This window comes from Zingiber officinale, chromosome 11B (genome assembly GCF_018446385.1).
Source record: "Zingiber officinale cultivar Zhangliang chromosome 11B, Zo_v1.1, whole genome shotgun sequence".
Taxonomy (NCBI): Eukaryota; Viridiplantae; Streptophyta; class Magnoliopsida; order Zingiberales; family Zingiberaceae; genus Zingiber; species Zingiber officinale.
In genome coordinates this window covers 25,668,186-25,812,364 of record NC_056007.1, presented here as the reverse complement: position 1 = coordinate 25,812,364, position 144,179 = coordinate 25,668,186, and the positions used below count along the sequence as shown (strand labels likewise).

The following is a 144,179-nucleotide window of genomic DNA, read 5'->3' as shown; positions in this document are numbered from 1 at the left end:
GATATTTAATTTCAACATTTAATTTTTCTAAATTTGCTCAAATATTTCAAAAAAGTTGAATGAGAAAGGATTGGCAATAGCTTAATGGAAGTCACATTGGACCAACAAGATAAAGCTCTAAAGCTTTTTTTTTTGAAATAAAAGCTTTTAAAAAGTGCTAAAAAGCTACTAAAATGATCTTATTTGTATTCTTTCCATGCCTTTAAAATAATTACTAAATATACCTCCCATTAGGGTGACAATTCATGTCATATTGTATTAATTGTATCAATTTGGAATATAGATTAAAATCTCGTGTCGTACCATCCAATACAGGCGAAATATTTCGTTCCACCTGGTGTCAATGTGCCTGAGGCCCCGTGGAGGCTTCGCGCGGGCCCCATGGTTGAAACGAAGGCATCGCACGAATCCGCGATCAATGAAGGGTTTAACTTTTGGTTTAATTAAATAACTTAGTTAATAATTTCAATCAACTCTAGCTATAATAAGGATAATTTAAATAGATTTAATTAAATCCTAATAAAATTATCTTATTAATTATATATATATTAAAAAATTATTTTTTATTTTTTAAATATTTAGATTAAATTTTTATTTTTAGTTAATATATTTCATATTTAAAAGATATAGTTTATATCGGTACTACTTAATACAATACTAAAGTTGTATTGTTTCAGTTTGAAACCGAAACCTTAGCACAAGTCGAGATTTTAAATCATGATTTCTAACTCACGAACCCTGCTCCCCTACATCCTCCCTATCGGCTCACAAGATCACGGGCCCTGCTCCCCTATATCCTCCCACTTGGTTCCCGATCGGATCTTCGACTCACGGGATCTTGCTCCCCTACATCCTCCCAATCAGATCTTCAACTCACGGGGCCTTGCTCTCCTACATCCTCCTGATCGACTCCTAGGATCACAGGACATGCTCCCTACATCGTCCTGATCGGATTTCCGACTCCTAAGGCTCAGCACCCTTCAACTCCCTATAAGATGGGCAGGCATATAAGCAAACAGCCCATAATCAGAGATTGAGCCCCCCTTTAACCCATTATCCCACTATTTGAGCCAAACCCAGAAGGCTGAATGGGCTTTTCAAGTCATAAGCTCATTCCATAATTAATGTTGCGCATGAACTTGTCATAGGCACGTGGGATACAAGTAACATATGAGTGATGGGACTGCACAATACAATAAAGATACACGAATTTGACATATCTCTTATTCTGATGTGATATTTAATTAATATGGGAATTACAAAGGTGTTATAAAAGGGTCCTGCACCCGCATGCGCAAGTACGTCTTTTGTTTCGCACGCATCTCATACTCTTCTCCATCTTCCACATTTTTCTCCGCTTCATTGACTTAAGTATTGGAGTGGCTGCACCAGGGACTCCTTGGTCTGCTTAGAAACGCTCCTTCCTCCTCCACCTTGTCATGTTGCAGGTGACCGACCCACTTCGAGGTTTTTCTCGTTCAAGGTATTCTTGCGGTCAACATTAAAGTCATCTCATCGGTGGTCCAACTTTCACCGATTTCAAACGGGATCACCTATATATAAGTGCACTAACTGCGACTATTCAGAAAATTATTGTTTTGAACGTACTGGATATCTAGATTGGTGGAGCCAAGCAAACTAGGTGGTCACTTACTATAGCAATTGCTTAAACGAAGAGAGACGATGTCACTCCTACATTATAAACATTGGTAGCCACTACAAATATTAAAAGAAAGGTCTTGAACACTTCTACACTCACTTGATTCGAATAGTACCTTGAAAATTAATTCAGGTGCTTCTTATCATATGGCATTTGATGTTAGACAAGTCACAACCCTTAACTCATCCTCCCAAAATTGTGTTTCCACATCTACAATAACACTGCCCAGGTTATTAGGGACAGGTCATCACATTTTACTAATAATTTACATTTTGATTCTATGTTAGTTTCCTTCTTAAACTATAACCTTTTGTTAGTCTCTCAAATCAATACTACCTTATCTTGTGTTATTATTTTTTGGCTTGATTATTGTGTGTTTTAAGACATTCAGACGCGACAAACAATTGGTTATGGTGTTAGGAGAGGAAGTTGTATTACTTGGACTTGAAGTCAAAAACTTCTGATAGACTACAACAGGCTTTAGCATGATAGACCACTACTTTACAAAAAAAAATATATAATTGAAATTTGGTTATGGCATTGACGTTTAGGCAAACCTCATTTAGTTATTTAAAAAGATTATTTCCTAATTTATTTACAAATTTGGATATGTTTATTTTCAAAATGTGATGCGTGTGAACTTGCAAAAAGTCATTGTGCTTCATTTCCTTTGATTTTAAATAAAAGTGTAGTTCCTTTTATGATTATTTAGTCTAATGTTTGGGCACAATCCAAATTTCCAACAATGGGAGGGTCATATTGATTTGTTACCTTCATAGAAGATTGAGCTCGAATGACTTAGGTTGTGTCTATTGTTTCAGAAGTTTTATAACACCATTCGTGTAGGATTCATTGGAGAGGCTTGAAGGGGCGAATAGACTTATTCACAATTATTCTCTACAAAGCAAGTTATGCAGTGGAAAAACAAACGGGCAAGAAAGCAAACCAAATGGTGCATGGTATTTTAACATGGTCCGATTATCCTCCCTTGGACCTCCATTGTTGCACTTGTAAAACATTTCAAGTATTCCTGCACTGGCACACTTAACACATATATATGGCATTATCAATATTGCCTAACTTAAACACTGCCCAAACGTAAAAACCATATGCGAACACATGTTTAGGGCATGATTGCATCAACAATCTCCCCTTTTGTGTGTCAAGTATGTAAGTGCTAGAAACTTGACAAGTATTGCAAGTGAAATTGGTGGAAATCCAAATAAGCCAACAAGGATCGGATACTTAGGTTGTAAATAAACCAAATGTTCAGCTTGGTAAGAGCTTATTTATGTTCGTTTAATATACACAAGATCAATTAAACAAACAAGCTTGAATAGCTCATTAAACTAAACAAACAAGCTTGAGCACACATGTGTTCAGCTCGTTAACGTTCGTGAACAACGTTCGTGAACACCATGTTCATTAATAAAACTCTTATCAATATGCTAAATAAACAAAATAAAATAAAATAAAATAAACAAATAAGTTTGAATTATCAAGCCCAGTAATCAATCAAACAATCCAACAAGCTTGAATACCCCAAAAATCGGCTTGACTCAGACTTGGTGAGATAAAGTCTCAACAAGTTAGGTAAATCGGATCAGGCAAAGAAATTGACGAAGGTCGGAGATTAGATCCTTAGCAGTTTGAAGTCCTCACAAGTCAGGGAGACCGAAGGCTAAGCAACAAAGTCCACAAAGGTTAGGAATCAAATTCTTAGCGGCTTAAAGTTCCAACAAATCAGAAGACTAGATGTTAGGCAATAAAGACATGAAGGTGGTGAATCTCTAGGCATGGAAGTTGCGACAGCTCGTAGGCTCTTTGGCAAATGGTAAGCTCCAGTGAGCTATGAGAGTTGAGTAAATTGTACTCATGGCGCGTGGGTAGAACTCAACACTTGGCAAAACTCAATCATTAGAATGATCAAGTCTAAGCAATGGTCAGCAAGAACGAGATATAGTCAACTGGAATAAGTTCTAGTTGACTAGTACATAAATTGAATGATGGATTCAATTAGTCGATTGGAAAACCTCAAATCTTCACGTAGTTCTAGATTTGTGGTTTGGACCAATTGATTGATGGACACGCCATACCATAAAGTTTGAATTAAGGTTTGTGTCTTTGACTCTAGCAAATGCTTGAATGCCAATAGATTAGTATGGTCAGTTCAGTTATCAGTCTAATGGCACTTAACTAGAGGTGAATGCATAATACATCTCTTTTGAACAGTTGACTAATACTCAAACAAAACTGAGCGTAGGATATGTTTCTGATTGACCAATAGATAGATGATATGAAGAGTCAACTATGAACAGTGACTCGACTATGGATCAAGCAGCAAGCAACTAGAAACATCTTTGTTGAACAATCGATTGCAATGAACAGAACAGTTGACTAAAAGGAGTCATTGTGAAGATTAATAAGAGCTGTAACGTTCGAATACTTGATGGATTTAGCATAACATTTGACTAATGGTTGGATGAGGAATAGGGAAAGGGGCAAATATTGCTGCAACACATATATGTTCAAATTGGGGATCCACCAGATAAGAAGTTGTGCTATTGACTTTAACAAGCTCAATTCTAAAGCTGCAAAAAATCTGTTTTTAGCGTTCTTTCTTGTTCCCTTCTACTTTGTACTTGAATTCTCAAATCATTGTAAGAAGAAAAGCTATAAGAGGTTTCTCTGCCATGGGTGTTGCTAAGAAGGAGAAGACAAAGTGGGGATCTTCGAAGAGTGGTCCACCTAGATGGTAGCCATGGAGTAGAGATATTTGTGAGAATGGTCGAACCACGTTACATCATTGTGTCATTTTTTTTTGAATTTAGTTAAATTTGTGTTTTAGTTGAGAATTACTTTTGTAGGAAACAAGCAAGATGAAGCGACCAAGACTATTCCACACCCCCCCCCTCCCCCGGCTTCACAATCCAACATAATATTCGTACCATCATCAAACATGTTAATCATTCTTCCCGTGCATCCTAGAAAAGAATCCAAGCGATACATTTCACTTGCTAGTGAAACCATTTATCAAGTTGACTGAAAGGAAACAGAGATAACACCTCATGGACTATAAATACTTCATTAGTGCTAAGACTATATTGGGAAATTTAAAAGGAAAAAAGATAGAAATATAGTCTAGAAAAATTTTTTATTTTAAAAAAAATCAAAATTGCACAAATTCAGGATCTTTTGCTTTAAAAAAAAAATCAAGATTGCATAAAATTTTCTATCTTTTGCAATGAATGAACTCCTATTTCTATAATATTCCACTCTTATCATAAGATAACATAATGCAAGACCCACTATATAGACATGCAAGCTACATGATTGTGGACATATAAGATCAACTATGTAAATATGCAAGAGCCACTATGTAGTAATGACATTAGTTCTAAAAGAAAATGAAAAAAGGATGACTTCAATTACAAGAATCATTTTGTGAAGGGTCATAAGTTTATTCAACTACCATGAATACAGTCATAATTTTGAATCATTTTTTGACACACCCACATGTTTCAAAATTACATATTCCTAGTTTTTCTATAGCCAATAATATGATATTATTGAAATGGATAATATATTATGCTTGGATAACTTAATTTTGTCAATTCTTATATTTATTAGTTATGATTTGTACTATCAATAATTTGATATTTGATTTTACATCATGTGCTCTATTCTCTATGGTGGCCTCATTTGGTGGAAATCCTTGTACCATTTTGCACAGCAACTCTTCCTGCTGAACCTAGTAGGAGAATACTTATTGAGCACGGATCGCACGAAGATTAGTTTATATGGCATAAGGAAAAACAGGCAATAGATATGGAATAGGATGAGTATCACATCCCAAAAGAGCCAAACTATGATGATAAAAGTTTCTCACACGGTAATGTTCACCATCTAGTTAGCTCAAAACAGACAACGTTTATTACCCTGCATGCGGCATTTGTTTGCCAAAGTTTTTGGCAACAACATCTTAAGATGCTTGCTTTTAGAAATTTTCAGGGCTTATTTCCCAAACAACTAAAATTAATGCGAAAGAACCCAATGCTATGGACCACAACAGAGTGAAGACGAGCCATAGTGGTTTCCAATAATGCCAAATGGCAGAAGCAATCCCATTCTGAAGGCAGACAAAGAGGCTATTAACACTCAAGTAGCCATGTAGACCATTTAAAAACACGAGTAGATCGATGACCACACAGAACTGAGGAGATTAAGGAATGAGACGGGAAAAGAGAAAAAGGGAAATAAATCCCTCCTTTGTAGAAAATGGATCTCAAACTTCCCTAGAAAGCATCAACATGTGAAGGAAAACAAATCCAACCTTGTCCTTCTCGAGCTGATCCTTAAGAGGAATCAGCGGCGAGCCGCAGCGGCGACGGCTTCCTCTTCCTCGTCTCTGGCGACTTCATCGTTGTTCTCCTCCACTTAGCTCTTTTCCTCGCCCAAATCGCGGCTTCTCTCCGGGGTATCGACTCTCGCAGAAGCAGCGGAAGAGGAGGAGCTCTCCCGCTCACCGCTGCGCTTCCTGATATGCAAGAGAGAAAAAAGGGCACAAATGTCGCCTTCTTACGCTCCACTCGATCAAACCAACGAATAAAAGACATTTCTTAATTCGGTTTTACTATTTATACTTAAAATCAGAAAATAAATAAATATATATAATTAAAGCTGCAAGCGCAATAAATTAAATTTGTTGTGTGAGCATGTAGGATTAAATGAATTAAAGTTTAGTGAATAAGTTTACTGTCCTTCCTAAAACTTGTTTATATTTATTTAATAATATATATATATAAAATAAATAAATTTAAAATTTTACTAATTTATTAAGAATATCAACTTTAATAATTAATTTTGATGAAACTTACAATTAAATTATGTTAATATCTTTTTTTCTTTTCACACTGAAAATAATTTTAAAATTTATTAATAATTTCCTTTAGTTATTTTATATAAAAAATATGTACTGTCATAATTCTCTTTAGTCTTATATCTTAGTATTGGCAACACCATGAGCAGAGAAGCTTCTATAAATATCTTAGGTTAGCGACGTTAGAAAACATATTTTTTCAACTTTTTAATTAAGATCAAGTGTGATATTAAATTAATTTTGTATGAAAGAGAGTATGTTACAGTATCTTATTGCTGGGTTCTCGAGCGCTGCCCTTGTGTTATACTACTGCATGGGCTTAGCTGGGTACTAATTTACATGTATTCATATATTATATTACATATATGATATGCGTAGATTATATATATATATATATATATATATATATATATATATATATATATATATATATATATATATTGACACACATCTATTTGTATTTCATGCATATAATATATATTTATTGCACCATATTTTATTATTATGTCATACTTTCATTCTATTTATTCGAAGATCTATTCTTTACTTATTTTGATTGATAGGGTGTGTGTTCAGAGTAAAAATAGAGTAAAAAAGTCGTAGAATGTGAAGTCGGAGGAAGGAGCACGCTCACACAAAGCATACACGAAGGAAAAAACTTGTAAAAGACTTTCAAATTGAAGATTTAATTAAGGAATACACTCTAGTCATGTTCCTTGACATGTGCATGATCCTACAGAAGAAATTTAATGGAAAATGGAGCTTAAATGGAATCTAGAGCCTCCAAAAGGTCAAGGTCATACCTATGAGGCATGGCCAAGTGACAATCAAGTTTTTCCCATGCCCGTGTTTGAAAAAAGTCATGGCCGTGTTTGAAAAAAGTCATGGTCGTGTAGAATTTTTTGTACTACAGACAGAAAGTAAAATGACCATAACTTTTTGCTCAATTGGAGTTACGGGTTGTACTAGATATCAAAATATAGATAATTTCAAGATCTATAACTTTTATTCAGACTCCAACCATAAAAAACTATATCTAGATGGTCTAAAAGATATTTCCATGAGACACAACCATCCCAGGGCCATGCCAGGGTCAAGTTTTTTCCCAGGGCCATGAGACACGACAGTGTGAAATCGCAGGATCGTGCTTCCTATCCAAATACTATTCAAAGGGAGGTCATGTGAAATCACACGGTCATGCCTCCCACCAGCAAGCATTCAGGGTATCGTCGTGTCAAACCATACAGTTGTGCTTCCCACTAGCAAGCATTCGAGGCGTGGTCATGTGAAACCACACGATCGTGCTCCCAAATTTCCATAGGGAACATGGCCTAGCTGTTCCAAAAGGCACGACTGTGCCTCTCCGTCCGAGGCTATTCACGCCCCGGCCATGCCAAAAGGCACAATCGTGGTGGAGAAAACAAGGGGATTGTGTCCCGTTGTTATAAAAGGGGATTTTTTTTTTCCCCCTTTTCAAAGATCTTTGGCTTGGGGCTCTGCCCCATTCCTTGGGAAAAGGTTCTTCCCCTTAGGGGAAGTTAGACACTTCATCTTCGCTGATCTGTCCACCTCCAGAGTAAGGATTGCAAGCAAGAAGACAGGCGACGCATAGATAAGCATTCCTCTTTTCCCTATCTTATGTTTTGGATTGTAGGATACTTAATTTCTTGTCTCTTAGTTGTAAATCCTTTGCAATGGAGTAGATCTCCAAATCTAGGATGGAGGAAGTAGTTGTGATGTAATATTGATGTATGAACTATGTATTTAGACATTTTCTTATGTTATGAAATGTTTATGTCATGTTCTATGTGTGTTGTGTCTTATATATGCTTGACGAAATATATGTGAGGTCAATTCATGTAGATGTACAGTTTTATTCACCGTATAGAGGAGATACTTTAGTTTGTTTAACTGGGGATCCTATGACAAAGGGTATCCCTTACTTTCTAGGGTATCACCCTTGAAACGGGAGGCAATTCTCTATAAGGGAAGTTAATTAGAGATTAGAGGGGGTTTTTCAAATTAATGTTAGAAATAATTTGTGTAATCTAGCGATTGTATGACCGGGGGGCCTGTGACAGAGGGTATTCTTTTAACCAAACTTTCTAGGTTACCTCTTCTACTAATTACATTAATCTACCGTTAGGAAGTAAATCGGTTAACTCTAGCGGTTGTATAACCAGGGCCCTAGGGTATTTTTTAACCGGACTTTATAGAGTTGCTATTTTACTTAATGGCATTAGAACTTGAGTAAACTCTCTAGTGTGATCTGCACGGGGGTTGTTCTAGACTTTAGTTAGAATTCCTACACGAGTGTAAACATGGAGTTAGGTAGACGAACAATGCATAGGGACATTATCTAGCATCATAACAAAACTAAAATCCTAAAATCTATCACATTTCACTCACTTACGCTCCTTCTCTCTCTCTCTATTCTCTCTTTCCTTCTCTCTCTCTTCTCAACCTCTCTCTTGCATACGTGACCATATACCACCTTCGATTTTCTAGCTAACTCACTATATGAAGTCAATTAGTGTTTAATCAACAGTCCTTGTGGGATGTATATTTTTATTACTTGACAATAATCATGCACTTGCGAATTCGTAACAACATGCAACATGTGTGTGTGCGATAATGGTAAATTATTGAACCACGTACCTGAAGTTCTAGAATATCCAAATCATGTACTCAAGTTTCAAAATTACCAAATCATATACTCAATTCCATTTTTGCCCTTCAAATTGATTGATATAATGTAGCAATCGATTCAGATAGTATTCATTAGCATAGTAATGTCTCGAATCAATCGATTAAAAAAAAAATCTAACTTATGTTCAAAAAAATTACTACTTTCAATATGGTATATAGCAATGATTTTTGAAAGCATGGATATAATCATAAGACCACATAGGACATAATTTTATATCATTTCAAGTTCTCTAGGTCTATCAATCAATTTTGGTCGAGTTTTAGATAAAATCGGCTAATGAACCTAGAGAGTTTAGAATGACATAAAATCAAGTTTTATATGTTCGTCTAATTCTTCTAATTATATTCATACCTCTAAATATCAATTTGACACATTATAGTAAGAGTATTTTTTCAACTCGATTATGTTCGAGTTAAATTCCATTAATCGATTGCTATACAATAGCAATTAGGAATAATAAGAGGGGTAAAATGGATATTGGGTATATGATTTGTCAATTTTGAAACTTAGATATTTGGGTATTCTTGAATTTCAGTTACGTGGTTCATTAATTTATTATAATAAATTTGATTAATAATATTCATAGATAAAATTTCTAAATAATTTATGAATAATTTTATTTATTAATTTAAATAAATTTATTTTAAATATATAAATTTTTTATAATTTTAAATTATTTATAATATACTAAAAATAAAAAATAATTTAAGTTTGATGTATTACATAGCTAAGTTTAATCTAATTAATAAGGATAACAATATTATTAGTTGGGATCGATAAAAATTAGAGTCAAGTTCGACTCGATAAGATAACTAAATAAATAAGTTTAAATACGACTAAGTGCAGCTCAACTTGTTTGTGAACCTTAGCCATTAGTAATCATATATTTTGTTTTTGTTCTTTAATGAGTCAAGCATCTAACAAAGCCACGTTGAAGGTTAACTAATTGATAATCTGGCCAGAGAAGTTCATCCAACTCACTTTCACTCATTATTCACTTGAAGTGTTAATTTTTTTTTTTCAATGATAAATCTAAAAAATCTAAAAACATTAATGGCAATCATTAACATTTTTTAATTTATCCTGATGATTAATATCAGCTCGATAACTTTTAAAATTAATCAGTTCAAACAAAAAATAAATATCTGAATTAAAAAAAAATATTTGAAGCACAGATCATTATTCTTTTATCCCAAGCCACGTATAGAACTCAAATTGTTGCCCAAAGATGCTATTTAAAAAAATCTTTTAGCTGTCATGCAAACCCTGAATTTCTTCTTCGTATCATTATGATTTCTTCCACCCACCAATGAATGTGACTATAGGTGTTGGTAGTTTTGAGAGCATGAAAAATTAAAACGAAATAATTAAAATAATGTGGTAATTATTCATATTGATCTCCTGAAGAACCGCAACCGAAGACGTCGATTGATGAAGAGATTGTCGCTGTCAAAAGCACGATCACAGAGTAACCGGAAAGCGCTTCAAGGTTCACGAGCCAAATCTCAGCCTCTGGATGCTCTCCTTTTGCTCTCTCAGATCACCTTCGCTGCTCCTCTGCTCGCCTCTGATCACTTGCTCGTTGTTCACCCCCTCGATCACGATTGCCCTTGGACGCCATCTAATATAGCTAGCAAAACATCGGTTACCAACCGATGCTTTGATGGCTAGCTTTCAATGGAGGAAGATGAAGGATCGGCACCCCTTCATCTTCCCGACGTTGCAACTGATGCAACGTCTAACATCTCTCACTCGTCCAAGTCAATCTATATAGTCACATAGACCATGTCAGTCACATAGACTTCAAGGTGATCATGTCATGAAGACCAGAGCGAAATTAGTCACAAAGACTAAATAAGTCACGTAGACTTTATGAGGATCAAATCACGAAGACCAGAGCAAAATTTAGTCACAAAGACCAAATAAGTCACGACGACTTTATGAGGATCAAGTCACGAAAACTAGAGCAAAATTTAGTCACAAAGACCAAATAAGTCACGTAGACTTTATGAGGATCCAGTCATAAAGACCAAATAAGAACATTCATTCCATACATTAAAGAAAATGGTTCGTGCGATAACAAGCACAGTGAACATTCAATTGCTAAGAAGATTGTCACACCTTACTTAGCTGCTCCATAAAACAAATCAGAGACATAAATGTCCATAGAACGAATCAAAAACATAAATGACTTGCCTTTACCCCAGATTAAATTATTTACATCATCATGAACATCTCTAATCCCTCATATTGACCATATGTCAAGAGCATGTTCAATATCTCCAATCAAACAAATTATTTACAATTACATTTTATGTACTGAACTAAAAATGTAACCGGTACCAGTGAATAAATGTCACAGATGTAAATCAATCTTAATCTTCCTTTTTAGCTAGAATCTATTCATTCTAATCAGTCGCTTTCTTAGTTATGCTCCATAGACCGAATCATCCATAGCCAATAGGAAATATGTTAAAGTAGCAGACACTGATCAGAACTTCAAGTAGACAGCTAAATAGTCACTTAGGATAAGATTGAGATTAACTTATAATCTCAAGGGTCTCACATAGTAGAGAAGCAGGGATCCATTCTCCTACTACCCTTCTTGTCGCCATAGCACATGTGGTATGAATCACATGCTATAATGTTATTCTCTTTTCCAAAAAGAGCGCATGTTTTTCCCAAAATTTAACATCGTACAAATTTTGATCTAGACATTCCCAATGTTTAACCCTGAATTCAACATATGAATTCTAATCTGGCCTCAAGCAGATTTAGTAAATGGTGGGTGCATTTACTCCAATCATTACACAAATGATCTCATCTTGACACAAATATCAAGGCGACCTTAACTTATGGGTATGTCTCTATTCACAGCTGCATAAGTTGTCTCATAAGCAACGGTCTTACCTCTATTCGTACTTAACAAATAGAGATGATTGTCCATGTGAGTGGACCAATCCCAATCTGCCAACATGCTTATCGAGACTTTTATTCGAATGTAACCAAGACATATACACTGAATAGATCATGACATTTTTCATTTATCAAAATGTATTTACAATTGTTACATTTTTTGAAGTCCCAAAGACTTCATATGCCCATGAAATGACTCTTTAGTCAATGACTTAGTAAAAGGATCAGCAAGCATATTCCGTGTAGGGATGTACTCAAGAATAATCTTTTTTTTGTCAACAATATCCCTTACAAAATTATACTTAATTTCTATATGTTTGCCTTTGCTGTGGTATTTGGGATCCTTGGAAAAAGCTATCGCAGCTTGACTGTCACAGTACATAGTAACAGGACTCCCACTATCCTCAGCAATCCTCAGATGCTTCTGGAACCTTCTTAGCCAGACAGCCTCTTGCGCAGCCGCTGCACAAGCCACATACTCAGCTTCCATTGTCGACAAGGCTACACAAGCCTGCTTCTTGCTGTTCCATGAGATGACACCACCATTCAACAAGAAGACATAGTCAGATGTGGATTTCTTGTCATCAGGGTCCCCTGCCCAATCTGCATCTGAGTAGCCACTTAGGCTCATATCTAATCCTTGGAAACAGAGGCAATAATCAGCTGTTCCTTTAAGATATCTTAATATCCTCTTCACCGCTTTCCAGTGTCTCGATCCTGGGTTTGACTAGAAACGACTAACTAAGCCAACAACATAGCTTATATCGGGATGAGTACACAACATAGTGTACATCAAATTACCAATAGCACTGGCATATGATTTTTTTTTCATTTCGGCTATTTCCTCAGGAGTCTTGGGATACATACTTTTGCTCAAGATAGTACCTTTCGCAATAGGCGTCTGTTCAATATTGCAATCTGACATATTGAAGTGTTGTAGCATCTTAGTGATATAAGCTTCTTGGGACAAACCTAAAAGCCTTTTTGATCGGTCTCTAACGATCTTCACTCCTAAGATGTACTCTGCTTCTCCCATATCTATTATGTCAAATTATGATGAAAGCCAACTTTTGACTTCTATTACACACTTTATGTCGCTTCCAGCTATTAGCATATCATCAACATATAATGATAAAATGACAAGCTTTCCTTTTTCCTTTCTTAGGTAAACACAATGATCCTCATTGATCATTTCGAAACCATAAGATAATATTACTTTATTAAATCTTATGTTCCATTGTTTTGACGCTTGCTTTAGCCCATATATAGACTTCCGAAGTCTACATACTCTTTTCTCTTAGCCTTCAGCAACATAACCTTCTGGTTGTACCATATAGATTTCTTCGTCAAAATTACCATTAAGGAAAGTCGTTTTTACATCCATCTGATGTAATTCCATGTCATATTGTGCTACTATAGCTAGGATGACACGTATTGACACAAACTTCACAACTAGGGAGAATGTTTCTTCAAAATCAATACCCTCCATTTGGTATATCCTTTTGCAACTAATCGAGCTTTGTATCGGTTAATCGATCCATCTACTTTCCTCTTTACTTTGAGAATCCACTTATTCCCAATAGCCCTTCGGCCTGGAGGAAGATCGACTAAATCCCAAACTTGATTCTTTCTCATTGACTCCATTTCTTCATCCATTGCAATTTTTCATTCTTTTCTAACTGAGCTGCTCAAAGTTTCCTCAACTGTTCGAGGTTCCTCATCATCAACTGGGAGAACCATCAATGCCTCATTCTCAATATCAAACCTTCTCCGAGGAATAATCGGACGACTACTTCTTCGAAGGTTAAACTGTTGAGAAACTGACTCATTCAGTGGCAAATTACTCCCACTCGGTTGACTAGGTTCAGGCATCTACTGATTCGTTGATAAAAGAACATTATCCTCCTCCTCTAACTCATATAGAGGAATTGTCTTATCAACTTCACCTCGTGTTGGGAACTCAGTTTCTATAAAAGTAGCATCTCTTGACTCTATTTCAGAGATGGTTCCATCTTGTCGCTCACCAATAAAAACATAACCCTTAGAAGTCTCAGAGTACCTTATAAAGATACACTTCTTACCTCTGGGTCCTAATTTTCCATATTCGTGAGTCTTATAATGAACGTAGGTAGCTGACCCCCAAGGTCTCAGATTACTCAAATCCGGCTTTCTGCCTGCCCAACATTCATGTGGGGTAGATGGAACTGACTTTGAAGGTACTTTGTTAAGTATATAGGTCGCAACTAATAATGCATCTCCCCAATAGGAGATTGGCAAATTAGCCTGCGATATCATAGACCTAACCATTTCAAGAAGAGTCCTATTTCTTCTTTCAGCAACCCCATTTTGCTGTGGAGTTCCAGGGACAGTTAGCTGTCTAATAATCCCTTTCTCATTACACATTGTCTTGAATTGATCAGACAAATATTCTCCTCCACGGTCAGTGCGCAAGGTTTTAACCTTACATTCCAATTGATTCTCAACTTCGTTCAAGTAACGAATAAAGCAATCCAATGCTTCAGATTTATGAGAAATTAAATATATATGACCAAAACGTGTGAAGTCATCGATAAATGTAATGAAATAAGAACTCCCATTTCTAGCCTTCACATTCATTGGACCACAAATATCCGAATGAATTAATTGCAATGGTGATTCAGCCCTAATAGCCTTACCAAATGATTTTCTAGTCGTCTTTCACGCAAGACAATGCTCACATATAGACAAGTTAATCTTAGCATGAGTGTCTAATAGGCTCTCTTTAGCTAATCTATTCATTCGTTCTTATCCTATATGTCCCAATTTAGCATGCCAAATTTCATCATTAACATCAACATTACTAGTAAGAGCAATGTTTGAAAAACAACCATCATTAATATTTGGTTCCACATCAAGAACCATAAAACCACTTGTTACAAAACCATACCCAATTAACACAGAGTTAATTCGAAGTTCCACACAACGGCTATAAAAATTTACATTGTAACCTAAATCAAGAAGACAAATGACGGAAACCAGATTTCGTCGAATCTCAGGAGCGTACAGGACATCATGTAGAAACAAGGTGTCTCCACCACGTAGGTTGAGCTTGCAAGTGCCAATTCCTTTGACTTCAATTCTTGCATTATTTCCTATATATATCCATTTGTTGCCAGCTGGTACCTGACGGTACTCCATATATGTAGCTCGATCACGAGCTACGTGGTTCGTTGCTCCTGAATCTACAATCCACAAAGGATACGAATCAGCTAACAACACTGTACTTGCAACATATTGCTTGTGGAAAGAAGACAAAAATGGATTTACCTTTTTAGGCTCAGTACAATCCCGAGCAAAATGGCTCTTCTTGCCACAGTTGAAGCAAGTCAACCTGCTCTTAGGTTTTTGTCCATATTTATTTCCTTTCTTCTTGATTTGGTTTTTCGCAGCAACAACATTAGCCTCCTTTCCTTTCCCCTTTCCTTTCTTGAGCTACTTGTTCTTATTCTTTGAACCAGAACCTTCAGCTACAAAAGCTTGACCCGAAATCCTTGCAGATTCAATCCTCTCCGCCTCAAGTTCCACATGGCGTGAGACATCAGTGAAAGTCTTGATACTCTCACTATGGGTCAGGTTCTGTTTCATCATTTCCTAAGAATCAGGAAGGGAACGGATAACTGCCTGAACCCGTTGTTCATCGGTCAACGTATAACCAGCAGTCTTAAGCTCTCGAATCATGTTACCCATCTCCCTGAGATGTTGGGCCATGGTAACATTTGAGCACATTTTACAACTATCAAATTTGATAGTTAGCTGACGGAGCTTACTTAGACTGACTCCACTGTACTTCTCTCTAAGGGCTACCCAGACAGCATGAGCCGATGGTAATGGCTCATATTCAAACACCAGGTCATCCACCATTGAACTAATCAATATTCCCTTAGCAATGGAGTCCTTCCTTTTCCATACCTTATAGGCATCAAGGTCACGTCTGTGCTGTGCTGAAGAACCATCAACCGGTTCCTCCATAATTTGGTTTACAGCCTCTAGAACTTCTTGTTCCTCAAGAACATATTGTATCTTGAGGTGCCAGATTTTGTAGTTATCCCCATATAATTTCTCACCCTTATTGAGTTCAGCTATGATGTTTTTAGTTGCCATGATCTACATAAATAAACAAATTATTTATTATTTCAGTGTAATTCATATATGTGCAACTATTTATTGACTCAGTGTAAATTAGAGTTAGTTTACAAAATCAAGTGATAACATTGTTTCCACTCATCATTTGTATGTTCTAATCTAATCAACACTGATCAATTATATTACACATATCCCAACTAATGAACGAATCATTTAATATGAACAAATCATATTTATATGAACTAATCATATCATGAAATGAACTAATCATTTCCAAGTTAGTTAACATATAACATAACTTTTCATTATTTAAACGACAGAAATTATTACATGACTCAAAAACCAGACGAGCTGACACTGTTCGTACATAACGACAGTAAACAGAACACTAATAAACTAGATAGGTCAGCACTGCTCCCACTAGGACAAACACTAGTGTAGCAGCCAACACTGTCCCTATTAACCTGGACTTATTTAGGATAATCTCAGATGGGGCAGCTTTAGGATTCTCTATTAGATTCATTTCTGGATCTTCCTCGAGCATCTCCTGGTCCTCTTCAGACTCTTTAGGCTCTTTTTCACCCATATGATGAAGTAGTTCCTCACACAGTACTGAATATGTGACACGCCTTTCATGATGCCCCCATACATAGTCTGCTATTATCTTGGGATACTCTGGCAATGAATACATCAATGCCCAGATCCTATAACTGTCCAGGACTGGAAAATCTTCTTGCTCAAGTTTCCAAAATAGTCTATCCAGCCGTCTAACATGTCCGTCGAATCCATAAGCAGACTTATACTCTATCTCCTGAATCTCCTCTCGGAGCTGGTTTCGCCGCACTTCGCGACGAGTCAATGTGATAATCGTCCGTGTCATCTGAAAAATTGAATTTAAATAAGTCAGTACAAAACCGACTAACCAGTACAAAACCAGTTTAATTCAATTTATACAGGCATACCATCATTATAAAATAAGAAAAATAAATCTTCTCGATTTTCAGGAGTTTAAGTCGATTGACCCATTAAACCGGTCAATCAGGAGTCCGAATGTTAAACTTAGTCTAATTTCCTTATTAGAATTAATCTAATTGGACCTTTGTTCTGTTATCGTTTAAGCCCATTTGAGTCAACCTCAGACTTATTGATCAAACTTATGTTCGTTTGATTCATCCAATGCCCATTGGATTAAGTCTGACCCATTAGAACAAATCTAATTTTTATGATCAAATCTGATACACCAGAACTAATCCGGTCATATTTGATCAATCCAACTTCTGTAATCAAAATCACCCTAATTAATTCAATAATAAACCGAACTGGTTAAACCAACAAATAATTTAAACCAGCTTTAGGTATCATTGAATCAAATTGGTCTGCCTAAATCAATTAATAATTTAAATCAGACCTGGGTTTGATTGATCAAGTTGGTAGGGTTCTATTTTCGATAAATTGAACCATAAATTAATTAAATATTTATATTTATTAATTAAATACATATAGATATGTATTATTAATTAATAAATAAATATTTAATTAAATTTTAGGCACAGTTCGTGATGAAGAAAAAAAATTAAAATTATGCATGCAATTTTTTTCTTCACGGTTTTTGGTTTTTTATTTTCACATTCTTCATCAAAAGTACTGTTCATGTCTTTTTCACTCTTGAATCGATTCATGCCTGCTCTTGAATTGATTCAAGTGCATGCAAAAAATAAAAAACGCAACTCACTGTGCTTCGTAAAATGGCACTGTTCATGCGTTTTTTTTTCTCTTTAATCGATTCGTGAATCGATTCAAATGCAAGTTTTTTCACTGTGCTTCGTCAAAAGCACTGTTCATCTCGCTTTTTCTTCTCTCTTCAATCGATTGAAGAATCGATTAAAAATTTCAATCGATTAATGAATCGATTCAACACTATGCGCGATTTTGAATCGATTGAATTACATTTCAATCGATTTAATTGATGAATAGTATTCACTGTTCATCGTCTTCTTCGCGACAGAAGAAGAAAAACGCAAGTTTTTTCGCGTCGATTTTCATGCTTTCAAATCTAGCATGCTCTGATACCAATGTTGGTAGTTTTGAAAGCATGAAAGATTAAAACGAAACAATTAAAATAATGCGGTAACCACTCACATTGATCTCCCAAAGAACCGCAACCGAAGACGCCGATCGATGAAGAGATTGCTGCTATCAGAAGCACGATCACAGAGCAACCGGAAAGCGCTTCAAGGTTCACGAGCCAAATCCCAGCCTCTGGATGCTCTCCTTTTATTCTCTCATATCACCTTCGCTGTTCCTCTGCTCGCCTCTGATCACTTGCTCGATTGAAAGAAAGTGATATCCAGTAAGGGATACTTCTTTGTTCCTTTTGTCTAACAATAGGCATCTTCTCTACATTGGGTTCTTGTTGGTCTCTATCTATTTTTATCTATTATTTTCAACTTTTTAAGCCATTAAACATCTTTAATCATAATTGTTTGATGAAAATAGAGTGTTAAAAGTCCAATAGCCACTGATTGATAAGGAAGTCCAATAAATATTGCCCGACAAAAAAAAAAAGACTAGAATATGAGACTTCTCACAAATGAGAAGTTGTCAAAGTCGGTCGAATGCTAGACACATGAGAAATCCGAGAAAATCTTTTGGCATGTGAGTTGTGAGAAAATATCAGTGTCATGTATTTTGGATGTTAGATAGATCTTTTAGGTAAAGACTCGACTAAGAAATAAGTATTTTAGAATCAAAGTTGAGGACTCAATTAATCAATGGTCACATGTGTTATATAAGAAGTACCATAATTAAATTTATATTTTGATGTTGTCAAAGGTTCAAGTTAAGTTATGTTATTATATGATGAATTGATCTAGTATACAGGATGCTCAACTCAGAAAGTCTTAATAGGTCAGTTGGACCCGATACTAGGTAAGGAAAGTCTTAGTAAATCGTGAAATCAGACAAGAAGTCCAAATGAGTCAAGTGGACCTGACATCTGGCAGGTGGACTCGGTAGATGTGGAGGACCCGATATCTAGTCAAGTGGAAGCTCTGACAGTCAATCTGATGCTTAAAAGTACAGTCCAAATAAGTTTGGAGGATCCGATATTTGGCATGTGAGTTGAGGTAAGCTACTAGAGGTAGTATGGTGAGGTCATGTCCAAGAAGAGACAAATCTTAGGCACTAATCCAACTGAAGAAATTGACGGAGATTTCTAAGTTGAAATCAGGATACTATTATTGTATTTGTGCTAACTCTATTTTACATATAAAACTGAGTTCTGGGTTGACCAAGGTTCGGTCGACCAAACCATACGATCGATCGATCGATCAAACAGAAATGACAGAACTCACGAACTTGGTAAATAGGCGGATCAATCCATCGATAATAGAGATCAGTCAACTGAACCCAAAAACGAAGTTATAGATGATCAGATTGAATCTTCGCTAAAAAGTTAATTCATAGTTTCAGTCGATCGAACAATGAAAATCATGGGATTAGCCAATTCGGATCAACATAAAGAAGGAAGGCGTAGAGTGCAGTCGACCGATAGAAGGATCAGTCGACCTAAAGGACCAATCAACCAGACAATTTTTGAGTCGACCAAATGCTGCCTATAAAAGAAGCCCTCGAGCATCAAGCCAGCAATAACTCTCTCATCCGATATGCTCTACTCTTCTTGTGACTGTCCTTGCAAGCTTCGACAACTCTACTCTGAGAAGTTCTCCAACAACTGTGCTACATCTCTACTTAATTATTGTTGGTAATTTTACTATTGTCTTGCACTTATTCTTTAAAGATAGTAGGATGGTTATTATCATTATATCATATTTGTACGATCTTTTTGAAAGAACTAATATTAGTATTGCCCAATGAAAAGAGTTAAGAAACATAGATTTTGGAGTAGGAATCGGCTAAACTCCAAACTAAGTAAATATAACCAAATCTTTGGTTTTACTTTTTTTTTTTTTCACTACAATTCTTACTCTAATTTAATTTTACATTAGCAATATAGAAAAGATGTTTAACAAACGTGATTCACTGCCCCCTTCTCTCATCTATCACGATCCATCAACATGTAGTCAACCAAGGTGGTTAGTCAACTCACGATCGATTACTCACAAATAAAAAGCTTTTATTTTGGTTTGAAGACTCAAACCACTGGACAACAACATATGCATAAGAGTCGGGAGGGAGTAATGAATTAGACTCTCAATGCCGAACGCGTATATCCTGTTGTAAGAGTTCATGGCATAAACTCAAGTCAGGAAACCATGAACTACTTATTGAACCCTTGAGCAGCTGCCGGGAATGAAAATCAGTATTCGGTCGGAAACCTTTCATAAGCTGTGAATTCCTTCACTAAAGCTACTGGCACGGTAAATGAATCCCAAACATAAGCTGGCGGCGGCAAATATATTACATCTCTGTTCGCCGGCCTCAAAGATCAGTCTCTAGAGCAACTCCTCTAAGAGTCTCTATCTTTTCACCTTCTCAATAGTACTATAAAAAAAATGAAAAAAAATGATAATCCCAGTTAGTCTCATTAACTATCTCTGGGGTGATCGATCCGGTCCCACGGAAATTTTCCACCGACCACCAGGGTAAATCGGGAAGCGCATGCGGCGGCCAGCCCAGAAGCCCAGCATCCTTTGATTACGCTCCCCATTTGGAAGAAAAATTCTTGCAAATACGCCGTAGCTGGGGTTCGAACCGCGGGTGCCTGGGAGACAACTTGGATGTCCTACCGCGACACCATGGTCTCGGGAACTTATCAATAGTACTATAAGTGAGTAGAGATGATAATTTTCTCAAAATCCGATGGAGGATCCGATATCCAATTTGAACGGAGGAAGGTATGAAAGGACTACCAATATTTGACATCCAACTTGAATACCCTATATATATATATATATATATATATATAGAATGTTAATTTTAATATGCTTTGTTTAATGATGATAGTTGGATGGAAAAAAGAAAAAAATATTAATATAGAAAATATTTGATCTTTTAGTAGGTATGAATATGAGGATAGATATGTAATCTTACTATTTTATTAAAAATCTCTCCCTTTTACTAACTAAGTTTGGTGAAGCCTAAAATGAATTTACATTAATATCCTTTTTTCTATTCACACTAAAAATAATTCCAAGATTTATTAGTAATTCCACAAACGGAATAATCAGTGATCTAGAGTTCGAGACTCAGCTGAAGCGTATTATTATGAAATTTTCTCATCATTAATTTTCTCTGGTTGTTTTATATAAAAAAAATATAGTTCTCTTTAGTCCCACGTCTTAGAATTGACAAAACTATAATCAAAGAATCTTCTATAAATATTATAGGCCGACAATGTTAAAAAATATACTTTTTTTTACTAAGATAAGTATAATATTAAATTAAATTATTTTTTTCATAGGGAAGTCCGTTACAGTAGTTTGTTGTTGAGATTCTCTAACATCACCCTTGCACTATTGCATGGGTATGACGAATCTTACCCAAATAATTAATTTTTAATTCTGAACGTAAAGGCGACACTCGAAAATCTAAATAATTCGGATTTTCAAAGACCCAAATAATTCATATTTTTAAAAATAGGTACTTTACCCTAATGACTCTACTTTAGTATTTTAATGCTAAAATACTTTAATTAATATAATTTTATTATAAAGGGTCAATATGATTTCAATGTATTATATTACACACATACGCGTATGCACGATCACTAGTATTTAATGAATAAGAGAGGAAGGATATGGAATCAAGTGTACTCATTGTCATCCCTACAAGTAAGAAACCTCTTACAAATCAATAGACACAAATTTGCAAAATAGAAGAAAGATGAATAAAAAGAAGTTCTTTAATGTGGTAGAGCGTAGGCATTGTCTGCACTATATAAATAATGCATTTAATGGACCCCAGTTCTTTTTATAGTCTTTTGTTTTTTTAAATTTTGCTACTACTATGCTGTTGTGGCAAACATCAATCAAGTGATCCACGATAATTTATCTAAATCCTATTGTTGGAACTTCCATCTTCAGCCACTATAGCATTAGTCGACTAATCGACTCTAAGTAGATTGTTCCAAACAATTAGAAAATATTATGTTCTCAGTCAAACAAAGCTTAATCAACTAGGCCAGTAGATTAGCAAACCTTATGTTCATTTACCAAAACTCTAAACTATCAGTAGACTAATCCTTACCTATCAATCGACTGCTCCACTCCATAGTACCCCCAAATAGATCTAACTCAGGGTATTGAATTTGTTAGGATTCTTGGAGGCCAACTAGAGGGGAGGGGATGAATAACCTCTGTACAAATCAAGCAAAACAAACCTTCATCGGACTTATAGCTTAATTAAACTAAACGCTTGCATAAATAAAATAAGAAATAAACTAAAAAGACGAAGTTCATAGATTTACTTGGTTACAACTGGGGAGGTTGTTAATCCAAGGAAGTTAAAGCGCACTACAATTCTCCTTCAGGTGGAGAAGTCTCTTTACAGCAATGGAAGTGTAGAAATAGAAAGCTAAAATAAAACAGTGGATGTGTACAAGTGTTGTTTCACAATTTCTTATTATTCTTTAGCTTTGGAAACAGGGCTGCTTATATAGCCTTGCTCGGGATGTAGGGATTTTCGGACCGCAAAAACCGTCTTTTTGCGTTGCGGGAACCCCGAATCCCATGCCACCAGATCCGTGCAAAGTTTAAAAATTCGTGTACGAGTTTCTCTACTCCTAGTCTACATTAGATCTACAAGATCAGAAGGTATACCTTTGAAGCGATGCCCTTCGCTTAATCCCGCTCGTCCAAATGATGCCGAATCTCGAGAATGTCAAAGTAGACACTCCTCTATGTGTATCCACACGAACAAGGAGATGGAGAAAAGACACTAGAGTGTGCTAACACCCTTTGTGGCTCTTGGCAAAGGAGGAAGAGAGGGAGAGAAGAGAGCTTGAGGAAGAAGATGAGAGTTACCCACAAAATAAAAAACTCCTCTCTTGAATTAATTGTGGCCGACCACATTAAGAGGTTAATAACCTCCATGGAATACCAAGAGTCACAACTCTTGGTAACTCCCATGAGGTGGCATCCCACTTAAGCAACCATGATGATGTGGAGCATCATCATTGGTCCACTCTTTGTCAACTCACCAATGAGGTGGCAAATGGTCAAGTCAAACTTGACTCTTCATCTTCTTCTCAAGTCAAGTCAAACTTGATCACTTCTCTCCCATGGTTGATCAAATCTAACTATTGGTTCAAGTCAATTTTAATTTAATGAATCTCTATTCATTGAATTAAATTGACTCAATGAGTCTAAGTCCAAATTAGACTCGTCTAACACATGAACCAAATTGAGTCCAACTCAATTAGCCTAATTTGGATTACTCTTAATTCAATTTGGTTCATCATATGAACCTAATCCTTTAGGTTCATCAAATGAACCTAATCTCCATCTAATTGCCCTTTGTGTGTGACCCTATAGGTTCTTATAACATTGGCAATGCTCCAAAATCCATTTAGAAGCATAAGTAATGAGCGGTATCTAGCAACACACCATTACTACCCAAGTTATAAGAATGTTGAGATCCAATATCACCTTGTGATTACTAATTGTGACTCTTCACAATATATGACAAGTGTCCTTCTATCCTTGACATCTAGATTGATCAATGTGAGGCATAGACCGTGTTATCCTCTAATCAATCTAAATCTTGAATCCCAAGTAGACTCACTTAATCAAATGAGCTCAACATCTCATATTGACTCATTTGGACATGGCCATGCACTTAGTGGTCTCACTCTATCAAGAATATCGATGTCTCTCCCGTCATATAGGAGGGATAGATCTCATCTACATCACTCACATCCCTCCGCATAATTTGTTACATACCCAGTAATTGCCTTTATAATCCACCCAGTTACGGGTGACGTTTGAAGAAACCAAAGTATGTAACCCCTTATGTAGGGAACCATGGTGACTTCAGGTCCAAGGACTAATAGTCATACTAATAGCCACATGAGAAAGTATATGACACTCATATAACGATCCATGATACTTTCTCATGGCGGGCATTCAGTATACATTCTCCAATGCATACACACATGTGTCAACTTGATATCTCTATATCCATGACTTGTGAGATCAAGTCATCGAGTTGACCTACATGCTAGTCTCGTCACATTAACATTGTCCCTGAATGCTAATACTTGACTAGGAATGATTAAGAGTCGTGTTCCCTATATCATCTCACTATCGATTCAACTAACCGATTGATATAGGTAAGAACCTTCTACTCAAGGACGCTATTATATTTAGTTATTTGGCACCAATACAAGTAAGTATAATAACCAAAACAAATGCCTTTATTTATATATAGAAGAATATGATACAATGAGTCCATACAACAATCATCAAATGATTGGCTCTAGGGCTCTAACTAACAATCTCCCACTAGCATTAGTGCCAATCAGTATAGGCTCTAAAGCCCAAAGACCTAGTGTGACTATCATGCTTTCTCTGTGCCAAAGCCTTGGTCAAGGGATCTGCGATGTTAGCCTCAGTGGGTACTCTACAAATCTTTACATCTCCTCTATCGATGATCTCTCGAATGAGATGGAAGCGCCGTAGTATGTGTTTGGTCCGCTGGTGTGAGCGAGGTTCCTTAGTCTGTGTTATAGCTCCATTGTTGTCACAATAGAGCTATATGGGATCAGCTATGCTAGGAACCACCCCAAGTTCAGTAATGAACTTGCGGATCCAAACTGCCTCCTTTGCTGCTTCTGATGCAGCAATATACTCGGCCTCTATTGTAGAATCAGCGACTGTGTCCTGCTTCGAACTCTTCCTGCTCACAGCACCACCATTTATGCAAAACACGAACCCAGACTGTGATCGATAATCATCCTGGTCAGTTTGGAAGTTAGCATCACTGTAACCCATTACAGCTAGCTCGTCATCGCCTCCATATATCAAGAAATATTCTTTAGTCCTTCTCAAGTACTTAAGAATATTCTTGACCGCTATCCAGTGACTTTCACCTGGATCTGACTGGTATCTGCTCGTCATGCTCAAAGCATACGAGACATCAGGACGAGTACATAGCATGATGTACATGATAGATCCTATCGCTGAAGCATAAGGGATCTGATCCATGCGGTCTCTCTCCTCTCTAGAAGAGGGACCTTGAGTCTTCGAAAGATTCACACCATGTGACATCGGCAGAAATCCCTTCTTGGAGTTCTGCATGGCAAATCGTAGTAGTACCTTGTCAATGTATGTACTCTGACTTAGGCCAAGCAATCTTTTAGATCTATCTCTATAGATCTATATGCCTAGAATACGGGATGCTTCACCTAAATCCTTCATTGAGAAACAAGTCCCTAGCCAAGTCTTGACAGACTGCAGCAAAAGGATGTCTTTCCCAATGAGTAGTATGCCATCCACATACAATATAAGGAAGACAACTGTGCTCCCAACAACCTTCTTGTAGACACAAGGTTCATCTTCATTCTTGATGAAATCAAACTGTTTGATTGCATCATCGAATTGAAGATTCCAGCTTCGAGAAGCTTGCTTTAGTCCATAAATGGACCTATGTAGCTTGCATACTCTGCCAGTATACTGTAGATCTACAAAACCTTCAAGTTGTGTCATGTACACTGTTAGTTAGAGCCCTAGAGCCAATCATTTGACGATTGTTGTATGGACTCATTATATCATATTCTTCTATATATAAATAAAGGCATTTGTTTTGGTTATTATACTTACTTGTATTGGTGCCAAATAACTAAGTATAATAGCGTCCTTGAGTAGAAGGTTCTTACCTATATCAATCGGTTAGTTGAATCGATAGTGAGATGATATAGGGAACATGACTCTTAATCATTCCTAGTCAAGTATTAGCATTCAGGGACAATGTTAATACGACGAGACTAGCATGTAGGTCAACTCGATGACTTGATCTTACAAGTCATGGATATAGAGATATCAAGTTGACACATGTGTGTATGCATTGGAGAATGTATACTGAATGACCCGCCATGAGAAAGTATCATGGATCATTATATGAGTGTCATATACTTTCTCATGTGGCTATTAGTATGACTACTAGTCCTTGGACCTGAAGTCACCATGGTTTCCTACATAAGGAGTTACATACTTTGACTTCGTCAAACGTCACCCGTAACTGGGTGGACTATAAAGGCGATTACTGGGTATGTAAAAAATTATGCGGAGAGATGTGAGTGATGTAGATGGGATCTATCTCTCCTATATGACGGGAGAGACATCGATATTCTTGATAGAGTGAGACCACTAAGTGCATGGCCATGCCCAAGTGAGTCAATATGAGATATTGAGCTCATTTGATTGAGTGAGTCTACTTGGAGTTCAAGATTTAGATTGATTAGAGGATGACATGGTCTATGCCTCACATTGATCAATCTAAATGTTTAGGATAGAAGGGCACTTGTCATATATTGTGAAGAGTCACAATTAGTAGTCACAAGGTGATGTTGGATCTCAACATTCTTGTAACTTGGGTAGTAATGATGTGTTGTTAGATACCGCTCATTACTTATGCTTCTAAATGAGTTTAGGAGCATTGCCAACGTTACAAGAACCTATAGGGTCACACACAAAGGACAATTAAATGGAGATTAGGTTCATTTGATGAACCTAAAGGATTAGGTTCATGTGATGAACCAAATTGGATTAAGAGTAATCCAAATTGTGCTAATTGAGTTGGACTCAATTTGGTTCATGTATTAAGTGAGTCTAATTTGGACTTAGACTCATTTAATTAATTTAATTCAATGAATAGAGATTCGTTAAATTAAAATTGACTTGAACCAATGGTTAGATTAGATCAACCAAGGGAGAGAAGTGGTCAAGTTTGACTTGACATAAGTAGGAAGATGAAGAGTCAAGTTTTGACTTGACCAATGCCACATCATCAAGGCTTCTTCATTTGGTCAAGTTTGACTTGACCAAATGCCACCTCATGGGAGTTACCAAGAGTGGTGACTCTTGATATTCCATGGGGGTTACAAGCCTTGAAGTGGCCGACCACTTAAAGATGTTTTTAGTGCATTTTGTGTGCTAATTGATTTCATCTTCTTCCTCTTCTCAAGCTCTCATCTTCTTCTCCCTCTCCTCCACCTCCTTGGCCGAAACTTCTAAGGGTGCTAGCACACCTTTTAGTTATTTTCTCCATCTTCCGTTCGTGTGGATACACATAGAGAAGTATTTACTTTGATACTTTCGAGATCCGGCGAACCTTGAACGAGCAGGATTACGCGACGGGCTTCGCATCAAGGGTAAACTCTTCTCCTTGTAGATCTAGGTTAGAAAACTCATATTCAAAGTTTTACGAAATTTTATTCTTCGCACGGATCTGGTGGCGGGGGTTTCGGGGTTTCCGCAACGTAAAAAGCGGTTTTTGCGGCCCGAAAAACCCAACATACACATCCTCGAGCAGGTTTCCATTCAGAAACACCGTTTTGACATCCATCTGCCAGATCTCATAATCGTGGTACGTTGCAATAGCAAGCATGATCCGAATGGATTTAAACATCGCTACTGGAAAAAAGGTTTTATTATAGTCAATACCATGAATTTGCTTGAAACCTTTAGCTACCAAGCGACCCTTATAAATAAGTTCATCCATGTCAGTCTTTCTCTTAAAGACCCACTTACACCCAATGGGTTTGACCCCTTCAGGTGGATCAACCAAAGTCCATACTTGGTTAGTGTACATGGATTCCATCTCGGACCTCATGGCCTCTAGCCATTTCTCGGAATCTGGTCTCATCACAGCTTCCTGATAGGAGGTAGGCTCATCCTCAATGAGCACAACGTCATCATGATCAGACAAGAGAAATGAATATCTCTCAAGCTGACGACGTACCCTATCAGACCTGTGAAGAGGTAGGTCTACTTGAACTGGTTGTTGTTCCTCAACTCCTTGTGAAACAACATCATCCACAACACTTTGTGGTTCCAGTTCAACTTCCATCGAGGGTTCAGTGCTACGGTTCACATCTTGAACTTCTTCAAGATCGAACGTACTCCCACTAGTTTTTCTAGAAACAAAATCCCTTTCTAGAAATACCCCAGTCTTAGCCACAACTATCTTGTGTTGACTGGGAATGTAGAAGTAATATCCCTTTGTTTCCTTGGGATATTCAATAAAATAGCACTTATCGGATTTGGGTCCCAATTTGTCCGAGACTTGACATCGAACGTAAGTCTCACAACCCCAAATCCTCATAAAAGACACCTGGACATCTCTCTCAGTCCATATCCTATATGGTGTCTTTATTACAGCCTTAGATAGAACTCGGTTGAGAATGAAGGCTGCTGTGTCTAGAGCATAGCCCCAAAGATACATAGGAAGATCTGTGTGACTCATCATAGACCGTACCATATCTAATAAGGTACAATGCCTCCTTTCGGATACACCATTCCACTGTGGTGTTCCAGGAGGAGTGAGTTGGGATAGGATCCCACACTCAGCTAGATAGTCACGAAACTCATGGCTAAGGTATTCTGCACCTCGATCTGATCGAAGTATCTTAATACTCTTGCCAAGCTGGTTTTGTACTTTATTCTTAAATTCCTTGAACTTTTCAAAGGATTCTGACTTATGTGTCATCATATACACATAACCATATCTACTGAAATCATCAGTAAATGTAATGAAATACTTATAACCACCTCTGGCAGTGACATTGAAAGGGCCACATACATCACTATGTATAAGTCCTAACAAGTCAGTCGCTCTCTCACTGTGTCCACTAAAGGGAGTCTTGGTCATCTTGCCTCGTAGGCATGACTCGCATGTCTCATATGATTCAAAATCAAATGAGTCCAGCAAACCATCCTTATGGAGCTGAGATAAGCGTTTGTCATTTATATGACCTAAGCGACAGTGCTAGATATAGGTTTGGTTCATGTCATTTGACTTAAACCTCTTGGTATTTATATTATAGATAGGGTTTTCAAGGTCTAGAATGTAGAGTCCGTTCATCAGAGGTGCACTACAATAGAACATATCATTTAAATAAACTGAACAACATTTGTTCTTTATTATAAATGAAAAGCCTTTCTTGTCTAAACAAGAAACTGATATAATGTTCTTAGTCAAAGCAGGCACATAACAACAAACATCCAATTATAGTACAAGCCCAGAGGGCAGAGATAGAGAATAAGTTCCTACAGCAACAGTAGCAACCCGTGCTCCATTGCCTACTCGTAGGTCCACCTCGCCCTTCGTCAATGGCCTGCTATTTCTCAGTTCCTGCACATTAGTACAAATGTGAGAAGCACATCCGGTATTTAATACCCATGATGAAGAAATAGATAGATTGACTTCTATAACATATATACCTGAAGTGGAAGTCTCACTTCTCTTCTTCTTAAGATCTTCCAGGTACACTTTGCAGTTCCTCTGACCGCAGTGGAAGCAGGTAGCATCCTTGGCAACCCCTCCTTTGGGTTTCAGTGCTTTTCCTTTGCCCTTGGCTTGGGACTTTCCCTTACCTTTGGGCTTGTCCTTGCCCTTGTGTTTCTGAACCATCAGAATAGAGTTGGGCTTAACCTTCTTAAGGTTGAGCTCAGCAGTTCTTAACATGCTAAGTAGCTCGGGCAGTGGCTTGTCAATTTCGTTCATGTTATAATTTAGAACGAATTGACTATAGCTATCTGGCAAGGATTGCAAGATCAGGTCAATAGCCAGCTCTTGGCCAAGCAGGAATCCCAACCTCTGTAGGTTTTCTATGTATCCAATCATTTTGAGTACATATGGGCCTACGGGAGTCCCATCTTGCATTTTGCACTGAAACAGTGTCTTAGAGATCTCGAATCTCTCGTGCCTCGCTTATCCTTGATATAGTTGACGAAGATGTTCAACCATATCATAAGCACCCATCAACTCGTGTTGCTTCTGAAGGTCAGAGTTCATGGTCGCGAGCATAAGACATGACACATCTAATGCGTCATCTTGATGCTTCTTGTAAGCATCACGATCAGCTCGCGTGGCAGTGACAGGAGGTGCCTCAGGAATGGACTGCTCCAGGACGTACAGTTTTCGTTCCTGTGTGAGAACTATTCTCAGGTTCCTGTACCAGTCCAGGAAGTTATCTCCATTGAGCTTGTCCTTATCGAGGACAGAACGCAGGGAGAAGGAGTTCGTGTTTGATGACATGGTAATCTACAACAGAAAAATACAGAAAAATAAATATCATATTCTAATTAATCATATTAGGCCTTTAATTAAATGATGCTCCCACTGAATTCTATAATTCAAGTAGGACAAGATCCACATCATGCTACACCTTGAGTTAGCTTTGGCTAAATTTCCCAAGACTTAGTATGATCGGTAGGTAACTAATTACCAATTACATCTCTATGCAACTCTTGTTTATAGGATCAAGATCTGCATATGTATTAAAACTTGAGTTAGCTTTGGCTAAATCGCCCAAGAATTAATATAAATGTGATTTTGACCTATCTACCAACCATTGGAAAATGCCTATACTTAAACTTGATCCAATTGAGTTAACTAGTTACTCAATCTAATTGAGTTGTACTCACCCATGCGTTGATAGGTGGGACCAAGATTGTCCCTCTGCACCCTACCAAGATAATATGTGTTACTCTGCTTTGGCAGATTCAACAACAACATGTGATCAAGGTAGTGATGAGTATCACGGCATGGTAGGCATTTCGAGTTGACGCGATTGAGATCTAATCTAATCGTTGATGTGTATCATATACTCGATTTAGATATAATCTAATCGTGGAGGTGCATCATGTGCACGACTTAGATCTAATATAATCGTTAAGGCACTAATTAATTACTAATCTAGCATGCATCACATATACACACACAAGCAATTAATTAAACTTTTTGTGATTAGTCATGACCCTACTACGATCTTCTCAAGCCAATGAGAAGATCGGATGGTCAACCTAAGGTCAACAGCTTTTCAAGCTCCTTCCGGTGACCACCTTGTGTTGCTTGCACCCTCCTCGTAACTCCGTCTCGAGTGGACCTTCCACCACTTCATTTGTACATTACAAAGGTGAAACTCGAGTTACATTCAAGTCTAAACTATTTTACAACAGGAAATAAAATAGGAAAGGCACGACGCGCAGGTCGTGTATCATATACAACACGCACATCATAGAAAATGGCACGCAGGCCATAATATAAATTATAACACAATTTTTTTTTCAATCAAACTGGTGTCTTTGGGCCATGACCATCACAAAATGATACATAATTCTAAATCATGTAATTTCTATAAATTTCTCTAAGTTTTCCCACAATTTTTACAATTTTATGAGTAAAAATTCCCGGTGGTCCCGTTTAACGATTTTCGGGCGCAATCGCGGAACGAAGCTCCTTGCGGGGTTAGGGGCAACACCCCTACCCGCGATATAACCATCGCGAGTGTTCCTAAGCGATCCTACAACGCCTTAGTCTGCTGTCCCAAAATGAATTGGGTGAAACCTTGCCGTTTCGGAAAGGTTTTCTTAGTAGTCGAAGCCTACAAGTGTCGAAACATTTGTTGCTTCGCTTCTATGAGAAAATTACCCATAAAACACATAAAATTAGGAAATTCACAGAAAGTTACAGAACTGAAATTTTTTCATAAAAACACAAAATAAACACGTACGCGCTTCGCACATGGCTTTGATACCACTGTAGTGATTTTCGGGCCGCAAAAACTACCTTTTTGTGTTGCGGAAATCCCGAATCCCATGCCACCGGATCCGTGCGAAGTTTAAAAATTTGTGTACGAGTTTCTCTACTCCTAGATATACATTAGATCTATAAGATCAGAAGGTATACCTTTGAAGCGATGCCCTTCGCTTAATCCCGCTCGTCCAAATGATGGAGGATCTCGAGAAAGTCAAAGTAGACACTCCTCTATGTGTATCCACACGAACAAGGAGATGGAGAAAAGACACTAGAGTGTGCTAGCACCCTTTGTGGCTCTCGACAATGGAGGAAGAGAGGGAGAGAAGAGAGCTTGAGGAAGAAGATGAGAGTTACCCACAAAATGAAAAATTCCTCTCTTAAATCAATTGTGGCCGACCACATTAAGAGGTTAATAACCTCCATGGAATACCAAGAGTCACAACTCTTGGTAACTCCCATGAGGTGGCATCCCACTTAAGCAACCATGATGATGTGGAGCATCATCATTGGTCCACTCTTTGCCAACTCACCAATGAGGTGGCAAATGGTCAAGTCAAACTTGATTCTTCATCTTCCTCTCAAGTCAAGTCAAACTTAACCACTTCTCTCCCATGGTTGATCAAATCTAACCATTGGTTCAAGTCAATTTTAATTTAATGAATCTCTATTCATTGAATTAAATTGACTCAATGAGTCTAAGTCCAAATTAGACTCATCTAACACATGAACCAAATTGAGTCCAACTCAATTAGCCTAATTTGGATTACTCTTAATCCAATTTGGTTCATCACATGGACCTAATCCTTTAGGTTAATCAAATGAACCTAATCTTCATCTAATTTCCCTTTGTATGTAACCCTATAGGTTCTTATAACATTGACAATGCTCCTAAATCCATTTAGAAGCATAAGTAATGAGCGGTATCTAGCAACACATCATTACTACCCAAGTTATAAGAATGTTGAGATCCAACATCACCTTGTGACTACTAATTGTGACTCTTCACAATATATGACAAGTGTCCTTCTATCCTTGACATCTAGATTGATCAATGTGAGGCATAGACCGTGTCATCCTCTAATTAATCTAAATCTTGAATCCCAAGTAGACTCACTTAATCAAATGAGCTCAACATCTCATATTGACTCATTTGGGCATGACCATGCACTTAGTGGTCTCACTCTATCAAGAATATCGATGTCTCTCCCATCATATAGGAGGGATAAATCTCATCTACATCACTCACATCCCTCCGCATAATTTGTTACATACCCAATAATCGCCTTTTCCACCCAGTTACGGGTGACGTTTGAAGAAACCAAAGTATGTAACTCCTTATGTAGGGAACCATGATGACTTCAGGTCCAAGGACTAATAGTCATACTAATAGCCACATGAGAAAGTATACGACACTCATATAACGATCCATAATACTTTCTCATGGCGGGTCATTCAGTATACATTCTCCAATGCATACCCATGTGTCAACTTGATATCTCTATATCCATGACTTGTGAGATCAAGTCATCGAGTTGACCTACATGCTAGTCTCGTCGCATTAACATTGTCCCTGAATGCTAATACTTGACTAGGAATGATTAAGAGTAGTGTTCCCTATATCATCTCACTATCGATTCAACTAACCGATTGATATAGATAAGAACCTTCTACTCAAGGACGCTATTATATTTAGTTATTTGGCACCAATACAAGTAAGCATAATAATCATAAACAAATGTCTTTATATATATAAGAATATGATACAACGAGTTCATACAACAATCATCAAATGATTGGCTCTAGGGCTCTAACTAACACGAGACGCCTAGAGAGAGATAAAACTTTATTCCCTTCGCAACGGATCATGGTTAAACGTGATCCGGATAAAATCCTATTCTGGGCACCCGGACCAGGAAAGTCAACATAATTGACTTTTTCTAGTCCGGGCCTTCCGCTCCGGTTTTGCTCACCTCGGTCCGGGTCTTCCACTCTAGTTCCTCTTGCTTGAGTGATCTCGACCATCCAGAATAAGACTCACCTGAACCCAACTTCCGGCCTTCTCGAGCAAGCTTCTGCTCCTGGTTTCTCATCCCTCGAAAACGCCGCGTGTCTCCTTCTCGGCCGCTCGCGTACTCTTCCGCAACACTTCGTCCCTCAGACGCACCGATCCTGTCAGTTCTCTCCCGTGCGGTCCTTCTCGCTAGCTGCATCTTTTGCTCGACATCCTATGCTCCTAAGTTCCTACACAATTAGACATAGAATTAAACACAACAGGATCTAACCTAACTTGTTTGATCACATCAAAATAATCTTGGAATACCAACAATCTCTCCCTTTTTGATATGAGCAACCCAAGCTAAGTTAGGATAAACTAACATAAAGTAAAAGAAATAAATTTATAATTTAAAGTGCAAAAATTTAAAATAGTTTAAACTACCTTCCCCTAGACTTAATCTTCCCTTCTTCCTTTTGATCACATAAAAAAATGGGGTACCAAAAGAAATCTAAGGGTAATTTAAAAAAAAAACTCTAGTTTTCAACAATTTTTTTTAAAAACTTATCAAGTTTTTTGAAAACTTGAAAATAATTTGATAGCACTTAAAAATATTTACAATAATTTATGAAATTTTAATTTTGTAAAAAAAATTCTAAGTAAAAAAAATATTTGAGTAATTATTTTAAAGCATTAATTATAATTAAATGCTTTGTCAGTTAGTCAATTAAATATTTTATTTCATTAATTGGCTTCTAGATTGTGGTGAGGTATTAGACCTTCTTGTTATTGGAGCAACAACCACTTTTTAGACAAATGCTTTTAAGGAAATTAAACATTTAATCTACTATGTGAAAGCCCTAAGTCCAATTAAACTTTTAATTTATATAAGTTTTTGGAACCCAATATAGGTTCCTTCCTACAGGATTAATCAGAAATTTTTAGGGCACATAACTTTTAGAAATTTTTCTATTTTGACCCTTGTGAAATCTAAGATACTAGCTTAGTCTTTTAAAATTTTGAACAGTTAAACATGTATGGTTTTTCAAGTTTTCTACTTGTGTCTTCAATTTATCATTTTCCGATTTTAATTTTTCAAAATATTCTAATAAGCAGGATTTGGCTAGAATTAACTTTAATTCTTTATTTTCTTTTTCTAATTTGCAACAGTCTTTAGATAATAACTTAATAAATTTAAATAACTTATCGGGAGGGAGAGATCGTCCCTGACTTACCTTGTCTATTTCGTTATCTGTAGCTCCCCTTCAATTGCTACTTTCTTCCGATGTCGCTCTCCCTTCATCGATGCTCTCGATGCTCATTTCGAATGAGCTTGCTTCATTTTCATCGTCTTGATGGCTTGCCATTAACACAAGTCCGGAGAAAGCCTCAATCTCTGATTCAGATGACGTTTCGTCCCACGTTGCCTTCAGGTTTTTTTAATTAACTAACTGTTAAGCAATTAGTTGTTAAAAAATACTTTCAAATGTTTATCATAATTTTTATTAGAAATTATTTAAAGTTAATTTTTCTAAGAACTTTATCACTTAACTGTAAGAAAATTTTCAAATGTCAAAATTTTCTGAATGTTAGAATTTTTTTTTTACGATAATTTCAACTTTATATGAAATTTTTTTCTGTCTTAAATATGTTAAAAAAAATTAAAGCTTAGACTTTAATGTTTTTTTAATTATCCCTTAGACTTTTTATTATTGTTAAGTAGAATTTTTTTAATGTGCCCTAGTTTTAATATAATCAAAAGGGGAGTAGTAAAGATTAAGTTTAGGGGGAGAGTAGTACAATTTTTAATTTTTGTACTTACAAAAATCTTATTTTATAACTGTTATTTTTTTTATAGTTTTGCCCTAACTTAACTTGGAGTTTGCTCACATCAAAAAGGGGGAGATTGTAAGTACCCCGTGGTGGTTTTGATGTGATCAACCAAGTTAAGTTAAGTCCTGTTGGTATTTAACCTCTGTGTCTAAGTATGCGGGAACTTTGGAGCACAGAAAGTCGAGCGAAAGACACAACTAGTGAGAAGGAAGACACGGGAGAGAGTTGACGGGCTCGGTTCATTCGAGGGACGAGGTACTGCAGAAGAGTACGCTGGCGGACATGAAGGAGGCGCGTGACATTTCCAAGGGCCGAGAAGCCAAAGCGAAAGACTGCTCGAAGGCCGGAAGTTGGGTTCGGGTGAGCCTTATTCTGGATGGCTGAGATCACCCAAGCGGAGCCGGAGTCAGAGTGGAAGATCCATACCCAAGTGAGCGGAGCCAGAGCTAGACCCGAACCAAACAAGTTAACATAAGGTTAACTTTGATCCGAGCGCCCGGTCCCTTCCGGTGCCCGGAGCAGGTTTTTATCCGGAGCGCGACGTGGCACATTCCATTGTGATAGGGATAAAAGTTTACCCCCCCTAGGCACCTGGAACCCTTCCAAGCATCCCGACCAGGGCTATAAATATAGCCCTGGTCCCAGAAGCAAAAAAAGAATACTTGTAATCATTTATCTTTCGTTTAGCTTTCTGATCTAGTGCGTTAATTGCTGTAAAGAAGCTTCTCCACCTGAAGGAGAGTTTAGTATACTTTTAACTTCCTTGGATTAACAACCTCCCTGGTTGTAACCAAGTAAACTTCGTTGTGCCTCTTCCATTTTAGTTTCTTATTTCTTTTATGCAAGTGTTAATTATTGTTAAACTATAAAGTCGAGAAAAGTATTTTTGTGTTTTATTGTACAAACTATTCACCCCCTCTAGCCAATAGCCAAAGGGACCAACAGTCGACTGACACCTTGTATTCTTTGGTGACGCTGAACCATTGGTCGAAGTCGGTCTTCAAGTATACTTTCATTCGCCGCTTCCAATAGGGGCCATCGCCTCCTTTGAATAGCGGGGGATGAACTATGTCGGATCCCTTGATTTGGGTGATTAATTTACTGAAAGGAGAGCTTAAGACAGATACTAAGATTGGGTATTGAGCTAAGTAGTGTGGGAAAAAGAAAGAGATTGCAGTTATAATTATGCGACATAAAATTATAAAATTGAAAAATGATGATCCCCCTGCTCGATCGATGGTTGCACCAATTCAGAGCTAACTAAGCTCTAATACTACTTGTTAGATCATGAGCACCTGAGAGGAGGGCTTGAATCACATGTTTTTAAAAATATAATTATTTTATAAATTTAAAATAAAATTACAGCGGAAAGTTTAAACTGAAAAGAACACAAGGAAAAACTTAGTCAGTTTTACTTGGTTCGGAGCCTTCGACAACTCTTACTCTGAAACCTAGGTCACGCATACCTATTGATAGGTAATCTATTAAATGCCTATTCGAATACAAAGATAGGGACGGTGTAATAGCCTACATTTCCCTTTTAAAAGAAGTAATAAAGAAAGCAACACTTAATTTAAATTTTACCAACTTTATAGTTGTACGTGCTCGTGTGCTGCTGTCGGTCTACTAGAGATGGTCGGATGAATCAGAGGAGTAGCTTGGTGGTATAACAACTTCTTTGAAACAACAGTAAAGCTCAGGAAGACACTTGGATCGAATAAATATTAGTTATTGTTCAAAGAGCTACTTCAATTCTCCTTTTGTAAGTTGTTGAGGGTGCCTCCAATAGCCTCCAGGGTGCCTCAACATCAGCTATCATCCCCTTCGCTTCAGAGTCAATAAACTCCACTTTTGGTGGTTTTTATCCTTCTGAGGGTGCCTTCATCGAACTTGGAGGCACCTCCAACCTCCGACCACAACAGACTGGATGGTCTTTGCAAGCTTTGCTCTTATCCTGCACGAGGGCACCTCTAACACCTCTGACGCGCCTCTAACCCTCACTCTAGGGTGCCTGTAATCGCTAGGAGGTGCCTTGGCGCCTATTACATCGGGACGCCTCTAATCGCCTATTACTTTGAGACGCCTCTAATCGCCAAGAGGCGCCTCGAGCACTGTTCATCCGAGGCTTTTTGTACTTTTTCGCCCCTACAAAATGCGTTAGTTCAGAAATAAAGTATACTCTGCAGAATGGGGTTAGCACAAACATAAAATAAGAGTATTAGTTAGTTTCTATCTTTCCAAAACCAGAAACTAATCATGGTCTTAGTTTAGGTGTTCCAAATGGACCTAACTAGATCAACGCCTAAAGTCCAAACTTGGACTCGCCCTCACCAGAACTCTCTCCTCTAGTGACTTACCAACTTGTAGTCTATTGACTAGCCTCTCGACCCACCAGGTCTTCTTGCCAGTTGTCAAGTTCGCAGACCTAACTAAACTTCGACTAGCTGTCAGGCCCCATGGACCTAGTAGGACTTTTCGCCAGATATCTAGTCGACTCTTTGACCTATCTGTGCTTCACACCAACTATCGAGTCCTTAGACCTAGTTGAATTTCATCCTGGAGTGAGGTACTCTAGATCCGTAAATCCCTGCATGCTCAGTAAATGCATTAGATAACAAAAATATCTAACTCAACTCACTTATCATTCATCAAAAGCTGAGTTAGACCGTTAATGTAAATCGCATCAACAGTTAGCTTCTTCTTCTAAAACATCTTCGAATCCATCAAGGTCATCTTTGGCATCAAATTTATCATTCTCCATGGAAAAATTTAATCATCCTTGGAACAAAATTTAAGGGTACTCAAAAAGGAAGAAAGTGATCTTTCATTTTTTTTCTTCATCTTCTCTTAATCCTTGATCTTGATTTTGTCTTATTTGTCTCGTGAGTATCACAAGTGCTCCCACTATACTGATGTTTGACCCTTAAGTCTGATGGCAATTAGCTCCACCTTATTCGATCTGAATCTTGATTATAGTCGAAGATCCACTCTACTTTGTTGATCAAATCAACAAAATTCTTTGTCTGTGACGTATCAAAATATTTGGGTAGATCAACTCGACATCTGAGGTCTCCATGTTGATCCTCTCAACCACGTATCTCATGATCTTTGAGATTTTGCATCGCCACTACTACATGTTAGGTTAAATTAGTGACCTACTTCTCTAAATCCACAATCTTCACATTCTAAATTAAATCCACAACTTACTTCTATAAATCCTCAATCATGACTTGGGTATTATGACCATGGTGTGAGGCTTCCTCAACCGAAACTTGACTGGCACGACCATAACGACCTTTCATTGAATCTAATGCTTGACTTCCTTAATCAGAACTTGTTAGTTCTAATATCAACTGACACCAAGTGTGATAGCGATTATCCTATGGATTGACTAGAAGTGGAAATTGAGGAGAAAACAATAAAAGAAAAGCACAATCCTTTAGATTTTCCAAAAAAAATTATTTAATAATAGAGAATTATTCCTTAAATAGTTAAACAAATGCTTATATAGACTTCAAACTCTAAGACATAAAAGAAAAGAAATCCTAACTTATAGAACCCAATTTCTAACTTATAAACAAAGGAAAGTGATCATAATAAAAAGGAATTTTTTTAACAGACTCATAGTACTAAAAATTCTAAACAGACTCAAAATATAAAAATATAAAATATAAAAATTACCAAAAATACCCTAAAGATAAAAACCCAAAAATTATAAAAAAATAATAATTTCGTAAAAATAATAAAAAAAATTCAACAAATCCTTCTACATCAGTCAACCTTGACTAGAGGTTGAATCCATTAACATTCTTGACTTTGACCACATCTGTGGTCGAGTCCCCCTAAGTTGTCATCTACTCTCGACTCTTACTTATAAGTCACTCCACTCATATCTCTCATGAATTTTCTCCATGGTTTGAGGTTTTCTCACATCAAATTGCTTATAGTTGAATTGTTGATACTCATCATGATGAAATCAAAATTTGAGAATTATCTTAAAATTTGATTTCCCATCAACCTTTTATTTAGTTTTTTAGTTCAAATTAGTTTTCTATTATAGCTATTTTCTTGTATTGAATTCATCTAGATAATTATTACGAAGTCGCAAGTGCACGACCATGTCACCAATGATAAAAAAATATCAAAACATAGGGACTGTTCATTAAGTATTAGTTGATTTCACGTGGTAAATTATCTAGACGATCGAGGGTTGTTTTGGTTATGAATGTAAGAGAAAAGAAAGAAGAGAAGGAGAGTGAGCGCACACACGCGAGAGAGAGAGAGAGAGAGAGAGAGAGAGAGAGAGAGAGAGGAGGAGGAGGAGGAGAAAGTGAGCATAAGTGAGCACATAGGGAAGTGAAGTTGGATTCGTGGATGAAAGATTCTAGGATTTTAGTTTCATTATAATACTAGTTAATGTCCCTATGAATTATTTATCTCCTAAACTCCATGCTCATACTCTTGTAAGGATTCTTACCAAAGTCTGGCACAATCTCACGAAGATCGCACCGGAAAGTTTACTCAAGTTCTAATGTCATTAAATAAATAACTCTAGAAAGTCCTGTTAAAGGGATACCCTTTGTCACAGGGCTCCTAGGTCATATAATCGCTAGAGTTATCTAATGATATGGGTTAGGTTTAGTAGGTCCCCAGTGAAAAGGGGAAATAAAAGAGATAGCAGAATTAAGCAATGTAAATATCGGCCGGGATATCGGGCTTAAGAAAATATAGGACAATATCGTCCGGGACAACATGCTTAAGGAAATATAGGCAAATACCGGACGGGGTAACACACTTAAGAAAATATAGGCCAACACCGGCCGGGATAATACCTTAAAGAAAAGATAAGCTAATACCGGTCGGGGTACATCTTGAGAAGGATAGGCTAATATCGGCCGGGATATACCTTAAGAAAGAAAGGCCAATATCGGTCGGAATTGTCTGAGCTAGTACATGCGAATATAGACTAATATCGAGCGGATGTATATGATCGTCCGAGAATGAGCAACTACAAGATCGTACAGGATTTATAATATATTATCGGACGATGAGGACATGTGTTAAATAAAAATAATAACCCTCCTGTATGAAACCTAGGGTCAATCCTGACCGATACAAAACATAGTATAATATCGGGATGTCCACAACACAGTGGAGACAGGATAACCAAGCAGGGGTGATAAAATATAACTTATAGGACAGGACGAGAATAAACATTTTGAGGATATTTATGAATAGCTTATGAAAATATCTGCTTCATGTAATCATATAATAGATTGACTAATTTGGTGGGAAGAATGTTTCTAGACTCTTCTGCAGGTACTAGACGATAAAGAAGGTACATCTGGGGTAAAAAAAAGATTCCTTAAAAGTTATTTTATGCAAGTACGTGGCTTACGTCATCTCATAACAAACTCTAACAAACCGAGGTCCACTTCATGACTACGGAGGTTATATGAAGTGGTATAAAAAGGGGAATCCTCTCCGTTGGCCAAGTATGCTCACGTTGATGCTCACACTCACAACCCTAGTTTTCAACTACTGTTCATCTTCTTCTTCTTTCTATTTTCCACACAAAAAAAGAGATCACTGACTTGAGCGTCGGAGGGCCTAGCCAGGGATTCCCACCTCGGTCTTAGGTCACTGACAATAGTGTTGGTTGGTCTCTTGTACGCAGGAAGCCTTGGAAGCTCCAGATCTCGGTTTTCTTCATTAAAGCTTTCCTTTCATCTTTGGATCTTCGCACAAGGAGGGCATTCTGTGACTTCATTCTCCCAGATCCGTTTTGGGTTTCTCGGATCGGTATTCTACAGGTATTATTCTTCATCAGCAGTAAGTTTTCTCCCAGCTTTCCGTTTTATCAGGCTTCTCAGATAGGATTAAATTTCCCGTCGTCTGTGGGAACTTCACCTGAATTTGAGACTGCGAGATGGAAGATATTGGAAAATCAAACTTACTCACCATTAGTCATGAAGATCTGGATTTCCTCATAAATACTCATGTGCAGAAAGCTTTACAACAACAACAACAAGCTCATACTGGAGCTACTCTGCCAGTAGCTCATAACCCGACGATTTCGACTACTGAGCATCGGAAGGGAAAGGAGCCGGAAGAAGAAGATCATGTATATTTCCCTCCGGCTGCTACTTCTCTGACTAGGCGCCCTCGAGCTTTCCTTTGTACTCCTTTTGAGCAGGGAGGACGAAGGCCTATATTTCAGGAATCCTCTGGCGAGGCGCCAAACAAAGAAAAGCGCAAAGCTAAGATGATGGTAGCTAGTGATAGCTCGCCGGAAAGAGTCATTTCTCCATTTTCCCAAAGTGTACTGGATGATCCGCTTCCTAAGTGGTATCAAAATCTACAGATCAGCGAGTACACTGGGACTATAGATCCAGAGGATCATTTGTTGAAATTTAAGAATGTAGCATTATTACAATAATTTTCTGATGGAGTGAAGTGTCGGATGTTCCTTACAACACTCGGAGGAGTTGCACAACGTTGGTTCAAGAGATTGCCGGAAAAATCTATCCGAAAGTTTAAGGATTTCAAGAAGGTTTTCCTACACCATTTTTCCAGCAACAAGAGGTATCATAAAACTCCCTGGAGCTTATTTTCAATTAAACAAGTATCTAAGGAGTCCATCAGAGCCTATATTAAAAGATTTAATCAAGTAGCTATTGATGTGCTCAATACTACCACGGAAATATTAGTAAATGCTTTCTCTCAAGGCTTAAATGATAATGATTTCTTTAAAGATCTGGTGAGAAATCCCCCTGCTAATTTTGACTCCTTAATTGAACGTGTCACTGAGTTTATTAATGTTGAAGAAGCTCAGGCTGCGCGCAGAAAAGAAGGTACTACTTCTTCTCCTGCCTCTATTAAGGAGAAGGCCCCCGCTCCTGTTCCTCCACCGAGGGGACCTCGAGTAGTTCATCCGCCCCATCGTCATCCAGAGTATCGTCCACAAGCAGTACAACATGTGGAGATACAGCAAGAGACACCAAGAAGATGGTGCACTTATCACAAGACTAGTAGTCATCACACAGAAGACTGTTTTGTTTTGAAAATTAAAAGAGCAAATAGGGATCGATATCAGAGACAAAATTACTATCAGCAACAATATCCCAGGCAGCAAAGTCCGCTCAAGTTAGAATATCGTCGATCGAGCCTCAACAAGGTGTATTACCAACCCTGGTCGGTACGATTCAGGTGCCTGAAAAGACTCAGCCTGAGGCCACGATCGCCTGGCAAGAAGAGAATAGAAGTAATGCCGCCCGGGGAAACATTAATATGATCGCTGGGGGCACTGATGGATACTCCAATAGGGCCAGAAAAGCACACGCACGAAGACTCGAAATCCATGCTATAGGGTGCAGCATGAAGAGTGTAGCTGGACCAGAGATCAGTTTTGGGCCCAAAGATCTCGAGGGAATAGAAATATCCCATGATGATGCATTAATAATTAAGGCTATGATAGCCAATTATACTATTTCTTGTACCTTTATAGATACTGGTAGTTCTGTAAATATTATCTTCAAAAAAGCTTTTGATCAACTGCAGATTGACCCGAGCGAACTTCAACAGATGGTGACTCCTTTATATGGATTCACTGGGAATGAGGTACAACCACTAGGAAAAATAAAGTTGGTCATATCTTTAGGGGAAGAGCCCCTAATGAGAACAAGAAGATCTCACTTCATGGTGGTGGATGCTCCATCTGCCTATAATGTGATACTGGGTCGGCCGACCCTAAATGAGTTTAGGGCGGTCGTTTCTACTTTATGCCAAAAAATTAAATTTCCTATTGATGACCAGGTCGGGGAAGTTTGGGGTGATCAGAAGACAGCCCGTAAATATTATGTGGAGATCGTCCGGACTAAAGCTAGTGCAGCACGAAAAATTCAAAGAATGGAGGTCAATGTCGTTCAAGAGAAGCCACCTGTTCTGATCTATGAGGAAAAGGAGGAGGTCCAGATACAGACTGATCGACCTGAAGCTACTACTTATGTCACGGCCGATCTTGATCCTATGCTGAAAACTGAGTTGGTTCAGTGCCTAAAGAAAAATAATGATGTCTTTGCCTGAACGCCTAAAGAAGTCATGGGCGTTTCTCCTTCAGTAATGGAGCACTCCTTGCATGTCTTCCCAGATGCTCGACCTGTTATGCAGAGAAAGAGAAATTTCAGTACCGAACAAAATCAAATCATCAAGGAGGAAGTGGCTAAACTCATGGAAGCTGGATACATCCGCGAGGTGCAGTTCCCTAGCTGGTTAGCTAATGTTGTTCTGGTCTCTAAACCAGGAAACAAATGGTGAGTATGTATTGATTTCCGTGATCTTAACAAGGCTTGCCCGAAAGATTATTATCCCTTGCCTCGGATCGATCAATTAGTAGATTCTACAGTCGGGTGTGAATACATTTCTATGCTGGATGCCTATCAAGGTTATCATCAGGTCCCCCTTGCTAAGGAGGATCAAGAGAATGTCAGTTTCATAACATCTGAAGGTACTTATTGTTATAATGTTATGCCGTTTGGACTAAAAAATGCAGGAGCAACTTATCAAAGGCTTATGAATAAGGTTTTCCAGAAACAGATTGGGAGAAATATGGAAGTATATGTTGATAATATTTTAATTAAGTCTCTTCAGACTACTGATCTCTGCAGGGATGTAGAGGAGACTTGCAGAACATTGAGGCAATATAAGCTCAAGTTAAATCCATGCAAATGTTTGTTCGGAGCAAAAGGTGGAAAGTTCCTGGGGTATATGGTGTCCGAGCGGGGAATAGAGGTCAACCCGAGCAAAGTCAAATTACTTCAGAATATGGAGCCACCACGTAATATGAGGGAAGCTCAAAGACTCACCGGTCGAATCACCGCCATGTCTAGATTCATTTCAAGGTCGGTTGATCGTAGCTTCCATTTCTTCAAGATACTCCGGAAGGCTAACAAATTTCAATGGAATGAAGAATGTGACAAAGCTTTCCAGGAATTAAAAGATTACCTGGCTACCCTTTCTGTGTTGGCTAAACCTGTAGTAGGAGAAACTCTCTGGGTATATCTGTCAACCAATGAAAATGTTGTAGGCTCTATGTTAGTTAGACATGAAGGGAAAGAGCAACAACCTGTATATTTTTCTAGTCATTTATTAAAAGGAGCCGAGTGTAGATATACTACACTCAAAAAGTTGGCCTATGCATTAGTGTTGACCGCCCGGAGGTTACGCCCATATTTCTTAGCACATGCAATTATTGTATTAACCAATACTACTCTCGGGCGGGTGTTGCTTAACCCAGAAGCATCTGGTCGGTTGATCAAATGGACGACCGAACTTAGTGAGTATGATATACAGTACCAACCTCGCTCAGCCATCAAGGCACAAGCTCTAGCAAATTTCATCATAGAAGTTCAAAGTCCTGAAGAAGAAAATACTTAGAAAGTTTATGTGGATGGATCTTCAACCAGACAAGGTAGTGGAATTGGTGTTCTCCTTATATCTCCGAGGGAGGATAAGCTTCAACTTTCTGTCAGGTTGAATTATAGGACCACTAATAATGAAGCGGAATATGAAACATTGATAGCAGGGTTACAAGTCGCTCAGCATGTGGGAGCATCTCGGGTTTATATTTATTCTAACTCTCAGTTAGCAGCCCAACAATTATCAGGTAACTTTGAAATCAATAATGATATACTCAGGTTATATGCTGAGGCATTTGATAAACTGAAGGCTCAGTTCCAAGAAGTAAATTTACAAAAAATTCCTCGATCTGAGAATCAAGTAGCAGATGAATTAGCTAGATTGGCCTCTGCTATAATACCATGGAGCTTGGATCGGCCAGTTGAACAAACATTGTTAGTATCTTGTATTGAGAGACAGGCCAATGTAGAGATACAAGGTGACTGGAGGGCACAAATTATATTATATTTACAGCAAGGTATTCTTCCAATTGATGCAGAACAAGCAAGAACATTTAAGAAGAGGGCTGCTCAATATACTCTGATAGGGGAGCAGTTATATAAAAGGGCTTTCTTTAGACCTTTACTTAAATATATTGGGATAGAAGATATACAATATATCTTGCAAGAGGTTCATCAGGGTTCATGTGGTAGTCATATAGGTGGAAGGTCCTTGGCCCGCAGAATTTTATTAGCAGAATATTTCTGGCCTACTTTACAGGAATATGCTGCTAAATTTGTAAGAGCTTGTATTTCTTGTCAGAAATATCAAAATATTTCACACCATCCTACACAATTGTTAAGAACCTCTATAGTCTCCTGCCCCTTTGACCAATGGGGCATGGACATAGTTGGTCCATTTCCTATGACCACTGCACAAAGGAGATTTTTATTAGTAGCAGTAGATTATTTCTCTAAATGGGTAGAAGCAGAACCACTTGCTCGGATTACTGAAGATGTGGTTATTAAATTCCTGTGGAAAAATATCGTATGCAGATTTGGCATTCCTCACAATTAGTTTCTGACAATGGAAGTCAATTTCAAGAAGACAAAATCTTAGACTGGTGCAAAAGCTATGGTATTATTCAAGCATTCACTTCTGTGGCATATCCACAGAGTAACGGTCAAGCAGAAGTAACCAACAAAGAAATTATAAGAGGATTAAAAACCAAACTGGATCATGTTGGAGGCAGCTGGGTAGATGAATTGCCCAGTGTTCTCTGGGCATATCGTACTACACCCCGAGAAGCTACAGGAATCATTCCCTTCCAACTGATTTATGGAGGAGAAGCTGTCGTTCCTATTGAGGTAGGAGTGGAATCCGATAGAAGACAACTATATAATGATGATAATGTAGGTCGGCGGCTTATGGAGCTAGATCTGATAAAAGAAATTTGAGATAAAGTTGTAACTCGTCTCACATCATACCGACAACGAATGAGACAGAATTATAATAAGAGGGTCATTCCAAGATTCTTTCAGGTGGAAGATCTAGTATGGAAACGTGTCAAGCCTGCTGGCGATGCTAACAAATTGGTACCACAATGAGGAGGACCCTACAAGGTGGTAGAAAAACTTACATCGGGTTCATATTATCTCCAGGACACTGAAGGAAGAATTCTCGAGCGTCTATGGAGTGCAAATCATTTACAGCCCTACCGAACTTAACAAGCTCATATCATTTAAGAATATGTCCGAGAGAACAAATCAAATTTACTTGAAGCAGTTTCCCTGTGAACAAATAACAAGTATGCTCATAATTTATGTACTTCATTCAATTTGATAAATACAATGCAGGCCAAGTATCGCCCGAAAAATAGACACGATTTTAATAACATAATGATCACCGGGTAAACCTTCTTACTCTACTCAAGTAGCTATTGATCGGGAGCTTTAAGGAAGGATCTACCCGGCTTCCTTAAGAAAATCTCAAAGGCGTTAAACCATCACAAGGTTAGTGCTAGCATCTTAGTTTTACATAAAACATAGTCGATCGGGAAATCACATGAGGTAACTCGGACGGGTCTTCATGGGAGGAACTGAAGACTTTAAACTATCACAAGTATAGTTGATCGGGAAATCACATGAAGTAAACTGGACGGGCCTTCATGGGAGGAACCAGAGACTCTAAACTATCAAAAACATAGTCGATCGGGAAATCGAATAAAGTAGCTTGGACGAGCCTGTTGGTTTATCGGGCCGCGAAAATCGCGTTTTCGCGTCGCGAAAACCCCGAATCACCCATGCCACTGGATCTCGTGCGAAGGATAGATTTCAAAAATGTACATGTACGAGTTTCTACTTAGATCTACTTCTAGATCTACATGAAGAAAAAGGTTATACCTTTGAAGCGCGCCCTTCGCGAATCCCGCTCGTCCAAGGTACCGGATCTCTAGACCGTCAAGCGTACGGTCCTCTAGAAGTATCCACACGAACAATCCTTGATGGAGAAGACCAAACAAAGGTGTGCTAGCACCTTGTCTTGTTCGGCCAAGAGAGGAGGAGAGGGAGAAGAAAGAGCTCCAAGAGGAAGAAGATGTGAAATGCACTTGAATGAGGAAAATGAATTCTCTTCCCATTCAAAAGTGGCCGGCCACTTCCCAAGTGTAACCCCCAAATTTTTGCATTAAGTGCAATTAATGTGAAGCCATTAAAGAGAATGACTTTGTAACTTCCATGAGGTGGCACCCCATGATGATGTGGAGTAACATCATTAGTCCACATCAATGCCAACTCACCAATGAGGTGGCATAAAGTCAAGTCAAATTTGACTTTTATCTTCCTCTCAAGTCAAGTCAAACTTGACCAAATCTCTTCCATGGTTGATCTAATCTAACCATTTGATTCAAGCCAACTTAATATAATGAATCTAATTCATTAAATTAAGTTGATCTAATGAGTCATAATCTAAATTAGACTCATTGAATACATGAATCAACTTGAGTCCAACTCAAGTTAGCCCAATTAGGATTACTTTTAATCCAATTTGATTCATCAAATGAATCTAATCCTCTTGGTTCATCATATGAACCTAATCTCCATCTAATTGTCCTTAGTGTGTGACCCTATAGGTTCTTGTAACGTTGGCAATGACCCTAAACCTATTTAGGAGCATAAGTAATGAGCGGTATCTAGCAACACATCATTACTACCCAAGTTACAAGAATGTTGAGATCCAACATCACCTTGTGACTACTAATTGTGACTCCTCACAAAATATGACAAATGTCCTTCTATCCTAGACATCTAGATTGATCAATATGAGACATAGACCATGTCATCCTCTAATCAATCTAAATCTTGAACTCCAAGTAGACTCACTAAATCAAATGAGCTCAACATCTCATATAGACTCATTTGGGCATGGTCATGCACTTCGTGGTCTCACTCTATCAAGAATATCGATGTCTCTCCCGTCATATAGGAGAGATAGATCCCATCTACATCACTCACATTCCTCCGCATAATTTGTTACATACCCAGTAATCGCCTTTATAGTCCACCCAGTTACGAGTGACGTTTGACGAAACCAAAGTACATAACTCCTTATGTAGGGAACCATGGTGACTTCAGGTCTAAGGACTAGTAGTCATACTAATAGCCACATGAGAAAGTATATGACACTCATATAACGATCCATGATAATTTCTCATGGCGGGTCATTCAGTATACATTCTCCAATGCATACTCATGTGTCAACTTGATATCTCTATATCCATGACTTGTGAGATCAAGTCATCGAGTTGACCTACATGCTAGTCTTATTGCATTAACATTGTCCCTGAATGTTAATACTCGACTAGGAATAATTAAGAGTAGTGTTCCCTTTATCATCTCACTATCGGTTCAACTAACCGATTGATATAGGTGAGAACCGTCTACTCAAGGACGTTATTATACTTAGTTTATTTGGCACAAATACAAGTAAGTATAATAACCAAAAACCAAATGTCTTTATTTATATATAGAATATGATACAACAAGTCCAAAATATAATAATCAAATGATTGGCTCTAGGGCTCTAGCTAACAGGGCCTTCATGGGAGGAACCAGAGACTCTAAACTATCATAAACATAGTCGATTGGGAAATCGCATGAAGTAACCCGGACGGGTCTTCATGGGAGAAACCGGAGACTCTAAACTATCAGAAACATAGTCGATCGGGAAATCGCATGAAGTAACCTGGACGAGCCTTCATGGGAGGAACCGGAGACTCTAAACTATCAGAAACATAGTCGATCAGGAAAATCACATGAAGTAACACGGACGGGCCTTCATAGGAGGAACCGGAGAATCTAAATTATCAGAAACATAGTCGATCGGGAAATCGCATAAATTAACCCGGACGGGCCTTCATGGAAGGAATCGGAGACTCTAAACTATCAGAAACATAGTCGATTGGGAAATCGCATGAAGTAACCCGGACGGGCCTTCATGGGAGGAACTGGAGATTTTAAACTATCAGAAACATAGTCGATCGGGAAATCTCTTGAAGTAACCCGGACGGATCTTCTTGGGAGAAACCGGAGACTTTAAACCATCATGAACACAGTCGATCGAGAAATCACATGAGGTAACCCAGGCGAGCATTCTTGGGAGGAACCGGAGACTTTAAACTATCACAAACATAGTCGATCGGGAAATCTCTTAAGGTAACCTGAATGGGTCTTCTTAGGAGGAACCGGAGACTTTAAACTATCACAAACATAGTCGACCGGGAAATCTCTTGAGGTAACCCAGACGGGTCTTCTTGGGAGGAACCGGAGACTTTAAACTATCATGAACACAGTCAACCAGGAAATCTCTTGAAGTAACCCAGACAGGCCTTCCTAAGAGGAACCGGAGACTATAAACTATCATTAACAAAGTCGTTCAGGATTGAGTACCTAATCAAAATATGATAGAGCATAGGACTCTGTTCGGGATTACACGCCTGACCGAAAACCCAAAGATTGATTCTTCATGTTAAATCGATCGGGATTATACGCTCAACAGAGGGTGATGAAATTCTTCATATTAAATCGATCGGGATTACACGCCCAACTAAAAACTCAAAGGTTGATAAAATTCTTCACATTAAATTGTTCGAGATTATATGCCTGGTCCAGATTCAAAGTCATCTAGATTTCTTTATACAGATCACTTGGTATTACACTCCTTACCAAGATTCAAAATTCAGAGGGAATTCTTTATATATCATCTTTCAAAATTACATTCCCCATCAGAAGTTACAATCATATGAAGTTCTCTATTTAAAATCGTTCAGGATTGTACGCCCGACCAAGAATACATAAATCCTATGGAGCTTCTCAGATAAAGTTACTCGAGATTACACATCCCTTGGAAACATTGAGGTCTTTGAAATTCCTTATATCCAGTCAAGTCTGAATAGAGATCAAAGGGTTTACGGAAAAGTCTTATTGGTCGGAGCCATATAATTACTTAAAATACCACAACATGAGAAGCTTTTAAGCAAAACAGTATGTATTCTGAAGAAGCGGCCACCAGACAATGAAGGACGGAAAAACAGGTAAGTATGAATTTTTTACAAATATCGCAAATACTTAATTACAAGTCTTTTATTTACAAGTCTTTTATTTACAAGTCTTACAAGTACTTAATTACAAATCTTTTATTTACAAGTCTTTTTGAGCACATAATCATGCTTACTTAAAATCGCCTGTTAAGTCTTGGGGTAATTCATGATTAAGTCTGCGATGATTATTGAACTGAAGGGGAGGTTCGCGGAGTAGATAACCACCTTCCCTCAATTGTTGAATAACTCTAGTCATGAAATGGTTTAAAGTCCCTATGACCCGGCGGATATATTCATTAGTGAATGCTGGGGACCTTAGATAAGCTAAGCGCCTGTCCTCCTATCGATCCTCCTCCTACTCCTTATAACTTTGAAATTCGGTTTGTTGTGTGGCAGCTTGGGCTTTGAAAGCATCTCTTTCTAATTTAAGCTGTTCTATCTCCTTCTGAAGTGAGGATATCTCGGCATCCTGAGCCTTTCTTTGTTCTTGCTCTTGTAGAATAGCAAAATCTTTTCAGGCTGAATCTTGAGCCTGCTCAGAAAGAAAGACATTGTGAAGCCTCTCCACTTTCTCTTAGACAACATTTTTATGAGAAATATCTGAGATGACTTTGTCTTTTAAAGCAGATTCCACCTAGAGGCTGGAATTTAACCAATCTACTCGCAACTCTAGGGTTCTTCTTTCAAGCTCTTTATTTTTCAATGATTGTCGCTCATGCTGCAGTTCCTTTTTCATAGCCTCTATTTGTTGAGCCTGTAAAGCTATCTTCTCTTGTAACTAAGTAAGCTCAGTGTGGGAAGGAGGAAGATTAGCTTTCAGTGCCTCTATTTGAGCTTTTAACTTGCCATTTTCTCTTTCCAAAGTAATGAGCAGTTGGTCTAGATGAAGACTCGAGGCAAGAAACTGAAACAATAGTGCAGTTAGCAGTAAATAATGATACGATAACAATATATAATGAAAAAACACTTACAGCAATAGCTTGACGACTATGATTGTCAACACGATTGGAAATGCTAGTGCCCCTTAGAAGTTCTTAGCTATGCTGCCAAGATTCAGCCAACGGGCCTTGTAGCTGCAACAAACCGTAACTGGGAGGGTCCAAAGCTTGCCCCAATTGAGAAGGCAGACCCACAGCCTGTCTAAATAAAGATGGGAGGACAGAAGATGAGGAAGGCGGGTAGAAGAAGAAGGAAGATAGAGAGGAGAAGTGGTAGAAATGGGAATAACAAAGGAAGAACCAGAGGGGATGAAAGGTGGCACAGCAATAGAAGTTGATTCAGTTGTTGAAGTATGGATAGCGGATGGTCCTGGACCCGGAGAAGACCTCTTGAAAGATGTTCTTCTAGCTCGGGGTCCAGAAGCCAAAGGATGTAAGGTCAGGGAAAGAGGTTGAGAGGAAGCCGAAGTGGTAGTAGCCATCTCACAAGCAGAAGTAGCTGAAACAATAGCAGAAGAGGAAGGAATAAGCAGACCCCAGTCTTATCATTCTAAGAGAATGATTGGAAATAATGTGGGTAGGGAGCATTGGTGTCTTATCTCTCTTAAAAGAAATAGGTGAAGGAGCAATAGGGGTCTGCACAAAAGTATCAAAAGTATCACGAAAGGGAACTTCCTCAGTAAGCCTGGGTTTCTTGACTATGGTAATAAAATGTTGTTCCTCTTCTTCTTCCATGGAAGCAATATCTTCTGTTGTTTGTTCTTCCTCAGACAATAAACCCAAAGTAGAGGTAGTAGGGTTAGCTCGACGAGTTTGCAGTAATTGTTCTCCAAATTTATTCAAAAAAGACTTAGTCATAGTTGTATTCTTGTACATAAAAGCGGGTAGGAGAGCATCAGCTGAAACACAAGAATTGAGCGTTATTATAGAAAATAATTAGCAAATAACTAATAAACATAGCCTAGAATGTTTAGACATACCAAAAAAGACATTCAAGGGAGTGTCGGTGCTACTTATCCCAAAGGGAAACATTAAACCCTCCACAATCAAGGACGATAAGCTGAATTTAGCCCCCTTTAGCTTGGATAAGGCAACAGAGACAGAGGGATCAGTGAGGAGATTATCAGTGTTAGGAGCCGAGGGAAGATTATGTATCCAGACAATAGGAAAAGAAGCAGAAGAAGGGAGACGCATAAAGAAAATTTTGTGACGTCATTCCTCCTGAGGAGGAATCCTGCTAAACAAAAGGGCCTTAGGGCGAGACTGAAATTTAAAGACACCAATGTCTACTTGACGGGGAATGAAGAAGCAGTGAAAAAGACGAGGGGATAAAGGGAAATCTAGTAGTTTAGACACCCCAACAAAACCCATAAGGATAGAAAAAGACTGGGGAATAAACTGATTAAGAGGAATATCAAAATAAATACTAACATCAGCGAAAAAGGGATGAAGGGGAAATCGGAAACCTTGTAAGGCTTGAGCCCAGAAGATCGATATACTTCCTAAAGGAGGAAGATGCCGACTATCTTGAGGGGTAGGGCAAACTATATAGGAAGGAAAATCATAGTTCACTTGTAACTCCACCTCCTCTGGTTCGGTAAGGCTAGAAGCGCACGAAAGAAACCACGTTGGGGAAGGAGTGGCCATGGCGGAATAGCAGAAGGGAAGCAAACAAAGGAAGAGGAAGGAATAGTCGGGAAGAAGAAGATAGCATTTTAAACCTTCTTCTCTCTATCAGGGCCTTATACCCAAAAACCCTTGAACAGGGGGGAAGAAGAACTGGAAAAAGGAGCAACCCGAAAGCACAGGGATATATAAAATAATAAGATCAATAACAGTTCGTGTAGAACTTAAGTATAAAAGTGGGTATGGAAAGAAAGAGTATGAATCCAATAAGGAAGAATACCCGAAATCATAACCGCCATAAAGAGGTAATGTCATCGAAGTATGGGATCGAATTCAAAAAGAAGGATGAATCCCATGAAAAAGGTATTAAGTTTGGCGATCTTCCCCGGAAAACGCGACCAGTTTTTCTCTCTCTATACTCTTGATTCTTAAAGAATCAAAGAGGTACGAGGAAAATCGGTCGGGTATGAGGTTAATAGGGTAATTTAAGATTATCTAGGTGATTAAAAACAATAAACTCGGACGGTCATACCGGATCGGGCGAGATTTAGTTAAGTATAAGACACCAGATGATATTTATAAATATGGTGGTAAATCGACCGGTCATGATAAACCGATCGAGACTGACGTCGGTCGGTTATACCGAATTGGATGAAAACTAGTCTAGCATAACGCGCCAGACGATATTTTCAGACATAACATACTGGGCAAAATTGACTATATCATATTGGACGATTATACCAGATCGGACGTAATCTGGTTAAGTATAAATACCAGATGATATTGGTAGACATAAGTGTAAGTCAACCGGTTATAATAGACCGGTCAAGATGAAGAATATTATAATAAATCGGTCGAGATTGGCGATGCTACAGTAAATCGATCGGTCATAATAAATCAGTTGAAACTAACGTCGGTCGGTTATACCGAATTGGATGAAAACTAGTTAAGTATAAAGCACCGGTCGATATTTGCAGGCCTAATGGTAAATCGACCGGTTGTAATAGACCGTTCGATATTGACGGTAGGTGAAGACCTTATGCGAATAGAGTCAGGTAATAGTAATAAGTCGGACAATAGTTGATATGTTAAGACAAAGTGAACAAGAAAAAGACAAGTACAAAGGTAGGATTAATTCAAAAGGGAGGTAGTAGAGCCCCACGAATGAAAAGAGTTTAGACACATAAACACAAAAGATAAAAGTATATGAGCCAAACGGTCACAAATTCATAATTAGTTTTACAACAACTAGAACCAAAATTGAACGATCATTCTATAGACAATTGAGGAAATAGATCTGCAAGCCTACTATCAATCAGCTTACGCTGGTTTAAGAAGTTAGGAGGAGGATCATGAGACAGAAAACCTTCTTCTAGCAATTGTTTTACTGCTCCTTCAGCTCCGACGGTATAGGCGGTCAAAATAGACTTTACGATCGGCCTGTTGAATTCAGTAGACTTGATCAAGGTGGTGGCCCGCTCCTTGAAGCGACTGTCTTCACCAGCTTTATAAACCATTAGAGTCAACTGGGAAGGCTTTAACTCAGCATCTTTGGTGGAGGCTTCTGTCTTGGCTATATTCAAGGAAGTATTTAAGGAAATTATTTCATCATCCTTCAACCGCAGAGCTTTGAGTTTATCAGTCAAGGTGGACTCGTAATCAGACTTCAGTTTGTTAGCCTCAGCAATCTGCTTCTCTAATTTGGAAGATAACTCAGTATTAAGGTCTGTGGCCGATTTAAATTGAGACTGAAGGCTCTCAAGTTGGGTTTCATATTGTTCCTTAGACTTTTCTGAAAGAGTGGTAGAAGATAGCTCAGTAACTTATCGTTTCAACTTCTCGCTCTCATGATATAGGTTATGCGCTAGGCGAGCTAAACCCATATTGGCATCCACCGCTACGAACATAAGAAGGGGTTATAAAATAGTCACAGATAAATAACAAATAAATAATAGCAAACATACCTTGGTTTCCTCATGTGAGAATTGATCAATTGTCTCGGAAGGGGGGAGCTCTCCAAAGAGAGTATGAATTTCCTCTCGAGCAGTGGCGAAAGAGCCTCCTAGTAGTATAGGAAGAACAGGGATAGAAGAGGAAGTGGTAGAAAAGGAGGAAGTTGGGATAGAAGGGGGAGTGAAAATTAAGTAAGAAGAGGATGAAGGAGGTAAAGATCCAGATTCTGAAACAGATAAAGGAAAAGTAAAAGAAGTACTACCAGAGGCAATATTGCTAAGAGAAGAGGAAGAAAAGAGAAGGGAAGGATATAAATTAGCCAAAGTAGGCTCATTAAAAGAAGGGGCAGCAGAAGCAAAACCTTCTAAGGGTGATTCCTCAGCAGGAAGAGTGAATCTCCTTTTTGAAGGGGGGACTCTAGTTAGTTTGCGTCCCGGGCGTTTGCCAGGAGCAATTTCAGCAAGAGATTTTTCTGAGCTTACAGGGGATGTAAGCTCAGTAACAGGAAGAGAAGTGGCTGATGAAGATGAAATGGTCGCTGATGAGGAAACAGTTGGCAAAGTAATAGCAGGAACTCCTGATGGAAGAATCTCAAGAACGTCAGGAGTAACTTGAGAAATAGAAGCTTCAACTGGAAGAACCAGAGCTTCAATTGAAGGTGGCGGATTGATGGCGACAAGAAGCTCTTGCTCTTTGGCATGAAGCTCAGCTTCTTCTGGACGTAGTTCTTCATCTATCAAAGCAGCATAGAAGCTAGCCACTACATAAAATAAAGGAAAGGGTTTTCAATTAGTAAAAATTGAAAGGAAAAAAGAATCAAAGATTTACCTAAGGAGCCGTGGATCTTATATTTGACAGGGCTTAAACCAAACAGGTATAGAAGGTCGCTTCGTAGCCATTTATGGATAGAGAGGCGACGACATAACAATTTTTCACAATAAAGGAGAAAGAGGGGTGAAGATGAAACCCCTTAACATCAGGCAAAGGAGGTAAAGAGGATTTCCAAGCATGGGACCAAGGAATAGGTCCAGAAAACTTTATGAAGAAGAAACGAGATTTCTAACCTTTAAGAGAAGAAGACATATCATCAAAAAAGGCCATCTTGGTTCAAGACTGGAAGAGAAAGACACCCAGTTCTGTTACTTTCGGATAAGAAAATATGAAAATATTTTGGGAAGTAGGAGGAATATCAAGTATACGAAACAACATATATACGTCACATAAATAACGAAAGGCATTGGGCACAAATTGTTGAAGATGAATGCCAAAGTATTGGCTCACATCGATTAGAAAGGGAGGAATGGGAAATCTTAAACCCCCTATCAACTGATCCCTAAAGAAAGTCACACAGTTAGCAGGAGGACGGTGAGGATGCTCGTCTGGTTCAGGGATTATGATATCATATTCCTCAGGAATTTCATACTACATACGAATAGTGAGCCGAGTATCCTTGTCGAAAGAAGATGAAATTTAGGTATACCAAGGAGCAATTGTTTCTTCAGCCATAGATAGAAGTAAAGGTTAACAGAATAACAGGTAACTTACTGCAAACTAAGAAAGAAGAGCACGGGAAGACGGCAAGCGCAAAGATGGATCAAAGGAGTGCAGTCAAAGAAAAAACGCTAAGGCATGGAAGAAGGGGCAAAGTCGACAAGAAAATGAAGGGTTTAGGGTTGAAAGAATGTGCAACCACCGTCAGATCGGAATACCTTTTTTCCAATAGACACCGTTGATTATAGAAGCATGCCAGCGTTGGTATTACAGAGAGGAAAGAAAAGACACGCGTCAAATGACCATAAATGGGCATTGATGATGGACGCGACAAATCGAATCATGCAGGAGTTGGTAGCACCTCGTCATGCGCCTCCAACATTCTCTTACCGTTGAAAAGTCAATCATAATCAAGGAAATTCTGAAAAAAGGGCGTGGTTTACTATGTGTAATAAAGGAGGATGGATCGGATTTGATAGACCCCAGGTCAAAGACAGAAAATATGAAAGAATAATAGTTAGTCAAGCGTGAAACACTATCTGAATTAATATAGACAGACTAATATTGGTCAGGATAACCTTATCTATAATAGACAAGCTAATATCGGTCGGGATAACCTGGTCTACAATAGACAAGCTAATATCGGTCGGGATAACCTTGTCTATAATAGACAGGCTAACATCGGTCGGGATAACATGCCTACCATAGATAAGTTGGTGTCAACCAGGCCAACACGTTACCAGAAATGGCCCAATACCTGCTAAGTTAATATGTTAATATCAGCCCAAGTCAAAAGGGGTTTGATTGAGTCTAACATATTGATTGCATTCAAAGTGTTTTAGCCTTACATAGCTCAAAATATATCATCAATTAAGTAAAGAACAAATAGGGTTTACATATACTCAATAGGCAAAGCCTGATTGAACATGTAATATTGCCTAAACTATGTAATTCAACTAAACATAAACTCATACACCTCCTTCAACTAGACTTGAATAGAAACCTGCTGAAACATGAGCTCTCATACTTCTTAGAAAACTTCAACCTAACTAAGGGTAAACCCAACTAAGCCACAAAAGTGAGAATATTTTGCCTGGTAGGAGGGAAGGATGAAAAATCTGCCATCCAACCGAATTGCCCTCCTCCCTCCCCATTTAGAAGAGCCAGTGCGTTCTTTTACGCCCGGGAGAAAGTAAGGAAAAGGGTGGTCTCATGAACAAAGGAGGTGCAAACTTGTTCAAGCCCCCTCAGGCATATCATGGAACAATCCACTTCCTGCTGGAACTTTTTGAGCTCTGCTTCCAGAGCATCCACCTTAGCCCGCAGATAACCTGGGCTTTGCCATCGTCGAGACGCCCATGGGCTAGTCACTTGAACCTCCATAATTAGTGTGAACCCCTCTGAAGCCTGTTGGGTCTATAAAGCAGTCATGTCTTTGGCTTGAGATTCTAGATCTCGAGGAACTTGGTTCCTCAGGGCAGTTTCCGATCGTACTTGAAACTGGGTGACCGATAGAAATACTTCCAGCTCTCGGACCGGAGAATTAACTAGATCCAAAGCTTGGGCAACCTCATATATAGATTTCGCCTTGTTCGACAAGAATTGCCCCCAGAAAGGGGGGTCTAAAGTCATACTCTCGGTAGGAAGAGTGAACAAGGAGGAAAAGAACTAAGGCGAGTGAAGAATGAAGAGAGGATCATAGCCCTATTTAAAGGATCAAAAGACTCACGGGATCACTGTACTTGGGTTCACAGGATTGCTGTATCAGAAGTCACGAGGGCTACTATAAAAGAAGGTCACGAGGCTATTACAGTGCCCATGGCAGAGTCACGAGTAAAGATAAGCAAAGAAACAAAAATAGACCTATGTCTAGTCAGTCGGCTACACCTCCTTCGACTAGACTTGGAGGGAAGGCTACTGATATGAGTTAGGTTTAGTAGGTCTCGGTGAAAAGGGGAAAGAAAAGAGATATCAGAATTAAGCAATGTAAATATCGGTCGGGATATCGAGCTTAAGAAAATATAGGACAATATCGTCCGGAACAACATGCTTAAGGAAATATAGGTAAATACGTGACGGGGTAACACACTTAAGAAAATATAGGCCAACACCGACCGAGATAATACCTTAAAGAAAAGATAGGCTAATACCATCCGGGGTACATCTTGAGAATGGTAGGCTAATATCGATCGGGATATACCTTAAGAAAGAAAGGCCAATATCGGTCGGGATTGTCTGAACTAGCACATGCGAATATAGACTAATATCGAGCGGATGTATATGATCGTCCGAGAATGAGCAACTACAAGATCGTACAGAATTTATAATATATTATCGAACGATGAGGACATGTGTACGAAAGCTAGGGTCAATCCCGACCGATACAAAACATAGTATAATATCGGGTTGTCCACAACATAGTGGAGACAGGATAACCAAGCATTGGTGATAAAATATAACTTATAGGACAGGACGAGAATAAACATTTTGAGGATATTTATTAATAGCTTATGAAAATATCTGCTTCATGTAATCATATAACAGGTTGACTAACTTGGCGGGAAGAATGTTTCTAGACTCTTCTACAGGTACTAGACGACAAAGAAGGTACATCTGGGGTACAAAAAAGATTCCTTAAAAGTTATTTTCTGCAAGTACATGACTTACATCATCTCATAACAAACTCTAACAAACCGTGGTCCACTTCATGACTACGGAGGTTATATGAAGTGGTATAAAAAGGGGAATCTTCTCCGTTGGCCAGGTATGCTCACGTTGATGCTCACACTCACAACCCTAGTTTTCAACTACTGTTCATCTTCTTCTTCTTTCTGTTTTCCACACAAAAAGAGAGATCACTGACTTGAGCGTCGGAGGGCCTAGCCAGGGATTCCCACCTCGGTCTTAGGTCACTGACAATAGTGTCGGTTGATCTCTTGTGCGCAGGAAGCCTTGGAAGCTCCGGATCTCGGTTTTCTTCATTAAAGCTTTCCTTTCGTCTTTGGATCTTCACACAAGGAGGGCATTCTGTGTCTTCATTCTCCCAGATCCGCTTTGGATTTCTCGGATCGGTATTCTACAGGTATTATTCTTCATCAGCAGTAGGTTTTCTCCCAGCTTTCCGTTTTGTCAGGCTTCTCAGATAGGATCATCTGATATACTTATTAATGGTAGATTAATGCAATTAAGTAAAAGAGATAATCTAGAAAGTCTTATTAAAGGAAAATCCTCTATCATAGAGTCTCCTAATCATACAAATACTAGATAAACGCAAGTCACTTCTTAATATTAATTTAGGAAAAACTCCTTAAACTCTAATTGGCTTTCCTTGTAGAAATTTGATTCACATTTCAAGGAAATACTATAGAAAGTAGGGATACCCTTTATCATAGGGCTTCTTATCAAACAAACCAAAGTACCTCCTTTATACAATGACCCAAGCTCTACATCTAAATGTATTGACCTCACATACATTTTGTCAAACACATACAAGACACAACACATAAGAATTGTAAGTACCCCATGATAGTTTTAATATGATCAACCAAGTCAAGTTAGGTCCTGTTGTATTTTGATCCTTGTGTCTAAGTGTGTAGGAACTTAGAAGCACAAGAAGTCAAGCGAGAGACACAGCTAGCGAGAAGGATGACATGGGAAGGAGTTAACGAGCTTGGGGTATTCGAGGGACGAGAAGCTAAGGAAGAGTACATTGATAGATGAGAAGGAAGCGCGCATCATTTCTGAGGGATGAGAAGTTAGAGTAGAAGATTGATCGAGAAGGTCGGAAGATAGGTTCGAGTGAGCCCAATTTCGGATGGTCGAAATCACCTAAGCTAGCGGAGCTACAGTGGAAGCTAGACAAAAAGCCAATTGGGAGTTGACTCTTGTTCGAGCGCCTAGAGCTATTCCAGGCATCCTGAGTCTGGGCGCCCAGAGCTACTTCGAGTGCCCCGACCACTTTGGTGCTAGCCTGGGCACCTCGACTTCTCGGTGCTGTGGATCAGGATCAGCAAGGGTCCAAACGCCTGGAACGGGTCTAAGTGCCCGAAGTGGGACAAAATTTTATCCCACGTCTGTTGTATAGCCGTTTACGAGAAGATGAGATTTACCATGTTGGGGGCGCCCAAACCATGCCACATCAGCAAACAGTCAGTTTCGACCAGTGGACTATAAATAAAGCCTTGGTCTTCTCCATTTCATATAGCACACTCTGTATTCTTTCTTGTTTCAAATTTTTGTACTGCCAATGTTGTAAGAAGCTTCTCCACCTTCACAAAAGGAGAACTTTCTACTAGAGTTTTAACTATCTTGGATTAACAACCTTCCCAGTTGCAAACCAAGTAAAACTCAGAGTCTTCTCTTACTTTTTATGTAATTATTTTTTATTAACTAATATGTGTTTGTCTTTGCTAAATGGAAAGCAAAAGAAAGTATAAATTTCATTATAGAGCTATTCACCCTCATTTGGCTAGCCTCAAGGAACCTACAATTGGTATTAAAGTAAGGACGCTTCAGAAGGATTAACCACCGACCGAAGCACAAGAAATGGCCAGAGCTAGTATCTACCCACCAGTGTTCAAGGGGGAGTTCACATTCTAGAAATGAAGAATAGAGATATTTTTCTGAACTGACTTTGATATAATGCTTTCTATGAAATTTAGTTTTGAAGTCCCCAAAAGCAAAGATGGAAAAGAGCTCAAGGAGCATCTTTGGACTAAGAAGTAGCACGATAAATTCATGGCAAATGGTAAGGCCGAGTTCCACCTTCTGATCGGAACTCGACAAAATTGGCAACTATCACTGTGCAAAAGAACTTTGGGAAAAGTTCTTGGAGTTCTATAAAGAATCAAAAGAAGTTGAATCCAACTCCTCGATAGACACCGAGTCATCATCAGAAGAATTGATTCAATATTTTTTTTGCTTAAAATTGCTTAACATTTTTAAATAAATTGTTCATATAATTTATGTTCAAAATTAATTAGATATTAATTTTTTCAAGAAAGATGATTTCATTTCTTATCTGTAGAAAAAATTCCAAAATTTTTTAACCGTTAATGAGTTTTATGTGAATTTTTTATAAAAATAATAATTTTTAATATTAAAAATTTTCAAACATTCAATTTTTTATTTTTCTACAAAAATACTTGCTCTATTTTATTCTCACAAAATGTTTCAAGATTTTTTGAGCTTAGAAACTATTTTTAAAGATTTTTTAAAGAAACTACATCTTGTTGTAGAAAATAATTTATTACTACTTAAATTATTTTTATTTTTATTTTAAATTTTATCACTACTTTAGGTATGTCTGTTTAACCAGTATAAATTTTTTTAGAATTTTTCATAAATTAAAAATAATTTTAAAATTATTGTTCTAAAACTACTTTAAAAATCGCAAAAGTTTAGATTTTTGAAATTTAAACTTTATTATTTTTCTGAATGTAGTCATTTTTTCCCCTTAGAGATTATTTCAGATTGATTTCAAAATTATTTTCAAAGATGTCTCCAATTTTTTATATGATCCAAGGACAAAAATTAGAGATTAAGTTTAAAGGGATGATACATTTTTGATTTTGCATTAAATGTTATTCATTGCAAATTATGTACCTATTATTATTTTACTATTTTTTTTATTTTATTTTACCCTAACTTAACTTGGATTATTCACATAAAAAAGGGAGAGATTGTAAGTACCCCTGATAGTTTTGATGTGATCAACCAAGTCAAGTTAGATCCTGTTGTGTTTTGATCCTTGTGTTTAAGTGTGCAGGAACTTAGGAGCATAAGAAGTCGAGCAAGAGACACAACTAGCGAGAAGGATGGCACGGGAAAGAGTTGACGGACTTGGTGCATCCTAAGGACAAAGTGCTGCGGAAGAGTATGTTAGCAGACGAGAAGGAAGTGCGCGACGTTTCTGAGGGATGAGAAGTCAAAGTGGAAGATTGCTCGAGAATGTCGGAATATGAGTTCGAATGAGCCCAATTCTAGATGATCGAACTCACCCAAGTGAGCGGAGCCGGAATAGAAGCCTAGACAAAAAGTAAACTGGGAGTTGACTCTTGTCCGAGCACTCGGAGCTACTCTGGGTGCCCGGACCACTTTGGTGCCAGCCGGGGCACCTCAACTTCTCGACGGTGTGGATCAGGATCAGCAAGGGTTCGGGCGCCTAGAGTGGGTCCAAGTACTCGAAGAGGGATAAAATTTATTTCGCGTTCGTTGCGTAGCCGTTTTCAAGAAGATGAGATTTACCATGTTGGGGGCGCCCGGAGAGGGTCTGGGCACTCTGACTGTGCCATGTCAGCAAACGATTAGTTTTAACCAGTGGACTATAAATAGAGACTTGGTCTTCTCCATTTTGTACAAGACACTCTTTATTCTTTCTTGTTTCGAATTTCTATATTGTCAGCGTTGTAAGAGGTTTCTCCACCTTCACAAAAGGAGAGCTTTCTACTAGAGTTTTAACTGTCTTGGATTAGCAATCTTCCTGGTTGTAAACCAAGTAAAACTCAGAGTCTTCTCTTACTTTTATGTTATTATTTTTTATTAACTAATGTGTGTTTATTTTTGTTAAATGGAAAGCAAAAGAAAGTATAAATTTCATTGCATGATTATTTATCCCCTCTAACTGGCCTCAAGGGACCTACAAGAACAAGGCTATAAAATATATCATTGAATAAATAAATGACCAAATACATACTTCATACATAAACACCATATTATAACTACTCCCTACTCCTAAAATTCAGAGAATCTACGCAATTGTGTTAGAAATACAATGAGAGATGAGAATAAAGCATCCCACAATCAAAATACAAGATAAAGAAGGGAGGAATGCTTATCAATGAGTTGTCGGTCTCCTCGGATGAAATCCTAGCTCTGGAGGTGGATGGATCATCTAGATCGACGAAAATAGAAGCCTTAGGATTCCCCCAAGGGAGAGAACCGTCCCCCAAGAAAAGGGAAAGAAATTCCAATCCCAAGATAGGTCCAAACGGGGAGAAGGGTCACTTTTATAGGCAGGGGCATGACCTCCTGCCTGTCCATGCACACGATCGTGCTTGAAGGCACGACTGGGGCGTGCAACTGGTGAAAAAGGTGGAATGATCATGCTTGAAGGCATGGTTAGGCCGTGTGCATCCCTATGATAGGGAGGCACAACCGTGCCTCCTAGTATGACCTTTCCGTGTTGCTCTTTAGAAGATGAGCATGATCGTGCCTCCTGGCATGGTCCTACCATGTGATGCTTTGGAGGAGACGCACGACCATGCCTGGTGTATCTTAGTAGGGAGGGGCACGATTGTGCCTCCTAGCATGGCGCCTGCCAGTGCTAAAATTTGAAAAGGGTTACACCTTGCATTCTTTGTTCATTTTTACTCTATATTGAGTCTTATTAATAAAAACAAATAAAGAGTAGACATCCAAACAAATCAAATGAGATTATGACATAATAATGAATTAGAGTGTAATAAACATAGATTATACTCATGAAATATAAGTAGATGTGTCAAATAATGTATAAAAAGATATTTAATCTATGCGCATCAATAATCATTTTTGTACGTAGCTGATATTCAACAACACAGTCTTAAAGGATGATATTTTTATTTTTTAACGATGACCGTGCACTTCCAGTTTCACAAAACGCCAAATTTTTGATGTCATTATTGAGGATTATATTTTGTTGATATTAATCTTATTTATAATTTGGTTAATATATATATTTTATTTTATTTCTTTTACTACTAGAGTAGAAGTATCAATTCAGGTGAGTCGGATCAGATTCAGATCAAGTTGTTTTTTTTTTAAAAAAAAAATTCTAACTCATATCCAACCTGAACCCAAATACAACCTAAAATCACTAAACTCGAACCCGACCCGAATAGCCCAAATAACCTGATTAAAAATATTTTTTTATACTATTTTCCCTATAAATTTTAACTTTTAACTCAATAGTCCATCATCCTCATACTAATATTAATATTGATATACATAAAGCATCTTAACTTTCAAAATAAAATTTGATTAACCCAAAAAACCTAAATTCGGGTCAACCTAGCTCAACCCGAATCTATCCCGAAAATCACTAGCCTCAAATCCCTCTAATCCGAACTCGAATTGAACCCGAAAATTCTCAACCCGAATCTGATATTTTTAGGTCGACTCGGGTCGAGTCATTGGGTCGGATTCATTTTGACACCATATACTAGAACAACTCAAGTGAAGCTTGGATATCCTCCCTCAAGGTCACTCGATATTAAAAGGTAAATGTATTTCATTAAACCTACAAACTAACATGTGTTCAAAGATAGCCTCTCATTTTTTAAGATGTATCAGATCTAACTGGATATTTAAGGTATATGAGATCATAGACATGAGTTTGTATCATCATGTGTACCACACTCACAATATGTAAAACAAACAACATTCAAACATCTAACCAATCTCATATTTAGTTTAGGGAGTTGTATCTCATCGTGGCTCATCGTATCTCAGTGTTGGATCTGATCTAGTCAACTACTACTATCAAGTCAATAAGTCAATAAGACATATGATAAAGTCGCCTCATGTGATGTGTGTAAGCCGCTAATTGAAGCTCTGATATAGGTGTATAAGTGAATCCATATTACGTCTTTGTATTTTTTTTTTTTTTTGAGATACATGTATCCTCTATATCAAAACGCACCATCAAAATCATATCAAAATGTGGCCAAAAATGTGATCACAGATGCATAAGGTATCGAAACAAAAAAGCATGATGTGACCATAGATTGCTTCAGCAAGAAGAGGTTGAGGGATGTTTTGATAATCCTGCTTGTTGCTAAGTGATACAAGAAGACAATGTGGAAATCTTCAAAGGAGCCGATAACTCCTAGTTTTATTTGGTTTAACCATTGCTAAGTTGGTCTTGCATCATTTGACTCCGTTTGAGTACTGATGTAGGAGGGCTGCATTCTCGAATCGACATAGATGGTCTTCTAAGTTTGTTGACCTGCTATACTTGCTAATCTTCAACGATCGAAAATTACCTGGCAAATCCTCTGCTAGTATGATATCTGAAAAAGGAGTATCACGATGAGTTCCATTCTTTCGCCTCGGCTCGATCGAGCTAGCGACTCTCACTTTTCTAGAAGTCCCATAGGTGGTTCATAGGCAGTTAATTCTAGGGACTACTCCTCTAGGAATGTGGATATCCTGTCTTGATCGCCTAGTATTGGAGAGTTCAAGTGAGCTTGTCACAGTAAGCATTTCTTGACTATGATGGAGAGGTTTTCTCTAGGGCCATTCGGTGGGCCCCTTCCTTCATAGGATCTCAATGGATTCAAGATACATCTTCCATCTCAATGTATTAACTCAGGCACCCACAGACGATGTTAAAATAATCTAAGTTGAGATATGGGGTCTGGTTGACATTATATTCTTCGCGAGTCTGTAGGGTTGTCAAGTAGGAATCCTATTAGGTTAGCTTCTTATAAGGTCAGCTTACATTAGGTAGGTACCAATGGATCTCCGATGTTGGGAAGGGGGAGAGAAGGATGCTACAATAGATCTGCATGCACACATGTTAGAAGGGGCCCGAGGGGGACCTTGGTAAAATTCCTTTGATGCTCAAGTTAGATATCTCACAAAAGTTGGAGGAAATACGCGCTTAGAGTAGATTGCGTACCTCATTTTAACTAGAGGGCGACCTTTGTAAAGAGGGAGAAAGGTGGGGAGAATACCTACCTCACACTCCTCACAGCACATCCCCATGTCCTTGGATCGTGTCTCACTTGTTATCCTATGTTATCGAGTATAGAGAATTCTAGTTTTATAGGCTCGACTATGTAGGCTAACCCTTTAGCTGAGAAACTCATCTATAGTCTACTAAAAAAAATAATGAACTAGATAACACCGAACCTGGTGCGACCGACTCTGTTCCATAGAAGTTTTTCATCAACTGTTAGAGTAAATCAGGAAATGTTCACGACGGATGACCCAGAAGCTCAGCAACTTGTGGTTGCGACACCATTTGGAGAAAAAAATTGCTATAAATATGTCATAACTGGGGATCAAATCATCGATGCCTAGGTAACAACTTGACATCCTTCAGCTCCACCATAACCCCGAGGGTCATCTATAGTGTCCCAAGTCCCCATACTAACGGGTTTTGCCAAGCTTGTATGAAGGCGACCCCTTATTGGGTTATCATTCATCTTCCATGTGGAGCCCTGGCTACTCCGTCCCTCATCACCAGTGAACAAAGAGAGATAATGACCTATGGAGCAACTTTTCAATATAAGGTGATCGAAACTCTCAAAGACTTTTGAAAGAGCTCGGTGGAAATGACCTAAAATGATTTTTTTAATGTTGTGAAGAAAAAGGCTTCAATAGCTTTAGGTTAAGGGTTGGCTTAAAAATATGCTAGTTCATATCCTTGCAGTTAGGTTGGCCATTGAACAAAGGAATATTTCAGATATAAAATATGAATAAAAAAGGATCTTTTGAACCCTATCATTTTTAGCTCTCGTGGATCAATTGTGATGCTTGGTTGCAAGGACCAATTTAAGCGAGAGTCCAAATTGGATAGAGAGCTAGGGCAGTAAATGAGTTAAGCTGAGCTAAGCTTTGTATTACCCAAACTTATTTGATAAGCCAACCAAGTCAAACTAAACCAAGGCTAAAATAAATGGTCATTGAAGCATTTGTTCACGCTTATTTTAGTTCATTTAGATATTATCAAGTTTTTAATTTAAACTTGTCTATATTTTTTATATTTTAAAGTTTATTTATCTGGTTAGTAAGTTTAATATATAAATTTATTTGTTTATTTTGAGTGTTTTTTTTTAAAAATATTTATCATATTAATAAGAGATTTGTTGATTAATATAATTTGTAAATATTGTTTGTGAATATTATTCATTGTAGTAAAATATGATTATGCTCATCCTATTGCCCTCCATAGCCTATTACCAGATTATGTGAAGGGAGGTAAATCACAGGATCAACTTATAGTCGATTGCTAAGCAACTAAGGGGTGAGAGGAGTTTTTTCCTGAGGATGTGCACTCGTCAAAAATTGATCCCTATTCTATTATAGTAAATTTGTCACCTTCTAACCAACTGAACACCCACGTGAGGACATATATCTTCTAAACATTTAATTATTTATGAATATTAATAAATTGAACAGACCTTCTAGTTTTTCAAATTGATCAGAACTTTCAACAATCTTAATATGATGATTTTTCGGTTGGCTTTTTCATCATCTTTTTTTTTGGTCTTGAATGACATTCCTAACTTTAGGATTTTCTTTGTGTGCATGCATGTATGTGCGCATCATGGATAATATAGTCCCCCCGAGAGGGGTGAATGAGGGGTAACATCCCATTTAAATGCCCGATTGTCCTCTCGTGAAAGCTTAGATTTTTTCAAGACTAATTTGAAGCCCTCAACTAGCTATATGAATGTTCAAATTTGTTTATTTGATTTAATAATTTTTTAGAATTTAATTATTTAAAAAATAGAAATAAATTCATTAGTTTTTTTTACCAAATTATGTAGGTATTTAAATTACGTATCCTAATTTTAAAATTATTAAAATCATTTTTGTCCCAATTCTAATTAACTGCTACAATCGTAAAAAGCTGATTCATAAAAGCATCTCTAATGCAAGTTTTGTGAAAGGTTTATAAAATAAAAAAAACCTCAATAAAAAAACTTGAGCTATTATAGAGGTGAGATTTGAGATTTGTAGTTAAAAAGCAGTATTAAAAACTAAATATACTTTTTTCTCTTGAAGATAAATTAGTGTTATATTGTGATTTGTGATTTGTAATATGGAGAGTTATATGATTTGTAATGTAAGGTCCATACAAACATTATAGAGAGGTTTTTTCATTATAAAGATAATAGTAGATTTTTTATTTTTAATGTGGAATTGATGTGACATATTAGGGGTAAAAAAAAAATCTTAATTTAGAGATTTAACCATTAGAGATACCCTAAGTCAAACATTAATCAACTTCATGAACTTTAATTCATTTGAGTCAATATAGAGCTGTTAGGATATTTTTAATGATTCTAAATAATTTTTTTTTATAATTTTAATATGTCATGTCAATAATGTAAAAGCTTATGAAGATACCTCTAATGGTTATAATTTTAAATAAAATTTTTATAATCTAATTTATAACATGTAATTTATTTTAACTTTCATATATATTATATCAATTTTGAGAAAAAAAAATTATTTAAATATTCACTACTATCGTTAAATTACAAACTACAAATTTCACCTTGATTCAAAATGTTTTATTTAGTTTTTTTTTTTTTTTTAGTTGTAATGTCTCTATGTTAACCTAACTGAGCAATATAAAAAAAAGAACTTTGATCCGACTTTCAATTTATCGCGGTGTCAAAATACAAATTAATCGAGTAGAAATAAAACACTCAAAAATAGAGAAAAGAAAAGAAAAGACGGAGACGGGATGAAATGGCGCCGCCGAGGGTGAGAGCCGGCGGCGAGACAGCGGTGTTCTTCGCGGCGACGCTGGCGATATGGGGCGTGTGGGTAGCCTTCGAAATGAGCGTCAACAGGAGGTCCGAGCTCGTGCTCATCGTCGCCGGCTTCTTCTTCTTTCAGGCCGCGAACTGGGCCATGCGCTTGGCTGTCTCCCGCGACCCGCTCTTCGTCAACACCGCCGCCTCGCTTCTCCACTCCACCATCACCTCTGCCTCCGGTTTGTTTCTCTCTCTTTGCATAATAGCTTCCTGTGAAATTAGCGCTTGCTTTCGCCAATTGTTTTTTTTTCTTTCTTTTTTTGTTTCCCACATCGATTAATTGCCGAAACCCACCGCAGTTAAAATCTGTGTTGTAACCCTAAAAGAGGCACAAATTGATATCATCATCAGACAAACAATATGTGGTTGTCAGGTGATTATTCATTAAAAATAATATATTTATCCGAAACTAGTTGACAATTTATGGAGATGGGATTGCTAATTGGACCAGGACAAGCTAGCTAGCTTGTTACTATAGTGTTCTAGATTATATTGGAGACTCCCCTTTCCTCTTTTTTTTAGAGCACTCTACTTGTTTCACATTTATCCATCTGGTATACAATTTACTTCATCAAGCTATGAGAAGTTTACTCTCCCATCCGATTTGCCCTGCTTCAGCCTATTGGGAGTTAGAAGTGATGTTGCAGGTTTACAGTCAAATCATATATACAACATAGGCTTTCAAACTTTAAGTAGACATTTTCTGAAGTTGCTGATGAAGAATCAGATTGTGATAGTGCATCCAAATTAATTTGAATCAAGAGAATTATAATTTATTTTTTTTATTCTTTGGGGAAACAAGATATTACTTTATTTCAGTTTATGTGAGATTGGAACCAACACCACAATTCAAGTGAGAAAACACAAATATGGCCTAGAACAATCCACTACATGTGGCCTAGTAGTCCGGTGATGATGACAACACATTAAAACCGTTTTTTTTTTATATAAATTTTTTTGCTACTTTGGCCTAGTCTTTAAGTCACTTTAAACTCAAGAAGTCTACTAGAGCTATGACAATACTTAAACATGCACGAAGATGTTAGGACTCCCATCTCCGATCTTGGCAAAGAGTTTAAGTTAGCTCTGACCTTTGTGGTTATCTGATGTGTGCGCTAAGTTATATATGGTCTACTAAATATATAGATTATGAGAGCTCGAAGGTTCAAGGTTCGTAAGACAAAGAAGGATAGCACATTTGATAGACTGCAGGACGAGGAGCATTAGAGCTTGGCAAGTCATTGAGGAGATCTCCGTAAGCAAATGTGAGAAAGATAGCTAAGGAGGAGCCACGGTCTCAGAGTATCCGAGGGATGCAAGTCGACGATAGAAGGCCTCAAGACTTGAAGATACTCAAAATAAGATGAGTGGAGTGATCTATATACATGGGTAGACAAGTGACCAAGGTTTAAAATTTCGACTCGTGCCGATGTTTTAGTCCTATACCACAACAATACAATTTTGATATCGTGCCGTGCTGATACGATTTCAGTATTTTTTATTTATGTATAATTTTAAAATAAGTTAATTATTGATTTATATAAGTTCTCAATTATTAAACAACTTAATGTTAGAAAAAATAATTAAATATAGTTATCTTTAAAGAAAATTGATCTGTTAATAACTCGAATTAAAATTGATATATCATAATATGTTACCTTACTAATACTAAAATGAGTGATGTGAATAATCAGTATATAAATTAGCACAAAAATATTATCTATAATCAATATATAAATTAACACACAGATGCTACTTTATACATAATAATTATATAAATTAATTATTTATTCATTTAATTAATTATTAATTTAAATAATATATATTTAAAATAGTAAAAAAATATCATAATATCAATTAAACAGTAAAAAAATAAAAAAATACAAAATAATAAAAAAAATTATCATAATATAAATATGATTTATTAAATTATCATAATTTAAAATAGTAAAAAGAATTTTCAGAATATCAATTAATAAAATTTATTAAAAAAATTCTAATTTTAAATATATTTTTATATACTTTATTAGAATAATTTAACTAGGATTTATAAAAACCTATTCGAAATATAACTTAAATATTAATTAAATCCGTAGACCTAATTTTCAACTTCGTTAAACCACCCGGAACCGAGGGCATCACGCGTGTTCGGTGGCGCTGGAGGTGTCTTGTGATGCTTCAGGCGACGCCGGAGGCGTCTTGCGATGCCTCTGGGACATTGTGGTTTTGAGAAGAGTGGTCAAAGGCATCCGGGATGCCTCCAAGACGTCTCCGGGACACCTTGGGCTCTTGTGATGCTTCAGGCGACGCTGGAGGCGTCTTACGATGCTTCAGGTGATGCCGGAGGTGTCTTGCGATGCCTCTGGGACATTATGGTTTTGGGAAGAGTGGTCAAAGGCGTCCGGGATGCCTCCAAGACGTCTCCGGGACACCTTGGGCTTTTGCGAAGAGTGGTCGGAGGCGCCTCCAGGATGCCTTGGTCCCCCGACACTTCGGCGACGCTGGAGGCATTCGGCTATGCCTCCGTGACGCCTTCGTGACACCTCCGGTACGCCTCCAGAGCATGTGTTGCAATTCCTTCTGTCGCGCGTGTCGTGTGCTAGATTCCTTCTATCGCGTATGCGTGACGCATGTGATGATGCATGCGAAATTGTTGCACATGCTATGCCGTTATCGCTCCCGTGTCGGAATGGTAAAAATCGATCGTTTTAGGCAGTACAGAACAATATTTCAATCTTGGCAAGCGACTTAAGTGGACTCGACCTTACAACTGGTCGAAGTCATGACATTAGTTGACTGATGGATAGATCTAGTTGACTAATGACCCTAGTATTTGAATACCCTAAGTTTAGGATAGTTTGGGGCTATTAGGGAATCAATCGACTGTTGAGTAAGGATGAGTCCACTATTCGTAACAAGTTTTTGACAACCAAACAAAAAGATTTTAAGTCGAGTAACATAATCGACTAGAGTCTAAAAAAAAAAAAAATTAAGGTTGAGGAATCAACTAGATCAGTCGGTTGAATACAAATCAGTCGATTGATGCTACAATGACCAATTCAAATGGAGTCGACAGATGGAAAGATCAACGACACAATGTAATAAGACTTGAAGATCAGTCGATTCGTGTGCAACAAGGAGTTGGCTGATGGTCGCTAGATTAACTAGGGGAAGATAGATTTGAGTTGAAGGTTGTAAATAAGATTCGAGGGGCTGTGAGAAAGATAAGCGCTTTGAAATACACACAATGCTCAGTGTTTTTCAAGCCTTCATTGTTATTGATTCCACTTATTTTCTTATTTATTTTTAGCTGATTATAAAAAGTTTCTCCACCTTCAATTATTAATCGAATAGGAGAAAAATAGTTGACATCGTGTGCATATGCCTTGGACGTAAACTTGGGGCTTGTGAACCAAATAAATCGAAGGCATTTCTTTGGCATTTGTTGTGTTTTAAATTTTCATTGTGCACTATTTTTTTTGTAGAACACTAGTACTGTAGGTGAATTGTGGTATTCACTCCTCTCTACCATGCCGACATCCCGATTCAACATGTGATATTAGAGCGGGTATGTTATTGAATGACTATAAGCCGATGAAGCATATGGCTGGAGAGTGATTTTAAATTCCAAAGCTCAAGAGAAATTTTGCATCATGGAAGTAGAAGATGACGCTCTGCTTTAGACTTTGATTTGGACACAACAATCATAATTGAAGAAGGTTGTAATCTTCTAGTTGATAAAAATGATAACTTGTTTCCTCTTTCCAAGTTAAAGCAAAAAGAAAAGTGATAGCCGACAACAAGGCCAAGCTAGCATTAGAATATGCAATACTAGATTTAGAGATGAGCAAAATTGGAAAATACGCAACAACAAATGAGCTATGGGAAAAAATCATTGACATGCATAAAGGATCAACAGAGGCAAAGCTTGCACGGAGAGATCTGCTGTGATAAAAGCTCAACACTTCTCAATGTTGAAGTGGGAGCAAATCCTAGAATTGCACTCAAGGTATAAACAACTTATTTTTGAACTAACTAGTAAGGACAGCCCGGTGCACGAAGCTCTCGCCATGTGGGGTCTTGAGGAAGGATCTATTGTACATAGCCTTACCCTGCTTTTTGTAAGAGCCTGTTTTCAAGATTTGAACCCATGTTCGTGAAAATTTGTCAAATAGGGATCTTATTCGAACAATGCTAAACATCCTACTGATAACTCAATATTTGAGCTCCTCGTCAATAGTTATTTGATCGCCCGAGATCTAAATGTAAGTAGTTTAGAATCATTAATTTCTGAATTAAACTTTTGCATGCTTCTAGGGATCCAGACAACGAAGGAAATAAGCTATTGAACATAAAAGCATAGCTCTGATTGGAAAAGAAAAGAGCTAAAGAGGATGATGGTCATCTTTAGATTCTGAGAAGTTCACCATGGATGAAGATAGTGATGGAAATGCATGTTTGGTAAGTAAGGTAAGATGTAAATTTAAGAATAAATTTAAATTAAATGGGGAAGACTTGAAGGAATATCTAAAGAACAAAAAGAAGAAGGAAGAAAGAAGACGACCGTACATTGCTACAACAACTACAAGGAAGGACACATAAGAGACTCAAGTCCGAAATTGAGGAAAGAAAAGGAGAAGGAAACAAATCAATCCAAAAAGTCAAAGAAAAAACATCCCCATAAGAAAAACTTGAAAGCTACTTAGGACGATTTAAGTTCATCAGAGGAGGTAAACAAAACCTTATTAGCACTTCCAACCTTCTATAAGACTGACAAAGCATTCAAGGCAACAAATGATAGCTCGTCATCATAAGAAAGTGAAGAAGAGAAATCGGATCAAGGGGGAGATGATGTGGTAAGTGAGGTAAACTCTTTTTCTTTTGAATCTAAATTAGTATATTTAGTAAATTCCTTGAATGAACAATTAGATAAATATGAAAAGAAAATTAAAATTTTAGAAATGGAAAATGCCATGGTAGAAGAAAAACTAAGCTCAGTAGTACCTTGTTATAAATTGCATGAAGAACTAGTGCTAGAGAATGACTCCCTAAGAAAACAAAGTGACTCTTTGAAAATAGCACTAGAAAAATTTACTATTAGATCACATTCATTAAATATGCTAATTGGCCGTCAAAGAGGAAATTTTTGTAAAAATTGCTTAACAATTAAGGAATATAAGAAAGAAAAGACATGCTTTAGGCTATTAACTAGAGGACAAGGCACTATAAGGACAATTGCAAAGAAATGAATACCTAGATAGTACTTGGTTAACTTGATTGGATCCAATTGGGTACCAAAATCTCCACTTTGTCACTAGATCACCTCTAGGGTCAACCATATTGAAACATATGCTATAATCATGATATGGTTGTGATGTGATAAATCCTCAAGTGCACGGAATGTTGTCAAGTAATAAAAAGATATTGATCCCACAAGAACTGGTGGTCAAGTACTAGCTTACTAAGTAAATACAGCTGTCTAGACTAATCATGGGGTTTAGAATGTCTAAGAACTGGAAATCTGGAAAAGCAGAGTGAAGAAGAGTGTGGAAGAGACAAGAAGAGAGAAAGAGAAGTAGAATGATCCAAGAGAATTTGATTGGTGAAGGCAATTCTAGGATTTCGTTTCATCACAATGGTCATGAACTCCTAATCTATGTTTGGTTTCCTATCCTCAATGGTGGTTTATGTAGGTAGACTATTCTATGGTATTCGATGTAAACATTTGGAACTACACCGACATATTAATTCTAATTCGTTGTCTACTTTTAGAGTGACGACACTAAGAGATTGTTTTTCTAAGGAGACCTTGTCACGTGATTCCATAACCCCTTGTTATCTTCTCTTATTGTGTGGCAACAAATTAGAATAGCTCCATTATGATCAATGACAACCTATTACTCCTTGTGGCATACCAATATATTTTCGTAGTTGACTCTCCTCATCTCTGGTTTCTACGAGTCGGAGGATTCAGTTTTTCTTTCGATTTATCCCCGAATCCTCGTGGGATACGAATCTCGTGCTTTTGACATTGAGATTGTATTTACGCAGTAGATCCGGACTACAAACACACATATCATTGAATAGGAAACATTCAAACTCAATAGATTCAACAAAAAATGTTCATATATCAAAGGGCTATTCCCTTATCCTAGAATTAAGAATCTACTTCATAGAAATGAAGTTACAGCCCGAAATCAAAGTTCAAACGATTACAATCAAGATCTAATTCAGAAAAGAGAAAGAAATCTTAGTCTTGTTGCGTGAATGCATTTTTGGATGCTCCCGATCTGAATTCCCTGTGTTGATGGCGTCAAATCTCCTCTAGTTTGTCCTTCGAGGTCACCTTGGAGCCTTGGGCGACTCCAAGTTGGGATCCCCTCAAAACCCCAATAAATCTGCTAAAATAGTTGTTTCCCAAGCGCCCGGCATAGCCATGCTAGTGTTGGACATTGTGAGCTCCTCTAGACTTTCGGCATGGGCGTGCCGCCGGGCACGGGTGCCCGTGTCGGGCTTTGTGAATTCCTTTGAACTTTCGGCATGGGCCGTGTCGGCTGGCACGACCCTCGGTGCTTGGATTTGTGGTTCATCCTAGGAAGTCTTTTAGTACCATTTTTTTTTTTTTGCTTATTTTCACGCCCTATCAAAAGAAAAACACGAGAGCAATTCTCTAAACTAGGAAAATATTGAAATGAAGCATAAAGAGATGCAAATGTGAAATATATGCATATAAAAATGTGATAAGATATACATCAATACATGATAAAACCTATATGAAATATGTGCATCAAAATCCCTCGACCAATCCTTTGCTTGTCCTTAAGCAAACATCAATATCAAGAATGCATGTGAATACCTATCTCTCAAACTTTAATAAGTTCATTTAATCCTATCAGATAGTATCATCATTAAGCGAAGACATTCAATTAGTTTCACCAAGCCTAATGAAATAGTTTAAGTGCACAGTAGATAATTTGTTCATAAGATTTCAAGTTCCTCCCTAAGTCAAGTTGTCATTCCATTGTGTTCCCAAGGTTTCCAACGTTAGACACTTATCTACCATATGCGAGGTTCATCCCCTCTCCCCCAACACAAAGTTTCAAAGGTATGCTCGGTATTGAGAGAAATGCATAAGTATTTCCCTAGTAACCTAACTAGGTCTCAAAGGGACATCTTATCATTTCCACCTACTACAATTGTTTTTTATCCCATTATTACCATTCAAATTTTTTTCTCTTATATTTATTTATTTTTTTACTCAAATGTTTTATTGCATTTCGAATTTTCTTCCATTATTTTCCTTTTGCTATTTTTCCAAATGGGTTGACACAAATCGAGCATGATCTAGTAACAAAAATATTGGGAGAAAGTCACCTACAGTTACCATGGTACTAGTCCAACAAAATGAATCATAACTATGTTGTACTAAATTTACCTTTCAGAAACAAACTATAAGTGAAGTGTAATCGTTAACTATCAAGTAAGCATATGGTGAAATAAAACCAACTCAACAACGCTTCTGCATAATTTTACTATAAGATAGAAAAATATGAATCACCAAAATTAAGAGAATGCATTCACATGGTTTCACCAATACTAAACATATCAAAACATTGCTTAAAGGACAAAGCTTGCATGGGTGCTTCAATTCAAATCCAAAAGATCAACAAGAACTAAACATGAAATGAAGTAAAACTAACAACTACCTCAAACCAAACAACTATCAGAAAAACATCTAAAATAGGCATTATCAAACAATATTTATAAAAGAAAAACTCACATTGAAAATGAAGCACTCCTCCATAAGATCAATCAACATGGAGGACAAGGGGGAAAATAAGGAAGGCGAGGTAAGCCGGTATTTTTATCGAAAAGATCGGAGCTGAGGCGACAATGCCATAGATACATATGTTCAATCTCAGAAGCTGTAACCTCCTCTACTCCCTGGTGGTCTTCTTCCCTTCCCCATTGCTACCGTTGACCATGCATGAATCCTCTCACATCTCCCCAGAACTACCTCAACTCCCTCAACTCTTGCTGGAAGGTTGCCTCTTCTTACCTCAGCTTGAAAATACAATTCAGCTTCATCATAATGTGCTTCTGCCCGCTGGAAATGACACGTGAGGCCTTCAAACCCACTACTCTAGTTTCCCCTTGTTCTATATATTCTCATAGCAACTTGTTCCATATGGATATTTTCAAGGTTAGAATGGAAGTCGGCAAAATCATACATAGAGGGCCCTGTAGGATGCTCAAAACGAGAAAAAAACGGTCCATCCGATTCAATGTTTACAGTGGGTGGCTCATTCCTAAATACCCGTGGCTTATCCCTAAATATTGTTGTCTATAGGGAATCTCTCAATGTCGGGGTGAACTGCTGGTGCATGGGGCATCTCAGAAGGAGATAAGTATGACTCTCTTGATCGAGGGATAGGTGAGACTTGTTCTAACCTCTAATTCTCAGGTTGGTGATAGTGGTGTATTCAATATTGGGAAACTTAAAGGGTGCTTGATCTTTCCTTACTAAGTCAAAGGAATTTATATTGTGAACGATCATCTTAGCCGCTAGACAAGCTCCGATATTTACCCTCTACGATCTCCAACTCACTCAAGTCGTACTCAAGGCTTATAGCAATATGGGTAATAAACCTACCAACCATTCTAGTTCCAGAAGGGCTATTCCAACCTCGACCAAATGCCTAGTAAAGTGGGAACCAAAATCAATACCCACTCCATTCACCATACACCAAAGACATAAAAGTTCACTAAGTCTTGTTAGCCCTTCACTATCTCCTCTCTCAAAAATGGAATTAGCCATCACCCTATGGAGGTATCGAAATACTAGATTTTTAAGTTGCGAAGCTTTTGTTAGGGTTCATACACTCTCCTAGTTAATTCCTTCCAAAAGGAGGTGGCATCAAACTCCCTAGGCATTCACTTCTCCCCTCCAATAGGAAGTCCAAAATAATAATTGAATTGTTTCAATGTCTAAATATAATCGTCATTAAACAATCGGAACGTGATTTTACCCTTCTCACGCTGACTTCCAGTTAAAAACTTCAACTTCTACGGAATTTAAGAATTCAAGAGTTGTCCTAGTGTAATTGGCAGTGTAGCATGGACACTCTAAAAAATATTTTTTTGGAAGTGTCGGGCACGGACACAACATGCAAATATACATGTCGGACATTGCAAAAAACGTGTCATTGACTTTTTAAAGGTTTGACAAGTCAGATATGGTTAGGACATGGATGAGATATGTTTTCGAACACGTTTGGGCTTAATTGTAAAAAAGTTAAAAATTTTGAGGGTAAAATTGAAAAAAAATTCTGAGGACAACTTATTACAATAACGATCAAGCCTTATCCCACTAGGTGAGGTTGGTTGTATGGATCCTTTTACGCCATTAAGCTTTATCTCTAACTATATCATCATCTATATTTAAATAAAGTTTATCTTATTTTATCGCTGCTAGCCAAGTTTTTTTGGTCTTCCTCTTCCTTGTTTGATATGCGTATTTGTCATAGTTTCACATCGCTTTACTGGAGCATTTATTGGTCACCCATACCATCTTAAACTTGTCTCTCGGAGTTTTTCCTCAATAGATGCAACTCCGACTTTCTCTCTAATGCTCTCATTTCTGATTCTGTCCATTCTCGTATGTCCATACATCCACCTTAATATTCTCATCTCTACAACTCATCTTCTGCACATGTGCTTGAGTCATAGCCCAACATTCAGTTCCATATAACATAACGGGTCTAACTGTGATTTTGTAGAATTTTCCTTTAAGTTTTAGAGGTGTCTCACAGTCACATAAAATATCTGACGTTTTCCTCCAGTTCAACCATCCTGTTTGAATTCTATGTATGACATCTCTCTTAATTCCTCCATCATTTTATAAAAATGATCCTAAATATCTAACTTTCTCGGTTCCGGGCAATTCGTCGTCTCCTATCTTAATAATGTCTCATTATATCTAATATTGCTAAGCTTAAATTCTATATATTCTGTCTTTATTCTACTAAGCCTAAAACCTTTCCCTTTTAGTGTTTACTGCCAAGATTCTAGTTTAGCATTTACTCTTTCACGTGTTTTATCTACCAAAATAATATTATCTGCAAACAATATGTATTACGATACTGTATTTAAATATGTGCAGTGAGTTAGTTCATAATTAGTGTAAAAAGATAGGGACTTAGAGCTGATATGTAACTCTATCTTTATTGGAAATGTTTTAGTTATTCTACTTGAAGTCTTTATTCTAATCGTTACATGTTCGTACATATCCTTAATTAGTTCAATATATATTACGCTAACATCTCTTTTTTCTAGAATTCTCCGTATAATTTTTCTGGGACTCTATCATAAACTTTTTTTAAGTCAATGAATACCCTGTGCAGATCTTGTTTTTGCTCCTGATATTTTTCAATTAATTGTTTAAGGAGATGTATAACTTCTATTTTTGATCTTCTAGGCATGAACCTAAATTGATTTTCGGTTACTGTGGTCTCTTTCTTTAATCTTTTTTCTATTACTTTGACTCATTAGTTTAATATCCCTATAGTTTGCACAATTGTGTATGTCTCTCTTGCTCTTATATAAGGGAATTAGAGTACTTATCCTCCATTGATCAGATATTTTTTTCGTTTTCAATATCATGTTAAATAATTTTGTAAGACATTTAATGCCTTGTTTCCCTAGGTACTTCCATACCTCTATCGAAATATCATCTGGTTTAATGACGTTTCTATTGTGCATACATTGATCATACATTTAGCTTGTTCTACTTCTGAAGTTTGAACTCTACGATAAAAATTAAAATTTTTATACTTATTTGATCTCCTTAAATTACCTAAATTAAGTTGATCACTTAAACCTTCATTAAAAAGTTGATAAAAATACCTCTTTCACCACTCTTTTATTTCTCCGTCGTTTACTAGTATCTTATTACATTCATCTTTAATACATTTTATTTGGATAAGATCTATTATCTTAATTTCTCTTACTTTAGCTATTCTATAAATGTCTCTTTCCTCTTCTTTTGTATCCAATTTTTGATATAATCGTTCAAAAGTTTTATTTTTTGCTTCATTCACTACTCTCTTAGCTTCTTTCTTGGTTATTGTATATTTTTTTAGATTTTCCTCATTTTTATAAATATATAATTCCTTATAAGCTATTTGTTTTTCTTTTACTTTCTCTTGTACTTTTTCATTCCACCACCAAGATTCCTTACTTAGTGGTGCATGCCCTTTTCACTCATCGAGTACACTCTTTACTACTATTTTCAACTTTGAAACCATCTTATCCCATGTTGTATTAGAATCACCGTATATTTCACCTAATGCTTGGACTTCTACCTTCTTCTTGAATATATTTTGTTTCCTATCCTTTAACTTCCACCACTTGATTTTAGGAGTCGTATATATATATTTTTTTATTGATATTATGCTTGAGGCGTATATCCAACACTATTAACCTATGTTGGGTAGTTAAGCTTTCTCCGGAAATGACCTTGTAATCTTTACAAATCTTTTTATCATTCTTCCTAATTATGAGAAAGTCAATTTGCGATTTATTATTCACACTTTTGAACGTGACTAAGTGTTTCTTTCTTTTCTTAAAAAACGTATTAGCTAATATAAAGTCATATGCTATCGCAAAATCTAATATAGTTTTTCTTTCCTCATTTCTCGTTCCAAACCCATAACCCTCATGTATCCTCTCATATTCTTCATTTTTCACTCCGACATGCCTATTTAGATCACCTCTTGTTAAAATCAATTCATTTGCCGGAATGTTTTGTAATATTTTATCTAAGTCATCCCAAAACCTTGATTTGGTAGCTTCATCTAATCCTACTTACGGTGCATATACGCTAATTATGTTAATAGTTTCTTTCATTACTATTATCTTAAGAATTATAATTCTATCTCCTTTTTTAACTGCTTCTACAACTTCATCCTTTAACAAACTATTTACAACAATACCCACACGATGCTTTACTCTTTCCAGTGTACCATAACTTAAAACTCAAGTTCTCTATTAGTTTTGCTTTCTCGCTTATCCATTTTATCTCCTGTACACATAAAATACTTATTCTTTTCCTAATCATTGTATCTACTACTTCCATTGATTTACTAGTGAGTGTTCCTATGTTCCATGTTCAAAATCTTAGATTATTACTTTTCCTATCATATTTGTTTTTATCCAACCTATGATGTGAGAACTCTTGCTTATTTAACATTACATCTAAATTCTCATGGAGGTATAGCGGTACTGATACGTTACAGTGGGACTCTACAACGCGAACTCTTGCATATTTAGCACTACACCTGAGTTCTAGAGATGTAGCGGTTCTTACCGAGACGTTATAGTCGGACCTTACAACGTGTTCCTTTTGGGGAACAATCTAGCATTAACACAATAATTTAATGGATCAATTCATTGAATATTTGTTATAGTTTTAACGTTGACTGACAACCTAACGCAACCCTCCTTTATCCGAGCTTGTGATTAGCCATGACTTGGTTGTCACGGACGGAGTTTAAGGATAACATTAAAATGAAAAAAATCCTAAATTATTCCCTGCTCCCGATTCTTTCTTCATCGCGATGCGACTAAAAGCTACTCGCCGCTGTCACTTGCACTTGCCGTCGTCGACTGCGCTTTCCGCTGCTCGTCTGCGCTTTCCGCTGCTCGCCTTCGCTCTCCGCCTCTGCCCTCTTTTTGGCAAGTTTACTTTTCGGAGGGTGCTGCTATTCTTGAAATTGCCAATTTGTCTCTTGATGAACTTGAATTGGAGTCGGTCTTATTTACTGACGAAGGCGGTGTTAGTGATTAGACCGATATAGATGTTTGATTTTTTTTACTTGTTTAATATGTATTTGGTGTGTTGCATTTTATTATGTTTACATTTTGTTTGTAATGGATATTATGGTTGATGTAATATGGACATGTTTTCTATTCTCAGATTTTTAATTTTTAATACTATATATATATATATATATATATATATATATATATGTAATATTTTTTATTTTTTAATAATCGTTGTATCCTAGCTGTATCATGTCTTATATTTTCAAAATTTTTTTTATCACTGTATTTCTGTCGTATCTGATATGATATTTGTATCCGTATCTATACAACACAGGTAATTGGGACAACAAATATTTACCAATTTGTCCCAATTCACTTTATTAATCAACCACGATATGTCATCCTTAATGCTTAGGACTTCCATAACTTGATTATCTATATATCTGGTGGGTATAATCCTACGTGTCACAATAATATCAAAACGTGCTCTATGATTTTCATCACGAAAAATAATTCCTAAAGGATTATTGCCCTTGTCACGTGCTTTTTCTTTTACCTTCTCCTTACCTTTCCCTTTGGAAGTGGAAGCTTCTCCTCTCCTTGTTCTTTTCATCTTTGCTTCAAAATCTAAAGTGGAGGTTAAGGTTTTGGGATAGAGAAAGGTTTGCTCCCGTAAGAAAATGGGAGGAGGTGAGGGTTTTAGGGTAAGGGAAGTTTGATGTGGAGATTTAGAGAAAGAAGATGAAGGATTTTGAAGGGTTTCAAAGCTGGCACGGGCGGTGGCGATGGTACGGGCGCCCGTGCCCGACTCTGGAAATTGGGTGTCTCTTTGGTATTGTTTAATGATCTACAAAATAAAATGACTTGATCAAAAACTCTCAATGGCAAAGATTAATGGACGAAAACTTCATTAATCTAAAAAACAAAATGCTTGGGTTGCCTTCTAAGAAACGCTTATTTATGGTTCTTGATCCCTTTTTTAAATCAACTTGGGGCCTTGGCTTTGAGGGGGTTCCTCTCCCCTCCTCCGAGCGATCCAAATTGGAATACCTCTTTCTCTTGACTGGGCTCTGGCGGGTATTATATATTTATTATGTTTCAAAGGTTCTATATTTGGTTTAGTGTCTGGAGGTCTTTCAAGATGATCCTCCAGTGATTAGAATCACCTTCCTCCCCTTGGCCCTCTTTATGGAAATCATTGGATAATTTAGAGAGGTCAAATTTCAAATTATCTTCCCACCACAAATGAAAGCTTATGATTTTTCACATCAATAATTACTCCAGCAGTGGTTAAGAAAGATCTTCCTAGGATGATAGGTACGCGGGGATCATCCTCCATTTCACGATAATATTTCCAATTTTTACCGAAATATCCTCCAAAATTCCCAGAGGATATTGGCAAGTGTGATCAACCAATTGTAGAATCATGGTTGTGAGTTTAAGGGAATCGCCTTTTGCCACATGGTTGTGAGTTTAAGGTCCCCAGACCTAACTTTTTGCATATGGAAAATGACATTAGACTTACACTAGCTCTTAGGTCACAGAAAACTTTGTTTACCTTTTTATCTTTGATAAAGCACGGAATAGAAAAGTTTTCTGGATCTTATAGCTTCTGAGGATGCTCATTTTGAATTATAGTACTACACTCTTCAGTGAGTGCAATAATCACATGATTCTCTTTCTTTCTTTTGTGAGAGATGATCTCTTTCATGAATTTAGCAAATGCGGCATTTGGTGTATGACATCAAGTAACAACACCTCCATGTAAATTTCCTTCATCTTCAAGAATTTTCTAAACTCGTCATCTTTCTTAGTATTCACTAAGCGTTGTGGGAATGGGATGGGTGGTTGATAAGTCTGAACCGGAGGTTTTGTTTCCTTTGATTTGATTGACTCCTTCTCTACCACCATGGGCATTTTTGGTATATCAAGCCCTTGAGCAAGATCATTTGGTACCTCTTTCATGCTTTTTGTCAAATCATGTAACATCTTTCCACTTCTTAAGTTTATGACGTTATAATGTTCCACCTGGTTTATCTCTTATTGTAAATTTCCCAGGAGTTCTTGAAATCAAAATTGCTACTTGATTTTCCAACATCTTTGTATGATTGATAAGAGAATCAACTGAAGTCTTCAACTCTTAATCATGACTTTGTGGTTAGAATGTTGTTGGCAAAACTTTTCATTTGTTCTATCATTTTCTCCATGCTTGACTTTTGCGGTTGTGGTTCATAACTTTGCCCATAACTCCCTTGATTTTAGAATTGTTCTTGATTTGATCGATACGAAATGTTTGGATAGTTCTTCCATCCCGGATTATAGGTGCTAGAGTATGGATTGTTTAGCCTTGAGTTGAAATTGTTAATCGCATTCACATGTTCCACTTGATCTCCTTGCACGGATGCCAAAATTGAATAGTTCTACCCAGCATTTCTTGAAATGCCACAAATCTCACCGAAAGTGCTGACATCATTAAGTGAGTCCAAGCGTTTGATCATTGCATCCACCCTTGCCGCCATCCACTGAATTTACAGTATGCTTTCCTAGGGCTTGCATAAGGATACTTTCATTGGCCCACTGATGGTGGTTAAATACTACACTCTCAATGATGTCCTTAACTTCTCAAGTGTTTTGTTCATGACAGCTCCTCCAGCAGTTGACTGAAGAGACACTTTAGCAGCATAAGAAATTCCATTATAGAATGTGTGAATAATTAACCATCTTTCAAGCCTATGATGTGAGCATTGTTGCAATAGGCTCTTGTATCTATCCCAAGATTCAAACGACAATTTCCCTTCTTTTTGCATGAAATTTGTGATAAAGTATTGCATGTGAGCAGTCTTAGGGGGTAATATTTGTTCAGAATCTCAACTCGCATTGATCCCATGTTACTATACATTCTTGAGGAAGAAATGAAAGCCACATTTTGGCTTTGTCCCTTAATGAGAAAGGAAAGAGCATGAGTTGGATAGCATCCGTAGAAGCCGTATTTCGCTTCAAAGTTCTATAAATTTCTAATAAATTCTCCAAATGCATATTCGAGTCTTCAATAGGTGCTCTACTGAATTGGCATTGTTGAACCATGCGTATCAAAGTTGGCTTGATCTCAAAGTTATTTGCCTCAATTGTTGGTCAAGCAATGCTAGATCTCAGTCCTCTCAAACTTGATGCTGCATAATCACCAAGTGGCTAGTTGTTATCGTTCACCACAACCAAGTTTTGGGGTGTCTGATCTGGATCCATTACTCTTTGTTCAGTAAGTTTACGATGAAATATCCGATCTATCTCTGAATCAAATGACATAATTCCCCTAACCTTGTGGTTTTGTGCATGAATTGATTCCCTGAAAAAAGACAAAGTAACAAAATTAAGACGAGTGTAACAAATGCAAAGCAAAACTATGAAAAGAAACAGTTTAATCCAATCAATTTTCTATTAAACTAATATCAACCAAAATCAGTTCCGACAATGGTGCTAAAAACTTGATGTGATAAATCCGTAAGTGCACGAAATGTCATTAAGTAATAAAAGGATATCGATCCCATAAGGATTGGTGGTCAAGTACTAGCTTACTAAGTAAATACAATTATCTAGACTAATCATGAAGTTTAGAATATCTGAACTAGAAATCTGAAAAGTAGAGTGAAGAAGAGTGTGAGAAGGGAATTGATCAAGAAGAGAGAAAGAGGAGAATAATCCAAGAGAATTTGATTGGTGAAGCCAATTCTAGAATTTCAGTTTCACCACAATGATTATGAACTCCTAATGTATGATTTTCTATCCTTAATGGTGGTTTATGTAGCTAGACTATCTTATGGTATCTGATGTGAACATTTGGAATTACACCGACGTATCAATTCCAATTCGTTGTCTACTTTCAGAGCAACAATATTAAGAGATCATTTTCTTAAGGAGACCCTGTCACATGATTCCACAACCCCTAGTTATCTTCTTTTACTGTGTGACAATGAATTATAATAGATCCATTAAGATCAATGACAACTTGTTGCTCCTCATGACATACTGATCTACTTTCATAGCCAACTCTCCACGTCTCGAGTTTCTACAGGTCGAAGGATTGGGTTCTTCTTTCGGTTCATTTTTGAATCCTCGGGGGATACAAATCTCGTGCTTTTGACATCAAGATTATTTACACAGTAGATCCGGACCACAAACACACATATCATTAAATAGGAAACATTCAAACTCAATAGATTCAACAAAAGATGTTCATATATCAAAGAGTTATTCTCTAATCCTAGAATTAAGAATCTACTCCATAGAAATGGAGTTACAGTCAGAAGTCAAAGTTCAAACGATTACAATCAAGATCCAATTCAGAAAAGGAGAAAGAAATCTTAGTCTTGTTGCGTGAATGCAACTTCAAATGCTGCCGATCTGAATTCCCCTCATTGATGGCGTCGAATCTCCTCTAGATTGTCCTCTGAGGTCACCGACGACTCCAAATCGGGATCTCTTTAAAACCCCAAGAAATCTGCTTAAATAGTTGTTTCTTAAGCGCCTGACATGGACCGTGTCGAGCGCTGTGAGCTCATTTGGACTTCCGGCGAGCACAGGTGCCCGTGTCGGGCTCCATGAATTCCTCTAACTTCCGGCATGGACCGTGTCGGCTGGCACGACACGACCGTTCGTGTCGGCTAGCACGGCACGACCGCTCGTGCCGACTAGCACGACACGGCCGTCTGTGCTTGTTGGCACGACACGACTGCCCGTGCTGACTGGCACGATCGCTCGTGCCTGGATCTGTGGTTCATCCTGGGAAGTCTTGGAAGTTGGCTTTTAGTACTATTTTTTTTTGCTCCTTTTCGTGCCCTATCAAATGGAAAACATGAGAGCAGTTCTCCGAACTAGGAAAATATCAAAATGAAGCACAAAGAGATGAAATTGTGAAATATATGCATATAAAAATGGGACAAGATACACATCATGCTAAAACCTCTATGAAGTATGTGCATCTGGTTGACATGACATAAGTATGAAACGAATGTTAGATATTCATAATAGTCTTTCGTTGTTTCTAAAGTTATACCATAATTTTAACATGGCATGATTTTCTTCATAAACTTGGCACAGTCCAGGTGGCAGTTGGCTGGCCAGGTATATCAGTTGATTGTAGTCCATGAGTCGACTAATACATGTTTCTCAATCGATTAGCACATGGTCGAAACTGATAAGGGTTTAGAACCTTGCTGTCTAAATCACATTCTAAGTTTGTGATGAGTGGCAAAGGGGGAGATTTTAGTGTTTAAGTAATCGTTTACAATTTTCAAAAATTATAACTTTAGGGGAGCTTAGGTGAAGGGGGAGTATGACTTTCCTTATTTGCATTTGTCTATAATTTTGCCCTAACTTGAAGAGATTATCAATCATAAAAAAGGATGAGATTGTTAGGACTCCCATTCTTGATCATAATGGCTTTGATGATATTGGTAAACTTAGTTAGCTTTGTGCAGGGTCCACCAAGTATATAGGTTATTAGGGCTTGATGGCTTGATGACTCAAGGTCCATAAGATCGGTGAAGGATGACACATTTGAGGGATGGTAGGATGAGCATGACAAATCGAGGAGGAGATCTATGTAAGCAAAGGCGATAAGGATTGTTAAGGAGGAGCCGCTGGCTCAATGTATTCGAGGGACGTAGCTTGACAATAGAAGACCTCAAACGTTGAACATACTCTAAGTAATATGAGTGGAGTGATTTGTATATATGAGTCGAAGGGTAGACAAACGACTTCGACCGACTCGATCTTAGAACTAGTCGAAGTCATAACATTAGTTGATTGATGGATAGATCTAGTTGGTGACCTTGGTATTCTAATAACTCAAGTTTAGGTCATTTTGGGGTATTATGGTTGATTAATCGATTGATGAATAAGGATTAATAGACTGTTCATAAAAGGTTTGAGTTGACTGGTGTAGTCGGCTGGAGTCTACAAAAAAAGATAGAAGGTTTAGGAATCGACTCGATACAACTAGTCGACTAATGGTTTACAATAGTCATTGATGCAGCTGTGACCAATTCAAATTGTGTCGAAGATGGAAAGATCAACGACACAATGCGTATAAGAATTCAGTCGTCTGATGACTGATAAGGAGTCGATTGATGGTCGCCAGATCAGCAAACAGCAGGATTCGGACTGAAGGCTATATAAAGGAAAAGGGGTCAAGGGGCTTCGAGGAAGACAGACCACTTCGTGCCAATCACGCCCATACTCTGTTTCATACAAGCTTTGATTGTCTTGATTATTATTTCTTGTTTTTGCTGATTGTAAGAGGTTTCTCCACCTCCCGTTGTTAACTAAAGAGTAAAAAAATAGTAGACCTTGTGTGTGTATAGGCCTTGGACATAGCAACCTGGGGTGTGAATCAAGTAAATCGAAGATGTCTCTTTGGCTTGGTCTATTTGTTGTGTTCTAAATTTTCATTGCACACTATTTTTCTGTGGAACACCAACAATGTAGGTGAATTGTGGTATTCACTCCCTCTACCACACTTGCATCCTGATCCAATAGAAGTGAAACTGAAAACCATTGAGCTTCTTTGTGACATCTTTTAGAATATTTATTATTGATTCATGCCCTTGTAAAAACTCACGACCAGATTCAAAGAAATGAGACCTTCTTCACTAAAAAGATCTATTGCACTACAAGAGCACAAAAGTAAATCTATATTCATCTACTTGATCTTAAGTAATCTTTTATACTACATTTTTCGAAATTCCTTTGTTCCTGAGATAATCATGACTCCTTTAGTGGTCATGTATCCTCACCTTGTTGGCCTTTTGGATTTATCCAACAATTCTAGTTTACTTCTACTTTTTCTTCTTGAGATTCCTTTAAAGCAATTTGTAATTTGTTCTCTGCTTTATCTTAAAGCATATGCTAAATTATCGGATGTTCATATGGCTCTTTTGATTTGCAGCCCTAATTCTTTTTGTTGTTTAAGGTGAAGCAAGTTTTTGTAGCATTTCTAGAGCCGCTTCCTCTAAGGAATGCAGGAACAACATGTGAGGGCTAACCCGTCAACTTGGCGGGTTGGGAAATTTTCAGCCCAACCCAATTCAAGGTGGGTTGCGGTTTGGCGGGCCAACTCATGTGCCCATCAATTTTTTTTTAAAAAAATAAAAAACATGTTTCATATCTTCAACGTTTTACTTCGGACATAAACATGCATTTTAAATATAAATGAACACAAACGAGTACTTATGTGGGATGAAAAGTACTATTTTTATTTCAAAATTATAATAAAAAAAGATAATAAATTGGCATAAAACTTAGCTTACATGTGTTTCTCAATCCGCGGGTCAACCCAAGCTCGTCGCGGGCCGACCCGCGAGGGTCGCGAGCCTAGGCAGGTTGGCCCAAGGTAGGCTTAGGTTGATAAAATTCCAACTCAACCCGCTTAAATTGTTTGGTGGGGCGGACCAATTCGACGGGTCCAACCCAAATTGACGGCTCTAGAGGTGGACAGCAACCCTAGAGGATAGGTTGTGGCTATTCTCCTGGTGGTGGAAGATACCCTCCCTCCCCTTTGAAGGTGTTGTTGATTGGGCATGCAACTGGCTGTGCCGGTAGATTTGATTTAGAGATCGTTGTGGGATTGTGCTAAGCCATCATCTACTGAGAAGATAATTCCTATCTTAATCATTATACCCTCTCGGGCCACGATATACACTCATAGGATTGCTCTGTTTGCAACAGGGGAAATTTCGGGTGGTCTGTTTCCCCTGCCACAGCAGCGATCAACATTGCTGACAGGGATGACCACCTCCAGGGATTGGAAGCTCAAACGTTTTTGACCAGTGCCCAAAGTCCCTTGACTCTTAGTCAATAAAAGGCGAACATGGTTGGATTGGGCTGTGGAATTTGAAATTCAAATTCTTAAACCGTGGTGCAGAGACAAGCAACCAATCACCTAGCTTAAGGGTGGGAAAGTGTTTGGTGAAATTCGAATTTGAAAATTTAAAAGCACCACTCGAATTCACAGCTGGTTTAGATGACAATTGGCAAAGAAACCTCCTAGCTCTATGGTGGCAAAGGGGAAAAACTTTAGGTTGCAATTGCTGGTTCAGATGCAGTTGATATTTCAGAGGAAGATTCCAGTGCAACTAACCAGCAACAACCTACACGGGATGGAGAAGCTGAATCTAGAGTGACAACTGATACAAAGCATCAGGCCACTAGCAATCCAGTTGTAGAAGGAAATCAACCCCTAACGGAGATCCCATTGAGAAAGACCTATAACCTTGTAGAACACCGAGCAGCAGAAAATTGGCCTGTGATTTGTGACTTTTGTTGGATGAGTTGACTTCAGAACAAGTGCAATGAGTGTGTGGTTCCATTGCTTTAGCACCTTCTAGAGGAGAAGAATTTTGTAACTGCAGTAGTAAAATCTGAGCCAACAACTGGCCATGCATGCTCATAGAATTTGTCTCTATAGCCATCTAGCCTTGGAGCCTTTTCATCTCCAATGTTAAATAAGGCCCCTTGTATGATGTATCCCATCAGAAGTTACAGGTGCTGCCAATTTCTCCCCTTGTTCAACCAATCTATATTAGGTTCTGTTCTTGGAATTGAAGTGCCCAACAATTGTCTAAAATGAGCTACAAAATCTGAAGCTACTTCTTGCAACCTTGTGGTACTTTCCCCTGATTCACATTGCAATGCCACAATAGTGTTTTGCCTATTGTTTCACTTTACAAGACCATGGAAAGACTTTGTATTCCGATCGACATTCCTTTGATAAGCACACTTGGCCCTCTAGGAGTAGAACATTTGCTCTGCTTCCTCCAGTAATCTGCCATTGTAATTCCATATTGCAATGTCGCTTGTTGCACCTCCTCCAACTCCTGTTTAGCACATCTAGCTTTTTTGGAAATATGTTGGTAGTGCTCCTTGTTTAGGGCCTTTAATCGAAACTTGGGGCATATTAATTTCTGGTTGAGGATGTAGTGAGTTGCGCCTTTTTGTTGATCAGTCCAGCTCTCCTCAAGTAGCCTTAAGTAGTCATCATGGGTGGTCCACATGTTGTAGAATTTGAAAGGCTTCAAAATTGGCCTTTGAGGTTTTAAAATGGATACAATGCAAGATGCATGATCTGAGAAAATCCCGGGAGGTCTGAACTCTGCCACACTGCTTCTGTCCTGTTCTAACCAGATCTTGTTCACCATTGCTCTATCTAACTTGCAAACCACTCGTCCATTTGTCCATGTAAACTGACAGCATGTATATCTACAGCTTATTGAGTACAAGTCCACCAAGGAAGAGTGGGAGATGAAGGAGAAATCATGAGTGTCATAGTTAGTGATGGTGTCATTTTTGCTTGCTCAGGCTCCTCCTCTCCCCATAGCTACGATCATCTACTGGAAGTTTGAGATCCGATGGTTTGGGATGTAAAGAGCGTTAGGCTTAGATGGCTCTACCGGCATGGCCACTCCGACGCTCAAGTCAGCGTCGAGTGGAATAAGAAGATCGTCGTGCAAAGGTGCGAGGTAAAGCACAAAAGAAGAACTCGAAAGAAACAAGAGCTTAGTGGAGAAGAGATGCCTCTATGCACGAGAAGAAAACCATATCTCTACCTTATTCTCTGAGATTATATAATCGGCAGAAGAACATCTCCATGTCAGATGCTGCACACTCCTCCGTCCTCCTCATAAAGGTCGGTAAGGGAACCAAATTTGACAGCCGTTAGAGGCTTCTCCACTCACAAGACGCCACATATTCTTCTGAAGGCAATCAGGGACCATATCCGACAACCATTAAATGCTTCTCTATTAATAAGACGCCACATATTCCTTTGAAGGCGATCAGGAACCAGATCTGACATATGGAATCTCCATTATAGGGAGCTGAACCCGAACACCACCTCACCCAAGCACTTAGTCTTCGAATGTGCCTTAGTTATCGGATGAACGTTAAGTCCTTGGGAATTGAATCCAGCATGTCTTCTATAAACCCCCTTGACGTGTTGCTGAACTGAGTACTTTAGCGTACGAGAATACTAATCCCTAATATTTGGGAACATCAACCCCTAATGTTCGGGAATATTTATCTGAAGGCCATATTTGGTTTTTGGCGATATTAATCACGAATGCTCGGGAACGTCCATCATGAGTGCTCAGGCACGTCCCTCATGAGGCTTAGGAACGTCCATCATGAGTGCTAAGGAATGTCAATCTTGGGAGTGTTCGGGGATGTTAATCCGAAGACCATATTTAGTGCTCGGGGCTAATTATCTCCCGGCGCTCCCTAGATGCTCGGGGATGTTTATTTGAGAATTGAGCCTGGTTGCTCAAGGTAGTCGGGGAAGTCCGATTTCTCGACTAGTCACTCGGGAAATGACCCGGGTACCATCAGCTAGTAAGTGGATGACCTCCCTGTTTATCCTGAGTGGACAACATGACATTGAAATCTTTGATGATCAACCTTGGTTCATTGATGTGTATGCTCAATAGATGCAGGGCACTCTAAAGGGGTCGTCGATTGATGATGGAGTGCAACCCATATACGAAAGTGATTAAAACAATGTAATTGGAGGCACATTTGATTTTACAATGGATCAGGTGTTCCCATGTGTCTTCCACCTTCACCTTTTAGTTGCCCATAACACCAATATTCATGCCGTTGAAGAAAAATCCAAGTTATTAGCCACGCCATGTGCAAAATTGAATTTGCTTTATCTTCCGAAGAGCTACCTGAGATAGTTTTGTTTCTAGCAATGCAAGGATACCAATATTGAGTTGGTGAAGGAAGTATTGCACCCCCTTCTACTTAAGGGGTTTGTTAAAACCCCTTATGTTCCATGTTGAGATCTTCATAGGATTGAGTAGGCAACCCGACAATCTTGCCTAGCCACAACCATCTTAGTAGACAATAGGATTGTTCATCTTCTGCCCTGAGAGTCAACTAGGATATACTTAGTTGCTTCATAAGGTTGATCATCATTCAGTTGTGTGCCAATGAACATTCAGTTTGTGGACCACTTTCTTCTGCAACCCTTGTAGCCTCTGTTCCGTTTGCATTGGCTTGGATGCTGGTGCTTTCCGTGCTGCTACTCTAGCTTTGGTTTGTATCGTAATAGTTTCCCCTACTTGCCTTGTGTGAGCTTGCAACCTCATCGATGTGTTTAGGTGTGAAGCAACAACAGTCAGAGTCATTTGCTCAGTGCCTTGATCCCCTGCAACATCTGTATGTGGATTCATTGGCTGACTTTGGCTGGCATGTGTGTTGGTCATGTTGAGCCTCCTTCTGAATCTCCCCCATAATCCTTGATTGGATCACGTGGAATTCCATCTCTCTCGAGTGGTTTGCTCAATTGTCTGATGGCTAACTCCCGTCGCTAGTTTACAAAAATCTATCCAATGCCTATCTGCAGCTTTGTAGTATTGTGGGGTGTATTAAAAAAAGATTCATAGGTCCTCATGGTCAAAAGGGCAATTGGAACACTTTGAACTAAGGGCTTTGAGGCATCTACTTTCACCAGGACCCTGACATAGGCAATTCGGGCTCGACTATGTGTTAATTGATCAGAATAAAGTAGTTTACCAATACATGAGGTGATCATGTTCAACGCCTTGGTAGACTAACAATCCATAGGCATACCATGAATTTGAACCTATACTGGCATTCAACATTGTTCTTCCTCTTCGAAGAGGAAGTAAGATGGTAGGATTTTGAGATAGATAGGGCAATTGTATATGATGTAGGGCCCTCCATGCAAAACTCTGTCTTTGGCTCATGCAGTTTCGAACTTGAAGACAATCCAATGACTTCAATGGCTATTGAATTTATATGACACTTTCCATCTACTAACCACATCTTAAATGACCTCCCAGCCTAGGAACTTTTGCATGAACCGCCCAACTAGGTAGAAACTTTATGAACTCTCCATCGTATCTATATCTTCAAACCATAAAGTCACTCTTCCTTTGATGTCTTGAAAATGTTGCAGGGTCACATCCTCTGTGCATGTTTGATTGGTCTGAAAAGAATCTGCCCATCACCTCTAGGGGTGAGCAAAAGATAGAGTAAACCCAATTGATCGACTGAACCGATCAAAATTTAAAATTCGGTTCGATAAATTCGGAAATTCATTTTTTTATTAAAAATATTGGTCATCTCAGTTTAATCAGTTCAATTCCGGTTTTAAAAATCCAAAATCGGTTAAATCGATTAAACTGAACTGAGGAAGTTTAAAAATTAAAATCCCAATTCCCAAATTCCCAATCCCACTTGTCTCGCCTCTTCTCCCAACTCCTGCTGTTGCCTCTTCTTTTGGCACTCTCGCCTCCTCCCTTTTGTCGCTCTTGCTGCCGGCAACCCTATAAGTCCCTCTTGTTCACCTTCCATCCAACCTTGTGCAGAGCCTGCTCGACGTTGCCCTCGGTGTGCAGGTAGGCCCTGATGGTATTGCTCAGGTCAGGGAACAACTCACCCACCCTCTTCAGGAGGTTGTAGTACATGGTCTTGGGAGCAAAGTTGAGTACCAGCTTGCTCTCGTCCAACGACACCAAGTGGGTGATCATGGCTTCGGCCTTCTCTTGAGGGTAGCCGTGTGGAATATGTCCTCTAGGGACCTCAAATTTTGGCATCCGGGCGCTGAAATGGCCAGCTAAGGCGTCCTACGCTTGGCGCTCGGCCTCGGCAACCATCGAGGCAGAGATGTCGTTGGCGGTGACAAGCGCACCCTCTTGAACGAGTGGGAGCGACCAACAATATTAGAAGATTCTCATTGATCACGAATCTTGAAGATGAGCTTGTGCTTGCTTGATTTCTAGGGTTCCAGAGAGTTAATCAATGAGCGCAGTGGGAGAACGACGATCGGGCCACTTGCAACAGGTAATACCAATTTTTTTTTGAAGTTCGGTTAATTCGGTCAAAAACTGAATTAACGGATATTTTATTGGTGTGGTTTTATCGGTTTTTTGTTGAGAAATTCAGTCGGTTCGGTTGATTCAAAATTTTTTTGATTTATTCTGTTTCGGTTTGGTCGGTTCGATTTTCAACCGAATGCTTAGTCCTAAATTCACCTCCCCTGTTGCGCATATAGTTGACCCAGTAGCAGCTTGACCCAACAACCTGACATGGTTTTGTGGCTGATGTCCCTGCATCATTGTTGTTTATTGCCACAGGTTTAGGGCTCTATTGGATGAGAACCTTAGGATGGGGTTGCTTAGGAACTACTTGCACCTCTAGAGGAAAAATAGCCAGAGGTTGTGAGTCACTTTCGACTACGGCTTCAACTCCTTCATCACCGTTGGGAACCCTAAACTGCCTGATGGTTGCACTGGAAGCCTCATCTGATGGAGCAGTTGAAGAGTTGGATGTCACTTGAGCTTTTCTTCCTTTGTCGTTGAGGGATTAGGTGCCCTTTTCTTTTGTTTCACCATTTATCCCAACACAATTTTAAATTTCAAGTTTCAAATTTCAAACTCTACTGTTGCTGCCGCTTCTTAGGTCCACTAGTTAAACGGCAACACGTGTATCATCTTTGTAGACTGAAAGTCGAGGCAATAGACTTGTTGTCCCCCATGATTGTTTTCCCAAGCAGCTTTCACTACGGCACAACGGTGCTAGCTTCAAATCTTCCCCTGATGCTAGTAGAGCAGCCTAGGCTTTCCCCTGATCAACTCGAGCATCCAAGTATTGTGTAATCTTCAAGGTCACTGCTCTGGGCCCTTAAACATACCTTCAGTGTGAAAGGGAAAAATTGTATTCACTTGCTACTCTTGTGAGCAGCAGTGATTACCCAACAAGTTGTATGCCCACCACCACTCTGCACTAGTGATGGTAGACTAGGGACCCAGTGATCTGAGAGGTTAGGGACACTGGGATTGCAAGTGTTTCAGCGGCGAATTGGTATGTACCCTTCTCACAATAGAGAACCAACTGTGTGAATTTTCCCTCTGTTGCAAACAGAGTAATCTAAGAACCTCCTTAGTTTTGCTCAGAGCACCCAATTCCAGCCTCTTACTTGTCGCCATGGGACAAGGTGAGCTGCTAAGAGCACTTTCTTTCCCAAGTGAGTATGGGTAGGGGTGACTGTCATCTCGAAGTTATGTCACAGCTCAATCAACACAGCCAACCCCTTATGTAGCCAAAACAAATCCTAGATCCTAGTACCATTGTTGAGGAAGAAGTTACAGTATCTCTGACTACTGAGAGAGTAAGGTTGCCTATCCACTGGTGTTAATGCTCCAATCTTCCACCCAAAAAATGAATGTGAACCTCTCAAGATCTTGCCACCAGCAGATCTGACTAGTCTCGCTGACTACTAACACAATGTTGACTGCAAAGGAGAAGAAGGTGGTTAACACTCACCAATTATGATACACATAATTTTATAAATTTTGAGTAGATCTGCACTCAGTGGGTTGTTGATTCACTTGGACTAACTGCTCAATATTTTACAAGTTGGACCATGAATTGATAACAATGAATGACTAGCAGTTGACTTTTATGGATATGCAGAGTTCTTTCCTCCAGGATGTATATCCAATCACTCTTTCCGTGTAGTCTGCATTCTCATAGATAGGCATAGGGTGACAAAGCCATTCCAATTCGACAACATGTGAATATTGCATAAGGATTTCATGCATATTGCGAAGGATGCCGGGGACAGAACCTGAAGGAACAACTCAATATAGTTTGAAACACAAGTTGACCTGACTTAAGAACAATCAACTACACTATGAGCACATATTGTAAAAAGTTAAGAGGAACAAGCATGAGCTGAAGGTGGTTCAAAAGGTTGCACTAGACATAGGTATCATGAGATGAGAGTATCAAAATATCTTGCATAAGGCATCCTGGTTAGTTGAAGTAGAGTTGATGTTTTATTCGCAGTGAGCCAAATGCACCTACCTAAGCAACAATGACCGAAATACAATTTTTTTTTTTTTATGATCTGATGAAACGGAACAAAAGAAGCACAATTGTGGCACTAAATTGAAAGTCAGAAGAAAGTACCACCAACATCCGAAAAGTAGCATCAGAGTTTTCTGAATATTTTCAAAAGCTGCCGGGCACCTTAGCTCCAATATCAGAGTTGGATGCAGATCTGTTCAGATATGGGGCATTGGTCTCACAGGAACAAGAGTAGCAACTAATTAAACCTGTAACCATCAAAGAGATCCGACATACATAATTTAGTATTGGAGTTGAAGAGCACTAGGATCGAACAGCTATGGGGCCAAGTTCTATAGACACACATGGTCAATGGTTTGCACAACTTTACCACAGCAGTTGCAGAATTTTTCATTTTAGAAATCACACCCATGTTGCACTTGTGCCGAAATCAGCTCATTCTGCAAGGGTAACAGATTATAGACCGATTTCCTACTGTTCAATATTTTATGAAGTTATTGCCAAGGTGCTCGCAGTGAGGCTAGGTAATCTTGTAGGGAACATATTGCACCAGGCGCAGACAACTTTTATTTATGGTCAGTCCAATATTGCTCAATATTAAGGAAGTTTGCTTGAAAACGAATATGCAAAAGATGCATCCTCAAGGTCCACCTTCAGAAGACATTTGATATAGTTCATTGGGGTTTCCTCTATGATGCTCTATTTGGTTTGAGTTTTTCACAAATCCATTTGGTCTATGCTTGGAAATACTGTCACATGCTTTTCAGTGGTCAGAGACTAGATTGGACTTTCAATATCATCCTAAATGTGCAACAATGGGGATTACTCATCTAGCATATGCAGATGACATGCTATTATTCACAAGGGGAGGTCTCATTAGTCTCAATTCTTGTAGAATGCCTTGAACTCTTCGGAAGAATGGCAAGATTGTGTGCCAACCAACTAAAGTCCAGAATATACATGACTGAGTATGGGTTGAATGAGTGTACCAAGAACAATTTGCTAGATGCCTCGGCCTTTCAAGAAGGTTTGCTTCCATTCCGGTAATTGGAATGCTCCTAGTCTCTAAAAAATTGCAGCCTTTAAATTATGGTGTTCTAATTGATGTAATTATTAGTAAGATTAATGCCTAGCCATTCCGGTAATTGGAATACTCCTAGCCTTTAAAAAATTGCGGCCTCTAAATTATGGTGTTCTAATTGATGCAATTATTAGTAAGATTAATTCCTAGCTGCGTTACAGTCTGTCATATAGAGGCAAGATAGAGTTAATCGGATTAACACTACAAGGAGTGGAGTGTTTTTTGATTATCCATTCTATTGATCCCATGTGGTATCGTAGATAAGATCTATTCACTAAGCAAATCATTCGTCTGTACATCAAAACACCCACCACATTTGCTCACCGAAAGATGAAGGGGGATATGGCTTAAGGGACTTGCGGGTATGGAACAAAGAATGACTTTGTCTGGTCTTATGGAATATACAGAAAAAGTAGGACACCCTCTGGATCAAATGAAGATTTTTCGCTGATTAAAAAGCTATTATTTATCCGAGATGAAACAATTGACTACATAGGAGCTAGCAGCGGATCACCTTAGAGGATGGTTTGCACAAGCCGACAGGGGGTATCCAGAGTGTATAGATTTTTTCAGAAGGAACCATGAAAGCATGAACTAAAGAAGCTATATGTTCAATCCAGACATACGTTTACAATATAGCTTCTGGCACATAGGAGACTGTTGACACGTGATTAGCAACAGTACGTTTGACAAGGCTTGTGTGCTATGTGAAGCTATGGAGGAAACTTTGGAACACCTATTCTTTCGGTGTCTTATAAGTGGTAGGTTTTGGCGGAAGGTCCGTACTTGGCTTGGGATGCAGCATGAAAGGAGCATATATTGACGGATGGTACGAATTTGCAAGCGACAATATAGAGGCTTATAGATTTTGACTAGCTATGTCTTGTGTGGTTCACCATATATGGATGGCTAGGAATAGATGCCTTTTTTATAATGAACATATAGAGATAGATCCTATGAAGATACAAATACACGTGTTCAGTGATCTTTGAACATTACTCACTTTTGACTCCGGTCAGAATTGACTAAATGTTCAGGGTTTGGGATATGACTTAGGTATGCCCAAGAATAGATTTATGCAATAGACTAAAGAAGAAGTATAAAGGCTTCTGAAGGAAAGATGCATATAATAGCTCGACCCTTAACTAGTAGTAAACTGAGAATAGAATGCTTTCTTATATGCATCTTTCCTTCAGAAGCCTTTATACTTCTTTAGTCTATTGCATGCTACCGCTCGTGTTGCTTCAAGGAAAAGTTCACTTGAGCTATTTGTTCTTGGAATTTCTCTTTGTTCTTGTTTCATTTAATCTTCTCAATGTGTTGGATGGAAGTCAAAGAAATTATTGGCTCTGTATGGATGTGAGGTTGAAGTGATAATTGGTTGCGTGCCCCCTCAAAATTTATAAAATTTTCATAGTTATGTTTTCCATTTCCATAGTCATTATCTCATTAATACTACATCTTTGATTTTGAGAGCTTTTCTACTTTGTGTTAGAAGTCGGGCATATCATAAACAATATCTATACTCTTGCTTAAGATGGAGTGTCAATAGCATTAGATAAGAGGATATTTGGTCTAGTGTGTTTAGTCTTACATTGATATTTAGGTTTAGGATTTTTACATTGTGTCACATATAGTCAGTCCCTTTACAACATGCAATGTGATAAAATGTTTTCTTATCCTCAAACTTCAACATTTTGTTTGTCTTTGACATTTATGGTTCTGGAAAGTTTGCAAGATCTAGATTGTGAGTGCTTTCAACTATTTTGTGAGTTTTAAATGTTTTGCTACTGCGAATCATATCTTGATAGTATTCTTTCAAATTTATCTTTTTTTTTTATTCTCATTTGTTCTCATTGTTTCTTCTAGGGCAATAACGATCTAGAATTTACTAGGGTGCATTCTATGTAAATTCTTCATGATGGGCCTTCTTGGAATAAGGCTTCCAATGCTTGTCATTTGTTGACATACTAATTCAGGAGTAACAACGATTTTTTAGGTGTTAGACTTCTTAAGGTACATTTCAACCATCATGCTTGTATTCTATGTAAGAAAGAAAACCAAAGAGTGAATAAGAAAAATAACTTTCAGAATATTCATGCATGCTTATGTTACTATAATCTCGAAAAGAAGTAAAGTTTTAGAGTGTCAATTATCATGAGTGCAATTGATATACAAAGAGGATAAAGAATAAGCATTGCTAAAATCCTCACTAGGTACATATGAACGGTCAAGCTTATTCTATCAAGGTAGAATCCATCACCACACTAACTGACAATATGCAAACAAAGTATTCAATCATGTCAAATGATCTAAAAACTCGACGATCAAACTTAAAAAGCTTTTACGATTCTCAAAGTATTAAAAGAGAACACACAAGGGAAATGCAACCAAAACTAAACAAAGTACAAAGCAAGAAAGCAAAGTAATGAAAGAAACCAAAACAAAGCACACAAGCAAAAAGATAAAGAAAAACAAGAAAGAGAAAGGAAGGAACAGACCTCCCTTATTTCCTGACGATTGAAGGCAATTCAGTAGTAGTAGCCAGGTCGGGAGTGAAATGATATGAGTGGAGGTGAGGGCCTTCTTCAAATGGTAGATAACTTCATTAAGTTTCGCTCCCTCTAACATTGCCTCCTTGAAAGTTCTCTCAGGTTACGGTACAAGTATAGACCGCTCCTTCCACTATATACCCTTTGAAAGTTCTTCGGGGAGGTTGGAGGCTGTTCAGTTGGAGTATCCCCTCCGGAGTTGGGATGATTGTAGATGAGGTCCAGACTGCTCCGTCCACCATTTTTTCCATAGTGTTCGACGGCAGTTTAATTAGAGAATCCACTTCGGGGGCTGATTATTGTAGTGGAAATTAGGGCCTCCTTTAGCATGGATCTTAGAGCTGAGGCATAATATATGATGCGAAGTGCTATTCCAATCCACGAAACAATAACCACTCCTACTGCATAGTAGGAGGGATCACAAAACAGATCCAATTGAAATGTCTAATCTGGGGCCTCTAGCTATTCATCACTCGGATGAGGATTAACTCATCATTTTTGTTTGCTACCCCAGGTACGCTTGCAAGTGTCTATCCAATAGTTTCATTGCATTGCCTAAAAACACCCAACAGATTCTTCTCCGGATCAGATTGAGGTTTCTGAGCAATGATAGCTAGAAATTGTTCATCCTCCTTTAAGTATGCCTCCTTCAAGTGATCAGGAAAGAGTTGTAGCTTTAGTTTAGGTAGTTGCACAATTGAATAAAGAAATTTTGTAGGCATTGTCTCCACTATGCAAATGCACTTTCATCTATAACAAAATCACAGGATTAGTAGACAACTCACCAACATCATCATCCATCTCTGCCACATCAATAGTTTTATCAAGAGTTTTGCATGCAACATCCATATAATCAGAATCTACAACATTAACAACTTCATCAGAAATTTTGCATGCACCATCCTCACCATCAACAAAATCACAGGATTAGTAGACAACTCACCAACATCATCATCCATCTCTGCCACATCAATAGTTTTATCAAGAGTTTTGCATGCAACATCCATATAATCAGAATCTACAACATTAACAACTTCATCAGAAATTTTGCATGCACCATCCTCACCATCAACAAAATCACAGGATTAGTAGACAACTCACCAACATCATCATCCATCTCTGCCACATCAATAGTTTTATCAAGAGTTTTGCATGCAACATCCATATAATCAGAATCTACAACATTAACAACTTCATCAGAAATTTTGCATGCACCATCCTCACCATCAAAATTGACATCATCATTAGGAATGGTTTATGAGGGAAGTTGCTAGAAATTGGTGCATGTAGTTGGTTGATGGATGATGCAATTTGATCTACCCATTTCTTCAAATTTTGCACAAATTGAAGATTACTGGTTGCCATCTATTGGACGAGATCTTCTAGTTTATGCATTGAGGGTCGTGGTTGGCTAGAAGTAGAAGATTCTGCATTGAGGCCTTAGAATGCTCCCCAAGGAGTTGGCTCTACCTATTGGAACGGCCGTGACCAATTAAGCATCGGATCATTTTGAAATTCAAGTGAACTTTGGTATGCTGGTCAGTTGTCGAGATTGGTTCATTGCTGTGAGCTGTTCGACAAGAGAAGCTATCTCATCTGACCTTCTCTTACTTTGATGTTGCTCATTAATCTGTTGTGTTCTCATAACTGAAATTTGGTTGATCTCTCAGATCAGGGGCATAGGTACTGCCAATGGATCATACATATTTTGTCGTTAGGATTGGTAGTACTGAGATTGCTCAAGAATTTGTTGTTGTGTGTTCCCATATTTAAAATTTTAGTCTATCCAACCATAATTATAGGTATTATACAATGAATCATACCTATCCTGTTGTTGAAGCTGGTAAAACTGAGATTGGATGGGAAACACATTGGCTGCAGCTGTTGTCTAATTAGTGAAGATAAAACTATCATCTTGTTGCGTCCAATAAAAAATATAGGGTTGTTGGGGTTGATGGTATTTGAGGTTCTATGGGAAAAGTATCAGTTTGTTGCATGATGGGATATACATCAAATGGATGGAATGAACTGACACAAATAACATAAATATCGTAGGCTCTCATTGATTGTTCTGGTTGCACGATTTGCTATTGGTTCATAGCTTGGAGCTGTGAGACAATAGAAGATATCTCATCCAACCTATTCTCACTTCTATGTTGCTCCGTACTCAAATACAAGCCTTATTAATGCATCCAAACCGCTGAAAATAAGCATCCATGTTTGCTCACAAAGGAAAGTTTCTTGTCTTACACTGAAACATTGACAAACAAGATCAAAAGCTACCAGAAACACACAAAACAAAACACATGGATATAAGAGAATTAAAGCCCTAAACAATTTTAAAATTTTTTGAGACCACTAAGGGGTAAAAGTAGGTGAAAATGGAACCGAAGAATGAAATTAAATTTTTTTAAAAATTGGAAAAGTGGTCTAAACGTTGAAATTTGGCCAAAATAGGTTGTTGTTATTCACGGAGAAGCTGAGTATTGAGTCCCACACCCAATTTCTTCTACCTTAAAAGTTTGAGGGCAAAGGGAGATACTAAAATTTTTGACTGAAAACAAAGTAAAAAAATCCTAAGATTATTAAATACTACTAAAACTCCCCGACAACGGTGCCAAAATTGATAATATGTTGTACGACGGTTATAATTCAAATTTAAATTACTGAACCCTTCTACACTAGTATAGTATAGGGATGACTCAGATCGTCTCTATCAAGGAATATGCCCGGCGAATGACAATTTCAGGATTAAATGGTTTTGTTTTGGGGTTTAAGTTTTGGTGTTGTAAATGAGTTTGAGTTTTAGATGCTAAGACTAACAAATGAAAAACATCTTAATTTAACCTAACCTACTTCCATCCAAATGAAGAACAAACATCACTAATATTCCAATGAACTAAAGCATTGCAAGAAGTAAATGAATTGAAATGCATTGATAAAAAAAAATAATGTAAAAGTGCAAGGGGAATTTAACCGAACACATTGCAAACACAAAGAACAAAACTAAGCACGGAAGATAAAGGAGCTCTCCCTCCAATTGTGGTGGATGGTGCAAATCGATGCTTGCAGATGAGAAGTAGAGAATCCCCATGCCTTCCTCTCCTCTACAAGTGGATCATGCGGAATGAGCCTAGGAATCCCAAGAGCTCGAGGATGGAGATGGATGCGGAGCTAGGAATCCCAAAGCTTCGGTGAAGATGGCTTGCCGGCGGTGGAGATGATGGTCGGAGGTTAGAGATGATGATGGAAATCCCCTTTTGTCTCTTCACCTGGATGGATGAAGGTTAACATCTGATGAGCAAGGAATCCCCTCCTTTCATACGGATGATGGGTGAGATGACCAGAGATGGAGATGATGGAGGGAAACCCTTTTTATCTCCTCTTTGGAGGATGGAGATGGTTGCCGAAGATGGAGATTGATCGAGCGGTGGAATGGAATGGAGGAGATGATGGAGGGAATCCTCTCTCGTCTCTCCTCTGTGAGTGGTGTGCGGTGGATAGGAGGAAGAAGCTTCCATGATAGATGATGAGATCATGCCCTAGATTTGAGTGAGACCCTTTATATTTGAGTACACAACACGACCGTGCCCTAGAGCACGGCCAGGCCCTGCCCTAGAGCACGACCAAGCCATGCTTCTTATTGTGGGATGTTGGAATTGACTTCGATCAGGTTGCAGAGAGGGACATGATCACGTTGTGTCAGGGGACATGACCAGGCCGTGTTCCCTGCTATGGTGAGCTTATGACTTATCTTATGATTCAAGTTGACGCCATCTTTTGATTCCTTACAAGGCCACATTCATATTTTAAGAAATAATGTCATAAATGTAGAGATATTGAAATGAAGCTCCAAATTAACCCTTGAACATAAAATACGATAATAATCAACATTTAAGCATATGAGAGGATTAAAACATTAAGTATAAGAGTCAAAATAATACGTCAAATGTTGGTTATCGACATCCCAAGAGGAGAAAAGATAGCGGTGATTTTGAGAGTGATCCACCGACAAATTATAAACCTTAAAGTAGGAACCGAGAATTTCAAACTATGTTAACTCGATTTACATGTTGCTTATATTATTTATGTTTTCTGCTAAGGACTAATCTGATCATAGGTAAACATGAATGAAATCGAGCAAAAGACAATGAGCATCTATTCACCCCCCATCCTATAGCTGTGTCATGTGATCTAACAACCCCTAACTATTTTGGGTTTTTTTTTCAATATTCTCTATATCTAATTTTTATTCAATTATGTCTGAGTAAGCTAAATTACTTGATAATCTTCAATGTTGGTTTTGTTTCCATTAGATTACAGACTAAAAGGGTTACTAGCTACGACATGAGTCTTAGGATTGAAGTTGAGTGTGCCAAAAAGTTGAGTGTGCCAATCTAGCACTGTCTTAGGTTGGGTTGTCTCAAACCAAGCCAACAAACCCTAGTGTAAAATACTATGTATTATACATTTTAAAACTAAAAGTATAAAATTGGGAAAAATATAGGTATGGATTTGAACTTTTGTCCTATTATAGGCTTCCTTATGTATCTTTCCTTGGAAGGAGCAAGACTCATATAATTCTATTTCTAGCGTACTTAACACATTTAGGCATGGAATCATTAGGATGACCATGTAAAAGGGCATTTTTCCCTTTGTGTTCGGAGTCAGATATCGAGTGTCCTTTCTCTTAAAATGATCTTGTTCATCTAACTAATCCCTTAGGCATATAGAAATCCAACTTGTATTTCCAAATTCTTCTAGTTCGGTTGACTTTTTTTTCTTCTTTAGCATTCAATTGTCTGTAAGAAAAGAAGACTCTAATGCTATTGCAGGCATGCGAACAATTACTATCTCATGTAATGACGTACAATATTTTTCTCTCCACCAACTTAAAATATCTAAATTTTCATACATATTGCCATCTTATTCCCTATTTGCGCCAAAAGCCAAATAAAATGTAACTCATTTACTTCATAGCTTAAATAAACACCCGTATCTCTATCTTGTTGACTCAATCTCGGAGGAGAATTTATGACCCTGCCATAGACTTACACGTACTTGTGTATTATTGTATTCTTACTAATAATATTAAATGTAGATGTTGTGATTTCTTTGAGCTTTAATTCAGACTTCAAAGTATGATAGTGTCAAACTTGTCATATCTCTGAATGGTTTAATCCCTTTTATTCATTAAGACCTAAGGCTTGTATGGTGGTACTTAAGTCCAAGAAGATTGGAGGTTGGATTCTTGGTAAGGAGAAGTCCTCACAGATCGGAAGACTGGATGCAAGATATGCAAGTTCAAGGTCGGATTCTTAGAAAAAAAAAACCCGAGCAAATCAGGAGATCGGATGCAAGGGTGGATGAAGATCCGGAGATAAGGAAGCTCCAAACACTACAGTCTACGGAACAGGAGATTCATAACCCTTGTGGGATAAGGGTAGTGAAGTTAGGCATGTTTTGATCATTAGAATGGATGAAAATAGTGTATTAGTCTATTGGTAATATATAACAATCGATTGATACATTGTAAACTTGAACGGAGTTTACGGTTAAGGGTTTAAGTGTACAAAATCATAAATTGGATTTAGTAGTCAATTGCTATCAAGGAGCAATCAATTGCTTAGTCGATTGATATGGTGCTGAGCAAAACCCTGAATCGATTGGGGCTTGCGCACCAATTGATTGATAAGGATGATCAATTGACTGATGCGTAAACCCCTGAATTGGGGTTTTGCACAGAAATCTTAACAGTCAATTGCTGTCATATAGCAATCAACTGTTTGACCAATTTAAACGAACAAAATGTTTTCAATTCAACTAATCAATTTGACTAAGTGGCATTAGTCGATTACTATGATGGAGCAATCAACTGATGGACTATTTTTAGTCAACATGTTTTCAATTCGATTGATTAATTTGACTATTAGTTAGTAGTCGAATGGTAGCCTTTGACAATCGACTGCTATTTAGAAATATGGATGATATCAATTGCAAATCGGAGTCAGTGACTGTTCAATGATCAAGTCAAGGATAAACTTCAACAATAGTAGATTGCAACAACAATCGACTAACGGTGGCAAAAAGATGCAACCGGCTTGATTGAAGGCTCTTTAAAGGGGGTTTTGGCTTATTTCTGGTGCACCCTTGGCTCTTATTTTCTCTTGCACACTCAAGTGATAAAAACTTCAACTTTCAACATTCCACAAGTGAAAGGAAGTAGATGTCTTGTGTTTAAGGTTTTCCGTTCTTGTCTCTTCCAATTTCGCTCTTTCATCCAATCATTGCTGTAATCATGGTTGTAGTACTCCTGTAAGAGGTTTCTCCACCTCTGTATTTCATCTACGGAGGAAAATTGTTAGTGGTGTAGAACGCTAGGTTGGACATATGAACCAAGTAAACCGATCGTGTTAGCGTTGTGTTGTGTTGATTCCCGTGTGCCGAAGTCTTTCCGCTGCAAAATCTCTCATTCGACGCACAAGAGCTATTCACCTCCTCTCTAGCTCGCACGAGTCCTAACAATAATAACTTTGATTTGGTGTAGAAAAGTCATATTAATAAGCATTTTAAGACTCCTACCTTACATAATCCATCTATGATCAATAGAAAATTTCCCACATCAAAATAGAAGGTGATATCACTCTCCTCTGTAGCTTGCAATTCCTATCAAATTGGAAAATTCCTTTTAGAGGCGTCAATCCCAATGATTCATTAGTGACAGTACTGAAGCTTAGTCTATATGGTTCTTCTAGGAACACATTATGAACTCTGTGATTGGTATCGTTTTAGGATGGGATAATTAACAATGTATAGAGCTTTCTCATTCACAAAAACCAATCATATTATAACAAGAAAAGCTATAATGTAATTTGTTCCCATGTACATTCTAAATCTTGATGTCTTCAACATAAAGGCATATCCTGTAATTGCTTGCCGAAGGATCCCTGGTAATAAACTTTTTTCTGGGGTCACATTTTACATGCTGATGGATAATTTTGGGTTTTTTTTCAGTTGATATCAGATTACAGCAAAAAAGAAAAGAAGAAAAAAAACCTCTCCAAGTTCTGTTATCTTTCCCTGCAATCTGATACTAGAGGAACTGGGTTTACAATGTTTATCACACCACTCTCTTGTGAGCCCTTGAAATTAATATATTTTGAATTAAGTAAAACAGGAACATTTTATGCTGTTGAGTATTTTTTGTTGATAAGTAAAATGTTTATATTAATGCAAGTTCAGAATATAATACTTGGTAATCAGCAACGCTCCATGTCTAATGTAATATCAAATCAGAAAACACTCGTAATGACTGGTGAACATAGGTTTGCACATTTCTAAAGATCCTCTCACTATCCAATTGTCCCTCATCAAAGATACAACTATTCTAGCTCTCCAAAACAAAATGTATCAAAGCAAATATCCCTTTAAGTTTTGAGGTGTCTCGCGTTGTATTAAAATATCGGCGTTTTCCTCGATTCGACCGTCCTGTTTGAATCCTTCCTTAGCGTCTCTCTTAATTCCTCGTCGTTTATAAAAATGATCCTAATATCACTTTCTAGGTTCAGGCGTTAAATGCGTCTATCTTAATAATGTCTCATTATATCTAATATTGCTAAGCTTAAATTCTATATATTCTGTCTTTATTCTACTAAGCCTAAAACCTTTCCCTTTTAGTGTTTACTGCCAAGATTCTAGTTTAGCATTTACTCTTTCACGTGTTTTATCTACCAAAATAATATTATCTGCAAACAATATGTATTACGATACTGTATTTAAATATGTGCAGTGAGTTAGTTCATAATTAGTGTAAAAAGATAGGGACTTAGAGCTGATATGTAACTCTATCTTTATTGGAAATGTTTTAGTTATTCTACTTGAAGTCTTTATTCTAATCGTTACATGTTCGTACATATCCTTAATTAGTTCAATATATATTACGCTAACATCTCTTTTTTCTAGAATTCTCCGTATAATTTTTCTGGGACTCTATCATAAACTTTTTTTAAGTCAATGAATACCCTGTGCAGATCTTGTTTTTGCTCCTGATATTTTTCAATTAATTGTTTAAGGAGATGTATAACTTCTATTTTTGATCTTCTAGGCATGAACCTAAATTGATTTTCGGTTACTGTGGTCTCTTTCTTTAATCTTTTTTCTATTACTTTGACTCATTAGTTTAATATCCCTATAGTTTGCACAATTGTGTATGTCTCTCTTGTTCTTATATAAGGGAATTAGAGTACTTATCATCCATTGATCAGATATTTTTTTCGTTTTCAATATCATGTTAAATAATTTTATAAGACATTTAATGCCTTGTTTCCCTAGGTACTTCCATACCTCTATCGAAATATCATCTGGTTTAATGGCGTTTCTATTGTGCATACATTGATCATACATTTAGCTTGTTCTACTTCTGAAGTTTGAACTCTACGATAAAAATTAAAATTTTTATACTGATCTACTTAAATTACCTAAATTAACTTGATCACTTAAACCTTCATTAAAAAGTTGATGAAAATACCTCTTTCACCACTCTTTTATTTCTCCATCGTTTACTAGTATCTTATTATATTCATCTTTAATACATTTTATTTGGATAAGATCTATTGTCTTAATTTCTCTTCTTTAGGCTGATACATAAATGTCTCCTCTTTTGTATCCAGTTTTTGATATAATCGTTCAAGGGTTTTATTTTTGCTTATTAATCTCTCTTCTGGCTTTCTTGGTTTATTATATTTTTAGATTTCCTCATTTTCTCTAATTTGTCTAGGAAATAACCGTCAGGATTGACACCCTCCCAATTGTATGTTTTCATGCCTCCAAATCTTGGAGGCTTTTTTATGGTTCGTTCTTATTACCCTTCTGAATGTCACGCTGATTATTTTGACTTTGAGCGTATCGAGGCTCTTAAACCTGCTATTGAGGCTTGTGGCATTTCTACTCTTTCTCAATCCCCAATTCCCACCATTCGATTTTTAGAATTAGGTATATATATGTTTTTTTATTGATATTATGTAGGCGTATATAAAATGACTGTCTTTATGTTGGGTAGTTAAGCTTTCTCTGGAAATGACCTTGTAATCTTCTGATCTTTTTGTCGTTCTTCTAATTATGAGAAAGTCGATTTGCGATTTATTATTCACACTTTTGAACGTGACTAAGTGTTTCTTTCTTTTCTTAAAAAACGTATTAGCTAATATAAAGTCATATGCTATCGCAAAATCTAATATAGTTTTTCTTTCCTCATTTCTCGTTCCAAACCCATAACCCTCATGTATCCTCTCATATTCTTCATTTTTCACTCCGACATGCCTATTTAGATCACCTCTTGTTAAAATCAATTCATTTGCCGGAATGTTTTGTAATATTTTATCTAAGTCATCCCAAAACCTTGATTTGGTAGCTTCATCTAATCCTACTTACGGTGCATATACGCTAATTATGTTAATAGTTTCTTTCATTACTATTATCTTAAGAATTATAATTCTATCTCCTTTTTTAACTGCTTCTACAACTTCATCCTTTAACAAACTATTTACAACAATACCCACACGATGCTTTACTCTTTCCAGTGTACCATAACTTAAAACTCAAGTTCTCTATTAGTTTTGCTTTCTCGCTTATCCATTTTATCTCCTGTACACATAAAATACTTATTCTTTTCACAATCATTGTATCTACTACTTCCATTGATTTACTAGTGAGTGTTCCTATGTTCCATGTTCAAAATCTTAGATTATTACTTTTCCTATCATATTTGTTTTTATCCAACCTATGATGTGAGAACTCTTGCTTATTTAACATTACATCTAAATTCTCATGGAGGTATAGCGGTACTGATACGTTACAGTGGGACTCTACAACGCGAACTCTTGCATATTTAGCACTACACCTGAGTTCTAGAGATGTAGCGGTTCTTACCGAGACGTTATAGTCGGACCTTACAACGTGTTCCTTTTGGGGAACAATCTAGCATTAACACAATAATTTAATGGATCAATTCATTGAATATTTGTTATAGTTTTAACGTTGACTGACAACCTAACGCAACCCTCCTTTATCCGAGCTTGTGATTGCTTGGCATTTGGTTGTCACGGACGGGTTTAAGGATAACGATTAAAATGAAAAATCTAAGTATTCACTGCTCCGATTCTTTCTTCGCCAGCGATAAAACTAAAATACCATGACATCCTTTACTTCTTGAGTAAATGAACAATCTTTTGTTGTTTAGGAGGGTGCTGCTATTCTTGAAATTGCCAATTTGTCTCTTGATGAACTTGAATTGGAGTCGGTCTTATTTACTGACGAAGGCGGTGTTAGTGATTAGACCGATATAGATGTTTGATTTTTTTTACTTGTTTAATATGTATTTGGTGTGTTGCATTTTATTATGTTTACATTTTGTTTGTAATGGATATTATGGTTGATGTAATATGGACATGTTTTCTATTCTCAGATTTTTAATTTTTAATACTATATATATATATATATATATATATATATATATATGTAATATTTTTTATTTTTTAATAATCGTTGTATCCTAGCTGTATCATGTCTTATATTTTCAAAATTTTTTTTATCACTGTATTTCTGTCGTATCTGATATGATATTTGTATCCGTATCTATACAACACAGGTAATTGGGACAACAAATATTTACCAATTTGTCCCAATTCACTTTATTAATCAACCACGATATGTCATCCTTAATGCTTAGGACTTCCATAACTTGATTATCTATATATCTGGTGGGTATAATCCTACGTGTCACAATAATATCAAAACGTGCTCTATGATTTTCATCACGAAAAATAATTCCTAAAGGATTATTGCCCTTGTCACGTGCTTTTTCTTTTACCTTCTCCTTACCTTTCCCTTTGGAAGTGGAAGCTTCTCCTCTCCTTGTTCTTTTCATCTTTGCTTCAAAATCTAAAGTGGAGGTTAAGGTTTTGGGATAGAGAAAGGTTTGCTCCCGTAAGAAAATGGGAGGAGGTGAGGGTTTTAGGGTAAGGGAAGTTTGATGTGGAGATTTAGAGAAAGAAGATGAAGGATTTTGAAGGGTTTCAAAGCTGGCACGGGCGGTGGCGATGGTACGGGCGCCCGTGCCCGACTCTGGAAATTGGGTGTCTCTTTGGTATTGTTTAATGATCTACAAAATAAAATGACTTGATCAAAAACTCTCAATGGCAAAGATTAATGGACGAAAACTTCATTAATCTAAAAAACAAAACGCTTGGGTTTAAGCCAAGAAGCTTATTTATGGTTCTTGATCCCTTTTTTAAATCAACTTGGGGCCTTGGCTTTGAGGGGGTTCCTCTCCCCTCCTCCGAGCGATCTAAATTGGAATACCTCTTTCTCTTGACTGGGCTCTGGCGGGTATTATATATTTATTATGTTTCAAAGGTTCTATATTTGGTTTAGTGTCTGGAGGTCTTTCAAGATGATCCTCCAGTGATTAGAATCACCTTCCTCCCCTTGGCCCTCTTTATGGAAATCATTGGATAATTTAGAGAGGTCAAATTTCAAATTATCTTCCCACCACAAATGAAAGCTTATGATTTTTCACATCAATAATTACTCCAGCAGTGGTTAAGAAAGATCTTCCTAGGATGATAGGTACGCGGGGATCATCTTCCATTTCACGATAATATTTCCAATTTTTACCGAAATATCCTCCAAAATTCCCAGAGGATATTGGCAAGTGTGATCAACCAATTGTAGAATCATGGTTGTGAGTTTAAGGGAATCGTCTTTTGCCACATGGTTGTGAGTTTAAGGTCCCCGACCTAACTTTTTGCATATGGAAAATGACATTAGACTTACACTAGCTCCTAGGTCACAGAAAACTTTGTTTACCTTTTTATCTTTGATAAAGCACGGAATAGAAAAGTTTTCTGGATCTTATAGCTTCTGAGGATGCTCATTTTGAATTATAGTACTACACTCTTCAGTGAGTGCAATAATCACATGATTCTCTTTCTTTCTTTTGTGAGAGATGATCTCTTTCATGAATTTAGTAATGCGGCATTTGGTGTATGACATCAAGTAACAACACCTCCATGTAAATTTCCTTCATCTTCAAGAATTTTCTAAACTCGTCATCTTTCTTAGTATTCACTAAGCGTTGTGGGAATGGGATGGGTGGTTGATAAGTCTGAACCGGAGGTTTTGTTTCCTTTGATTTGATTGACTCCTTCTCTACCACCATGGGCATTTTTGGTATATCAAGCCCTTGAGCAAGATCATTTGGTACCTCTTTCATGCTTTTTGTCAAATCATGTAACATCTTTCCACTTCTTAAGTTTATGACGTTATAATGTTCCACCTGGTTTATCTCTTATTGTAAATTTCCCAGGAGTTCTTGAAATCAAAATTGCTACTTGATTTTCCAACATTGTATGATTGATAAGAGAATCAACTGAAGTCTTCAACTCTTAATCATGACTTTGTGGTTAGAATGTTGTTGGCAAAACTTTTCATTTGTTCTATCATTTTCTCCATGCTTGACTTTTGCGGTTGTGGTTCATAACTTTGCCCATAACTCCCTTGATTTTAGAATTGTTCTTGATTTGATCGATACGAAATGTTTGGATAGTTCTTCCATCCCGGATTGTAGGTGCTAGAGTATGGATTGTTTAGCCTTGAGTTGAAATTGTTAATCGCATTCACATGTTCCACTTGATCTCCTTGCACGGATGCCAAAATTGAATAGTTCTACCCAGCATTTCTTGAAATGCCACAAATCTCACCGAAAGTGCTGACATCATTAAGTGAGTCCAAGCGTTTGATCATTGCATCCACCCTTGCCGCCATCCACTGAATTTACAATATGCTTTCCTAGGGCTTGCATAGGGATACTTTAATTGGCCCACTGATGGTGGTTAAATACTACACTCTCAATGATGTCCTTAACTTCTCAAGTGTTTTGTTCATGACAGCTCCTCCAGCAGTTGAGTCAAGAGACACTTTAGCAGCATAAGAAATTCCATTATAGAATGTGTGAATAATTAACCATCTTTCAAGCCTATGATGTGAGCATTGTTGCAATAGGCTCTTGTATCTATCCCAAGATTCAAACGACAATTTCCCTTCTTTTTGCATGAAATTTGTGATAAAGTATCGCATGTGAGCCGTCTTAGGGGTAATATTTGTTCAGAATCTCAACTCGCATTGATCCCATGTTACTATACATTCTTGAGGAAGCGATGAAAGCCACATTTTGGCTTTGTCCCTCAATGGGAAAGGAAAGAGCATGAGTTGGATAGCATCCGTAGAAGCCCTATTTCGCTTCAAAGTTCTATAAATTTCTAATAAATTCTCCAAATGCAAATTCGAGTCTTCAATAGGTGCTCTACTGAATTGGCATTGTTGAACCATGCGTATCAAAGTCGGCTTGATCTCAAAGTTATTTGCCTCAATTGTTGGTCAAGCAATGCTAGATCTCAGTGCTCTCAAACTTGATGCTGCATAATCACCAAGTGGCCAGTTGTTATCGTTCACCACAACCAAGTTTTGGGGTGTTTGATCTGGATCCATTACTCTTTGTTCAGTAAGTTTACGATGAAATATCCGATCTATCTCTGAATCAAATGACATAATTCCCCTAACCTTGTGGTTTTGTGCATGAATTGATTCCCTGAAAAAAGACAAAGTAACAAAATTAAGACGAGTGTAACAAATGCAAAGCAAAACTATGAAAAGAAACAGTTTAATCCAATCAATTTTCTATTAAACTAATATCAACCAAAATCAGTTCCGACAATGGTGCTAAAAACTTGATGTGATAAATCCGTAAGTGCACGAAATGTCATTAAGTAATAAAAGGATATCGATCCCATAAGGATTGGTGGTCAAGTACTAGCTTACTAAGTAAATACAATTATCTAGACTAATCATGAAGTTTAGAATATCTGAACTAGAAATCTGAAAAGTAGAGTGAAGAAGAGTGTGAGAAGGGAATTGATCAAGAAGAGAGAAAGAGGAGAATAATCCAAGAGAATTTGATTGGTGAAGCCAATTCTAGAATTTCAGTTTCACCACAATGATTATGAACTCCTAATGTATGATTTTCTATCCTTAATGGTGGTTTATGTAGCTAGACTATCTTATGGTATCTGATGTGAACATTTGGAATTACACCGACGTATCAATTCCAATTCGTTGTCTACTTTCAGAGCAACAATATTAAGAGATCATTTTCTTAAGGAGACCCTGTCACATGATTCCACAACCCCTAGTTATCTTCTTTTACTGTGTGACAATGAATTATAATAGATCCATTAAGATCAATGACAACTTGTTGCTCCTCATGACATACTGATCTACTTTCATAGCCAACTCTCCACGTCTCGAGTTTCTACAGGTCGAAGGATTGGGTTCTTCTTTCGGTTCATTTTTGAATCCTCGGGGGATACAAATCTCGTGCTTTTGACATCAAGATTATTTACACAGTAGATCCGGACCACAAACACAGATATCATTAAATAGGAAACATTCAAACTCAATAGATTCAACAAAAGATGTTCATATATCAAAGAGCTATTCTCTAATCCTAGAATTAAGAATCTACTCCATAGAAATGGAGTTACAGTCAGAAGTCAAAGTTCAAACGATTACAATCAAGATCCAATTCAGAAAAGGAGGAAGAAATCTTAGTTGTTGCGTGAATGCAACTTCAAATGCTGCCGATCTGAATTCCCCTCATTGATGGCGTCGAATCTTCTCTAGATTGTCCTCCGAGGTCACCGACGACTCCAAATCGGGATCTCTTTAAAACCCCAAGAAATCTGCTTAAATAGTTGTTTCTTAAGCGCCTGACATGGACCGTGTCGAGCGCTGTGAGCTCATTTGGACTTCCGGCGAGCACAGGTGCCCGTGTCGGGCTCCATGAATTCCTCTAACTTCCGGCATGGACCGTGTCGGCTGGCACGACACGACCGTTCGTGTCGGCTAGCACGGCACGACCGCTCGTGCCGACTAGCACGACACGGCCGTCTGTGCTTGTTGGCACGACACGACTGCCCGTGCTGACTGGCACGATCGCTCGTGCCTGGATCTGTGGTTCATCCTGGGAAGTCTTGGAAGTTGGCTTTTAGTACTATTTTTTTTTGCTCCTTTTCGTGCCCTATCAAATGGAAAACATGAGAGCAGTTCTCCGAACTAGGAAAATATCAAAATGAAGCACAAAGAGATGAAATTGTGAAATATATGCATATAAAAATGGGACAAGATACACATCATGCTAAAACCTCTATGAAGTATGTGCATCTGGTTGACATGACATAAGTATGAAACGAATGTTAGATATTCATAATAGTCTTTCGTTGTTTCTAAAGTTATACCATAATTTTAACATGGCATGATTTTCTTCATAAACTTGGCACAGTCCAGGTGGCAGTTGGCTGGCCAGGTATATCAGTTGATTGTAGTCCATGAGTCGACTAATACATGTTTCTCAATCGATTAGCACATGGTCGAAACTGATAAGGGTTTAGAACCTTGCTGTCTAAATCACATTCTAAGTTTGTGATGAGTGGCAAAGGGGGAGATTTTAGTGTTTAAGTAATCGTTTACAATTTTCAAAAATTATAACTTTAGGGGAGCTTAGGTGAAGGGGGAGTATGACTTTCCTTATTTGCATTTGTCTATAATTTTGCCCTAACTTGAAGAGATTATCAATCATAAAAAAGGATGAGATTGTTAGGACTCCCATTCTTGATCATAATGGCTTTGATGATATTGGTAAACTTAGTTAGCTTTGTGCAGGGTCCACCAAGTATATAGGTTATTAGGGCTTGATGGCTTGATGACTCAAGGTCCATAAGATCGGTGAAGGATGACACATTTGAGGGATGGTAGGATGAGCATGACAAATCGAGGAGGAGATCTATGTAAGCAAAGGCGATAAGGATTGTTAAGGAGGAGCCGCTGGCTCAATGTATTCGAGGGACGTAGCTTGACAATAGAAGACCTCAAACGTTGAACATACTCTAAGTAATATGAGTGGAGTGATTTGTATATATGAGTCGAAGGGTAGACAAACGACTTCGACCGACTCGATCTTAGAACTAGTCGAAGTCATAACATTAGTTGATTGATGGATAGATCTAGTTGGTGACCTTGGTATTCTAATAACTCAAGTTTAGGTCATTTTGGGGTATTATGGTTGATTAATCGATTGATGAATAAGGATTAATAGACTGTTCATAAAAGGTTTGAGTTGACTGGTGTAGTCGGCTGGAGTCTACAAAAAAAGATAGAAGGTTTAGGAATCGACTCGATACAACTAGTCGACTAATGGTTTACAATAGTCATTGATGCAGCTGTGACCAATTCAAATTGTGTCGAAGATGGAAAGATCAACGACACAATGCGTATAAGAATTCAGTCGTCTGGTGTGCAATAAGGAGTCGATTGATGGTCGCCAAATCAATCAATTGGAAGATTCGAGCTAAAGGCTATAAATATGATTTGGGGGGCTGCGATAAGGATAAGTTTCGCTCTGCAAAACATGCCAACACAATCTTTTTCAATCTTTCATTTTTCTTGATTCCACTTATATTTTCTTATTTGTTTTTCGCTGATTGTAAGAGGTTTCTCCACCTCCCGTTGTTAACTAAAGAGTAAAAAAATAGTAGACCTTGTGTGTGTATAGGCCTTGGACATAGCAACCTGGGGTGTGAATCAAGTAAATCGAAGATGTCTCTTTGGCTTGGTCTATTTGTTGTGTTCTAAATTTTCATTGCACACTATTTTTCTGTGGAACACCAACAATGTAGGTGAATTGTGGTATTCACTCCCTCTACCACACTTGCATCCTGATCCAATAGAAGTGAAACTGAAAACCATTGAGCTTCTTTGTGACATCTTTTAGAATATTTATTATTGATTCATGCCCTTGTAAAAACTCACGACCAGATTCAAAGAAATGAGACCTTCTTCACTAAAAAGATCTATTGCACTACAAGAGCACAAAAGTAAATCTATATTCATCTACTAGATCTTAAGTAATCTTTTATACTACATTTTTCGAAATTCCTTTGTTCCTGAGATAATCATGACTCCTTTAGTGGTCATGTATCCTCACCTTGTTGGCCTTTTGGATTTATCCAACAATTCTAGTTTACTTCTACTTTTTCTTCTTGAGATTCCTTTAAAGCAATTTGTAATTTGTTCTCTGCTTTATCTTAAAGCATATGCTAAATTATCGGATGTTCATATGGCTCTTTTGATTTGCAGCCCTAATTCTTTTTGTTGTTTAAGGTGAAGCAAGTTTTTGTAGCATTTCTAGAGCCGCTTCCTCTAAGGAATGCAGGAACAACATGTGAGGGCTAACCCGTCAACTTGGCGGGTTGGGAAATTTTCAGCCCAACCCAATTCAAGGTGGGTTGCGGTTTGGCGGGCCAACTCATGTGCCCATCAATTTTTTTTTAAAAAAATAAAAAACATGTTTCATATCTTCAACGTTTTACTTCGGACATAAACATGCATTTTAAATATAAATGAACACAAACGAGTACTTATGTGGGATGAAAAGTACTATTTTTATTTCAAAATTATAATAAAAAAAGATAATAAATTGGCATAAAACTTAGCTTACATGTGTTTCTCAATCCGCGGGTCAACCCAAGCTCGTTGCGGGCCGACCCGCGAGGGTCGCGAGCCTAGGCAGGTTGGCCCAAGGTAGGCTTAGGTTGATAAAATTCCAACTCAACCCGCTTAAATTGTTTGGTGGGGCGGACCAATTCGACGGGTCCAACCCAAATTGACGGCTCTAGAGGTGGACAGCAACCCTAGAGGATAGGTTGTGGCTATTCTCCTGGTGGTGGAAGATACCCTCCCTCCCCTTTGAAGGTGTTGTTGATTGGGCATGCAACTGGCTGTGCCGGTAGATTTGATTTAGAGATCGTTGTGGGATTGTGCTAAGCCATCATCTACTGAGAAGATAATTCCTATCTTAATCATTATACCCTCTCGGGCCACGATATACACTCATAGGATTGCTCTGTTTGCAACAGGGGAAATTTCGGGTGGTCTGTTTCCCCTGCCACAGCAGCGATCAACATTGCTGACAGGGATGACCACCTCCAGGGATTGGAAGCTCAAACGTTTTTGACCAGTGCCCAAAGTCCCTTGACTCTTAGTCAATAAAAGGCGAACATGGTTGGATTGGGCTGTGGAATTTGAAATTCAAATTCTTAAACCGTGGTGCAGAGACAAGCAACCAATCACCTAGCTTAAGGGTGGGAAAGTGTTTGGTGAAATTCGAATTTGAAAATTTAAAAGCACCACTCGAATTCACAGCTGGTTTAGATGACAATTGGCAAAGAAACCTCCTAGCTCTATGGTGGCAAAGGGGAAAAACTTTAGGTTGCAATTGCTGGTTCAGATGCAGTTGATATTTCAGAGGAAGATTCCAGTGCAACTAACCAGCAACAACCTACACGGGATGGAGAAGCTGAATCTAGAGTGACAACTGATACAAAGCATCAGGCCACTAGCAATCCAGTTGTAGAAGGAAATCAACCCCTAACGGAGATCCCATGGAGAAAGACCTATAACCTTGTAGAACACCGAGCAGCAGAAAATTGGCCTGTGATTTGTGACTTTTGTTGGATGAGTTGACTTCAGAACAAGTGCAATAAGTGTGTGGTTCCATTGCTTTCGCACCTTCTAGAGGAGAAGAATTTTGTAACTGCAGTAGTAAAATCTGAGCCAACAACTGGCCATGCATGCTCATAGAATTTGTCTCTATAGCCATCTAGCCTTGGAGCCTTTTCATCTCCAATGTTAAATAAGGCCCCTTGTATGATGTATCCCATCAGAAGTTACAGGTGCTGCCAATTTCTCCCCTTGTTCAACCAATCTATATTAGGTTCTGTTCTTGGAATTGAAGTGCCCAACAATTGTCTAAAATGAGCTACAAAATCTGAAGCTACTTCTTGCAACCTTGTGGTACTTTCCCCTGATTCACATTGCAATGCCACAATAGTGTTTTGCCTATTGTTTCACTTTACAAGACCATGGAAAGACTTTGTATTCCGATCGACATTCCTTTGATAAGCACACTTGGCCCTCTAGGAGTAGAACATTTGCTCTGCTTCCTCCAGTAATCTGCCATTGTAATTCCATATTGCAATGTCGCTTGTTGCACCTCCTCCAACTCCTGTTTAGCACATCTAGCTTTTTTGGAAATATGTTGGTAGTGCTCCTTGTTTAGGGCCTTTAATCGAAACTTGGGGCATATTAATTTCTGGTTGAGGATGTAGTGAGTTGCGCCTTTTTGTTGATCAGTCCAGCTCTCCTCAAGTAGCCTTAAGTAGTCATCATGGGTGGTCCACATGTTGTAGAATTTGAAAGGCTTCAAAATCCTTTGTCGTTTTATGAGGATGGAGATCACATGTGGGGAATGATCTGTGAGATATATAGGGGAAGAATTCTGGAAATGCTTGAAGATCCGCTTCCATCCACTTGTTGTTGATAAGTGCACTGACAAGCTTATAGAACACCGAATTGTTTGTCCATGCATATCTGCAGCATGTATATCTACAGCTTATTGAGTACAAGTCCACCAAGGAAGAGTGGGAGATGAAGGAGAAATCATGAGTGTCATAGTTAGTGATGGTGTCATTTTTGCTTGCTCAGGCTCCTCTCCCCATAGCTACGATCATCTACTGGAAGTTTGAGATCCGATGGTTTGGGATGTAAAGAGCGTTAGGCTTAGATGGCTCTACTGGCGTGGCCACTCTGACGCTCAAGTCAGCGTCGAGTGGAATAAGAAGATCGTCGTGCACAGGTGCGAGGTAAAGCACAAAAGAAGAACTCGAAAAGAAACAAGAGCTTAGTGGAGAAGAGATGCCTCTATGCACGAGAAGAAAACCATACCTCTACCTTATTCTCTGAGATTATATAATCGGCAGAAGAACATCTCCATGTCGGATGCTGCACACTCCTCCGTCCTCCTCATAAAGGTCGGTAAGGGAACCAAATTTGACAGCCGTTAGAGGCTTCTCCACTCACAAGACGCCACATATTCTTCTGAAGGCAATCAGGGACCATATCCGACAACCATTAAATGCTTCTCTATTAATAAGACGCCACATATTCCTTTGAAGGCGATCAGGAACCAGATCTGACATATGGAATCTCCATTATAGGGAGCTGAACCCGAACACCACCTCACCCAAGCACTTAGTCTTCGAATGTGCCTTAGTTATCGGATGAACGTTAAGTCCTTGGGAATTGAATCCAGCATGTCTTCTATAAACCCCCTTGACGTGTTGCTGAACTGAGTACTTTAGCGTACGAGAATACTAATCCCTAATATTTGGGAACATCAACCCCTAATGTTCGGGAATATTTATCTGAAGGCCATATTTGGTTTTTGGCGATATTAATCACGAATGCTCGGGAACGTCCATCATGAGTGCTCAGGCACGTCCCTCATGAGGCTTAGGAACGTCCATCATGAGTGCTAAGGAATGTCAATCTTGGGAGTGTTCGGGATGTTAATCCAAGACCATATTTAGTGCTCGGGGCTAATTATCTCCCGGCGCTCCCTAGATGCTCGGGGATGTTTATTTGAGAATTGAGCCTGGTTGCTCAAGGTAGTCGGGGAAGTCCGATTTCTCGACTAGTCACTCGGGAAATGACCCGGGTACCATCAGCTAGTAAGTGGATGACCTCCCTGTTTATCCTGAGTGGACAACATGACATTGAAATCTTTGATGATCAACCTTGGTTCATTGATGTGTATGCTCAATAGATGCAGGGCACTCTAAAGGGGTCGTCGATTGATGATGGAGTGCAACCCATATACGAAAGTGATTAAAACAATGTAATTGGAGGCACATTTGATTTTACAATGGATCAGGTGTTCCCATGTGTCTTCCACCTTCACCTTTTAGTTGCCCATAACACCAATATTCATGCCGTTGAAGAAAAATCCAAGTTATTAGCCACGCCATGTGCAAAATTGAATTTGCTTTATCTTCCGAAGAGCTACCTGAGATAGTTTTGTTTCTAGCAATGCAAGGATACCAATATTGAGTTGGTGAAGGAAGTATTGCACCCCCTTCTACTTAAGGGGTTTGTTAAAACCCCTTATGTTCCATGTTGAGATCTTCATAGGATTGAGTAGGCAACCCGACAATCTTGCCTAGCCACAACCATCTTAGTAGACAATAGGATTGTTCATCTTCTGCCCTGAGAGTCAACTAGGATATACTTAGTTGCTTCATAAGGTTGATCATCATTCAGTTGTGTGCCAATGAACATTCAGTTTGTGGACCACTTTCTTCTGCAACCCTTGTAGCCTCTGTTCCGTTTGCATTGGCTTGGATGCTGGTGCTTTCCGTGCTGCTACTCTAGCTTTGGTTTGTATCGTAATAGTTTCCCCTACTTGCCTTGTGTGAGCTTGCAACCTCATCGATGTGTTTAGGTGTGAAGCAACAACAGTCAGAGTCATTTGCTCAGTGCCTTGATCCCCTGCAACATCTGTATGTGGATTCATTGGCTGACTTTGGCTGGCATGTGTGTTGGTCATGTTGAGCCTCCTTCTGAATCTCCCCCATAATCCTTGATTGGATCACGTGGAATTCCATCTCTCTCGAGTGGTTTGCTCAATTGTCTGATGGCTAACTCCCGTCGCTAGTTTACAAAAATCTATCCAATGCCTATCTGCAGCTTTGTAGTATTGTGGGGTGTATTAAAAAAAGATTCATAGGTCCTCATGGTCAAAAGGGCAATTGGAACACTTTGAACTAAGGGCTTTGAGGCATCTACTTTCACCAGGACCCTGACATAGGCAATTCGGGCTCGACTATGTGTTAATTGATCAGAATAAAGTAGTTTACCAATACATGAGGTAATCATGTTCAACGCCTTGGTAGACTAACAATCCATAGGCATACCATGAATTTGAACCCATACTGGCATTCAACATTGTTCTTCCTCTTCGAAGAGGAAGTAAGATGGTAGGATTTTGAGATAGATAGGGCAATTGTATATGATGTAGGGCCCTCCATGCAAAACTCTGTCTTTGGCTCATGCAGTTTCGAACTTGAAGACAATCCAATGACTTCAATGGCTATTGAATTTATATGACACTTTCCATCTACTAACCACATCTTAAATGACCTCCCAGCCTAGGAACTTTTGCATGAACCGCCCAACTAGGTAGAAACTTTATGAACTCTCCATCGTATCTATATCTTCAAACCATAAAGTCACTCTTCCTTTGATGTCTTGAAAATGTTGCAGGGTCACATCCTCTGTGCATGTTTGATTGGTCTGAAAAGAATCTGCCCATCACCTCTAGGGGTGAGCAAAAGATAGAGTAAACCCAATTGATCGACTGAACCGATCAAAATTTAAAATTCGGTTCGATAAATTCGGAAATTCATTTTTTTATTAAAAATATTGGTCATCTCAGTTTAATCAGTTCAATTCCGGTTTTAAAAATCCAAAATCGGTTAAATCGATTAAACTGAACTGAGGAAGTTTAAAAATTAAAATCCCAATTCCCAAATTCCCAATCCCACTTGTCTCGCCTCTTCTCCCAACTCCTGCTGTTGCCTCTTCTTTTGGCACTCTCGCCTCCTCCCTTTTGTCGCTCTTGCTGCCGGCAACCCTATAAGTCCCTCTTGTTCACCTTCCATCCAACCTTGTGCAGAGCCTGCTCGACGTTGCCCTCGGTGTGCAGGTAGGCCCTGATGGTATTGCTCAGGTCAGGGAACAACTCACCCACCCTCTTCAGGAGGTTGTAGTACATGGTCTTGGGAGCAAAGTTGAGTACCAGCTTGCTCTCGTCCAACGACACCAAGTGGGTGATCATGGCTTCGGCCTTCTCTTGAGGGTAGCCGTGTGGAATATGTCCTCTAGGGACCTCAAATTTTGGCATCCGGGCGCTGAAATGGCCAGCTAAGGCGTCCTACGCTTGGCGCTCGGCCTCGGCAACCATCGAGGCAGAGATGTCGTTGGCGGTGACAAGCGCACCCTCTTGAACGAGTGGGAGCGACCAACAATATTAGAAGATTCTCATTGATCACGAATCTTGAAGATGAGCTTGTGCTTGCTTGATTTCTAGGGTTCCAGAGAGTTAATCAATGAGCGCAGTGGGAGAACGACGATCGGGCCACTTGCAACAGGTAATACCAATTTTTTTTTGAAGTTCGGTTAATTCGGTCAAAAACTGAATTAACGGATATTTTATTGGTGTGGTTTTATCGGTTTTTTGTTGAGAAATTCAGTCGGTTCGGTTGATTCAAAATTTTTTTGATTTATTCTGTTTCGGTTTGGTCGGTTCGATTTTCAACCGAATGCTTAGTCCTAAATTCACCTCCCCTGTTGCGCATATAGTTGACCCAGTAGCAGCTTGACCCAACAACCTGACATGGTTTTGTGGCTGATGTCCCTGCATCATTGTTGTTTATTGCCACAGGTTTAGGGCTCTATTGGATGAGAACCTTAGGATGGGGTTGCTTAGGAACTACTTGCACCTCTAGAGGAAAAATAGCCAGAGGTTGTGAGTCACTTTCGACTACGGCTTCAACTCCTTCATCACCGTTGGGAACCCTAAACTGCCTGATGGTTGCACTGGAAGCCTCATCTGATGGAGCAGTTGAAGAGTTGGATGTCACTTGAGCTTTTCTTCCTTTGTCGTTGAGGGATTAGGTGCCCTTTTCTTTTGTTTCACCATTTATCCCAACACAATTTTAAATTTCAAGTTTCAAATTTCAAACTCTACTGTTGCTGCCGCTTCTTAGGTCCACTAGTTAAACGGCAACACGTGTATCATCTTTGTAGACTGAAAGTCGAGGCAATAGACTTGTTGTCCCCCATGATTGTTTTCCCAAGCAGCTTTCACTACGGCACAACGGTGCTAGCTTCAAATCTTCCCCTGATGCTAGTAGAGCAGCCTAGGCTTTCCCCTGATCAACTCGAGCATCCAAGTATTGTGTAATCTTCAAGGTCACTGCTCTGGGCCCTTAAACATACCTTCAGTGTGAAAGGGAAAAATTGTATTCACTTGCTACTCTTGTGAGCAGCAGTGATTACCCAACAAGTTGTATGCCCACCACCACTCTGCACTAGTGATGGTAGACTAGGGACCCAGTGATCTGAGAGGTTAGGGACACTGGGATTGCAAGTGTTTCAGCGGCGAATTGGTATGTACCCTTCTCACAATAGAGAACCAACTGTGTGAATTTTCCCTCTGTTGCAAACAGAGTAATCTAAGAACCTCCTTAGTTTTGCTCAGAGCACCCAATTCCAGCCTCTTACTTGTCGCCATGGGACAAGGTGAGCTGCTAAGAGCACTTTCTTTCCCAAGTGAGTATGGGTAGGGGTGACTGTCATCTCGAAGTTATGTCACAGCTCAATCAACACAGCCAACCCCTTATGTAGCCAAAACAAATCCTAGATCCTAGTACCATTGTTGAGGAAGAAGTTACAGTATCTCTGACTACTGAGAGAGTAAGGTTGCCTATCCACTGGTGTTAATGCTCCAATCTTCCACCCAAAAAATGAATGTGAACCTCTCAAGATCTTGCCACCAGCAGATCTGACTAGTCTCGCTGACTACTAACACAATGTTGACTGCAAAGGAGAAGAAGGTGGTTAACACTCACCAATTATGATACACATAATTTTATAAATTTTGAGTAGATCTGCACTCAGTGGGTTGTTGATTCACTTGGACTAACTGCTCAATATTTTACAAGTTGGACCATGAATTGATAACAATGAATGACTAGCAGTTGACTTTTATGGATATGCAGAGTTCTTTCCTCCAGGATGTATATCCAATCACTCTTTCCGTGTAGTCTGCATTCTCATAGATAGGCATAGGGTGACAAAGCCATTCCAATTCGACAACATGTGAATATTGCATAAGGATTTCATGCATATTGCGAAGGATGCCGGGGACAGAACCTGAAGGAACAACTCAATATAGTTTGAAACACAAGTTGACCTGACTTAAGAACAATCAACTACACTATGAGCACATATTGTAAAAAGTTAAGAGGAACAAGCATGAGCTGAAGGTGGTTCAAAAGGTTGCACTAGACATAGGTATCATGAGATGAGAGTATCAAAATATCTTGCATAAGGCATCCTGGTTAGTTGAAGTAGAGTTGATGTTTTATTCGCAGTGAGCCAAATGCACCTACCTAAGCAACAATGACCGAAATACAATTTTTTTTTTTTTATGATCTGATGAAACGGAACAAAAGAAGCACAATTGTGGCACTAAATTGAAAGTCAGAAGAAAGTACCACCAACATCCGAAAAGTAGCATCAGAGTTTTCTGAATATTTTCAAAAGCTGCCGGGCACCTTAGCTCCAATATCAGAGTTGGATGCAGATCTGTTCAGATATGGGGCATTGGTCTCACAGGAACAAGAGTAGCAACTAATTAAACCTGTAACCATCAAAGAGATCCGACATACATAATTTAGTATTGGAGTTGAAGAGCACTAGGATCGAACAGCTATGGGGCCAAGTTCTATAGACACACATGGTCAATGGTTTGCACAACTTTACCACAGCAGTTGCAGAATTTTTCATTTTAGAAATCACACCCATGTTGCACTTGTGCCGAAATCAGCTCATTCTGCAAGGGTAACAGATTATAGACCGATTTCCTACTGTTCAATATTTTATGAAGTTATTGCCAAGGTGCTCGCAGTGAGGCTAGGTAATCTTGTAGGGAACATATTGCACCAGGCGCAGACAACTTTTATTTATGGTCAGTCCAATATTGCTCAATATTAAGGAAGTTTGCTTGAAAACGAATATGCAAAAGATGCATCCTCAAGGTCCACCTTCAGAAGACATTTGATATAGTTCATTGGGGTTTCCTCTATGATGCTCTATTTGGTTTGAGTTTTTCACAAATCCATTTGGTCTATGCTTGGAAATACTGTCACATGCTTTTCAGTGGTCAGAGACTAGATTGGACTTTCAATATCATCCTAAATGTGCAACAATGGGGATTACTCATCTAGCATATGCAGATGACATGCTATTATTCACAAGGGGAGGTCTCATTAGTCTCAATTCTTGTAGAATGCCTTGAACTCTTCGGAAGAATGGCAAGATTGTGTGCCAACCAACTAAAGTCCAGAATATACATGACTGAGTATGGGTTGAATGAGTGTACCAAGAACAATTTGCTAGATGCCTCGGCCTTTCAAGAAGGTTTGCTTCCATTCCGGTAATTGGAATGCTCCTAGCCTCTAAAAAATTGCAGCCTTTAAATTATGGTGTTCTAATTGATGTAATTATTAGTAAGATTAATGCCTAGCCATTCCAGTAATTGGAATACTCCTAGCCTTTAAAAAATTGCGGCCTCTAAATTATGGTGTTCTAATTGATGCAATTATTAGTAAGATTAATTCCTAGCTGCGTTACAGTCTGTCATATAGAGGCAAGATAGAGTTAATCGGATTAATACTACAAGGCGTGGAGTGTTTTTTGATTATCCATTCTATTGATCCCATGTGGTATCATAGATAAGATCTATTCACTAAGCAAATCATTCGTCTGTACATCAAAACACCCACCACATTTGCTCACCGAAAGATGAAGGGGGATATGGCTTAAGGGACTTGTGGGTATGGAACAAAGAATGACTTTGTCTGGTCTTATGGAATATACAGAAAAAGTAGGACACCCTCTGGATCAAATGAAGATTTTTCGCTGATTAAAAAGCTATTATTTATCCGAGATGAAACAATTGACTACATAGGAGCTAGCAGCGGATCACCTTAGAGGATGGTTTGCACAAGCCGACAGGGGGTATCCAGAGTGTATAGATTTTTCAGAAGGAACCATGAAAGCATGAACTAAAGAAGCTATATGTTCAATCCAGACATACGTTTACAATATAGCTTCTGGCACATAGGAGACTGTTGACACGTGATTAGCAACAGTACGTTTGACAAGGCTTGTGTGCTATGTGAAGCTATGGAGGAAACTTTGGAACACCTATTCTTTCGGTGTCTTATAAGTGGTAGGTTTTGGCGGAAGGTCCGTACTTGGCTTGGGATGCAGCATGAAAGGAGCATATATTGACGGATGGTACGAATTTGCAAGCGACAATATAGAGGCTTATAGATTTTGACTAGCTATGTCTTGTGTGGTTCACCATATATGGATGGCTAGGAATAGATGCCTTTTTTATAATGAACATATAGAGATAGATCCTATGAAGATACAAATACACGTGTTCAGTGATCTTTGAACATTACTCACTTTTGACTCCGGTCAGAATTGACTAAATGTTCAGGGTTTGGGATATGACTTAGGTATGCCCAAGAATAGATTTATGCAATAGACTAAAGAAGAAGTATAAAGGCTTCTGAAGGAAAGATGCATATAATAGCTCGACCCTTAACTAGTAGTAAACTGAGAATAGAATGCTTTCTTATATGCATCTTTCCTTCAGAAGCCTTTATACTTCTTTAGTCTATTGCATGCTACCGCTCGTGTTGCTTCAAGGAAAAGTTCACTTGAGCTATTTGTTCTTGGAATTTCTCTTTGTTCTTGTTTCATTTAATCTTCTCAATGTGTTGGATGGAAGTCAAAGAAATTATTGGCTCTGTATGGATGTGAGGTTGAAGTGATAATTGGTTGCGTGCCCCCTCAAAATTTATAAAATTTTCATAGTTATGTTTTCCATTTCCATAGTCATTATCTCATTAATACTACATCTTTGATTTTGAGAGCTTTTCTACTTTGTGTTAGAAGTCGGGCATATCATAAACAATATCTATACTCTTGCTTAAGATGGAGTGTCAATAGCATTAGATAAGAGGATATTTGGTCTAGTGTGTTTAGTCTTACATTGATATTTAGGTTTAGGATTTTTACATTGTGTCACATATAGTCAGTCCCTTTACAACATGCAATGTGATAAAATGTTTTCTTATCCTCAAACTTCAACATTTTGTTTGTCTTTGACATTTATGGTTCTGGAAAGTTTGCAAGATCTAGATTGTGAGTGCTTTCAACTATTTTGTGAGTTTTAAATGTTTTGCTACTGCGAATCATATCTTGATAGTATTCTTTCAAATTTATCTTTTTTTTTTATTCTCATTTGTTCTCATTGTTTCTTCTAGGGCAATAACGATCTAGAATTTACTAGGGTGCATTCTATGTAAATTCTTCATGATGGGCCTTCTTGGAATAAGGCTTCCAATGCTTGTCATTTGTTGACATACTAATTCAGGAGTAACAACGATTTTTTAGGTGTTAGACTTCTTAAGGTACATTTCAACCATCATGCTTGTATTCTATGTAAGAAAGAAAACCAAAGAGTGAATAAGAAAAATAACTTTCAGAATATTCATGCATGCTTATGTTACTATAATCTCGAAAAGAAGTAAAGTTTTAGAGTGTCAATTATCATGAGTGCAATTGATATACAAAGAGGATAAAGAATAAGCATTGCTAAAATCCTCACTAGGTACATATGAACGGTCAAGCTTATTCTATCAAGGTAGAATCCATCACCACACTAACTGACAATATGCAAACAAAGTATTCAATCATGTCAAATGATCTAAAAACTCGACGATCAAACTTAAAAAGCTTTTACGATTCTCAAAGTATTAAAAGAGAACACACAAGGGAAATGCAACCAAAACTAAACAAAGTACAAAGCAAGAAAGCAAAGTAATGAAAGAAACCAAAACAAAGCACACAAGCAAAAAGATAAAGAAAAACAAGAAAGAGAAAGGAAGGAACAGACCTCCCTTATTTCCTGACGATTGAAGGCAATTCAGTAGTAGTAGCCAGGTCGGGAGTGAAATGATATGAGTGGAGGTGAGGGCCTTCTTCAAATGGTAGATAACTTCATTAAGTTTCGCTCCCTCTAACATTGCCTCCTTGAAAGTTCTCTCAGGTTACGGTACAAGTATAGACCGCTCCTTCCACTATATACCCTTTGAAAGTTCTTCGGGGAGGTTGGAGGCTGTTCAGTTGGAGTATCCCCTCCGGAGTTGGGATGATTGTAGATGAGGTCCAGACTGCTCCGTCCACCATTTTTTCCATAGTGTTCGACGGCAGTTTAATTAGAGAATCCACTTCGGGGGCTGATTATTGTAGTGGAAATTAGGGCCTCCTTTAGCATGGATCTTAGAGCTGAGGCATAATATATGATGCGAAGTGCTATTCCAATCCACGAAACAATAACCACTCCTACTGCATAGTAGGAGGGATCACAAAACAGATCCAATTGAAATGTCTAATCTGGGGCCTCTAGCTATTCATCACTCGGATGAGGATTAACTCATCATTTTTGTTTGCTACCCCAGGTACGCTTGCAAGTGTCTATCCAATAGTTTCATTGCATTGCCTAAAAACACCCAACAGATTCTTCTCCGGATCAGATTGAGGTTTCTGAGCAATGATAGCTAGAAATTGTTCATCCTCCTTTAAGTATGCCTCCTTCAAGTGATCAGGAAAGAGTTGTAGCTTTAGTTTAGGTAGTTGCACAATTGAATAAAGAAATTTTGTAGGCATTGTCTCCACTATGCAAATGCACTTTCATCTATAACAAAATCACAGGATTAGTAGACAACTCACCAACATCATCATCCATCTCTGCCACATCAATAGTTTTATCAAGAGTTTTGCATGCAACATCCATATAATCAGAATCTACAACATTAACAACTTCATCAGAAATTTTGCATGCACCATCCTCACCATCAACAAAATCACAGGATTAGTAGACAACTCACCAACATCATCATCCATCTCTGCCACATCAATAGTTTTATCAAGAGTTTTGCATGCAACATCCATATAATCAGAATCTACAACATTAACAACTTCATCAGAAATTTTGCATGCACCATCCTCACCATCAACAAAATCACAGGATTAGTAGACAACTCACCAACATCATCATCCATCTCTGCCACATCAATAGTTTTATCAAGAGTTTTGCATGCAACATCCATATAATCAGAATCTACAACATTAACAACTTCATCAGAAATTTTGCATGCACCATCCTCACCATCAAAATTGACATCATCATTAGGAATGGTTTATGAGGGAAGTTGCTAGAAATTGGTGCATGTAGTTGGTTGATGGATGATGCAATTTGATCTACCCATTTCTTCAAATTTTGCACAAATTGAAGATTACTGGTTGCCATCTATTGGACGAGATCTTCTAGTTTATGCATTGAGGGTCGTGGTTGGCTAGAAGTAGAAGATTCTGCATTGAGGCCTTAGAATGCTCCCCAAGGAGTTGGCTCTACCTATTGGAACGGCCGTGACCAATTAAGCATCGGATCATTTTGAAATTCAAGTGAACTTTGGTATGCTGGTCAGTTGTCGAGATTGGTTCATTGCTGTGAGCTGTTCGACAAGAGAAGCTATCTCATCTGACCTTCTCTTACTTTGATGTTGCTCATTAATCTGTTGTGTTCTCATAACTGAAATTTGGTTGATCTCTCAGATCAGGGCATAGGTACTGCCAATGGATCATACATATTTTGTCGTTAGGATTGGTAGTACTGAGATTGCTCAAGAATTTGTTGTTGCGTGTTCCCATATTTAAAATTTTAGTCTATCCAACCATAATTATAGGTATTATACAATGAATCATACCTATCATGTTGTTGGAGCTGGTAGTACTGAGATTGGATGGGAAACACATTGGCTGCAGCTGTTGTCTAATTAGTGAAGATAAAACTATCATCTTGTTGCGTCCAATAAAAATATAGGGTTGTTGGGGTTGATGGTATTTGAGGTTCTATGGGAAAAGTATCAGTTTGTTGCATGATGGGATATACATCAAATGGATGGAATGAACTGACACAAATAACATAAATATCGTAGGCTCTCATTGATTGTTCTGGTTGCACGATTTGCTATTGGTTCATAGCTTGGAGCTGTGAGACAATAGAAGATATCTCATCCAACCTATTCTCACTTCTATGTTGCTCCGTACTCAAATACAAGCCTTATTAATGCATCCAAACCGCTGAAAATAAGCATCCATGTTTGCTCACAAAGGAAAGTTTCTTGTCTTACACTGAAACATTGACAAACAAGATCAAAAGCTACCAGAAACACACAAAACAAAACACATGGATATAAGAGAATTAAAGCCCTAAACAATTTTAAAATTTTTTGAGACCACTAAGGGGTAAAAGTAGGTGAAAATGGAACCGAAGAATGAAATTAAATTTTTTTAAAAATTGGAAAAGTGGTCTAAACGTTGAAATTTGGCCAAAATAGGTTGTTGTTATTCACGGAGAAGCTGAGTATTGAGTCCCACACCCAATTTCTTCTACCTTAAAAGTTTGAGGGCAAAGGGAGATACTAAAATTTTTGACTGAAAACAAAGTAAAAAAATCCTAAGATTATTAAATACTACTAAAACTCCCCGACAACGGTGCCAAAATTGATAATATGTTGTACGACGGTTATAATTCAAATTTAAATTACTGAACCCTTCTACACTAGTATAGTATAGGGATGACTCAGATCGTCTCTATCAAGGAATATGCCCGGCGAATGACAATTTCAGGATTAAATGGTTTTGTTTTGGGGTTTAAGTTTTGGTGTTGTAAATGAGTTTGAGTTTTAGATGCTAAGACTAACAAATGAAAAACATCTTAATTTAACCTAACCTACTTCCATCCAAATGAAGAACAAACATCACTAATATTCCAATGAACTAAAGCATTGCAAGAAGTAAATGAATTGAAATGCATTGATAAAAAAAAATAATGTAAAAGTGCAAGGGGAATTTAACCGAACACATTGCAAACACAAAGAACAAAACTAAGCACGGAAGATAAAGGAGCTCTCCCTCCAATTGTGGTGGATGGTGCAAATCGATGCTTGCAGATGAGAAGTAGAGAATCCCCATGCCTTCCTCTCCTCTACAAGTGGATCATGCGGAATGAGCCTAGGAATCCCAAGAGCTCGAGGATGGAGATGGATGCGGAGCTAGGAATCCCAAAGCTTCGGTGAAGATGGCTTGCCGGCGGTGGAGATGATGGTCGGAGGTTAGAGATGATGATGGAAATCCCCTTTTGTCTCTTCACCTGGATGGATGAAGGTTAACATCTGATGAGCAAGGGAATCCCCTTTCCTCTTCATACGGTTGGATGATGGTAGAGATGACCATCAGAGATGGAGATGATGGAGGGAAACCCTTTTTATCTCCTCTTTGGAGGATGGAGATGGTTGCCGAAGATGGAGATTGATCGAGCGGTGGAATGGAATGGAGGAGATGATGGAGGGAATCCTCTCTCGTCTCTCCTCTGTGAGTGGTGTGCGGTGGATAGGAGGAAGAAGCTTCCATGATAGATGATGAGATCATGCCCTAGATTTGAGTGAGACCCTTTATATTTGAGTACACAACACGACCGTGCCCTAGAGCACGGCCAGGCCCTGCCCTAGAGCACGACCAAGCCATGCTTCTTATTGTGGGATGTTGGAATTGACTTCGATCAGGTTGCAGAGAGGGACATGATCACGTTGTGTCAGGGGACATGACCAGGCCGTGTTCCCTGCTATGGTGAGCTTATGACTTATCTTATGATTCAAGTTGACGCCATCTTTTGATTCCTTACAAGGCCACATTCATATTTTAAGAAATAATGTCATAAATGTAGAGATATTGAAATGAAGCTCCAAATTAACCCTTGAACATAAAATACGATAATAATCAACATTTAAGCATATGAGAGGATTAAAACATTAAGTATAAGAGTCAAAATAATACGTCAAAATGTTGGTTATCAGACATCCCAAGAGGAGAAAAGATAGCGGTGATTTTGAGAGTGATCCACCGACAAATTATAAACCTTAAAGTAGGAACCGAGAATTTCAAACTATGTTAACTCGATTTACATGTTGCTTATATTATTTATGTTTTCTGCTAAGGACTAATCTGATCATAGGTAAACATGAATGAAATCGAGCAAAAGACAATGAGCATCTATTCACCCCCCATCCTATAGCTGTGTCATGTGATCTAACAACCCCTAACTATTTTGGGTTTTTTTTTCAATATTCTCTATATCTAATTTTTATTCAATTATGTCTGAGTAAGCTAAATTACTTGATAATCTTCAATGTTGGTTTTGTTTCCATTAGATTACAGACTAAAAGGGTTACTAGCTACGACATGAGTCTTAGGATTGAAGTTGAGTGTGCCAAAAAGTTGAGTGTGCCAATCTAGCACTGTCTTAGGTTGGGTTGTCTCAAACCAAGCCAACAAACCCTAGTGTAAAATACTATGTATTATACATTTTAAAACTAAAAGTATAAAATTGGGAAAAATATAGGTATGGATTTGAACTTTTGTCCTATTATAGGCTTCCTTATGTATCTTTCCTTGGAAGGAGCAAGACTCATATAATTCTATTTCTAGCGTACTTAACACATTTAGGCATGGAATCATTAGGATGACCATGTAAAAGGGCATTTTTCCCTTTGTGTTCGGAGTCAGATATCGAGTGTCCTTTCTCTTAAAATGATCTTGTTCATCTAACTAATCCCTTAGGCATATAGAAATCCAACTTGTATTTCCAAATTCTTCTAGTTCGGTTGACTTTTTTTTCTTCTTTAGCATTCAATTGTCTGTAAGAAAAGAAGACTCTAATGCTATTGCAGGCATGCGAACAATTACTATCTCATGTAATGACGTACAATATTTTTCTCTCCACCAACTTAAAATATCTAAATTTTCATACATATTGCCATCTTATTCCCTATTTGCGCCAAAAGCCAAATAAAATGTAACTCATTTACTTCATAGCTTAAATAAACACCCGTATCTCTATCTTGTTGACTCAATCTCGGAGGAGAATTTATGACCCTGCCATAGACTTACACGTACTTGTGTATTATTGTATTCTTACTAATAATATTAAATGTAGATGTTGTGATTTCTTTGAGCTTTAATTCAGACTTCAAAGTATGATAGTGTCAAACTTGTCATATCTCTGAATGGTTTAATCCCTTTTATTCATTAAGACCTAAGGCTTGTATGGTGGTACTTAAGTCCAAGAAGATTGGAGGTTGGATTCTTGGTAAGGAGAAGTCCTCACAGATCGGAAGACTGGATGCAAGATATGCAAGTTCAAGGTCGGATTCTTAGAAAAAAAAAACCCGAGCAAATCAGGAGATCGGATGCAAGGGTGGATGAAGATCCGGAGATAAGGAAGCTCCAAACACTACAGTCTACGGAACAGGAGATTCATAACCCTTGTGGGATAAGGGTAGTGAAGTTAGGCATGTTTTGATCATTAGAATGGATGAAAATAGTGTATTAGTCTATTGGTAATATATAACAATCGATTGATACATTGTAAACTTGAACGGAGTTTACGGTTAAGGGTTTAAGTGTACAAAATCATAAATTGGATTTAGTAGTCAATTGCTATCAAGGAGCAATCAATTGCTTAGTCGATTGATATGGTGCTGAGCAAAACCCTGAATCGATTGGGGCTTGCGCACCAATTGATTGATAAGGATGATCAATTGACTGATGCGTAAACCCCTGAATTGGGGTTTTGCACAGAAATCTTAACAGTCAATTGCTGTCATATAGCAATCAACTGTTTGACCAATTTAAACGAACAAAATGTTTTCAATTCAACTAATCAATTTGACTAAGTGGCATTAGTCGATTACTATGATGGAGCAATCAACTGATGGACTATTTTTAGTCAACATGTTTTCAATTCGATTGATTAATTTGACTATTAGTTAGTAGTCGAATGGTAGCCTTTGACAATCGACTGCTATTTAGAAATATGGATGATATCAATTGCAAATCGGAGTCAGTGACTGTTCAATGATCAAGTCAAGGATAAACTTCAACAATAGTAGATTGCAACAACAATCGACTAACGGTGGCAAAAAGATGCAACCGGCTTGATTGAAGGCTCTTTAAAGGGGGTTTTGGCTTATTTCTGGTGCACCCTTGGCTCTTATTTTCTCTTGCACACTCAAGTGATAAAAACTTCAACTTTCAACATTCCACAAGTGAAAGGAAGTAGATGTCTTGTGTTTAAGGTTTTCCGTTCTTGTCTCTTCCAATTTCGCTCTTTCATCCAATCATTGCTGTAATCATGGTTGTAGTACTCCTGTAAGAGGTTTCTCCACCTCTGTATTTCATCTACGGAGGAAAATTGTTAGTGGTGTAGAACGCTAGGTTGGACATATGAACCAAGTAAACCGATCGTGTTAGCGTTGTGTTGTGTTGATTCCCGTGTGCCGAAGTCTTTCCGCTGCAAAATCTCTCATTCGACGCACAAGAGCTATTCACCTCCTCTCTAGCTCGCACGAGTCCTAACAATAATAACTTTGATTTGGTGTAGAAAAGTCATATTAATAAGCATTTTAAGACTCCTACCTTACATAATCCATCTATGATCAATAGAAAATTTCCCACATCAAAATAGAAGGTGATATCACTCTCCTCTGTAGCTTGCAATTCCTATCAAATTGGAAAATTCCCTTTTAGAGGCGTCAATCCCAATGATTCATTAGTGACAGTACTGAAGCTTAGTCTATATGGTTCTTCTAGGAACACATTATGAACTCTGTGATTGGTATCGTTTTAGGATGGGATAATTAACAATGTATAGAGCTTTCTCATTCACAAAAACCAATCATATTATAACAAGAAAAGCTATAATGTAATTTGTTCCCATGTACATTCTAAATCTTGATGTCTTCAACATAAAGGCATATCCTGTAATTGCTTGCCGAAGGATCCCTGGTAATAAACTTTTTTCTGGGGTCACATTTTACATGCTGATGGATAATTTTGGGTTTTTTTTCAGTTGATATCAGATTACAGCAAAAAAGAAAAGAAGAAAAAAAACCTCTCCAAGTTCTGTTATCTTTCCCTGCAATCTGATACTAGAGGAACTGGGTTTACAATGCTTATCACACCACTCTCTTGTGAGCCCTTGAAATTAATATATTTTGAATTAAGTGAAACAGGAACATTTTATGCTGTTGAGTATTTTTTTTTTTTGGATAAGTAAAATGTTTATATCAATACAAGTCCAGAATATAATATTCGGTAATTTGCTCCATGTCTAATGTAATATCAAATCAGAAAACACTCAATGACTGGTGAACATAGGTTTGCACATTTCTAAAGATCCTCTCACTATCCAATTGTCCCTCATCAAAGATACAACTATTCTAGCTCTCCAAACAAAATGTATCAAAGTGACCTCCTTTGAAGAAATACTAGAAGATTCGCAGCATCCGTCGATGGATAGACATCTCTTGCCCCAGATGTAGCCGCTCTCAGATCCTTTGCCATAAGATCGCAACAGGAGGGCACTCAAAGAACAAGCGTCTCATGCAAAAATTCCCAATGAATTGAGTCAAAGACCTTTTGAAGGTCAACCTTCATAATGCATCTAGGGGAGATGTACTTCCTATGATATCTCCGGAAGAGCTTCTGTGCCAAATGAATATTATCTGTAATGAAAGGTCCCAGTACAAAAGCTGCATAGGATTGATGAAGAATTCCTCCTACTACCTCTGATAATCTCGAAGCCAATAACGTAGAGATGACTTTGTAGAATATTGTACAGCAGGAGATCGATCTATAATCTGTCACCCCGCTAGTGTGGGCTGATTTTGGAACAAGCGCAATCAAAGTATGATTCTATCTCTGCAATAATTTTCCACCGGTGAAAAATTCCAAAACTGCACTAGTGAAGTCTAGTCTCACAATGTCCCAAGCATGTTTGAAGAACTTTGAGCCATACCCATCCGAGCCAGGAGTCCTCTAATCACCAATGTCAAATAGTTCCTACTTCATCTCCTCAGGGAGTCGCTCTAAAGCATCATGCTGATCAACCGAATGCCATGCAAGAGTGAGGAAAGTCAGTCGTGCGGCCTATAGTCTCCCCAAGTTGGCAATGGAAGTGTTCCATAAAAACCTTGACCACATTCTCAAATGATTCTATAAGGCTAAGCTTCTCCACTACAATGATCTCATTATGTTTATTATTACGTTTTACCAGTGCATGAAAAAGGAAGTGTTCCGACATTCTTGAATAGCCAATTTTTGCACATTGCATGGAAAAAGAATGTTCTGTAGCATTTAGAAGGGTTGCAGTTTGCTGCAACTCCTTATAATCCTCTGTAACAACAATCCATCACCTTGGGCCTCTTCCAGGCGTGCTGGGGCAACAACTCTGACATATATGTGTTGATAATGCTCCACGTTTAATCTCTTCAAATCTGATTTCAATGTCTTTTGGATATGTGAGAGCCCATATTGTTTGTTGCTTTGGACCACTTGTTGCTTGTATTCCACCCATTTTGTCTCTACTAGTTGTGAGGAGTCATGTTGTACCCACATATTGAAGAATTTGAATGATTTCTAAATGCGAATTCCTCTACCCATGATACAGACTAAACATGCTGAGTGATCTGATAAACAACTTGGAGGTGTGAACTTTGCAAAGCTTTGTAACTTGGCTTCTAACCATTTTCTATTAATGCGTTCTTGATCCAGTTTGCAACATATATGACCATTCGTCTATGTGAATATGCAGTCTGTATATGATAGATCCTCTATTCCGGCAAGACTCACAAAATTATGATAATCTACTATGCAATTCTGAGTACCCTCCACACTTGTCCTTGGCCAATAAGTAAGAATTAAAATCCCTAAGGACCAACCATGACATCCCCATATATGTGGAAATCTGTTGAAGCCTTTCCCACAATGCCTTCCTCCCCACCATAAAAATCTGACCATGGACAAACGTAACCACAATGAGCTTTCGAGACATCTTGCAACAGATCTGACAATGAACGAATTGCTCATGCCACTCCCATCACCTCCAAATCAACTCATCCCAAATAAGTAGTATTCAACTCCTACCCCTTGGTTATCATGTTGTTTCACTTGTAGCTGTAGGAACCGCTGTGTCTTCAGCTTTTGGTAACCCTCATCCAGTTGTTTCACTTCCGCTTGGGTCGTCTTTTGAGGTTGTTATCTAACCTACCGTTGCAATTCTCTATTGGCCTGAACACTAGGTTGAGGAACTGCTGTCCTCAACGAAGGAGCCACCTAAGTGTGGTTCCTGGATGACCGCCGGCCCTTGTCACGCATCAAATTTGGTAAGCTGGTAACTTGGAATATTTTGGCCAATTCGGCAAACTTCCAATCCAGCTGGAGTTGCCAATTAGTTCTGAAACTTGCCGTCCAAGTGAATGAGAATCAGAATTAAATCAGATGGCCTTTAAGGAGAGAATTAATTGTTTCTGAAGACGATGAATCTGCCACCCAAATCCAGAAATAAAAGGAGAGAAACTGCAAGCCTTCCAAATAAAAGAGTTTCCTTGTGCGAAATCCAGCCACAAGGATCCACTGCGTAGCCACTGATTGGTTTACACAGACATGGCAGCATAACTTCCATGTATCTATCCTCCACGTCAGCCTTCTTCTCCAAACCAGCACCGGCAGGAATTGCTACTGGCGTTGAAGAGCTTGATTCCCTCTGCTTCACTAGCCACAAGAACCCCGCCCAACCTTTGAAGATTTTTTCCACAACTTCGAAGATTCAAGGCCAAGTAATCTTTGCTCGTAAAATACTCAAACTACCAAGGAAAACCTCCTCCCCACGTGAGAAGATCTCATCCAGGGGACCTCTTGAGAGCACCACCAAGGTGTGGCACAAAATAAGTTTACCACGAACCCACACTCTTGATTAGAACCCGTTGAACAAGAGCACTTTTCCCGACAAGAACTCTGGGATGATTTGCTGGTTCCTTCTTAGAGAGAAGGGAGAGTTTCTCTCTCTGAACGATACAAATCTCCCTGACAGATAATATGCTATTGAGTATCTTGACAGTGTGAAGAAACTATTATCTTTATTGTTAGTTTAGCTGGAATGAAACATATCATTGACAAATGGTATCATGTAAATGTTTTTCTTTCCCAGTTTTTATATTTTTGTTTCATACTGTCAGTCAGTTCTCTTTATCCTTTTCTTTATTGGTCCGGCTTCTTATTTATTAAATGCTTTGTTTTTGTATCTTTTTCTACAACTTTCACCATGTTATCATCTTACTTCCGGATTAACCTTAGACACTAACTATTACCAAATTTGTGTATGCTGCAGTTGTCCTGATTCTGATTAATCAGTGTCACATCAAGGGATTCAGCAATATGTTTGAACATGAACAACTGTTCGGCGGTGCATGGCTTGGTGCATATGCTTCATTGTGTTTCTCCTGTGGTTACTTTGCGTACGACCAATTGGACATGCTTCTGTATCGCCTCTATAGTGGTTGGATTCCTGGTATTCTTGTTCACCATTTGATTCTTCTGGTTTGCTTTACACTGGCTCTGCACAGGAATGTCACAATCAACTATCTCATACTCACTCTCATATGCGAGGTAAGCAAATGCCTCCTTTCTCTTCATTTCACTTGTGAACACCTCTCACACCGTGACATTTGAAGCTTAATTTGTTCTCCTTAATTTTTCCCTAGTAACATGTGATTGTTTTCAGCTCCATTCAATCTTTCTGCATATGAGAAAAGTGAGGAGGATCGCTGGGTTTGGAGATGCAAAAAGTAGAATGGTGAAAGTTGAATGGGTGCTCAACTGGACCACTTTCTTCATTGCAAGATTTGGATCCCACATACTTATAACATACAAGCTAGTAGCTGATGCCGCTAAGTTCAGGAAGGGCATCGAACTCCCACTAGCTCTGTTTGGAATGGTTGGTATGAATTTGCTTAACATCATTCTAGGCCTCGACCTCTACAAGGCTTATAAACGTGAGAAAAATGAGCGAAAATGTCAGGAATAGAGATGGGTTTGCTCTTTCTCTCATTACTTTACACATTTTGTTGGAATGGAGGAACTCAGAAGTTGGTCTAAACCATTAGAGGTGGAAAAATTAGAATTGTCAGGGTAGAGTCGAATCCATTTGAGGTAGAACAAGTTAAATGAGTTCTCAAACCTTCTATTGTTGTGCCTACGATGTTCTAAGGTCTCTAAGGGCTTGACCAAGGTTGAAGACATTAACTCTTGGTAATCTCTCTTGTGCTTAGTTAATTTCATTTATTATATTGAGAGATGAGTGATCATTATAAATTTCATTTATTGTATTAACAGAAAAGTTATCAGTGTAAACATACTAGAAGTGAAGTGATTGTAAGAGGTTTACTTCAAAATCTCTTATACAGGGCAGTTTAGTGGAAACATTCAAGATGATGTATCAAATGCTTCATAGGCTGTGAAGAATTATCAAAAAAAAAAAATTGTAGATCCGCTACATTAACGGTCCTCCTAGTATCGATCCCATGAATATAGAGGGATGTACATGCAGATACACATGTGTCAGACGCATGGTGGGATAAACCTCAGGTCGTCAGTTCTTGAGAATCGACCCTTGATCATTACGTCAGAGATGTCATGTATCCATCGTTTGTGCTACACTCGGGGGCTATGAAGAATTATCAAAGTTTATAAATCATGTACATTGAATTTGTTAGCATTATTTTGTTTGTATTTGTTATTATATTTTTACTAAGTAAATATTCGACATAAACAAAAATACAAAAGTATTTCACAAGAATTAACATTTGATTTGTTGGGGTAATTCATATCTAAACCACCATTCATTGGGTTTTAAGCTGTATCAATATGTCAACATAGTGCAGACGGTGGGCGTATGATATCTTTGACGTAATAATTAGGGGTTAATTTTTAAGAACTGATGATCAAGGATTTATCCCATTATGCGTCCAGTATTTATCTTCCTCTATATCCATGGGACCGATACGAAGGGGGCTGTTAAAGTAATAGATTTTTTTTTTGAAAAAAGATATTGATGCCCCCTAGGGCTTGATGTGGTGGTAAGGGGTATGGTGTATTTCTTAAGCAACCATGGTTTAATTTCCATGCTGGGTACACGTATGACGATTGAATTACTAGTGAAGTTGAGGTATCATGTCAGGAGCTTGGTGTAAAAATAATTGAGAAGTGGTATCAATAAAATTTTACTCCCAGGGCTTGGTGCGACGATAAATAGACGAATGAGTTTCCCAAGCAACGAGGGTTCAATTTCAACACAGCGCAAATGAACGTTTGTAGTGTTTGAACCACTCAGTGCTGAGTCAACCCCGTGGTCCATTTGAACTTTCTAGATTTATCTAATAGTTGATAGGAAATTTTTATGGACTTGAAACACCTGCCTAAAGGATAAAAATACTTAAAACACCTGCGCTTCTATTTTGACAAGCGATATTAATGTAGGTTTCTCAAGTCGATAACGTTAACATCTTGCAGCGAGCGATGGTGAGATTTCGACAAATACCTCTAGAATATTATAATGTATAATTTGACTATTAGAAAATGAGAATGTACTGTTTCTTAACTTTAAGCTATTTTGGATCATAACATTGGGATTTAATATTCCAATGGAGGAAAGGAGATACCTATAAAACAAGTTGAAGAGTTTGAAGTAATGAAAAAGCAACAAAAATCAGCAAGGATATATTGCACGCGGAAGCTGAGTAAAATCGAAGACTACATGGATAAAAGGATTTTTAGAAGGAGGTCAACCTTCATGGGAAGTTCTTGCAAGTATAAGAAGCTCAAACTCTTGAATTGGTTGATGAAAAGAAAAAAAAAATACAAGTATTCACGACTCAATTATGGATAGGATGGTGGATACTGAAGATAAAAAATCATCTTTATTATTCAAAATCTTGAAGAATGAAGCTTTATTGTGTCCCTTAGGCTACGGTGTGCAGTCTTTTAAGTATTCACGATTCGATTCCTAGATACGATGTACCATAGAGTATTTTCCTCCCTACTAAATAAAGTGTCCGCATATAGAAAAGGATAAAATAAAAGTTAAAAAAATAACAAAGGTAAAAGAACGCCAAGGGAAAAAGAAACATTTCAAGTGTAATGAAATTGGATACTTCAAGGTAGATTGCCCGAAAGTCAAGAAAAAAAACAAGAACAAGTAGATGGAAGAAATCCATAAGGCAACGAATAAAAGAATCAATTGTTTTGGGTGCATGACAAGACATTACAAGAGTCAATATTTGAAGAACAAGAAGAGGAAAGAAATTCCAATACCAGATCCTCATTAAGCTCATAAAGTCAAATTCAAAGTGGGAAGCTAAAGCTTCATGCGTGACTGTTGGACGTAATAATGATTATTTTGTAGACTAGTTCTTAATAGATAATTTTTAAAAAAAGACATAAAAAATCGTCAAATGTAAAAATTTTTTCTTTTGATTTAATTGAATAATATTAACTCAAATATAGATAATGTTCTCATATTGAAAACAAATATTTAAATAATCTAAAAAAATCTAATATGTAAAAGACGAAAATAACTTTCATAAAAAGGATTAAATTTTTTTGAGTCGCCTAAAAGTACTTTAAACGATATCTTTTGGGTCCAACATTGAGCCGTTATAGGTTATATTTAATAATAATTATAGATCTTTAAACGAATTTTGATTTGATATGTTATAGATCTTATGATATAATTCGAATCAAGAGTTATGATATCTCAAAATTTATAATCAAAATAATCTTAAAACTCTATACTCTATTATTCAACATCACGGAATCTTCCTAATCCCCCATCAAAGCGAGTAATAAATTCCTCACCTAACTCTAAATTGCATAATTTAAAATAAGATATTTTTTTTGCAATTAAATGAATAAAAGAGAAAGTTTTAGCTTTAAAAGAAAAAACGAAAATTAAGTTCCTGTCTAATTCATTCCACATGCTAGGTAGGCATAAGAAATTGAAGAATTAAGCATTGAGGTCAAAATTTGATGGCATGAGGAAATCTTAAAGAAATTTACAAATGACCTTGAGAATTAAACATCATACTAGATGATGATCCTGTCCGAGAATTAAGGTGATGGATGCTAGGGGACGTGGTGCTCTTGTTGACTGTTGGACTCTGAGTCAGAGGGACTTGCAATCACAGCAGCGTCAGTGCCAAGCCAGGGAGGGGTTCCCGGTGATGACCCTCCGACGCTCAAGTCAATTACCGGCGATGTAAAAGAAGCGAGAAAACCAAGTAGCACAGTAACAATAGCTACAGTAAAGATTATGCATACTTTTATTGAAGCTTGGGGCCCTTTATATAGGGCTCCGGGGGAGCGCATGCACGTTCCTCGAGGCGTGTGTGATTCTCAAAGCTTCCCCTGAAAAGACGTGTCAGGAAAGCATCTTTGGCACCATACTTCAATGACCCGAGCATATCTTTGACATGACAGTGGAAGCTTCTGCCGTACGATCCTTTGCCCGTCCATGCCTCCAACCATACCATCTGTCGGTGGCACGAATTCCTACGAGGATATCGATTGATCCTCCTTTTGTCTGTTAGTGGGCCGAGCGGGACAGCCGCTCGGCTAGCCCTTAGCCGTTCGTGTAGTCT

General features: G+C 38.1%; 2 protein-coding genes across 5 annotated transcripts in view; one reads left to right on the top strand and one right to left on the bottom strand.

The window, feature by feature from the left end:
* Nucleotides 1-6,261, bottom strand: part of LOC122034683 (zinc finger-containing ubiquitin peptidase 1-like) — a 10,704-nt gene extending 4,443 nt beyond the window's left edge. For all 4 annotated transcript variants that reach the window (XR_006126760.1, XR_006126759.1, XM_042594014.1 and 1 more), the window contains exon 1: nt 5,994-6,261. The gene's annotated coding sequence lies outside the window, so the exon portion shown is untranslated. The remainder of the gene's footprint in view (nt 1-5,993) is intronic.
* Nucleotides 6,262-69,260: 62,999 nt separating this feature from the next.
* LOC122034520 (TLC domain-containing protein 2-like) lies at nt 69,261-140,985 on the top strand. The gene is made up of 3 exons (XM_042593807.1): nt 69,261-69,548; nt 139,874-140,151; nt 140,267-140,985. The coding sequence occupies exons 1-3, from the start codon at nt 69,302-69,304 to the stop codon at nt 140,567-140,569; spliced, it is 828 nt and encodes a 275-aa protein (XP_042449741.1). The 5' UTR covers nt 69,261-69,301; the 3' UTR covers nt 140,570-140,985.
* The last annotated feature ends 3,194 nt before the right edge of the window (nt 140,986-144,179 follow it).

What these genes read in the sequence shown, in the direction of transcription:
- LOC122034520 (XM_042593807.1), top strand. Translation starts at nt 69,302, where the DNA reads ATGGCGCCGCCGAGGGTGAGAGCCGGCGGCGAGACAGCGGTGTTCTTC. An exon ending in CACCATCACCTCTGCCTCCG is followed by an intron (nt 69,549 to 139,873) that starts GTTTGTTTCTCT and finishes TGTATGCTGCAG; the next exon opens with TTGTCCTGATTCTGATTAAT. An exon ending in TACTCACTCTCATATGCGAG is followed by an intron (nt 140,152 to 140,266) that starts GTAAGCAAATGC and finishes GATTGTTTTCAG; the next exon opens with CTCCATTCAATCTTTCTGCA.